The 144179-nt window shown below is 35.1% G+C and overlaps 6 protein-coding genes, 2 long non-coding RNA genes and 1 pseudogene across 13 annotated transcripts; 6 read left to right on the top strand and 3 right to left on the bottom strand.

The window, feature by feature from the left end:
* The first annotated feature begins 840 nt into the window (after positions 1-840).
* LOC138320636 (uncharacterized) lies at positions 841-8998 on the top strand. Its single transcript, XM_069263759.1, has 2 exons — positions 841-966; positions 6262-8998. Exon 2 carries the CDS (start codon positions 6543-6545, stop codon positions 7671-7673), a length of 1131 nt encoding a protein of 376 aa, XP_069119860.1. The 5' UTR covers positions 841-966; positions 6262-6542; the 3' UTR covers positions 7674-8998.
* Positions 8999-11313: 2315 nt separating this feature from the next.
* On the top strand, positions 11314-16522 carry LOC138320637 (uncharacterized). Its single transcript, XR_011208224.1, has 2 exons — positions 11314-12460; positions 12511-16522. It is a non-coding gene; the product is annotated as an uncharacterized lncRNA (long non-coding RNA).
* A 2894-nt stretch (positions 16523-19416) lies between these two features.
* Positions 19417-22480, top strand: LOC138320638 (uncharacterized). The gene has a single exon (XM_069263760.1). It carries the CDS (start codon positions 19748-19750, stop codon positions 20876-20878), a length of 1131 nt encoding a protein of 376 aa, XP_069119861.1. The 5' UTR covers positions 19417-19747; the 3' UTR covers positions 20879-22480.
* Positions 22481-34112: 11632 nt separating this feature from the next.
* LOC138320639 (tax1-binding protein 1 homolog B-like) lies at positions 34113-52203 on the bottom strand. The gene is given in 18 exon segments (XM_069263761.1): positions 34113-36869; positions 37137-37212; positions 37614-37971; positions 38255-38329; positions 38483-38639; positions 38871-38961; positions 39218-39313; positions 40097-40241; positions 40536-40721; positions 41751-41867; positions 42395-42532; positions 43789-43977; positions 44282-44488; positions 44785-44931; positions 46048-46086; positions 46088-46269; positions 49425-49723; positions 52056-52203. Coding segments are annotated over 17 exon segments (2706 nt in total). The 5' UTR covers positions 49711-49723; positions 52056-52203; the 3' UTR covers positions 34113-36652.
* A 420-nt stretch (positions 52204-52623) lies between these two features.
* Positions 52624-61253, top strand: LOC138322103 (glycerol-3-phosphate dehydrogenase [NAD(+)], cytoplasmic-like). Its single transcript, XM_069266160.1, has 7 exons — positions 52624-52781; positions 53934-54114; positions 54615-54755; positions 55123-55261; positions 56004-56116; positions 56592-56722; positions 59195-61253. The coding sequence occupies exons 1-7, from the start codon at positions 52744-52746 to the stop codon at positions 59316-59318; spliced, it is 867 nt and encodes a 288-aa protein (XP_069122261.1). The 5' UTR covers positions 52624-52743; the 3' UTR covers positions 59319-61253.
* Positions 61254-65227: 3974 nt separating this feature from the next.
* LOC138320640 (NK-tumor recognition protein-like) lies at positions 65228-95748 on the bottom strand. 6 transcript variants are annotated; one of them, XM_069263763.1, is made up of 10 exons: positions 95676-95748; positions 92767-92862; positions 89416-89516; positions 88580-88651; positions 87861-87929; positions 87080-87220; positions 72529-72584; positions 72001-72186; positions 71462-71703; positions 65228-71237 (listed from the first exon to the last, which is right to left on the bottom strand). In XM_069263763.1, exons 6-10 carry the CDS (start codon positions 87186-87188, stop codon positions 67046-67048), a joined length of 4785 nt encoding a protein of 1594 aa, XP_069119864.1. In that variant the 5' UTR covers positions 87189-87220; positions 87861-87929; positions 88580-88651; positions 89416-89516; positions 92767-92862; positions 95676-95748; the 3' UTR covers positions 65228-67045. The 6 variants fall into 6 exon arrangements, with proteins under 6 accessions (XP_069119864.1, XP_069119865.1, XP_069119863.1 ...); XM_069263764.1 differs by lacking the exon at positions 87861-87929 and having other exon boundaries at positions 72001-72183; XM_069263762.1 differs by lacking the exon at positions 87861-87929.
* Positions 95749-109215: 13467 nt separating this feature from the next.
* Positions 109216-111912, top strand: LOC138320643 (uncharacterized). The gene is made up of 4 exons (XM_069263768.1): positions 109216-109669; positions 110531-110761; positions 111410-111558; positions 111784-111912. The coding sequence occupies exons 1-4, from the start codon at positions 109449-109451 to the stop codon at positions 111801-111803; spliced, it is 621 nt and encodes a 206-aa protein (XP_069119869.1). The 5' UTR covers positions 109216-109448; the 3' UTR covers positions 111804-111912.
* A 13-nt stretch (positions 111913-111925) lies between these two features.
* LOC138320642 (uncharacterized) lies at positions 111926-116919 on the bottom strand (annotated as a pseudogene).
* Positions 116920-142074: 25155 nt separating this feature from the next.
* On the top strand, positions 142075-143296 carry LOC138320644 (uncharacterized). The gene is made up of 2 exons (XR_011208226.1): positions 142075-142214; positions 143052-143296. It is a non-coding gene; the product is annotated as an uncharacterized lncRNA (long non-coding RNA).
* Positions 143297-144179: the final 883 nt, after the last annotated feature.

The raw sequence follows: 144179 nt of genomic DNA on the forward strand, positions 1-144179 counted from the left end.
TCCATGTGTAGGTTCCCCTTGGGTCCTAGTTGTGCATAGTACCTTTGGGACTGATCAGTCAACAAGATAGCCAACAGACCGCCATCTCGGATTTCACCACTGTTTCTCAGAAAGTAATGAAGTGATATCTGTCTAATTTCATATGTAGTATGTTTGAAAAAGTTTGAAAAGCAGGGAAAAAGATTCCTCTTTCCATTGTCAGACATAGATCATTCTTTGGTGGGCGCCAAGATACCTCTTGGATCTCTTGTTTGAATTTTTACAATCATTGGTGGATGTTATTAGCACCTTAAACAGGTATGTTAATACTACTAAGATTACTACTAAATATAGAAAGAATCGTGATGACTGCAATTTAGAATATTACATTGAGTCTTTGCTAGAAGAACTCTGTTGTAAATTGCTCAAATTATAGTAGAGCATTTATGTTACATGTATTATTTATTTACTAAAAATTGCAAACCATTCCACAATGAATTTCAAATAAAATTGTTCTTATAGTACCAAATATATTGTTTTTATTTATTTATTTTTATCTTTCCTGTCTGAAATGAATAAGGTCAAAAAAGAACATGACTAGATGTTTGTGATAAAAGGCCAAAAAAATGCAATATGAATTTGTACAGGTTTTGCTGTGTAAAATTATGATATAAAATGTTACAAAATAAGATAATTTTGCGTATTTTGTAATTTAATTCACCATTCTAGATCTGACTCCAACCGTCAAACGAACTCATAGTAAAGGGCAATAATTTTCTTCCGGAAATATTGTCCTCCGCCTCTGCTATTAGAAACCACCAAAATGCAGTCGGATCACCTCGTCATTTTCTACGAAACTAGCCTATGTTCGAAGAAGTGGGCGAGGTGTTCCGATTGCACCAAAATGGTGGAATGTTTACAATCAGTTCAGATACTCGTTCATCGCATGTGAGTCCGTCCCTATTGCATTATACACAGCTGAATGTGGTAAGTAATGGATAATTGTGAAATGAATATAAGAGTTTACATGAAAATAGGAATGACGTCATGCTTATTTCAAAATCGAGATAATTGCGAAAGAGGTGGACACGCCTCCCTGATGCTGCAGCTTGCAAGCAGTGGCCGAAACGCCAGTAACCAGTGTTCCTCAACAGCGGAGCTCGAGTACTGGGCATTCTACAGCAGGCCGGACTAGGGCCTCAAGTTGATTCTGCATGTGAAAAAGTTCTTGTTTTTGAGTTGTAAGAAATTATCAAGGAGCTATATATCCACTTACACAGATTTGCTAGCCTTATTCTAATGTAAGCTTCATGGTCAGTCAAGCAGTTCTGGCAATCAAATTCGCAGAATTCCTAAGTGTAATATGAGACAGACACCTGTAGGACTGTACGTCTAAATAGCTAAGGAATATACAATGTATTTATATGTATATAGATTGCTAATTGAATAGACATAACAAAATAGTCTCGTAATAATGGTGTAGTCTTAGGACTAATTGTAATGTTCATTCTTTAGAGGCCCACAACCTTTCCGGAGCAAAATTTAAAGGTTTCTAAAAATCATAAATAACATAAGAAAATCTATACCGATGGCCTAAGATGAGGTTACAACACCAAACATATGCAAGTTATCCTTCGTAATATATGATAACAGTTGGGTTTCATTCCGCTACTTTGCCTTCTGCTGCAGTGATAATCAACTACCGTGCGGTATTTAGCACGACGGCGGGAAACATAAGACGTTATGAAAATTAACATTTTATTTATTTAAATGAATTGTTCAGAAGGTGATAATAAGTGTAGTATTACCGATAAGTTGATAACTTTTGCAACTCTATAAAATAATCGATCTCGTTTTACATTTCCATTTTAAAAATTAAAAGCCGTTTGGGAAAGGCAGTGGGCCTTTAACAGCTCACACACCTTAATACTATTTTTTTCATATATTGCATTTTCACATATACCAACACCCAGACAGGATCATATGTATATATATTTATATAAGGATCAATTCGAACAACACATAGACATGAATAAGCATTAGCGCTTTCATTATAAAATCTTCACGATGCTTATAATGCCTAGATACACTGTAGCTGTATAAATTTACACTTTAAATCATATGTATATCAATGTGAATAATATTAAGTTTTATATAAATCAAATCCAGGTATATAAATTACCCTATTGTGTCAGGTTCTAATTATATGTAAGCTAGCTATATATAAGTATTTGGTATTACTGAATATTAAACCGGGGTATAAAACAGATTCAGACCCTCTGGGCCTCTTGTTTCTCAAAAGAAATCATTTCTATACAGTATGTCATTGTGTCATTGTGTATCTGATTCTTCTGTCATGTTTAAGATGCTCCAATGCTGACAAATGTTGTTGGGTTTTTTTTCCTTACCAAAAATAGGAATTAAATGTTTTTCTCCAGTTACAAAAGTTACTTACTTTACACCATTACCATGCACCATTGAAAAGTTTGACCTTCTAAGGCCAAAAAAAAAATATATACTTGTTTCCAGTAACACCCTTTAAAAATGAAGGGCCGGTAGGGATATTTTTTTTTTAAATACTTTTTTCTTTTAGTGCCAGTTTCTTGCAGTGAAAAGCTGAAATATACTTTTTCAACCTTGTATAAACGATTGATTTGAATCCCAGGAGATTATTGGTGTCTTAAATTGCAGAATTTGCACCAAAACTCCTAATTTTGTGCAAAACCAAAATAATTAATGTTATTTGTTTGCTTGAGTGCAAATTAAAACTGATAAAAAGTTTTTGAGTAGGCACTGATTTTATAGGGTCTGTCGGGTTACTGGAATTACAAATATTTTTTTTTGTGTGGCCTATTTACTTCAAGATACAGAAATGTTAAAAATGATTAATTGCTTCCCAAAAAAAAAAATTATGTGGCACTAGTACTATGTCCTATGAATAAAGTACTGATTTAATCCAAAATCAAAATAAATGATTTTATATTTTTAGCCCATTAGATGGTGGGCTATTCAAATCACCTTTCGTCCGTGGTCCGTCCGTTCGTCCGTTAACAATTCTTGTTACCGCTGTTTCTCAGGAAGTACAGAAGGGATCTTTCTCAAATTTCATATGTAGGTTCCCCTAGGACCCTAGTTGTACTTGTACATATTGCATTTTGGGACCGATCGGTCAACAAGATGGCTGACAGGCAGCCATCTTGGATTTTGATAGTTAAAGTTTTTTACCGCTTTTTCTCAAAAAGTACTGAAGGGATCTTTCTCAAATTTCGTATGTATGATCCCCTAGGACCCTAGTTGTGCATATTGCATTTTGGGACCGATCGGTGAACAAGATGGCCGACAGGCGGCCATCTTGGATTTTGATAGTTAAAGTTTGTTACCGCTATTTCTCAAAGAGCGCTGAAGGGATCTTTCTCAAATTTCATATACAGGTTTCCCTAGGACCCTAGTTGTGCATATTGCATTTTGGGACCCATCGGTGAACAAGATGAATGACAGGTGGCCATCTTGGATTTTGATAGTTAAAGTTTGTAATCGCTATTTCTCAAAAAGTACTAAAGGGATCTTTCTCAAATTTCGTATGTATGATCCCCTAGGACCCTAGTTGTGCATATTGCATTTTGGGACCCATCGGTGAACAAGATGAATGACAGGTGGCCATCTTGGATTTTGATAGTTAAAGTTTGTAATCGCTATTTCTCAAAAAGTACTAAAGGGATCTTTCTCAAATTTCGTATGTATGATCCCCTAGGACCCTAGTTGTGCATATTGCATTTTGGGACCGATCGGTGAACAAGAAGGCCAACAGGCGGCCATCTTGGATTTTGATAGTTAAAGTTTGGTACCGCTATTTCTCAAAGAGTGCTGAAGGGATCTTTCTCAAATTTCATATACAGGTTTCCCTAGGACCCTAGTTGTGCATATTGCATTTTGGGACCGATCGGTGAGCAAGATGAATGACAGGCGGCCATCTTGGATTTTGATAGTTAAAGTTTGTAACCGCTATTTCTCAAAAAGTACTAAAGGGATCTTTCTCAAATTTCGTATGTATGATCCCCTAGGACCCTAGTTGTGCATATTGCATTTTGGGACCGATCGGTGAACAAGATGGCCGACAGGCGGCCATCTTGGATTTTGATAGTTAAAGTTTGTTACCGCTATTTCTCAAAAAGTGCTGAAGGGATCTTTCTCAAATTTCATATACAGGTTCCCCTAGCATCCTAGTTGTGCATATTGTATTTTGGGACCGATCAGTAAACAAGATGGCCGACCGACGGCCATCTTGGATTTTGATAGTCAAAGTTTGTTATCGCTATTTCTCAGAAAGTACTAAAGGGATCTTTCTCAAATTCCATGCATAGGTTCCCCTTGTACCCTAGTTGTGCATAGTACCTTTTAGGACTGATGCATAATGCCTTTCGGGACTGATCGGTAAACAAGATGGCCAACCGGCCATCATCTTAGATTTCATTGTTGAAGTTTGTTACCACTATTTCTTAGAAAGTACTATAGCGATCTGTCTCAAATTTTATATGTAGTGTGTTTGAAAAGGTTTGAAAAGGAGGGAAAAGATCCCTCTTTCCATTGTCAGACATAGATCATTTTTTGGTGGGCGCCAAGATCCCTCTGGGATCTCTTGTATATTGTTTTTTTTTTCTTAATTAGACAAATATATACAATTAAACACCAATTATTGTTAAATGACGAGTATTATTTATGCTTTGTGACTGTCAGCAATGGAGCATCTTTAATCATTACCAGATATATTATACATGTACATATACATGTATATACCCCCAGTAAACTAGGAATCTGAAGCATATAAAACTATGGGAAAGGTGGTGTTCAAGCTAATGTTAAAAATCCCACAACCCATTAAGTTTCTTGAAACTTTGTTGATTGAAAGGACTACTAGTTGTTCCGTTAAAATGACACTACTTTTTCCTTTTGTGATTTTAAAAAGGCCTATTGGGCTGGAATTCTTTGTAGTCATTACATACATATTTATCCAGTTTATGATTCCAGGGCCATATGGGTTATCATATGGGGTATACTGAATTAGATAATAACAGTTTTAGATACATTGTTGTCATTGTTACAAAATAAAAAAAAACTGATTGGTCAAAATTAAGATCGAGCCTTTAAGGTGCTGGTATTATTTTTAGATTTATACATATTTTATTTGAAAATCAAATGTAACTCTGTTTTTCTCTTTAATCATTTTTTGATTTAATTTAAAAATATAGTTTTTATCTACATAGGAGAGATAATCTTAATTTGTATCTTGAGTTTAAGTTGGTGACGAAAATATATTTCTTTCTCATAATTATTTGATTTCTGATATTAAAAAAGAAACTACTTGTTTTACCCTAGAGCATATCTAGTTGTTAGGCTTATTTATACTGTTAGGGAAAATTCAAGAATACAAATGCAATAATTTAAGAGTACATATGTTAGTTTACAAAAAATTCTATCACTAACTGTTGTTTTATTATGGTGTCTATGATCAATTTTGAATTTACAGTTGTTTAGGGCAAATATTGATTTTTTTAGAAAATTCCCATCCCTACATTTAAGCCCATGACATGCTATTTTCCCAGATTTCAATTTGAAAAAGTATGTGTTATAAGATTATACCTATAGCATGTTTTTAAAAAGGTTTAAAAAGTGTGGATAAAATCAGTAACATGCAAAATATATTTCGAGCAAACCCAATATCCTTAATTTTTATCCTGACAAAAAATAAGATTTTGTTTTGCTTTTAAATCAATTTGTAGTAAAAATGATGAGTAAATATCATTATAAATGGAAATAAAATAAAGAAGGAAGTATCTTTATTAACAAAAATAATTTAAAAAAATGAAAAATATGTTCAAAAAGGGACACAAGGGGTCCTCTTGCCAGGTACTCAAAGTATTTTCAGAAAAAAATATATTTTAGGCCCTTAATTATTAAATGTCTTTACAAAGCATACAAAATAGATAAAAAGTTCATAAAAATATTTTATGTAACACTTTAACACTGCAAAATTTGAAAAAAAAAATTGATGCTTTGGTGGATTTTGCTACCCGACATTTAGTCACAAACTTGAAAAAAAGGTTGCCATTTTTGGTTGGGAAGGGGATCCTATATTGGCCTTATGATATAGGCCCTGTATTGGCCTTTGTATAAATGTGCATTTCTTGGTTGTCTGTCTTTGTATATTACAAATGCATTATTTACAAATACAGAATAGCACTTGATTGTCTCCATTGTCACTACCTAACATGTTATATGTTTCAGATTATCGACTCTCCACAGTTGGGGTATAACCATGTTGAATGCCAGTCCTATGCCATCTTTCTACCATCTTTAAAATCAGGGAATCATCTGAGAATTAGGCATGATTAGACCGGGGATTGATTAGAAAGAATCAGTTTGGACAGTTTAGCGACAAGTCTGGTTTAGGTATATCGTAACTTCTGTAAAGGGATCTCATTCAGTGTTTACTTTGAAATCCGTGAAGTTCAACTTATGAAGTTTTTATTTGTGTATTAATTACACCAATATCTGTGATTTTCAACATGGAGATTGAATTAGATTCTGTGGGATCTGGTGATCAGATGGTAGCTGACATTGAAGATGTCGCCCTGGAGGACGAGTTGGAATATAGTCGTGCGATGTACCTGGAGGAGATTGTAGAAACGTCGGAGTACAGTCGCCATATAAATGAAGAGGAAGAGGTTAAGCCATTTGATTATGATACAATGGGTGTCATTGAGGAGATTGAAATCCCTCCACATGAATATAGTAAGACTATGTATGAGGAAACACAAACAGAACCATGGCCGTTTACTGGAGCAATGGAAGAGATCACAACTCACGAACCTTACGAATATGAAAAAGCTATAGAGGACAAGATACAGACTATCAATTTCGATTACTCAAAACCAATGTATTATGAAGAGCAATCAAACGTGACTGAACACAGTCGTGGTATGAATTTAGTCACGGACGTACAGCCATTTGAGTATAGCAATGAACTATATCATGATTCAGAGGTTGAAAATTTTGAATACAGTCAAACTATGTACAAGGAAACAGAAGTGAAGACAATCGAGTATGAAAATGGGATGCTTGAGGAGAGTACAACTGAAAAGAGGGATTATAGTAAAAGTATGGATGATCGCGGCATCAGTGACGTGAGCGAGTACCGCAGAGGATTCCGTGACCTCAAACAGACTACTGTGACTGAGTACACAAGGGGGATGTATGATGAAGGCGAGAGTAATGTACACGAATACGAGTCCGGCATGCGTATCGTGTCTAAGGAAGAACCAAAGGAATATAGCAAAGGCATGGAAAAGATTGAAGCTCCTGAAATCAGGGAATACAGTAATGGAATGGATGAAGAAACTGACATACCATTACATGAACATACGCGAGGGGTCAAAGTCGTGACTAAAAGTGACTCGCCAATTCTACACAGTCGTTTTGTGTATCAGAAGTCAGATGGGCAAGCATTCAAACACAGCTACACCTTATTCGAAAAATCAAAGGGTGAACGGATAAAACACAGTTTAGGTATCAAGATAAAGACTGAGGAACCACCCTTTGAATATTCAAGGGCAGTTTGGGAGTTATTAGATACCGAGCCTCTCACTCACGACATGCCGCTCAGTAATATTGCTGGTTATGAAGAATCTAATAACTAAATTGGTAGCTATGCTAGTTTTATTATAGTTTGTAAGTCAACTAGACTGTGTGATTGATTTACCTTGGTGTAATTGCACTCAATACCATTTTATCAATAAAAAGTAAATATGTTCTAGTTTGTAATTTAGGTAGATTGCATTGAATGACTAGTTGAGTGGCAATGATTGCATATTTGTATAGATGTATGTTCAATATCTACATAATTAAGGGCCTTATGACTATAAACTTACACTTTTCAACTTATTTCTAGTTTTTACCTGATATTTAAAGGTAACTAATTATATAATGATGAGTATTATCTATTTCTTATATTTGTACTTTGATATCATGTACATGTAGTTTCTTTTATATTTCAACACTGTTATGTTAATGTAGTATTGTAAAAGCATTTTTTCTGTCTTTTTAACAAGTTAATTTTACTATATATAACTACCTGGTACTAAAACTTTTTATTGTATCGTATTACCATGCTGTATCTTAAATGATTGAAGTTCAAAATCAGAAGGCAGTGCAATTTATAAAAATGTGTTTCATTGAATTATATATTTACAAAAGTGTATGTAATTAGAATATAATTTATAGCATAATTTTATTATACCAGGGTAATTAAGCTAGGTATTAGCTTAGATATGTTACATGTTTTGCTCAAATTGAAATCAGAATAGTTAGAGGATTAGGTATGTTCTGATAGCTTTAATCCCACCTATAAATAAGATCATTCACAGTGCCAGTATCCTCCTTAATTACTCCTTCATCAGTTTAATTTATCCTTATATATTGCTATCTGCAGACCATCCTATTGTTGTAGAGTTATTTCCCTTTGTATCACTCAGTATACAGCCGTCATCAGACCCACAGTTGATCACAGAGCTATGTGATCAGCCGTGGCCCATGCATATCCAATAATGAGCTACAGCTCATTACCAGATTATCAATACTGATGACTTGTGTTCTATATACATTGTATACATGTATACACATTTCCCAAGTTAAAATAGTATAAAATACAAATCGTATTTGACTAAGTTTCTTTGCATTTGTTAGTTAATGTTGGCATTAGATACACAGATTATACTTGTTTCAAATGTTTTGTTTTGTTGGACAACATTTACTTTTGAAATTCTATTTGATGATACAATCTATTTATTCTTTAATTACTTATGCTACATATCAATTAGTTTAGATGTTTTTTTGTTTAGCTGACTACCTACACTACATCTTACCATATTTATATGGGCACTTGAATAATTAATAAATTATAAGAACACTATGTGTTTCAATGATTTCAGGTAAGGTGCTAATAATTAATTTGTTGCAGACGTTGTTGTCCATTTCTTTGTTGAAATTGATTACAGATATCGTTCTGTATTCTATATGTTGAAATTGTTGTTTTTGGTTACAGACATTTTATTGTTTCATTGGTTACAGACATTGTTCTGTGTTTCATTGGTTACAGACATTGTTCTGTGTTTCATTGGTTACAGACATTGTTCTGTGTTTCATTGGTTACAGACATTGTTCTGTGTTTCATTGGTTACAGACATTGTTCTTGTGTCATTGGTTAGACAGACATTGTTCTGTGTTTTCATTGGTTACAGACATGTTGTTCATTGGTCAGATTGTTCTGTGTTCATTGGTTACAGACATTATTCTGTGTTTCATTGGTTACAGACATTGTTCTGTGTTTCATTGGTTACAGACATTGTTCTGTGTTTCATTGGTTACAGACATTGTTCTGTGTTTCATTGGTTACAGATGTTCTGTGTTCATTGGTGTTCTGTGTGTTTCATTGGTTACAGACATTGTTCTGTGTTTCATTGGTTACAGACATTGTTCTGTGTTTCATTGGTTACAGACATTGTTCTGTGTTTCATTGGTTACAGACATTGTTCTGTGTTTCATTGGTTACAGACATTGTTCTGTGTTTCATTGGTTACAGACATTGTTCTGTGTTCATTGGTTACAGACATTGTTCTGTGTTTCATTGGTTACAGACATTTTTGTGTTTCATTGGTTACAGACTTGTTTCTGTGACATTGGTTACAGACATTGTTCTGTGTTTCATTGGTTACAGACATTGTTCTCTGTTTCATTGGTTACAGACATTATTCTGTGTTTCATTGGTTACAGACATTGTTCTGTGTTTCATTGGTTACAGACATTGTTCTGTGTGTCATTAGTTACAGTCATTGTTCTGTGTTTCATTAGTTACAGTCATTGTTCTGTGTTTCATTAGTTACAGACATTGTTCTGTATTCAATTGGTTATTTGACATGGACATTTTTCTGTGTCATTCTGTGGCTACATATATATTGTCCTAAATTTAATTGGTTGGAAAAGTTATAAGCAGCTAATGCTGAACTGGTTGCAGACAAACTTAATCCTTGTTATTTGGTAATTGATTTTATGATTACAGACACTCTGTATGTGATTAGTTTCAGATATTGTTTTGTATGTAATTAGCTACAGATATTGTTCTGTATGTAATTAGTTTCAGATATTGTTCTGCATGTAATCAGTTACAGATATTGATCTGTATGTATTTGGTTACAGATATTGTTCTGTATGTAATTAGTTACAGATATTGTTCTGTATGTAACTAGTTACAGATATTGTTTTGTATGTAATTAGCTACAGATATTGTTTTGTAAGTAATTAGTTACAGATATTGTTCTTTATATGATTAGTTACAGATATTGCTCTGTATGTAATAAGTTACAGATATTGTTCTGTATGTAATTAGTTACAGATATTCTTCTGTAAGTAATTAGTTACAAATATTGTTCTGTATGTGATTAGTAACAGATAGTGTTCTGTGTGTAATTAGTTACATATACTGTTCTGTATGTAATTAGTTACAGATATTGTTCTGTATGTAATTAGTTACAGATATTGTTCTGTATGTGATTAGTAACAGATAGTGTTCTGTATGTAATTAGTTACATATGCTGTTCTGTATGTAATTAGTTACAGATATTGTTCTGTATGTAATTAGTTACAGATATTGTTTTGTATGTAATTATCTACAGATATCGTTTTGTATGTAATTAGCAACAGATATCGTTCTGTAAGTAATTGATTACAGATATTGTTCTGTATATGATTAGTTACAGATGGTGTTATGTATATAATAAGTTACAGATATTGTTTTGTATGTAATTAGCTACAGATATTGTTCTGTATGTATATATATATATATATATACTTAAACTTTTAAAAGACGTTGTGCATCAGTAGATATTAAGAAAAAAATATATCAACACGGCATTCCTTTGCATCAGTAGATATTAATATATATATATATATAAGTAAAAAAGAGCCATGTCCATGTGATGGTTTCCATATACATAAAAAGAAAACACAACTATAAAACAGTTTTTTCCTCCCTAGCGCTTTCTCGGCTCATGCCGGTCTTCAGGGGTTTGAATTCTTTTATTTGTAAAACATGACGTCATAGTACAATGACGTCATAGTAAGATTACGTCATGACATGGTACATAAAGATATTGTGAATGGTTCTGGAAGAAACTAACAAAAACATGAGGACAAAATAAAAACTAATATGAAGTTCCTTTGTCCCGTTCTGAATTTAACACAGGGTTTCATATATAAGTTGAATGAAATTACATTTCTTTATTTTCTCTTTTTAAAAGATCTGAATTAGACATTTGATATATTGGTGAAATAAAAAAGTTATCATTAGCACACATATGACAATGTTCGTTTACTGTTAAATATCTGAGATGGTCTGTTTTGGTTTGTTGTCTGTGTAATGTTACTCTCTTTCTCAATTCCATTCCTGTCTGACCAATATAAAAATCTGAGCTTTTGCTACAAATAAGTGCGTAGTAAGTAAGTAAATATATATGTATATGTCATTAGTTACAGATACTGTTCTCTGTTTGCTATAGTTACAAATGCTGTATTCATATTGTAATTTGATACTTTAGTTTAAAGATTCTAAAACGTTGTGGGTACTGTTGATTAGTCCTACCTTCCAATGATTGTAATGTCATCTTTTGATATGAATTTAGTGACGTCATATAATAAACAAAAAGTTGGATGGTAATTTTACTTTACCCACATCAAATCAGGATCTTGAAAAACAATCATATATTGGTTGTGTGTGCATCAAGTTTAAATTATTGATGTCTTATTCAAACTGGCTACAAATGTTCTATGTTATAAAAAATGCATGTGTATGGTATGTGCATGCCATTTACATTTAATTGGTTACAGAAGTTGTATAATTGGTAATTGACATCCTATTTAAATTAATAACAGATATATGATGTGTGTTAGATTAGTATAGATGCTGTGATGGTCAAGGCCTAATTACAAGGTGGTCTAATATTTTACCACTTATCCTTGACCTCTGTGTTGCAAGGTAGAAACCTGTGAATGACATGTACATGTACTGACTGTGGTTTGGTGGATTGTTTCTAGCAACCCTGACTTTTCTCCACCTTTTTAACCTGACACATCCTTAAATGATCCCAGCTGTTTAATGGTTGCTGATGTTCTGTATTAATTTGTTGCTGACGTTCTGTATTAATTTGTTACTGATGTTCTGTATTTGATTGGTTAATGACGCTCTGTGTTTGATTGGTAAATGACGTTTAGTATATGATTGGTTACTGACGTTCTGTGTTTTATTGATTACTGACGTTTTGTGTTTGATTGGTTACTGATGTTCTGTGTTTGATTTGTTACTGATGACGTTTTGTGTTTGATTGGTTATTGACATCCTGTGTTTGATTGGTTACTGACATTCTGTGTTTGATTGGTTACTGACATTTTGTGTTTGATTGGTTTCTGACGTTCTGTGTTTGATAGGTTACTGATGTTCTGTGTTTGATAGGTTACTGACGTTGTGTGTTTGATTGGTTACTGACATTTTGTGTTTGATTGGTTACTGATGTTCTGTGTTAATTTGTTAGTTGTTACTGACGTTCTGTGTTTGATAGGTTACTGACGTTTTGTGTTTGATTGGTTCTGACGTTCTGTGTTTGATAGGTTACTGACGTTTTGTGTTTGATTGGTTCTGACGTTCTGTGTTTGATAGGTTACTGACGTTTTGTGTTTGATTGGTTTCTGACGTTCTGTGTTTGATAGCTTACTGATGTTCTGTGTTTGATAGGTTACTGACGTTGTGTGTTTGATTGGTTCTGACGTTCTGTGTTTGATAGGTTACTGACGTTCTGTGTTTGATAGCTTACTGATGTTCTGTGTTTGATAGGTTACTGACGTTGTGTGTTTGATTGGTTCTGACGTTCTGTGTTTGATAGGTTACTGAAATTCTGTGTTTGATTGGTTACTGACGTTCTGTGTTGGATTGGGTACCGACGTTCTGTGTTTGATTGGTTACTGACGTTTTGTGTTTGATTGGTTACTGACGTTTTGTGTTTGATTGGTTACTGATGTTCTGTGTTTGATTGGTTACTGATGTTCTGTGTTTGATTTGTAACTGAGTGACGTTCTGTGTTTGATTTGTTACTGACGTTCTGTGTTAATTTGATACTGATGACGTTTTGTGTTTGATTGATTATTGACATCCTGTGTTTGATTGGTTACTGACATTCTGTGTTTGATTGGTTACTGACATTTTGTGTTTGATTGGTTGCTGACATTCTGTGTTTGATTGGTTACTGACATTCTGTGTTTGATTGGTTACTGATATTTTGTGTTTGATTGGTTACTGATGTTCTGTGTTTGATTTGTTACTGACGTTCTGTGTTTGATTTGATACTGATGACGTTTTGTGTTTGATTGGTTATTGACATCCTGTGTTTGATTGGTTACTGACATTCTGTGTTTGATTGGTTACTGACATTTTGTGTTTGATTGGTTACTAATGTTCTGTGTTAATTTGTTACTGATGTTCTGTATTTGATAGGTTACTGACGTTTTGTGTTTGATTGGTTTCTGATGTTCTGTGTTTGATTGGTTACTGACGTTCTGTGTTTGATTGGTTTTAAATACTGACGTTCTGTGTTTGATTGGTTACTGGCATTCTGTGTTTGATTTGTTACTGATGTTTTGTGTTTAGTTGGTTACTGATGTTCTGTGTATTATTGGCTAGAGATGTTTTGATTGGTTACTGAAGTCTGTGTACAATTGGATTTTAGGTCACCTGAGACAAAGTCTCAAGTGACCTTTTCTAATCGTCTTTTGTCCGTCGCGCCCGTCCTATGTCCGTAAACAATTTCTCAAAAAGTAATGAAGGGATCTTTCTCAAATTTCATATACAGGTTCCCCTAGGACTCTAGTTGTGCATATTGCATTTTGGGACCGATCGGTCAACAAGATGGCCGACAGGCGGCCATCTTGGATTTTGATAGGTAAAGTTTGTTACCGCCATTTCTCAAAAAGTAATGAAGGGATCTTTCTCAAAATTTCATATGTAGGTTCCCCTAGGACCCTAGTTGTGCATATTGCATTTTGGGACCGATCGGTCAACAAGATGGCCGACAGGCGGCCATCTTGGATTTTGATTGTTAAAGTTTGTTACCGCTATTTCTCAAAAAGTGCTAAAGGGATCTTTCTCAAATTTCATACACAGGTTCCCCTAGGACTCTAGTTGTGCATGTTGTATTTTGGGACCGATCGGTAAACAAGATGACCAACCGACGGCCATTTTGGATTTTGATAGCTGAAGTTTGTTATCGCTATTTCTCAGAAAGTACTGAAGGGATCTTTCTCAAATTCCATGCATAGTTTCCCCTTGTACCCTAGTTTTGCATAGTACCTGCATAGGACTGATCCATAATGCCTTTTGGGACTGATCAGTAAACAAGATGGCCAACCGGCCGCCATCTTAGATTTCATTGTTGAAGTTTGTTACCACTTTTTCTTAGAAAGTACTATATATAGCGATCTGTCTCAAATTTTATATGCAGTGAGTTTGAAAAAGTTAGAAAAGCAAGGAAAAGATCCCTCTTTCCATTGTCAGACATAGATCATTCTTTGGTGGGCGCCAAGATCCCTCTGGGATCTCTTGTTTTGTAATAGGAAATGAGTCAAGTATTGTCAGAATTATCAGTATAAGATGGCCATTGAATCTGTTTTTCAAATTTTCCATGACTGACCCCCAGGGGCCTTAGGGCGGGGTCAAATGAGGTCAAATACGCTAAAACTTCAAAAATCTTCCTCTGAAGTTCTGGAAAAGGTAGAATCATATACTCTTCATAGATGGAAAGATCGTAAGGTCTTTTACAAAATATGTGAATTATATGACCCTGGGGTCTCACATTTCCCCCCTGGGGGCAGAGGGGTTGCCATGGGGCCAAAAGGGACAAATAGGCTAAAACTTTAAAAATCTTCTTTTAAATTCTGGAAATGGTAGAATCAAATACTCTTTATAGATGGAAAGGTCTTAAGGTGTTTTATGAAGTGTGAACTATATGACCCTGGGGTCTCACGTTTCCCCTTGGGGAGGGGGTCAAGTTTACTTTAGTTTATGTATAAAAAACACATTTATGAACATTATTTGCTCAATTTTCATAGGAAATGAGTCAAACAATATAAGAATTATTAGCCTGATATATAGTATTTTAACATCCATATTAGTCCTCGTTGACCTCCTTGGGGACTAGAGGGGCGGGCCCAAGCAGAGTCAAAATGACTTAAAATTTCAAAAAATCTTCCGAGTTCACAGGTTTGATGGAAGCAAATACTCTTCATAATTTAAAAAGTTAAATTTATTAAATTACTGACCGACTTCAAGGGCCAGTATATTAGTGTTTTCATGTCTTTGTTTCATTCTATATCCGAACTCAGGTGACCGTTAAGGCCCATGGGCTTCTTGTTTATATTCTGTTCAGCTGGGTTGATACGTTTTATTCTGAAATCTACCACATTACTTCTGTGGATGTAATTTGGCTTTTTTTTAGAATAAGGGAGCAATATGAGTATCCTATACACTATATCATGTACCCCACCATTATTGACTTCAGTCATGATTTCTATGTTTTAGTAGAGTGAATTAATGCACCAATTTCAGAGTTTAATTAAACATTCAGGTTTTGGTTGTGATATCTTTTACAACATTTGTTATAAAATGTACAAATGTTCATACCTTAAACATTTTATAGTCTACAGTTAGCTATCATTTGAAAGTTCCTTTTCAACTCAACTTCGTTATGAAACGGTTAGACTACACATTGATTGGTTACAGACGTTGTGTGTTTGATTGGTAAGGCTACACATTGATTGACTTTGCTACAATCGAATATAAATCCTAGGTTGAACCATTTCTATAAAGGTTTGTATCTTTTTGTTGGACATGATAAATTCACTGCGAGAGGAGTTGCCAACGGAATCTAGTCAACATGTCAGCACTTGTGTTCAACAGATCAGGATACAAGATAAAATACTATCATGAAAATGCCGTAAACTTTTAGAACTTGCTAGTTAAATTCTTGTATTTCGTTTTCTGTGTACATACTGTTTGACCAGGAAAAACATGTGGACACTGCAGGTCTGAGGTGCCTTTTGTATTTTACAGAATTTTCATGTCCTTTTGTTGTACTAGAATTTTCTTCATTAGATAACAATGCATGCTATATGTTATTTATTATGTATACTCAATACCGTCTGAAATTAAATTACTTGACTGTGAGGAGGTTTAAGTTGAATTTTTAGTAAAGATTTGAATCCTTAGTGACTTAACAATCAGCTGATTGATCCAGCCTAATTGTATTGTAATATTTGATATTTAATTAGCAATCAAATGTACTTTTAATGTAAATGTATCGGTGATATACTCAGGTGATATTTTGAGTACTCTAAACATTTATCTTTATCCTATATACACCACTTAAAAATAATAAATTCAATCCATAATAGTTATATGAGTCTTTCTTTTATATGTATATAAAAAATACTGTTTATTTAATTGAATAACATATCACATATAGTTACATGAAGACTTATTGCTCATAGTGGAATGCAACTGTAAATGATAAGGGGAGAGTACAGTCACTAAATGCCAAGTCCTCATCATTCAAGGTTGATAGTCCATTTCTAATATTAGCTATCGACAGAACTTAATATTGAAAGATTTAAGCTCCTGTGACTTTGAACAAAGGTCAAGGTTGTTTATGTGAGCAAACTTTTTTAGCTCTTCATCCCAGCTAGCTACAGCCACATTATCACGTCCCCAGGCTGCTAGGTTGTTTCTGACAAGAAATTCTCAAACAATTTTAGCCTTTTTCACTGCCATGGCTTTGAATGACAAGGTTGTTTATAAGAACAAACTTGGTAGCTCTTCATTGCAGCAAACTAAAGTCACAATATCAGGTCTACAGCTATTTTTCTGTTGTTACACTGAATGAAGGTCAAAGGTATTCTGTTTAAATTTTTAGAACAAATTAATTGGTTTGCCCTTCATCCCAGCATGCCATGGGCCTTATATCAGGTCTTTGAGAAGTTGTTAAAAAGGGAAGATTTGATGTCAAATGGACGGATTTCTTATCACGGCATGAGATCACATAGTCTTTCAGCAGGTGACCAAAAACAGAAGTTATAACAAAAATGAAGATTCTATTTCATTTTATTATATACTTATACACTATACATCAAATATCACAGTTGTCAATGATAGGGTGAATGGCCTACATTTACATTTTCATGATTCTCAAAAGACACATAATTAGCCAGCTTCCTGCTGTTCCTCTGGACCCAGTTAGGGCATATCTTATCCTCATACCATATCTTCTGTTAGTACTTTACATGACTATTTTCTAATAGGGAATTTGAGCAAATGCATGAAAGCAATTTGGTAGTGCAAATTTTCAACTTGTTTGTGTTGTAAATCGAAACCATGGATAATGTGCAAAATTGAAATGGAGAATTATTTGTGAAATTATCAGCAAACAGATGTAGCTTACCTATCGTATTCACAAAAATTTAACCTATATAAAAATAACCATGTAAACAGTATGTATATCAATTCTACCGTGCAGATATATATAGTATATATGTATACAGTGTATCGCTCTTATTATGCTTACAACATATCAGTCACTTAAGCTCCAACACGGCAGGGAACTGCTCTAAATTTCAAATTAACCATAGTTCCTGCTGCTTACTTAGCACATGATCTGCCGTGATGAACCTAATCATTAATACATGTAGTACATGGTATACATATCACACCAATCTACACTTACTAACTATACCATCTTAATTCTTATCCAACAACAAACATCTGTGACTTAGTGATCACAAACAATTTCACCTCGTCTACGAAAATCACAAATAGTTCATCCCTCATAGGTGATAATACAGATAGATTTTGAAATTAACATACTTTACATATTAAATGAAGATATTTTATCACTCTGGAATATTCCTTTCAATGAAAGAGATTGAAGCTAAAACTGAAAGTAAAATGCAGCAAACAAACCCAAAATTTACACAAAAATCACAAATGAAATTAAGATAAATATAGACATATAAATTAATTGTTACTCTGTCTCAGCGATTTGTCATCACCTTGTCCTGATTTCACTGGAAAGTATCACTTGTATTACTATTAGTAATATTCTTAGTAAACAAACAACAGTTATGTAAATACTTCCTGGTAAACAATTACCAGTAACGTAGATACTTCCTGACTACCTTTTACAATGTACAATTTACAAGTTTTCAATTATGAGTCACATGCTAATTTATAGTGTTAAAACTATTTTTGAAATTAAAGCCAAACTGGAAATCAGATTGATAAAAACCATGAAAAATGAATCAATACAGTATTCACAAAAAGTTATCTACAATGTAGGTTGTATAAGGTCACAAAAATAAGAATTCTGTGTCGTGAATAGTGAAATCAGAAAGTCAATCAAACACAATAGGCTCTCATGGCCTGTACCATTGATGAGGTTAGGAGAGCATATCTAGTAGTATCTAGGCTTATTTATACTGTTAGGGAAAATTCAAGAATACAAATGCAATAATTTAAGAGTACATATGTTAGTTTACAAAAAATTCTATCACTAACTGTTGTTTTATTATGGTGTCTATGATCAATTTTGAATTTACAGTTGTTTAGGGCAAATATTGATTTTTTTTAGAAAATTCCCATCCCTACATTTAAGCCCATGACATGCTTTTTTCCCAGATTTCAATTTGAAAAAGTATGTGTTATAAGATTATACCTATAGCATGTTTTTAAAATGGTTTAAAAAGTGTGGATAAAATCAGTAACGTGCAAAATATATTTCGAGCAAACCCAATATCCTTAATTTTTATCCTGACCAAAATAAGATTTTGTTTTGCTTTTAAATCAATTTGTAGTAAAAATGATGAGTAAATATCAAAATAAAATAAAGAAGGAAGTATCTTTATTAACAAAAATAATTTAAAAAAATGAGAAATATGTTCAAAAAGGGACACAAGGGGTCCTCTTGCCAGGTACTCAAAGTATTTTCAGAAAAAAATATATTTTAGGCCCTTAATTATTAAATGTCTTTACAAAGCATACAAAATAGATAAAAAGTTCATAAAAATATTTTATGTAACACTTTAACACTGCAAAATTTGAAAAAAAAATTGATGCTTTGGTGGATTTTGCTACCCGACATTTAGTCACAAACTTGAAAAAAAGGTTGCCATTTTTGGTTGGGAAGGGGATCCTATATTGGCCTTATGATATAGGCCCTGTATTGGCCTTTGTATAAATGTGCATTTCTTGGTTGTCTGTCTTTGTATATTACAAATGCATTATTTACAAATACAGAATAGCACTTGATTGTCTCCATTGTCACTACCTAACATGTTATATGTTTCAGATTATCGACTCTCCACAGTTGGGGTATAACCATGTTGAATGCCAGTCCTATGCCATCTTTCTACCATCTTTAAAATCAGGGAATCATCTGAGAATTAGGCATGATTAGACCGGGGATTGATTAGAAAGAATCAGTTTGGACAGTTTAGCGACAAGTCTGGTTTAGGTATATCGTAACTTCTGTAAAGGGATCTCATTCAGTGTTTACTTTGAAATCCGTGAAGTTCAACTTATGAAGTTTTTATTTGTGTATTAATTACACCAATATCTGTGATTTTCAACATGGAGATTGAATTAGATTCTGTGGGATCTGGTGATCAGATGGTAGCTGACATTGAAGATGTCGCCCTGGAGGACGAGTTGGAATATAGTCGTGCGATGTACCTGGAGGAGATTGTAGAAACGTCGGAGTACAGTCGCCATATAAATGAAGAGGAAGAGGTTAAGCCATTTGATTATGATACAATGGGTGTCATTGAGGAGATTGAAATCCCTCCACATGAATATAGTAAGACTATGTATGAGGAAACACAAACAGAACCATGGCCGTTTACTGGAGCAATGGAAGAGATCACAACTCACGAACCTTACGAATATGAAAAAGCTATAGAGGACAAGATACAGACTATCAATTTCGATTACTCAAAACCAATGTATTATGAAGAGCAATCAAACGTGACTGAACACAGTCGTGGTATGAATTTAGTCACGGACGTACAGCCATTTGAGTATAACAATGAACTATATCATGATTCAGAGGTTGAAAATTTTGAATACAGTCAAACTATGTACAAGGAAACAGAAGTGAAGACAATCGAGTATGAAAATGGGATGCTTGAGGAGAGTACAACTGAAAAGAGGGATTATAGTAAAAGTATGGATGATCGCGGCATCAGTGACGTGAGCGAGTACCGCAGAGGATTCCGTGACCTCAAACAGACTACTGTGACTGAGTACACAAGGGGGATGTATGATGAAGGCGAGAGTAATGTACACGAATACGAGTCCGGCATGCGTATCGTGTCTAAGGAAGAACCAAAGGAATATAGCAAAGGCATGGAAAAGATTGAAGCTCCTGAAATCAGGGAATACAGTAATGGAATGGATGAAGAAACTGACATACCATTACATGAACATACGCGAGGGGTCAAAGTCGTGACTAAAAGTGACTCGCCAATTCTACACAGTCGTTTTGTGTATCAGAAGTCAGATGGGCAAGCATTCAAACACAGCTACACCTTATTCGAAAAATCAAAGGGTGAACGGATAAAACACAGTTTAGGTATCAAGATAAAGACTGAGGAACCACCCTTTGAATATTCAAGGGCAGTTTGGGAGTTATTAGATACCGAGCCTCTCACTCACGACATGCCGCTCAGTAATATTGCTGGTTATGAAGAATCTAATAACTAAATTGGTAGCTATGCTAGTTTTATTATAGTTTGTAAGTCAACTAGACTGTGTGATTGATTTACCTTGGTGTAATTGCACTCAATACCATTTTATCAATAAAAAGTAAATATGTTCTAGTTTGTAATTTAGGTAGATTGCATTGAATGACTAGTTGAGTGGCAATGATTGCATATTTGTATAGATGTATGTTCAATATCTACATAATTAAGGGCCTTATGACTATAAACTTACACTTTTCAACTTATTTCTAGTTTTTACCTGATATTTAAAGGTAACTAATTATATAATGATGAGTATTATCTATTTCTTATATTTGTACTTTGATATCATGTACATGTAGTTTCTTTTATATTTCAACACTGTTATGTTAATGTAGTATTGTAAAAGCATTTTTTCTGTCTTTTTAACAAGTTAATTTTACTATATATAACTACCTGGTACTAAAACTTTTTATTGTATCGTATTACCATGCTGTATCTTAAATGATTGAAGTTCAAAATCAGAAGGCAGTGCAATTTATAAAAATGTGTTTCATTGAATTATATATTTACAAAAGTGTATGTAATTAGAATATAATTTATAGCATAATTTTATTATACCAGGATAATTAAGCTAGGTATTAGCTTAGATATGTTACATGTTTTGCTCAAATTGAAATCAGAATAGTTAGAGGATTAGGTATGTTCTGATAGCTTTAATCCCACCTATAAATAAGATCATTCACAGTGCCAGTATCCTCCTTAATTACTCCTTCATCAGTTTAATTTATCCTTATATATTGCTATCTGCAGACCATCCTATTGTTGTAGAGTTATTTCCCTTTGTATCACTCAGTATACAGCCGTCATCAGACCCACAGTTGATCACAGAGCTATGTGATCAGCCGTGGCCCATGCATATCCAATAATGAGCTACAGCTCATTACCAGATTATCAATACTGATGACTTGTGTTCTATATACATTGTATACATGTATACACATTTCCCAAGTTAAAATAGTATAAAATACAAATCGTATTTGACTAAGTTTCTTTGCATTTGTTAGTTAATGTTGGCATTAGATACACAGATTATACTTGTTTCAAATGTTTTGTTTTGTTGGACAACATTTACTTTTGAAATTCTATTTGATGATACAATCTATTTATTCTTTAATTACTTATGCTACATATCAATTAGTTTAGATGTTTTTTTGTTTAGCTGACTACCTACACTACATCTTACCATATTTATATGGGCACTTGAATAATTAATAAATTATAAGAACACTATGTGTTTCAATGATTTCAGGTAAGGTGCTAATAATTAATTTGTTGCAGACGTTGTTGTCCATTTCTTTGTTGAATTGATTACAGATATCGTTCTGTATTCTATATGTTGAAATTGAAGTGTTTAATTGGTTACAGACATTATTCTATGTTTCAGTGATAATATCTGTGTTTCATTGGTTACAGACATTATTTTATGTTTCAGTGATAATGTCTGTGTTTCATTGGTTACAGACATTGTTCTGTGTTTCATTGGTTACAGACATTGTTCTGTGTTTCATTGGTTACAGACATTGTTCTGTGTTTCATTGGTTACAGACATTGTTCTGTGTTTCATTGGTTACAGACATTGTTCTGTGTTTCATTGGTTACAGACATTGTTCTGTGTTTCATTGGTTACAGACATTGTTTGTGTTTCATTGGTTACAGACATTGTTCTGTGTTTCATTGGTTACAGACATTGTTCTGTGTTTCATTGGTTACAGACATTGTTCTGTGTTTCATTGGTTACAGACATTGTTCTGTGTTTCATTGGTTACAGACATTGTTCTGTGTTTCATTGGTTACAGACATTGTTCTGTGTTTCATTGGTTACAGACATTGTTCTGTGTTTCATTGGTTACAGACATTGTTCTGTGTTTCATTGGTTACAGACATTGTTCTGTGTTTCATTGGTTACAGACATTGTTCTGTGTTTCATTGGTTACAGACATTGTTCTGTGTTTCATTGGTTACAGACATTGTTCTGTGTTTCATTGGTTACAGACATTGTTCTGTGTTTCATTGGTTACAGACATTGTTCTGTGTTTCATTGGTTACAGACATTGTTCTGTGTTTCATTGGTTACAGACATTGTTCTGTGATTCATTGGTTACAGACATTGTTCTGTGTTTCATTGGTTACAGACATTGTTCTGTGTTTCATTGGTTACAGACATTGTTCATTGTTCTGTGTTTCATTGGTTACAGACATTGTTCTGTGTTTCATTGGTTACAGACATTTGTTCTGTTCAGACTTGTTCTTGGTTACAGACATTTTCTGTGTTTCATTGGTTACAGACATTGTTCTGTGTTTCATTGGTTACAGACATTGTTCTGTGTTTCATTGGTTACAGACATTGTTCTGTGTTCATTAGTTACAGTCATTGTTCTGTGTTTCATTAGTTACAGACATTGTTCTGTGTTTCATTGGTTACAGACATTGTTCTTCTGTGTTACAATTGTTCTGTTTGACATTGTTACAGACATTTTTTCTGTGTCATTCTGTGGCTACATAAGATATTGTCCTAAATTTAATTGGTTGGAAAAGTTATAAGCATTACAGCATTAACTGGTTGCAGTTACAGACATTATCCTTGTTATATTGGTACAGATATTGTTCTGTATGTATTACAGACAGTTCTGTATGTGATTAGTTTCAGATATTGTTTTGTATGTATTAGCTACAGATATTGTTCTGTATGTAATTAGTTACAGATATTGTTCTGTATGTAATTAGTTACAGATATTGTTCTGTATGTATTAGTTACAGATATTGTTTGTATGTGATTAGTAACAGATAGTGTTCTGTATGTAATTAGTTACATATACTGTTCTGTATGTAATTAGTTACAGATATTGTTCTGTAAGTAATTAGTTACAGATATTGTTCTTTATATGATTAGTTACAGATATTGCTCTGTATGTAATAAGTTACAGATATTGTTCTGTATGTAATTAGTTACAGATATTCTTCTGTAAGTAATTAGTTACAAATATTGTTCTGTATGTGATTAGTAACAGATAGTGTTCTGTGTGTAATTAGTTACATATACTGTTCTGTATGTAATTAGTTACAGATATTGTTCTGTATGTAATTAGTTACAGATATTGTTCTGTATGTGATTAGTAACAGATAGTGTTCTGTATGTAATTAGTTACATATACTGTTCTGTATGTAATTAGTTACAGATATTGTTCTGTGTTTCATTGGTTACAGACATTGTTCTGTGTTTCATTGGTTACAGACATTGTTCTGTGATTCATTGGTTACAGACTTCGTTCTGATTCATTGGTTACAGACATTGTTCTGTGTTTCATTGGTTACAGACATTGTTCTGTGTTTCATTGGTTACAGACATTGTTCTGTGTTTCATTGGTTACAGACATTGTTCTGTGTTTCATTGGTTACAGACATTGTTCTGTGTTTCATTGGTTACAGACATTGTTCTGTGTAATTGGTTACAGACGTTGTTCTGTGTCATTGGTTACAGACATTGTTCTGTGTTTCATTGGTTACAGACATTGTTCTGTGTTTCATTGGTTACAGACATTGTTCTGTGTTTCATTGGTTACAGACATTGTTCTGTGTTTCATTGGTTACAGACATTGTTCTGTGTTTCATTGGTTACAGACATTGTTCTGTGTTTCATTGGTTACAGACATTATTCTGTGTTTCATTGGTTACAGACATTGTTCTGTGTTTCATTGGTTACAGACATTGTTCTGCGTGTCATTAGTTACAGTCATTGTTCTGTGTTTCATTAGTTACAGTCATTGTTCTGTGTTTCATTAGTTACAGACATTGTTCTGTATTCAATTGGTTATTTGACATGGACATTTTTCTGTGTCATTCTGTGGCTACATATATATTGTCCTAAATTTAATTGGTTGGAAAAGTTATAAGCAGCTAATGCTTAACTGGTTGCAGACAAACTTAATCCTTGTTATTTGGTAATTGATTTTATGATTACAGACACTCTGTATGTGATTAGTTTCAGATATTGTTTTGTATGTAATTAGCTACAGATATTGTTCTGTATGTAATTAGTTTCAGATATTGTTCTGCATGTAATCAGTTACAGATATTGATCTGTATGTATTTGGTTACAGATATTGTTCTGTATGTAATTAGTTACAGATATTGTTCTGTATGTAACTAGTTACAGATATTGTTTTGTATGTAATTAGCTACAGATATTGTTTTGTAAGTAATTAGTTACAGATATTGTTCTTTATATGATTAGTTACAGATATTGCTCTGTATGTAATAAGTTACAGATATTGTTCTGTATGTAATTAGTTACAGATATTCTTCTGTAAGTAATTAGTTACAAATATTGTTCTGTATGTGATTAGTAACAGATAGTGTTCTGTGTGTAATTAGTTACATATACTGTTCTGTATGTAATTAGTTACAGATATTGTTCTGTATGTAATTAGTTACAGATATTGTTCTGTATGTGATTAGTAACAGATAGTGTTCTGTATGTAATTAGTTACATATACTGTTCTGTATGTAATTAGTTACAGATATTGTTCTGTATGTAATTAGTTACAGATATTGTTTTGTATGTAATTATCTACAGATATCGTTTTGTATGTAATTAGCAACAGATATCGTTCTGTAAGTAATTGATTACAGATATTGTTCTGTATATGATTAGTTACAGATGGTGTTATGTATATAATAAGTTACAGATATTGTTTTGTATGTAATTAGCTACAGATATTGTTCTGTATGTATATATATATATATATACTTAAACTTTTAAAAGACGTTGTGCATCAGTAGATATTAAGAAAAAAATATATCAACACGGCATTCCTTTGCATCAGTAGATATTAATATATATATATATATAAGTAAAAAAGAGCCATGTCCATGTGATGGTTTCCATATACATAAAAAGAAAACACAACTATAAAACAGTTTTTTCCTCCCTAGCGCTTTCTCGGCTCATGCCGGTCTTCAGGGGTTTGAATTCTTTTATTTGTAAAACATGACGTCATAGTACAATGACGTCATAGTAAGATTACGTCATGACATGGTACATAAAGATATTGTGAATGGTTCTGGAAGAAACTAACAAAAACATGAGGACAAAATAAAAACTAATATGAAGTTCCTTTGTCCCGTTCTGAATTTAACACAGGTTTCATATATAAGTTGAATGAAATACATTTCTTTATTTTCTCTTTTTAAAAGATCTGAATTAGACATTTGATATATTGGTGAAATAAAAAAGTTATCATTAGCACACATATGACAATGTTCGTTTACTGTTAAATATCTGAGATGGTCTGTTTTGGTTTGTTGTCGGTGTAATGTTACTCTCTTTCTCAATTCCATTCCTGTCTGACCAATATAAAAATCTGAGCTTTTGCTACAAATAAGTGCGTAGTAAGTAAGTAAATATATATGTATATGTCATTAGTTACAGATACTGTTCTCTGTTTGCTATAGTTACAAATGCAGTATTCATATTGTAATTTGATACTTTAGTTTAAAGATTCTAAAACGTTGTGGGTACTGTTGATTAGTCCTACCTTCCAATGATTGTAATGTCATCTTTTGATATGAATTTAGTGACGTCATATAATAAACAAAAAGTTGGATGGTAATTTTACTTTACCCACATCAAATCAGGATCTTGAAAAACAATCATATATTGGTTGTGTGTGCATCAAGTTTAAATGATTGATGTCCTATTCAAACTGGCTACAAATGTTCTGTGTTATTAAAAAAATGCATGTGTATGTTATGTGTATGCCATTTACATTTAATTGGCTACAGAAGTTGTATAATTGGTAATTGACATCCTATTTAAATTGATAACAGATATATGATGTGTGTTAGATTAGTATAGATGCTGTGATGGTCAAGGCCTAATTACAAGGTGGTCTAATATTTTACCACCTATCCTTGACCTCTGTGTTGCAAGGTAGAAACCTGTGAATGACATGTACATGTACTGACTGTGGTTTGGTGGATTGTTTCTAGCAACCCTGACTTTTCTCCACCTTTTTAACCTGACACATCCTTAAATGATCCCAGCTGTTTAATGGTTGCTGATGTTCTGTATTAATTTGTTGCTGACGTTCTGTATTAATTTGTTACTGATGTTCTGTATTTGATTGGTTAATGACGCTCTGTGTTTGATTGGTAAATGACGTTTAGTATATGATTGGTTACTGACGTTCTGTGTTTGATTGATTACTGACGTTTTGTGTTTGATTTGTTACTGACGTTCTGTGTTTGATTTGATACTGATGACGTTTTGTGTTTGATTTGTTACTGACGTTTTGTGTTTGATTTGATACTGATGACGTTTTGTGTTTGATTGGTTATTGATATCCTGTGTTTGATTGGTTACTGACATTCTGTGTTTGATTGGTTACTGACGTTTTGTGTTTGATTGGTTACTGATGTTCTGTGTTTGATTGGTTACTGACGTTCTGTGTTTGATTGGTTACTGACGTTTTGTGTTTGATTGGTTACTGACGTTCTGTGTTTGATAGGTTACTGATGTTCTGTGTTTGATAGGTTACTGACGTTGTGTGTTTGATTGGTTACTGACGTTCTGTGTTTGATAGGTTACTGACGTTCTGTGTTTGATTGGTTACTGACGTTCTGTGTTTGATTGGTTACTGACGTTCTGTGTTTGATTGGTTACTGACGTTTTGTGTTTGATTGGTTACTGATGTTCTGTATTTGATTGGTTAATGACGTTCTGTGTTTGATTGGTAAATGACGTTTAGTATATGATTGGTTACTGACGTTCTGTGTTTGATTGATTACTGACGTTTTGTGTTTGATTGGTTACTGACGTTCTGTGTTTGATTTGTTACTGACGTTTTGTGTTTGATTGGTTACTGACGTTTTGTGTTTGATTGGTTACTGACGTTCTGTGTTTGATTTGATACTGATGACGTTTTGTGTTTGATTGGTTATTGACATCCTGTGTTTGATTGGTTACTGACATTCTGTGTTTGATTGGTTACTGACATTTTGTGTTTGATTGGTTTCTGACGTTCTGTGTTTGATAGGTTACTGATGACGTTTTGTGTTTGATAGGTTACTGACGTTCTGTGTTTGATTGTTACTGACGTTTTGTGTTTGATTGGTTACTGACATTCTGTGTTTGATTTGGTTACTGACGTTCTGTGTTTGATTGGTTACTGATGACGTTTTGTGTTTGATTGGTTACTGACATTCTGTGTTTGATTGGTTACTGACATTCTGTGTTTGATTGGTTACTGACATTTTGTGTTTGATTGGTTACTGACGTTTTGTGTTTGATTGGTTACTGATGTTCTGTGTTTGATAGGTTACTGACGTTCTGTGTTTGATTGGTTACTGACGTTCTGTGTTTGATTGGTTACTGACGTTCTGTGTTTGATAGGTTACTGATGACGTTCTGTGTTTGATTGGTTACTGACGTTCTGTGTTTGATTGGTTACTGACGTTTTGTGTTTGATTGGTTTCTGACGTTCTGTGTTTGATAGGTTACTGATGTTCTGTGTTTGATAGGTTACTGACGTTGTGTGTTTGATTGGTTCTGACGTTCTGTGTTTGATAGGTTACTGACGTTCTGTGTTTGATTGGTTACTGACGTTCTGTGTTTGATAGGTTACTGACGTTCTGTGTTTGATTGGTTACTGACGTTCTGTGTTTGATTGGTTACTGACGTTCTGTGTTTGATTGGTTACTGACGTTCTGTGTTGGATTGGTTACTGACGTTCTGTGTTTGATTGGTTACTGACGTTCTGTGTTTGATTGGTTACTGACGTTCTGTGTTTGATTGGTTACTGACGTTCTGTGTTTGATTGGTTACTGACGTTCTGTGTTTGATTGGTTACTGACGTTCTGTGTTTGATTGGTTACTGACGTTCTGTGTTTGATTGGTTACTGACGTTCTGTGTTTGATTGGTTACTGACGTTCTGTGTTTGATTGGTTACTGACGTTCTGTGTTTGATTGGTTACTGACGTTCTGTGTTTGATTGGTTACTGACGTTCTGTGTTTGATAGGTTACTGACGTTCTGTGTTTGATTGGTTACTGACATTTTGTGTTTGATTGGTTGCTGACATTCTGTGTTTGATTGGTTTCTGATGTTCTGTGTTTGATTGTTACTGACGTTCTGTGTTTGATTGGTTTTAAATACTGACGTTCTGTGTTTGATTGGTTACTGGCATTCTGTGTTTGATTGGTTACTGACGTTCTGTGTTTGATTGGGTACTGACGTTTTGTGTTTGATTGGTTACTGACGTTCTGTGTTTGGTTATAAATACTGACGTTCTGTGTTTGATTTGTTACTGATGTTTTGTGTTTAGTTGGTTACTGACGTTCTGTGTATTATTGGCTAGAGATGTTTTGATTGGTTACTGAAGTCTGTGTACAATTGGATTTTAGGTCACCTGAGACAAAGTCTCAAGTGACCTATTCTAATCGCCTTTTGTCCGTCGCGCCCGTCCTATGTCCGTAAACAATTTACATTTTCGACTTCTTCTCCAAAAATGCTGAAGGAATTTCAATGAAATTTTGCACAAACCTTCTTAGGCATAAGGCCAATTAAAATTGTGAATTATATGGTCCCCATCCCCAAGGGGATGTGGGAGGGGCCAAAAGGGGTAAAATTGACTAAAATTTCAAAAATCTTCTTCTCCATTCACATATGTGGTGGAATCAAATACATTTCATAGATAGAAAGGTCTTAAGGCCCTTTATAAAAAATATGAATTATATGACCCTGGGGTCTCTCGTTTCCCTTGGGGAGGGGGTTAAGTTTACTATAGTTTATATAGGGAAAACTCATTTTTGAGCATTATTTGGTCATTAGCCCACCATCATCAGATGGTGGGCTATTCAAATCGCCTTTCGTCCGTGGTCCGTCGTCCGTCCGTTAACAGTTCTTGTTACCTCTATTTCTCAGAAAGTACTGAAGGGATCTTTCTCAAATTTCATATACAGGTTCCCCTAGGACCCTAGTTGTGCATATTGCATTTTGGGACTGATCGGTCAACAAGATGGCCGAATGGCGGCCATCATGGATTTTGATAGTTAAAGTTTGTTACCGCTATTTCTCAAAAAGTGCTGAAGGGATCTTTCTCAAATTTTATATATATGTTCCCCTAGGAGCCAAGTTGTGCATATTGCATTTTGGGACTGATCAGTCAACAAGATGGCCGACTGGCGGCCATCTTGTAATTTGATAGTTAAAGTTTGTTACCGCTATTTCTCAAAAAGTGCTGAAGGGATCTTTCTCAAATTTCATATATATGTTCCCCTAGGACCTTAGTTGTGCATATTGCATTTTGGGACCGATCGGTCAACAAGATGGCCGACTGGCGGCCATCTTGTAATTTGATAGTTAAAGTTTGTTACCGCTATTTCTCAAAAAGTGCTGAAGGGATCTTTCTCAAATTTCATATATATGTTCCCCTAGGACCCTAGTTGTGCATATTGCATTTTGGGACCGATCGGTCAACAAGATGGCCGACTGGCGGCCATCTTGGATTTTGATAGTTAAAGTTTGTTACTGCTATTTCTCAAAAAGTGCTAAAGGGATCTTTCTCAAATTTCATATACTGGTTCCCCTAGGACCCTAGTTGTGCATATTGCATTTTGGGACCGATCGGACGACAAGATGGCCGACAGGCAGCCATCTTGGATTTTGATAGTAAAAATTTGTTATTGCTATTTCTCAAAAATTAATAAAGGGATCTTTCTCAAATTTCATATACAGGTTCCCCTAGGACCCTAGTTGTGCATATTGCATTTTGGGACTGATCGGTCAACAAGATGGCCGACTGGCGGCCATCATGGATTTTGATAGTTAAAGTTTGTTACCGCTATTTCTCAAAAAGTGCTGAAGGGATCTTTCTCAAGTTTCATATATATGTTCCCCTAGGACCTTAGTTGTGCATATTGCATTTTGGGACCGATCGGTCAACAAGATGGCCGACTGGCGGCCATCTTGGATTTTGATAGTTAAAGTTTGTTACTGCTATTTCTCAAAAAGTGCTGAAGGGATCTTTCTCAAATTTCATATACTGGTTCCCCTAAGACCCTAGTTGTGCATATTGCATTTTGGGACCAATCGGTCGACAAGATGGCCGACAGGCGGCCATCTTAGATTTTGATAGTTAAAATTTGTTATTGCTATTTCTCAAAAATTAATAAAGGGATCTTTCTCAAATTTCATATACAGGTTCGCCTAGGACCCTAGTTGTGCATATTGCATTTTGGGACCGATCGGTCAACAAGATGGCCGACAGGCGTCCATTTTGGATTTTGATAGTTGAAGTTTGTTATCGCTATTTCTAAGAAAGTACTGAAGGGATCTTTCTCAAATTCCATGCATAGTTTCCCCTTGTACCCTAGTTTTGCATAGTACCTGCATAGGACTGATCCATAATGCCTTTTGGGACTGATCAGTAAACAAGATGGCCAACCGGCCGCCATCTTAGATTTCATTGTTGAAGTTTGTTACCACTTTTTCTTAGAAAGTACTATATATAGCGATCTGTCTCAAATTTTATATGCAGTGAGTTTGAAAAAGTTAGAAAAGCAAGGAAAAGATCCCTCTTTCCATTGTCAGACATAGATCATTCTTTGGTGGGCGCCAAGATCCCTCTGGGATCTCTTGTTTTGTAATAGGAAATGAGTCAAGTATTGTCAGAATTATCAGTATAAAATGGCCATTGAATCTGTTTTTCAAATTTTCCATGACTGACCCCCAGGGGCCTTAGGGCGGGGTCAAATACGCTGAAACTTCAAAAATCTTCCTCTGAAGTTCTGGAAAAGGTAGAACCATATACTCTTCATAGATGGAAAGATCGTAAGGTCTTTTACAAAATATGTGAATTATATGACCCTGGGGTCTCACATTTCCCCCCTGGGGGCAGAGGGGTTGCCATGGGGCCAAAAGGGACAAATAGGCTAAAACTTTAAAAATCTTCTTTTAAATTCTGGAAATGGTAGAATCAAATACTCTTTATAGATGGAAAGGTCTTAAGGTGTTTTATGAAGTGTGAACTATATGACCCTGGGGTCTCACGCATCCCCTTGGGGAGGGGGTCAAGTTTACTTTAGTTTATGTATAAAAAACACATTTATGAACATTATTTGCTCAATTTTCATAGGAAATGAGTGACACTTGATTAGAATTATTAGCCTGATATATAGTATTTTAACATCCATATTAGTCCTCGTTGACCTCCTTGGGGACTAGAGGGGCGGGCCCAAGCAGAGTCAAAATGACTTAAAATTTCAAAAAATCTTCCGAGTTCACAGGTTTGATGGAAGCAAATACTCTTCATAATTTAAAAAGTTAAATTTATTAAATTACTGACCGACTTCAAGGGCCAGTATATTAGTGTTTTCATGTCTTTGTTTCATTCTATATCCGAACTCAGGTGACCGTTAAGGCCCATGGGCTTCTTGTTTATATTCTGTTCAGCTGGGTTGATACGTTTTATTCTGAAATCTACCACATTACTTCTGTGGATGTAATTTGGCTTTTTTTTAGAATAAGGGAGCAATATGAGTATCCTATACACTATATCATGTACCCCACCATTATTGACTTCAGTCATGATTTCTATGTTTTAGTAGAGTGAATTAATGCACCAATTTCAGAGTTTAATTAAACATTCAGGTTTTGGTTGTGATATCTTTTACAACATTTGTTATGAAATGTACAAATGTTCATACCTTAAACATTTTATAGTCTACAATTAGCTATCATTTGAAAGTTCCTTTTCAACTCAACTTTGTTATGAAACGGTTAGACTACACATTGATTGGTTACAGACGTTGTGTGTTTGATTGGTAAGGCTACACATTGATTGACTTTGCTACAATCGAATATAAATCCTAGGTTGAACCATTTCTATAAAGGTTTGTATCTTTTTGTTGGACATGATAAATTCACTGCGAGAGGAGTTGCCAACGGAATCTAGTCAACATGTCAGCACTTGTGTTCAACAGATCAGGATACAAGATAAAATACTATCATGAAAATGCCGTAAACTTTTAGAACTTGCTAGTTAAATTCTTGTATTTCGTTTTCTGTGTACATACTGTTTGACCAGGAAAAACATGTGGACACTGCAGGTCTGAGGTGCCTTTTGTATTTTACAGAATTTTCATGTCCTTTTGTTGTACTAGAATTTTCTTCATTAGATAACAATGCATGCTATATGTTATTTATTATGTATACTCAATACCGTCTGAAATTAAATTACTTGACTGTGAGGAGGTTTAAGTTGAATTTTTAGTAAAGATTTGAATCCTTAGTGACTTAACAATCAGCTGATTGATCCAGCCTAATTGTATTGTAATATTTGATATTTAATTAGCAATCAAATGTACTTTTAATGTAAATGTATCGGTGATATACTCAGGTGATATTTTGAGTACTCTAAACATTTATCTTTATCCTATATACACCACTTAAAAATAATAAATTCAATCCATAATAGTTATATGAGTCTTCTTTCTTTTATATGTATATAAAAATTACTGATTATTTAATTGAATAACATATCACATATAGTTACATGAAGACTTATTGCTCATAGTGGAATGCAACTGTAAATGATAAGGGGAGAGTACAGTCACTAAATGCCAAGTCCTCATCATTCAAGGTTGATAGTCCATTTCTAATATTTACATGGAGAGTAACTTGACCTACAAGCTATCGACAGAACTTAATATTGAAAGATTTAAGCTCCTGTGACTTTGAACAAAGGTCAAGGTTGTTTATGTGAGCAAACTTTTTTAGCTCTTCATCCCAGCTAGCTACAGCCACATTATCACGTCCCCAGGCTGCTAGGTTGTTACTGACAAGAAATTCTCAAACAATTTTAGCCTTTTTCACTGCCATGGCTTTGAATGAAGGACAAGGTTGTTTATAAGAACAAACTTGGTAGCTCTTCATTGCAGCAAACTAAAGTCACAATATCAGGTCTACAGCTATTTTTCTGTTGTTACACTGAATGAAGGTCAAAGGTATTCTGTTTAAATTTTTAGAACAAATTAATTGGTTTGCCCTTCATCCCAGCATGCCATGGGCCTTACATCAGGTCTTTGAGAAGTTGTTAAAAAGGGAAGATTTGATGTCAAATGGACGGATTTCTTATCACGGCATGAGATCACATAGTCTTTCAGCAGGTGACCAAAAACAGAAGTTATAACAAAAATGAAGATTCTATTTCATTTTATTATATACTTATACACTATACATCAAATATCACAGTTGTCAATGATAGGGTGAATGGCCTACATTTACATTTTCATGATTCTCAAAAGACACATAATTAGCCAGCTTCCTGCTGTTCCTCTGGACCCAGTTAGGGCATATCTTATCCTCATACCATATCTTCTGTTAGTACTTTACATGACTATTTTCTAATAGGGAATTTGAGCAAATGCATGAAAGCAATTTGGTAGTGCAAATTTTCAACTTGTTTGTGTTGTAAATCGAAACCATGGATAATGTGCAAAATTGAAATGGAGAAGTATTTGTGAAATTATCAGCAAACAGATGTAGCTTACCTATCGTATTCACAAAAATTTAACCTATATAAAAATAACCATGTAAACAGTATGTATATCAATTCTACCGTGCAGATATATATAGTATATATGTATACAGTGTATCGCTCTTATTATGCTTACAACATATCAGTCACTTAAGCTCCAACACGGCAGGGAACTGCTCTAAATTTCAAATTAACCATAGTTCCTGCTGCTTACTGAGCACATGATCTGCCGTGATGAATCTTATCATTAATACATGTAGTACATTGTATACATATCACACCAATCTACACTTACTAACTATACCATCTTAATTCTTATCCAACAACAAACATCTGTGACTTGGTGATCACAAACAATTTCACCTCGTCTTCGAAAATCACAAATAGTTCATCCCTCATAGGTGATAATACAGATAGATTTTGAAATTAACATACTTTACATATTAAATGAAGATATTTTATCACTCTGGAATATTCCTTTCAATGAAAGAGATTGAAGCTAAAACTGAAAGTAAAATGCAGCAAACAAACCCAAAATTTACACAAAAATCACAAATGAAATTAAGATAAATATAGACATATAAATTAATTGTTACTCTGTCTCAGCGATTTGTCATCACCTTGTCCTGATTTCACTGGAAAGTATCACTTGTATTACTATTAGTAATATTCTTAGTAAACAAACAACAGTTATGTAAATACTTCCTGGTAAACAATTACCAGTAACGTAGATACTTCCTGACTGCCTTTTACAATGTACAATTTTACAAGTTTTCAATTATGAGTCACATGCTAATTTATAGTGTTAAAACTATTTTTGAAATTAAAGCCAAACTGGAAATCAGATTGATAAAAACCATGAAAAATGAATCAATACAGTATTCACAAAAAGTTATCTACAATGTAGGTTGTATAAGGTCACAAAAATAAGAATTCTGTGTCGTGAATAGTGAAATCAGAAAGTCAATCAAACACAATAGGCTCTCATGGCCTGTACCATTGATGAGGTTAGGATATACAATGTTTGAAGAGGTTGAAGGTTTAAATTTTAAAGAACTCGCATTAGAAATAACAAACTTTCTTTTCATTATAAGTAAAAGTAAATCCCCCTCTCAATATCATGAGAAAATCTGCTTTCTGAAAACATTTTGGATAGGTGAGTAAGTGACTTAATAAAACTCTATACTGTATTATGTACAATGATGATAACCATTGAATAGTTATTCAAGGTGGAAAAAAAGTGTTTTTTAAATAAAATACAACAATCAAAATGTGAATTGTACCAGAACCCAATGAAGATGATTACAATTTTTGAGAAGCATGTAGATCATCTGATATTTTTGACATATGCATTTACACATTATGATGCATTTCTATTTATGCGTTATATATATTATTGCGATCACTGTTCATAGGCATGTACCACCAATATCTGTATACCCACGAAATGACTTGAAAGCTCAAAAACACAAAAGAAAGTTCCAATAAATAAGTCATGTTATATAGTACATGTTAGGTAAGTGTATATGTTCTGCCAATGATGTTTGAGCATGTACGGGTAGAGCAATTGTATCAATAAGCAACAGAGATGAATCATAGAAATTTTATTGGTTTCTGTGACTTGTTCACTAACCAGAAAATAAAGTACATCAAATCTGGTAATAAGCATATGATTGAATTTAATTGCACTAATTAATTCAATTATGTCATGCCATATTGGTCCAATGATCGTGTCCTTCTTCATTCTGATTAAAATCGAGATATATTGCTACACTGTCCAAAAATGTAACAAATGAATCTTTTCTTACAACATATCATAGTAATAGCAACAAATATGAAAGCATTATTCTCCCTTTTTAGCAGCAAAAAAAAAAACAAACAAAAAAACAATATATGTGCCCAAGTTCATAACAGACTGTCATTAATTGTAACGGCTCCAAGTAGGAAGTAGCAACTATATATTTATTATAAATGTAAAATCAAACAAAATAACTTGTCACATTAAATCAGCACTGAAACACTAGAGCACTATCCCATAACACAACAGATTTGTCCACATAAAATCAAGGTATTTCTTTACTTTATAGTTTAAACACAGAATAGTCCTTCAGTGAAATCAACAGTTTTGTACAGTTGATGGTTTGACAACACAACTTCAATATTTTACAGAAACGTTTGTGTAAATGGTGACCGGTATCTTACATAGTCTCCTCATCCTGCTCCTCTAGGTGCTTGTTGACGTGGTACTGAAATTCATTGTCGTTACAGTTCTCCACAAGCTTTTGACAGATCGGGCAGATTTTACCGACATGTCCCAAAACATGATCATCAAAGTTCTTATCATCAATATCTGCTGAGAAAGATTCACTACACACAGGGCAAATTTTCATGGCCTCTCCAATGGCATCCTCAAATCTGTTCAATAAAAAATACATTACTAGGGTCGTGGAAAAAATTCAGTAGCACTGGAAGGCCTAAAAGTAAAACTTCTTATGACATAACTTGAACGTGGATATTAGTTTGTAAATAAAAACATCAAAGTCAAACACACATTGCCCAAATCTACCAGTAATGTGGAATATGACTTTAACCTTTAACTTTTTAGTCAAAGCTAAAGGTTTTACAAAAGAAAGACCTGTGCCCAATGAAATACATAGTCTCATGTAAACAGAGAACACTTACTTCTCTTCTGGTGGACCAGCCACAGGGGGTGCTGAGGGAACCACCGTGTCCATTTCAAGATCAGCCATCAGTTCACCTATAAATCACAGTGTAACGTAAATTTTGAGGATAAGAAATAACAAGTAATGTTTGCTTAATTAATATATTAAAGTTATTAATCAATTGAAGGCATATGGATATACATAAGTACACATCTAGATAATGGAACAGTTATTCTCCCAATTCCCCTGAAATTTCTATGTTGTAATCTTCAAATTCATCAGTCAATGATTAAGTTCAACAAATCAAGCAACTATTTGTAAATATTTTAAACAACATACCAGCTACCAATTAATTTGGACTGATCACAGAGTGAATCATGCAAAAAATGACTGAATTCTTTATAATTTTATGAACTCTCTCAGTTAATTAATCAGCAGCACAATTTAGTTGGATATGAGAATGAAAATGAGAATGCCTTTCAACAAACACACTTACCACTGCTAGGCATGACAGCAGCCATCTTGGCCGTGTGGAGGCGTTCAGGCACCAGAGGGGCTGGGAGTGGTTTCAGCGGGTTGGACAGATTTACTCCAGTGGCCTGTGATTGTAGAGGACTGATAGCAGACTGGGGGTATCTCAGACGTTCCAGGGGCCTGTGTTCCTTACAAGGAAGCTGTGGAGGTGGTACCTCAGCTGTGTAGGGCTGGCGGGTCGGATGGGGGTATACTAAGGGATAACACATTGGCATGGTCCCTGGGGGGTACATCATGTTTGGGGGCAGGCGGCCTACAGGACCCTGGGGAGGCATAGGATACCCTTTTAGAGCCTCAGCTCCAGGGGGACAAACTGGTCTCTGTCACAGATATTTATGTTTAATGCATAATGCAACAGAAGAAAGCAAAGCAGCCATTTCATTTTCAAGTTTCCGATTTTCAAATCTCTTAAAACCTAAGAAAGGTGACATTAATTACATTATGTTTAAGACAGATTCATTAAAAATACAAATGGTTTTATGTTGAAGGAACCTGCACAAGTTTATAATTATATATTAACTATCAAAGGAACTTATCATAAACAATCTTTCCTAATCAAGACATACTCCATCATACTTTACATACAAAAACTTGTCAACTTACATCACAGTGAATGTTAGCATCTCGCAATTTTACTTCCAATTCAGCAATTTTCTTCTCTTTTTCAGAAACATATTTCTGAAACACCGAAAACGACACGTGTACTTGGTATTATTTCTGTTGACAATTCATTTGTAAAGGAGAGATAAAATACTGGTAATGAATTCACAGTTCAGATTATGTAAATAACATTACAATATAAGTATAGCTCCTGATAGATTGCTATCTTACCTCCAATGACCGAACACGAATCTCATTTGCTGATGAGGCCTCCTCAATACGAATACGGAGACGATTTGTCTCTTCATCTTTCTTGCGCATTTCTTCATGGAAATGCTTCCGAAGAGTGTCTGTTTTGGCTTTCTCCTCTACGTATAGATTTTTGTACCTATACATAAACAACAAATGCATATTAGAACATTTTTAATTAAATTATATCATACTATTAGTACTTATATCTGTAGTTTCTTTTACATTGAAGTTAGCTACTTATCATTAAATTATGCATTTCAAAACATCAATGTTTTCATTTGTAAGAAATTCTCAAAAAACAAGACGGACTCCAAGAAGAAAGTAGATATTTGAAGCTGTCTTCCAGCTTCAGTTACAGTACACTTACTTTAACTTCTTCTCCTGGCGTTTCCTTAATTCCTCTCCCATTGTCTCCAGATCCATCTCCAGCTGACTAGCAGTGCTAGTCTTTCTAGAATCTAAATAAAAGCAAATTCAAATCAACTACTATCATGAAATGCAGTATACATGATAAAATGAGTTCTAAACCTTTAAAAGAACTATGGACATTTAAATTCCTCACATCTCTGGCATGGCTCACTTGGCCACCATGATACTTCTCGTTAAAAAGTGTTTCAAATTTCACAAGTTTACCACAGCAGAAAATATGATGCCAAAGATATGTTTTATCTATCCGTGCCAGGAGTTAACCAGAAAGGTAATTAATCTGTTTACCAGTTGAGGAGGCTGACATCACTGGAACTTCCCTCACACATGTCTCACTGGACACAGATCCCTCAGATATACTTCTCTCCATCTTCTTTGTCTTTCCTATATACAACAGATACCATATAAGTACATGACTTGCAATCTCACAATGAACAAAGAATGGCCCTACATCATACATATTGAACAAAAAATGGCCCTGAATCATACATAATGAAAAAGGAATGACCCTACATCATACACAATGAACAAAGAAATGGCCCAACATCATACATAATGAACAGAGAAATGGCACTACATCATACATAATGAACAAAGAAATGGCCCTACATCATACATAATGAACACAGAAATGGCCCTACATCATACATAATGAACAAAGAAATGGCCCTACATCATACACAATAAACAAAGAATGGCCCTACATCATACACAATAAACAAAGAATGGCCCTACATCATACATGATGGACAAAGAATGGCCCTACATCATACACAATAAACAAAGAATGGCCCTACATCATACATAATGAACAAAGAAATGGCCCTACATCATACACAATGAACAAAGAATGGCCCTACATCATACATAATGAACAAAGAATGACCCTACATCATACCAAATGAACAAAGAATGGCCCTACATCATACATAATGAACAAAGAATGACCCTACATAATTAACAAAGAATGGCCCTACATCATTTAACAGCTATGACCTCAAAATTATCAACATATGTTCTAAACAAATTATACAAAGCTTCATCTGAGGGGTTTGTTGGCCTTCTGGTAATAAAGATTTATAGATTCAAGAAAGCAAGATATCAGAGTTGTAATAATTGATCATTTGAGATGAGGCATACAAACAACAATATTCAAAACACACTTACTCTTTTCGCTCATTTTCCCTAGTTTCTTTTGAAGCTTTTTATTTTCAATGTACAGTGTCTTGTACTCAGTTGAGCTCATATTTAGTCTTTCTTTGAGGTCTTCATTTTCACGTACAAGTTCCTTGATGTTTTGCTTATATTCTTTCTGTATAAAAGAAAAGGATTTTATACTAAATGTTAACTACATGCAGTAAAATATGTTCGTAACTAACACACAACAAATTCATGGTTATAACACAGTCAAATTATACAAGAACTAATTCAATTAAAGTGTATTTCTCTTTTCATACATTAGAACAGTTATATTGTACATATAGAATATGACGTCAAAATATTTAATCAGTGAAATGGGTAAAAGTCATTCATATGAACAAAACTGGTAGTTTTTACAGGTTATTTTTAGACATGTTTGCTTCACTCTACCCTGAAATCCACTTACAGCCTTTTTGGCCATTTCTGTATGAAGTTGGCCATTACTTTGCTCTACCCTGGAGTACCGTTCCTTCAGAGTTTTCTGGGCCATCTGTAGACAGTGAAGTGAGCTGAGGGAGCTCTCTGTCATGTCACTGCTTTTTCCAAGCTTCTCATTCAACGCTGCATTTTCCATTTCAATTTTGGCCTTCTCCTGCAAAATCAAATTTCTCTATTATATTGAATAGTATCATCATATATTTGTCATCAAGGCTCTAACTTGAAGTTCTAACTCCTCTCAAAATTTAAATATCACTGGTTTGGCTTGAATGTTCCCAATATTTTGTTAGGTAGTGAGATATTTGTGTTGTCTCGTTGTAACTGACTGATTACTGGGCAGTGTCTAGCCATGCCTTGTGCTATTAAAGGCATGTGTACCTATTCGATTTTGTAGCAAATGCCATAGCATAAACAATACAAAATGCAAAAGCCATGTGTGGTACCTGGACAGTTTGATTGGTGATCTGTCAATAGTGGGACTCTTGTAAATATTGAGCTACTTGGTCACCAGTTATTGCTCTGGTCAAAAACCGTTAAGACTTGTATGTTGATGTCACACTACCCAAAATGAAACACTTGTAGGTATTTGATATTATAAGGAATTTTAGCAATACAAACTAAACAGGTCCTCAACAATTCTGTACTTAATCTGTTCATGGTCATTCAAATTTCAATATGTAGTTTTTGTTTCTCACTCAGACAATGCCATTTAATGAATTTTATCGAAAACAATGTCAAAACATAAAATTTTTAAAATGTTTGACAAAAAACCTCTTGATATATATATATATATTTTCAACCAACAGACTTTTTATCAAATTTATCAGTCTAGTTGACTAGAATCAAAGAACAAATTAAAGGAAAAACCAGAGTAGTAGAAGAAAATTTACTAAACCAGACAAACAACCTTATACCTTCACAGATCTATTCCCTCTATGTGAGTTACCTGCTTTTTGGAGTACATTTATACATCAATTGTTACATAATAAGTTAATATCTGTTATTTTATCTGAAAAATCTGACATTATGCTTTCAAACTTTCGACATCAATTATAATGTACAATTAATACCAGTCTGCAAGAAAAGATAACTCTGTAATATGCAAAGACAGAATTGAAGAAACAGAGCCTGCCTGCACCTTGTCACCTACCTACAGACCAATCATTGGCCATTTAAATCTCACCTTTTTAACAGACTCTAGCTCGCTGTTGATAGCTTCTACGTCACTCGCCAAGTGATTGGACTCACGGATCAGTCGGTCCTGTTCCTGCTTCAACACATAGCATGTGCTCTCTGACTTCTACAAGATCCACAAGTAATCAGATAATAAACCAACCATTATTTACTAACATGTCACAGTATATATCATGTGCTCTCTGACTTCTACAAGATCCACAAGTAATCAGATAATAAACCAACCATTATTTACTAACATGTCACAGTATATATCGTATATATCATGTGCTCTCTGACTTCTACAAGATCCACAAGTAATCAGATAATAAACCAACCATTATTTACTAACATGTCACAGTATATATCATGTGCTCTCTGACTTCTACAAGATCCACAAGTAATCAGATAATAAACCAACCATTATTTACTAACATGTCACAGTATATATCGTATACAAAATTAAAATATGTTAATGTCATTCTGCCTACGTGCATAGGCTCTTTGATGAGCTCTTTTTTCCTGGAATTTTATGGGGAAAATAACAATTGGAATTTAGTTATCAAACAACCGAGGCTTAAAGTTAGAACAGAAATTATTATTTTGTTGCAAATTAACAACTGGATACAAATTATCTGCAATGTGTGCAGTTACCTCTAAGTCGGAAGACATCTTCTCCTTTGTTTCTTCATAAGACCGCATCTCCTCAGCCATGAGTGTCTTCGTGTTTTCTGCTGCTTCAAGTTTATTCTCTGTGTTCCTTAGACGTTCTATTAGCTCTTCAATGTGATCCTATCAACAAAATTAATAGTGAATAGAACTGATCAATGCTTTATACAAAATCTATTCACATTCCCCAAAAGATGTTTCTGACCAAATTTGGTCAAAATCCAATAAGAACTTTATGACTAGTACTAGTAGTGTTTTGAAGTGTTTTGAAGGAATTTTTCCTCTATTTCCCCCTCTTGACCAATTTCCGCCCTTTATGACTCCTGCCCAACTGGAGGGTCAGAGTAACCATTTATACAAAATCTGTTCCCCTTCCCATACAAATATTTTACACCAAATCTGGTCGAAATTCATTCAAAACTGTATGACTAGTAGCATTTTCAAGAATTACGAAAATTTCCCCTACTAGGCCCCACCCCTCCTGGCCCAGGGCGATCAGAGCCATCATTTATACAAAATCTCTTCACATTCCCCCAAAGATGTTTCTGACCAAATTTGGTCAAAATCCAATGAAAACTTTATGACTAGTAGCGTTTTGAAGGAATTTAACTTTATTTCCCCTACTGGGCCCGCCCCTCAGGCCCAAGTGGGGTCAGAGTCACCATTTATACAAAATCTGTTCCCCTTCCCCTAAGAATGTTTCTGGCCAAATTTGGTTAAAATCAGTTGAAAACTTTTTGACTAATAGGGTTTTAAAGAATTACCAAAATGTTCCCTATTGCGCCCCGACCCTCAGGCTCTAGGGGGGTCAGAGTCACCATTTATACAACATCTGTTTCCCTTTCCCTAAGGATGTTTCTGGCCAAATTTGGTCAAAATCCAATGAAATCTTTATGACTAGTAGCGTTTTGAAGGAATTTTCCTCTATTTTCCATATTGGGCCCTGACCCTCAGGCCCCAGGGGGGTCAGAGTCACCATTTATACAAAATCTGTTCCTCTTCCCCTTAGAATGTGTCTGGCCTTATTTGTTTAAAATCTGTTGAAAACTTTTTGACAGGTAGCGTTTTAAAGAATTACCAAAATGTCACCTATTGGGCTCCACTCCTCAGGCCCCAGGGGGGTCAGAGTCACTATTTATACAAAATCTGTTCCCCTTCCCCTAATGATGTTTCTAGCCAAATTTAGTTAAAATCCATGTAGAACTTTTTGACTAGTAGCGATTTGAAGGAAAAGTTTATGCACGACGCACGGTGCACGACACAGGGTGCACGGAGCATGACACTCGACGACAGACAGTGCACGATGACAATAGGTCATCTTGACCCTTCGGGTCAGATGACCTAAAAACTCGTAAAATTCCGGTTGTTGAATAGCCTACCTGGTCCTGTTTGGAGCTGGTGACATGCTTCTCTACATGCTTGGCTTTGTCCTGTATTTCCTGGTGGAGACCATCCACTTGACTCCGCAGCATGATAATCACACTTTCTTTCTCACCCAAATCTTTGGTCAAATTCTCCAGCTTCTCATTGTGTTCCTTCACTGACATCTCTGATTTGGCAAAATGATTCTAAAACACAATCAAATAAATTAGTCTGAAATCACATTGTTTCTATAAGTGGTCTGTAAGTTCAAAGACATAAGGACTGTTGTTCACATGGCAAAAGTTAATATTCTATATCAGATGTACCATATAAAAGGGGACAGAAGTACGGGTAGCTAGATTATATTTTGTCTTATATGAGGATAGAATTAGATAGATAATAGATCTAACTTATATACAGAAGTAGTAAGATTATATTTTATCTTATATGAGGACAAAATTAGATAGATAATATATCTAACTTAAATACAGGAAATAGAAGTAGGTATACCTTATACAGCTCTATCTGTCCTGTCAGGACCCTCATTTCACCCTCAAACTTGTCCTTTTCATTTTGTAGTTTACGTATCTCAGCCTTGAGTTCATTGATCTCCTCGTTGAGTCTGTTTATGCGCCCTTCCTTTTCTTCCGTCTCATGATTCTGAGTGTCCAGCCGTGTCTGTAGCTCCTCACGAACAATGTTCATATCATGGGCTTCCTGTTCAATATTCAGATTATCGTGCTGACATTGCAAACTTCAAATTTTTTTTTGGTACAATGCATTACTTCTTTTAAACCAAATACATGATATTTCATCATTTTGCATGTGTCCATCTACCTGAAACATATCTTATTAACATCAACCAATAATTTGATGTGACTATATCATTATCAAGTAACCCTGATTATGCTCCTTATTTTATACATCCTAATTAACACTACAAGGTAACCCTGTTGCACATTTCCACCTATAGACTGTTACAGACAAGTATACTCTGTTCTAAATGGTTTTACCTGGTTGAGTTGGCTAATGTAATTTTCTCCCTCCTGAACCCTTTGTACCAGATTACTACTTTCTTCTTGGGCATCCAGTAGTTGCTTGTCCATGATGGATAATTTCTGTACAAGTCCATCCGTCTCCTTGGCCATTTCCTCTTGTTGCTTTTATAATCAACAATAGAAGTCGATATAATCATCGATAATAACAAAACGTTATCAGATACTTCTACCTTGAACTCAATTTCATCAACAAATGTAATATGGCACAGAAGAGTATTACAGAGATCTAGAACAGTACTTCCCTCCAATAAAATGTGTATCGAAGACATTTTTAACAATTTGAGAGGGAAATTACATCATCATTAGTAAGAAACTGTATGGTCAGCAGGGCACATGGAAAGATAGAGGTTACAAACTTTTGTATCTGTTCTGGAAATTTAATGATTATTGTGTATCATAATTAGTCCAAAATAAATGAAATACAAATGAAAGTTAATTGTACTGATCATTGTAGCTAACTTTACTGTATAAATAGATAGTGTATCGTTGTAGGGCATTTAGTATTAGTATTTGTATGCCGAGCACTGATTGAAATTGGTATAATCTTGTGCTATGATAAAAGCTCTCAGCTCTGTTATAACATTATCTGCCCAATCCAATACCTGTTCCAGGCGAGCTTTAAGCTCTGTAATGACATAATCTGCCCATCCATTATATATATAATTACCTGTTCCAGACGATCTTTAAGCTCTCAGCTCTGTAAAGACATTATCTGCCCATTACCTGTACAAGGTGAGCTTTGAGGTCTCAGCTCTGTAAAGACATTATCTGCCCATTACCTGTACAAGGTGAGCTTTGAGGTCTCAGCTCTGTAAAGACATTATCTGCCCATTACCTGTACAAGGCTTTGAGAGCTCTTAAAGACATCATCTGCCCATTACCTACAGCGAGCTTTGTCTCAGCTCTGTAAAGACATCATCTGCCCATTACCTGTACAAGGTGAGCTTTGAGGTCTCAGCTCTGTAAAGACATTATCTGCCCATTACCTGTACAAGGCGAGCTTTGAGGTCTCAGCTCTGTAAAGACATTATCTGCCCATTACCTGTACAAGGCGAGCTTTGAGGTCTCAGCTCTGTAAAGACATCATCTGCCCATTACCTTTGACCTTTTTCCAAACGAACTTTGAGCTCTCAGCTTTGTAATGAAATAATCTGCCCATTACCAGTTCCAGGCGAGCTTTGAGCCCTCAGCTTTGTTATGACATTACATGCCCATTACCTGTTCCAGGCGAGCTTTTTCCTCCTCCATCAGTTTTAAGTCGCTCCTCCAGAACGACAGTTTTCGATCGAATGATCAACATGTCATTATCCTCTACTTCTATGTAGTCATCCGCGCTCGGCTTTTTAAACTGGAATGGTGTACTCGCTCCTCTGATTTGACCAGAGCTGGTCACATAACAAAACTGGTAGAATTCTCCATCATCATTTGGCATCTTGTGTGCTGAAATTTACAAAACAAGAAGCATGTAAAGGGCAATACCTTTCCTAAGTAGATATTTTGTAAAAATCTTTTTCTTTTCCAACTTATTGCAATTCTTGTCGATTATGCTACAAAGTATTTCATAACCTATGTCAGAAGTTCAACAATCATCGAAGACACATTTTTGTAGTAGGTAGACCTTTTTAAAAAGTACACTGAAAAACATTTCACACTTTATTATATAGACAACGCAATTACACCAAATACATTAATCTTTCTACATTCATCATGAAACAAGTCTTAGAAGGAAGAAAATATTTGACAGTTAGTATATAAAATGTGTAAATTTGACCCAATAAGCGCCCAGGCTCCATCTTTTTTAGGCTTCAATTTCACTTACTTCAAATTAAATGCAGACTGAAAATATGAACAAGAGGCCCAGAGGGCCTGTATCGCTCACCTGGTTTGTAATGCCAAATAATTTTCTGAATACAGGTTCATTGTTTCTTTTCTGAAGGAATTTTAATATTAACCTCTAAATCCCCTATTGGGCCCAACCCCTCCTGCCCCCTGGGGGTCAGAGCCAAAATTTATACAAGTTCTGTTCCCCTTCCACAAAGGATGTTTCTGGCCAAATTTGGTTACAATCCATGCAGAACTCTATGAGAAGTAGCGATTTAAAGGATTTACCTCTATTTCCCCTATTGGGCCCCACCTCTCCTACCCCCAGGGGATCAGAGCCAAAATTTATACAAGTTCTGTTCCTCTTCCCCCAAGGATGTTTGTGGCCAAATTTGGTTACAATCCATGCAGAACTCTAGGACAAGTAGCGATTGATAGAATTTACCTCTATTTCCCCTATTAGGCCCCGCCCCTCCTGCCCCCTGAGGGTCAGAGCCAAAATTTATACAAGTTCTGTTCTCCTACCCCCAAGGATGTTTGTGGCCAAATTTAGTTACAATCCATACAAAACTCTAGGACAATTAAGTAGCAATTTATAGAATTTACCTATAATTCCCCTATTGGGCCCCGCCCTCCTGCCCCGGGGACCAGAGCCAAATTTATACAACCAGTTTTATTCCTGCCGGGGCCCTCGCCCCCGGGGGGGTCAGAGCCAAAATTTATACAAGTTCTGTTCCCTTCCCCCAAGGATGTTTGTGGGGTTACAATCCATGTAGAACTCTATGACTAGTAGCGAATTTAAAGGATTTACCTCTATTTCCCCTATTGGGCCCCGCCCCTCCTGCCCCCGGGGGGTCAGAGCCAAAATTTATACAAGTTCTGTTCCCCTTCCCCCAAGGATGTTTGTGGCAAAATTTAGTTACAATCCATGTAGAACTCTATGACTAGTAGCGATTTAAAGGATTTACCTCTATTTCCCCTATTGGGCCCCGCCCCTCCTGCCCCCGGGGGGTCGAGCCAAATTAACAAGTTCGTTCCCCTTCCCCAAGGATTTTGTGGCCAAATTGACTCCTAGAACTCTATGACATAGCGATTAAAGGATTTACTTATTTCCCCTATGGGCCCCGCCCCTCCTGCCCCGGGGGTCAGAGCCAAAATTTATACAAACTCAGTTCTTATTCTCCCAAGGATATTTCTGGCCAAATTTGGTTACATTCCATGCAGAACTCTATGACTAGTAGCGAATTAAAGGATTTACCTCTATTTCCCCTATTGGGCCCCACCTCTCCAGCCCCCGGGGGGCCAGAGCCAAAATTTATACAAGTTCTGTTCCCCTTCCCCCAAGGATGTTTCTGGCCAAATTTGGTTACAATCCATGCAGAACTCTATGACTAGTAGCGATTTATAGGATTTACCTCTATTTCCCCTATTGGGCCCCGCCCCTCCTGCCCCCGGGGGGTCAGATCCAAAATTTATACAAGTACTGTTCCCCTTCCCCCAAGGATGTTTGTGGCCAAATTTGGTTACAATCCATGTAGAAGTCTATGACAAGTAGCGATTTAAAGGATTTACCTCTATTTCCCCTATTGGGCCCCGCCCCTCCTGCCCCCGGGGGGGGGGGGTCAGAGCCAAAATTTATACAAGTTCTGTTCCCCTTCCCCCAAGGATGTTTGTGGCCAAATTTGGTTACAATCCATGTAGAACTCTATGACTAGTAGCGATTTAAAGGATTTACCTCTATTTCCCCTATTGGGCCCCGCCCCTCCTGCCCCGGGGGGGGGGTCAGAGCCAAAATTTATACAAGTTCTGTTCCCCTTCCCCCAAGGATGTTTGTGGCAAAATTTAGTTACAATCCATGTAGAACTCTATGACTAGTAGCGATTTAAAGGATTTACCTCTATTTCCCCTATTGGGCCCCGCCCCTCCTGCCCCCGGGGGGTCAGAGCCAAAATTTATACAAGTTCTGTTCCCCTTCCCCCAAGGATGTTTGTGGCCAAATTTTGTAACATTCCTTTCAGAACTCTATGACAAGTAGCGATTTAAAGGATTTACCTATATTTCCCCTATTGGGCCCCGCCCCTCCTGCCCCCGGGGTAGTCAGAGCAAATATTTATACAAGTTCTGTTCCCCTTCCCCCAAGGATGTTTGTGGCCAAATTTGGTTACAATCCATGTAGAACTCTATGACAAGTAGCGATTTAAAGGATTTACCTATATTTCCCCTATTGGGCCCCGCCCCTCCTGCCCCCGGGGTGTCAGAGCCAAAATTTTTACAAGTTCTGTTCCCCCTCCCCCAAGGATGTTTGTGGTTAAATTTGGTTACAATCCATGCAGAACTCTATGACTAGTAGCGATTTAAAGGAAATGTTGACGGACAGACGGACGGACGGACGGACGGACGACGGACGGACGACGGACGCCGCGCCATGACATAAGCTCACCGGCCCTTCGGGCCAGGTGAGCTAAAAATGTGTTGGTTTCCTTGCTGATTTCTTTTGAAAATTGGTATATGGCTTACTTTGTAGAATAAGCTTATGAAAGGCTAGTTCATATTTGCTTCTATTAAGCGCCCCCTTATTTGGTTCAATTATTAAGCACCCTATGTGTTTATTGAGTCGAATACAGGTACATGTATAAACAAAGAAGTTGAGGACCAAAACGTTGTGATAAGTTAAAAAGAACATGCTTAAATCACAGAATATACATATAGTGAGGCAGAAAAGAAATTTCTGAGGAAATTAAACTGTAGCATAATTTTTTTTTTGAAAACCATACCTGGAAATAGAATAGAACTGTCAGCTTCCTTGCCAATCTCATAGCCCTTTGGTACAACTGCCCACTCGTAATAATGATAATCTTTGGTGGTCATCCAGCCCACCTTGTACAGCCCCACCCAATCATAACTAGTGGGCACTAGGTCGGAGCTGACCGTGTAGGTACACTCAATGTGAGCATCCGCTGGATAGGATTCAGGAATGTTATGGAAAATCACCATGGCAAATTCTGTACGGGACTGCTTCTCTTCATTATCAATTGGATCGATCTTCACTTCTGAATCCATGTTGTTTCAGAACCTTAAATACCGGTAATAAATCATAATAAATTAAATGTTTTAATTATAATGCAATCTTTCAAAAGATGAACTCTTGCAAGAAATATCTAAATCAGAGAAAATGGTCAAAGAAAATACACAGAAATTGTGTGGTGTCCAAAACATTATATAATTAGTATATAATGATTTTAGCCATACATAGATATCCTTCAAGCTCACAGTATGCATACAAGATACACAATATGCTGTACTGTACTCAGCAGATGGAAGCAAGCACACTTCATTCCACGTACCTATATGAGTGATAACCTATTTAGGATCCAGACTTGTGTTAGACTAAACAGGATCGCTTTAGTTTGATTTTACTACCAGAACCACAGTCACATGACAATGAAAGGGATGATAGTAAAAACTTCCTTGTAATTTGTACATGGCAACACTTATAATTATGACGTGTTAGTATATGTATGGAATCTATCATCTGATTTCAGCAAATTTTACTACATATGTAAAACAATTTGGCATCAGTTTAAAGCTATATATTAAACCATAACCAATAACACTATCATGATAATAAGAACATATGCCTAGTACCATCAGCGCCTTACATTTGAATATAAAGCTATTACATATCAATTACAAAACTTTTTCTTATTAACTAACAGAGATTACATAAACATTAATTATATAAATGTGCTCTAAGGCTAAACAATAAATCATGTACTCTAGACAGATATATGTAATCAGGTCATTCTGATATAAAACTACATGGTATGAAAGAAAGTAGGTTGAAGTGGTTTATTTGAGAAAGATGGTTATGTAATCAGGTCATTCTGATATAAAACTACATGGTATGAAAGAAAGTAGGTCGAAGTGGTTTATTTGAGAAAGATGGTCAATGTGATTTTTGGAATAATTAAACTATAGAAAGTTCCAGGGACAAAAAAATAATGCCTTGTGCCGGTAGTCACTTAAATTGGAGGAAGATAGTTGTACCAAGAATTTCTAAATTTAGCTCTAGTTTCTCAAATCCAGTGCATAAGGATTGGCAAGAAGATTGTGGGGTTAATATATATTTTTAATTGATATCAGATTATGATCATGATAAATCTACAATATTGCTTAATTTTGTAGAAGAACAGGGAAAATACACATTCCTGTGGAGTGCCCGAACCACGAATCGAACCCGGGTCTCCGGCATGGAAATCTACGGCTCTACCGACTGAGCCAAAGAAGCATGCTCCATCAGCTGAGTGACAGAGACAGTATTTAACACTATGTACAAGTCACACCGACCCGCTCCTTTTACACTACTCCCCCTGTTTTTCTTGAGATTTCCTAAATCTCAACCCGATACTCTTTAACCACCTTCCATGGGTTATTTAGTTGGGCGCCAATGTAGAAGAACAGGGAAAATACACATTCCTGTCGAGTGCCCCGACCAGGAATTGAACCCGGGTCTCCGGCGTGGAAATCTATGGCTCTACTGACTGAGCCAAAGAAGCATGCTCCGTCAGCTGAGTGACAGAGACTGTATTTAACACTATGTACAAGTCACACCGACCCGCTCCTTTTACAATATTAATGTATTAAAACAATTTTAAGAGAAAAAAATGTACATGTGTAACAGGAGAGGAGAAAATGTAGTGGCCAGACCAGAATTCGAACCCGGGACCCTCCGAACACTAGCCGAGTGCTCTACTGACTGAGCTACCTGGTCACCGATGATCGACCCCGTCCAATCCTGCTATACATGTACATACATACATGGATTTCAGAAACTAAGTAAGCATTTATGAATTAAGTGATCTATGAATGCTTCTATCTGATTGGAAACTTCCACTTCCATTTGCAATTCTATATCCTGTCCTTCATTTTTGTATCAGTAAATTAAATTGTATCACTAGTTCTTATATCAAACCGTGACTTGTCAGCCTATTCAACGTTTTATCCACCTGAATATCTATTAACTGCTTGATAACCTATAAAAATAGATATGACCGACATTTTTGTTTTGTTACGTCGTCCATGTTGATTAGCTGTTGTTGATAAAACAGAAAAAGAAGAAAACACAACACACTAGTCCATTACATTAGAAAAGTCAATGCATTTTTTTTTTAATTTGACTAGGCTAGATGTTCGGTATTATAATAGTCAAATAAGCGAATGATATTTACAGTAAACACGTAATAGAAAGATGACTTTTTATTGACGTCGCCATCGGTAGGCCTTAGTAAAGAATAGATTAACTTCCTGTTATCAAAAACATTGAGACATCAAACACCACTAAATGGTTGATAGTTCTATGTCTGAAATAGATAAAAAGCAACATAAATACGTAAATATAGACTTACATCCAAAGATGGTTCTTCTGTCTTGTTCGATTAAATAACGCAAATAATGCGAAGTCTGGATTTTCACTACAGTCTATGTTTATTTTTGTGTATGACGTATACCCAATTTTAACAAGTGAATATTACTTCGCATGCGTTAGTGAATCAGTATCGCTTGTCCTGCAAGATAGTCGGATTATTGCGTCATTAACATTTGATAAACGTTGATTGGTATTAGTAAGACCATAGAGCAAATATTAGAAATGAATTGTACGTGGTTTAATGAATTCGTAAATAAGGCCATATTACCAGATACTCGACTGTTTAGTATGGTCACGTTCACGAACGTGGATCGATTCGATTCAAGTGCATATTCGTGTTTTCAACAGGCCTAGCACGTGTATCTCATCATTTTTACACGAAAGATATACATTGACTTACCACAGTCTACCGTACTGATCTTTAGTAAATTAAAAACTGAACATCTAAAGTCTAGTTTATTTTTTTCAAAGTTCTATTTTTTAATTTTGTTCATTTGAAACAGATCCAATGCATTACTGTTTGTAACGTAACAGTTACGTTCCAGTCTATGACAAGTTACATTAATTATTACTGGACCATGCCGTCTGGGTTGATCAGACCTTGATTCGGAGTTATGTAGCTCTAGACAAACAGAATACCCTTGGTATTAGTACGATACACAAGGAAGATGGGAAAAGTCGTCTGCATCATCGGATCAGGAAACTGGTTTGTCTTTTGAATTTAGACATTTCGGGCAATTGCTCAATATCAAAACCAGAAGGAAATAATCATATTAATAGTTTATATCAAATATTAGCTCAAGTACTTCGCTATCTATTCTCAATAGCACTGACCTTCTGTTGACTTACACGGGCATTTCGTGAAGGTTATAGCATTGTAATTGTTGGAACCAGGAAGTGAGAATAAGATCCGGATTGATGCATGTTGTGATTTGTGCCAGATTATTTCACAGAAGCTTGTCGTTCGGTCAATAAATATATAAAAATACCTAGTGTTTTTATATTGTATATATAAGGGTATTTTTATATTATATTTATACTACATATTTGACAGAATGTCAAGCTCCTGTGATTATTTAGATGTATATTAGTCTACTTCATTGTAAATGAAATCTACTTCATTGTAAATGAAATTAGAGTGATTAAATTTTGAACATCAAACTCTTTGAATAAAAATAGAAACCTTTCAAATGGGGCCAAATGTGTGTACATGTACATGTACTGTACTGCAGTGCCTATCTCAAGCTATATTGTAGACTATACACCGATCATTTTCATAAACGAATACAGAGATCATACTGATTATCATTAGAAATGTATAGACAATGATCTTTTTCTGTTATATCCTGATTCAACATCAGTACATGTTTGTATACAATGCAGTCTTATTAAAAACACACCAAAGTTACTTAATGTGTAACAATTATCAAAATAGAAAACAATATGTCTGATCGACAGCCATCTTGAATTTATTTTTGAGAAATATTTTTTGCATTTTATTATTAGACTATACCTAAGCTCTTTCATGTATACCCGTCATTTAAATAGAGGTCTTACATCAATTAACAAAGAATTACTAGGCTACAATGAAAAAATTGTAATTCAAACATCAAAATTTATTTTATATGCATGTTGAATTGCAAGGTATGATTATATATGTATATTTATGTACTTGTACCTCCATAGGGTAACAGCTAGAGCTACATGTCTACTTCTTGCAACATATCTAATCAAATAGCTTAAATATGTGGAAAAATGAGATTGCTGAAATATCCAGCAGAACATTTCAGACCCTGTGAGCCTCTTGTTACGGTTGCCATTATAAGTAATTTTAATGTGCATGTTCTTCACATTACAGGGGTTCTGCTATTGCAAAAATTGTCGGTAACAATGTACGAGAAAGGCCCGAGTTTTTCGAATCGCTGGTACGAATGTATGTGTATGAAGAAATAGTTGATGGGGAAAAGTTGACAGAACTCATTAACAAAAAGCATGAAAATGTTAAATACCTACCTGGTGTTCAGCTTCCAGATAATGTGGTAGGTTTATTGTACACTATAATGGATACTGTATTTAACACAGTAAACAAACATTTAGTACTTACCAGTAGATACTTCCCATCAGATTTCATAAAACTAACATTTTTTTGTCTAAATATTAGTAATTGGCCACCCTGTTTATTTAAATGAATTTGAATTCCTTAACACTTTCTGAGTCAATTATGGTACATGGCTGTATGCAGTTTTACATTCTGATCTACCAGAATTACGTACCCTTCATTTCACTCCATCAAAACTGATGGAAAGACTCCGAAGGGAAATAACTCTGATAGGTCATAATGGAAGTTTAATTACCATATGATATAAATGCCACAAGATCTATTCATTATTTGCATTTGGACATAATGCTGAAAACTGTACAAAAGTAGATATAACATATTATATTTTCAATTTTCTTAAACTTTATTATAACATTATAAGGATTGCTTTACTATCTGTTAGAAAACCGACATGTAGTTCCATGGATTCCTGTTCTGTAGGTAGCTATACCTGACCTGTTGGAGGCGAGTAAAGATGGAGATATTTTCATATTTGTACTACCTCATCAGTTTGTCCCTAAAATTTGTGGATCCTTGAAAGGAAATATAAAGCAGGATTCCATAGCTGTTTCTCTCATAAAGGTAAATCATTTACCTGTAATTTAATAGTTTTTACTATAATAAGGAATGAAGTAATATTGGTGGCACAGAAGGTCAGAAACCAAAACCAAATATAAAAATTACAATCCATTGTCAAATTATAAAGACATAGGATTGTTGACAAAATTTTTGGTTATTTGTATTTTGTATGAATTGGTCCAGAACTAGGTCACTGTAACCTACATTTTCCATATATCAACAACCATGCCAAAAAAATTATTTATTAGGATTTTGTATGAACTTCAACAATGAGAAATATGCTATTGTTAAGGTTGCTTTGCTTATATGAATAAAATGGAAACATTTTTAAAACTGGTGATAATATCAATCATACATTTACCTTTTCCAGGGGGTATCTATAACCGAAAATGGCATCAAACTCATATCAGAAATGATCACAGAAGAACTTGGTATTCATTGTTCAGCCATGATGGGTGCTAACTTGGCTGGAGAAGTTGCTCAAGAACAATTCTGTGAATCTACCATAGGTATGTCAATTTTAATGGTCTCATACAAATGCAGTGCCTTATCAATGCTTGTGTAACAGGACAATTTGAGAATGCAAAATCGAATCATGAAACTCTGAATTAAAGATGGATGGGCTTTTCCTTGGGTTCATCTGACAGATGTCCTAGACACTTGATTAATGTTGTCATGCCTTTGAGCCAGTACTGACACACAAAAGGGGGGATGAGTTTGGCTATAAATGCAACAGCAGAGGAGAAATGCAACGACCAGAACAGGAAATTGATTGCATGGGGTATTTAAATTCTATATAGATGTAGTTTGATCATTAGTGTAACCTATTCATTGATACTCAATCAAGTTGAGTGCAGCTTCTTTGTCTAATTATTAAACTATTAGCCAGGGTCATTTAATAATAACAAGACTATGCCAAATTTAGAAAGTGGAGGAAAGCCAGAGTACTTGAAGAAAAACCACTGACCTGTGGTTCGTACCTGGAAACTGCCCCTCTTGATGCAGTAGAGGGCTGGTGGAATGTCAGGATATCTTAACCACGACCCCTGTAAGTGTACATGGAGGCCACAAGTTTGGAGTGTCTTGACTTCAGGGTTAAATGACAGTTTAAACAGTCGTTGCATTACGGTATATCCCTTCTGGTATATAATCAGATCTAGTTCGTTTTTAATTACATATGTATCCTTTGTTCTTTGCATATATAATTCAGTGTCTCTATTTAAATTGTCATTGTAATTTACATCATTGCAGGTAGTACTAATGAAGAGAATGGAAAACTCCTGAAGAAACTATTTGAGACGCCATATTTCCATTGCATGATTGTAAATGATACCGCTACAGTTGAAATCTGTGGAGCATTGAAGGTAGGAAAGGGAGAAGAGGGGACTGTACATATCTAGACCACCTTAAGTAAACTGAAAACTATGCCATGGATTCTGTAAATCATTGTTTAGGCTTAATTAACACATTGTAGCGGGACTGGTTCAACATCAGCGACCAGGTAGCTCAATTGGTAGAGCATCTGGCTATGCAGTGTTTGACGGTTCTGGGTTTGAGCCATGGTCAGGTTGCTACATATTCTCCTCTCCTAGTAAAATACTCAGGGTGGTTAAATGTCTCGTGTGTTAGAGGGCAAAGACTTTGAGGGGGGAGGAGTGTAGCAGAACTCGACAGGGTCAAACATCGCTGACCAGGTAGCTCAATATAGAGCTTCTTGTTAGTGTTCAGGGGTCCCAGGTTCGAACACCAGTGTAGCTACTACATTTTCTCCTCTCCTGTTACAGACGTAGTTCTATGTAAAATGACTCCCATTATAAATCACTCTTGCTGTAATTCCAGAATGTGGTAGCTATAGGAGCGGGTATCGTGGATGGTATGGGCTATGGTGATAACACAAAGGCAGCAGTCATACGCCTTGGACTCATGGAGATGATCAAATTTGCTGAACTGTTCTCATCTGGTATGAATAGGATTGATTATCATCAATGAATTGGTTCTCTTTGTCATGTTTTGTAAGGATCAGGAATTATTTTATTTTTAGCTCACCTAGCCTCAATAGGGAAATTAGAGGTAAATCTTCAGGAAGAAAATAAAACTAATGATCCTTTATTAAGGTGAGCGATATAGGCCCTCTGGGCCTCCTGTTACTGAGTAATATTGTTATTCAATGTCATGGTTTGGGACAATTTTCTAGGATTGAACAAATACCATGCTTTATTCAAAGGAATGACCATGAACTACACCACCCACAACCACCACCACAACCACCACCAACACCACACACCCCCCACCCCACCACACCACACACCACCCCACACCACACACCCCCACAACACCCCCCCACCACCCACCCACCACCCCCCCCCCACCCCCCCCCCACCCCCCCCCCCCCCACACACCCCCCCACCACCACCACCCCACCACACCCCACCCCACCCCCCACCAACCCCACACCACACCCACCCCCCACCCCCACCACACCACACACCCCCACCCACCACCCACACCACCACACCCCCCCACACCACCAACCCCCCCACCCCCACCCCACCCCCCCACACCCCCCCACACCCCCCCCCCCCACCCCCCACACCCCCCCACCCACCCCCACACCCCCCACCCCCCCCCCACACACCCCACCCCCCACCCCCCACCCACCCCCACACCCACCCACCCCCCCACACAACACCACACCCACCCAACCCCCCACCACCACACCCCCCACCACCACCAACCCAACCCCCCACACCCCCCCCCCCCCACCCCCACCACCCCACCCACCACACACCCACCACCCCACACACCCCACCCCCACCCACCACCCCCCCACACACCCCCACCACCCCCCCCCCCCCCCCCCACCCCCCCCCCCCCCCCCCCACACCCCCCCCCCCCCCACAACCCCCCCCACCCCCCCCCCCCACCCCCACCCACCCCCCCCAACACCACCACCACCCCACCCACACCCCCACACCCCCCCCACCCCACACCACCACAAACCCCCACCCCCCCACCCACCACCCCACCCCCCCCACCCCCCACCACACCCACCCCCCCCCCCCCCCCACCCCCCCCACCCCCACCCCCACACCCCACCACCCACACCACCCCCCACCACCCACCACCACCCCCCCACCACCCCACCCCCCCCCCCCCCCCCCCCCACCCCCACCCCCCACCACCCACCCACCCCCCCACCCCCCACACCCACCACCACCAACACCCCCACCCCCCCCCCCCCCACACCCAACACCCCCACCCCCACACCCCCCCCACACCCCCACCCCCACCCCCCCCCCCACCCCCCCCCCACACACCCCACACCACACACCCAACCCCCCCCCCACACCCCCCCCCCCCCCCCCCCAAACCACCCCCCACACCCCCCCACCCCACCCCCCACCCACACAACCCCCACCCCCACCCACCCCCCCCACCCCCCCACCCCACCCACCCCCCCCCACACCCCCCCCCCCCCCCCCCCCCACCCCCCCCCACCACCCCCCCCCCCCCCCCCAACACCACACCACCCCCCCCCACACCCCCCCCCCCCACCACCACCCCCACCCCCCCACCCCCCCACCCCCCCCCACCCCCCCCCACCACCCCCCACCACCACCACCCACCCACACACCACCCCCACCCACCCACCCACCACCCCCACCACCCCCCCACCCCCACCCCACCACCCCACACCCCCCACCAACCACCCCCCCCCCCCCACAACCCCCACACACCACCAACCCCACCACCACCCCCACACACACCCCACCCACCACACCACCACCCCACACCCCCCCCCCACACCACCCCAACACCACCCCCACACACCCACCACCACCCCCCCCCCCACCACCACCACCCCCACCCCACACCACCACCCCACCCCCCCCCACCCCCACCAACCCCCCCACCCACCCCCACACCACACCACCACCCCCCCCCCCCCCCCCCCCCCCACCACCACCCACCCCCACCCCCCCCCCCCCCCCCCCCCCCCCCCCACCCCCCCCACCACCCCCCCCCCCCCCCCCCCCCCACCCCCCCCCCCCCCCACCCCCACCACCACAACCCCCCCCCCACACACCCCCACCACACCACCACCCCAACCCCCCCCACCACCCCCACACCACCCCACCCCACCCCCACCCCCCCCCCCCCCCCCCCCACCCCCCCCCCCCCCCCCCCCCCACCACCCCCCCCCCCCCCCCCCACCACCACCCCCCCAACACCCACCCCCACCCCCACCCCCCCCCCCCCACACCCCCCCCCCACCCCCCCCCCCCCCCCCCCCCCCCCCCCACACACCACCACCACCACCACCACCAAACCCAACTTTTCCTCCAATACCATAAGCACAAGCATAAATTAAAATGAAATGCAGAAGTCTTGGAAGTGTATTATTAGAGAATGTGGATAACCTATTGCATGGAATACTAAAGTAAATATAAATTTGTTTTTCTCCACAGATTCCCAATGTTTATGTCCATACACAAGATCTGTGAGAGACAGATGGATCCCAGTCAGTTTGTGGCATGTTTGCGGAATCACCCTGAGCATATGTAGATGTACATAGTAATTAACAGTATATATATGTTTATTTATTTTATTATACCTCATGTTTAAAACAGTGTCTGTGATTAGTTGAAATACATCACATGACAGGGAAATAAAACGTCGTAATTCCCTCTGGGGAAATAAAACATTGTATTTTTCCCTGTTGTGACCACCTGCTTCCACACAGAGTTATCTTCCCTTCTGATTGTACAACAATGACGGACGAAGCATAAAACATCCTTTTTCACTCATCGCAAATTTAAGTAATATTTAACCCAGAGTAGCAAATCATGAATTTTCGTAATAATAAAACCGGTGGCAATGTTGTAATAGGGGACAGGATGTAATATTTCCCTCAGGTAAGCCCTCTGGAAATATCACATCCTCGGGTAAATAAACCATATCACACTGCCACCAGGGCCATAAATGCATAATATATACCAGTATTAATATTGACCCTCCTTTGTTATAAATGTGCATAATGACAGAATCACAGGCTAATATCAGTACCGGTACATGTACTTAATTACATACATATCCTACTTTATTCTTTTTGTACATAATTATATGTACTATACAAGGTATATGTATATTGATTTGTTATATATTGACCTTCCTTTGTTATAAATTTACTTAATAATGTCACAGTCCTAGGCTGATGTGATTATTTGTAAACCAATATATAGATTGTTCTTTCTTTTAATATGTAAAAATTAAATTACTGAATATGTTTATTAATATCTTGATCTTTCCTTTTGGCAATGAAATGTACAGAAAAATACTATATACATATATACTTTTTTGTATTTTCAAAATGTATTTATATTGTACAGCTAACATGCCAAAATGTAAAAAAAAAATACCTCAAAATAGCTCTGAATAAATTCAACAATTTATAATACTAATGATTACTAATGTCATGTTCCTCCAAGCTCATCTGGGTTGGTGTCATAGTCAGCAGAAAACATCTGATAAATTTTTTTGTTGGACCCTGTATCTGCAGCATTCGCCAAGAAAGCCAGGGGGAATAACTTCTACAGCTTGCTTATAATATGGCAAGATCCCATTTAGTCTGAAGAATTACAGGTGGACATGTGCAGCTGTTGCAATTGATGGCAGCCATCAGTGTTTAGATCTGTATCTGAACCTCATTTCTGCATTTACAATCAACTGTATTTGTGAACAGTAGAGAATATATAGTCGTGTTGGTTCTTACTGCTGTCAAGAGAAAACAAAAACTTGCCCCATAGTGGACCTTATCTCCTTAGTTTCTATATTCATATCATTATCCATGACATCAAATAAAAGTTCTGCTAAGACAAGTAAACATCCATTGTCAGATATCCTTATTTGATTAACCTACACTCATCACATGAAGTTTAACGAGATCAAATGTGGGTCTCCAACGATGGCAAACATAAGAGCTTAATTCACGACATATCCAAATACAAATAAATATCAAAACATGACGGCCTGTTTTTCTCCAATCCTGGAAACTTCAGGTTTTTTTATGTGATATGTTATGACATCCAGTTTCAATATAACATGTGTATATTAGATATTATTATTATTTTTTGAAATTGTGAATACATGTTTATTAAAAATATTTCTGTGATCACTACACCTATCTATGATTATTTGTTTGATTGGAACTTCTTTTTTTTGGTAAAAGAGCTTCATCAACTTTTTAATGCTTGCTTGTTTATATTTACCTTGGTAATCATATTTATTAAAATTATTGTGATTATCCATTGCATACACTGTATTTTCATTTTATAACATATTTAATTTCTATCCTTTATTTTATTTTCAATACAGAAAAATGGACAGTTTTTTTTTATAAGAAAAGCATCAGAAAAAACTTTCTCAATTTATTTGAAAGGAACTTTCTGAATTTAAAGCATGTATCAGTTAACCTGAGTGAATAAATTGCCCTTTCAACCACCAATGTGTGTATTTGTGATTTGGAATGTAGATGTGTGCTCCTCATAAGTAAAATTAGCTTCAGTATGGGGGTCAATATCCAACAACATGGGTAAAGGGTTACCCGAACGACCCTAAATTTTTACCCTTGACCCAAATTTTTTTCCCCACTTTTCTACGAAAAAAAATTAAAAAGTCGGGGTTTCGATCTCAGACTCCAGTTCCGGCCATCATATTTTAGAGTGGAAAACACAAAAAAAAAAAAGAAAGATAAGAAAAAAAGAAAAAAAAAAATTCCTCCCGACCGACCCTATTTTTTTGCCAATGTAACCCTTAAAAGTTTTTTTTTTTTTGCCTTGTGTACAATTGACAGTTGATTAGTTCCATCTTCCAGTGATTATGTTAACAAGGTGTCACAAAATGACGTCACAATCACCAGAAGGTAGCTTAATCACCTGTAAATTGTATTTTACCTATGTTATTTTGGGATCTTGAAACCCCTGCATTATCTAGATTTAAAGAGATGCGTTTATGTATGGTTTATTTTCTCATAGATCAAGCCAATGTCAAAGTCTGCAGTTGTCCATATACAACTGTAAAACTTTTTGGTATTTCTGTAAGCTAGACAAGGAAAAGTTCATTCAGTCCCCATCTACAAGCACAGATGGTAACCTTAGAAAGCCTTTTCCATTTAATGTAGCTCAAAATCAAAATATGAAGTTTCAATGGCAAGAGGTAAAGGTGATCAACAAAGGCTGATTTAGATCAATTTGGTCTCATTTTGTTGGGTAAATCATCGCCATGCCAGCATGGGCATTTAACTCCAGTTTATCCCATAACTATGCATGTTTCACAATGGAAAAACCATATTCTATAGCAGTCGGTTATCATATATGTTTACACACTCCAGTGTATTTACTGTATAACAGGTAGATGCTAATTCAAAGTATTAAACAATAGAATATTAGTTCACTATTAAGGCACTATATTTTCTGGCGGAAAGATATCATTACACATTGTATGGTGGTAAGTTTCCCTGAATGAAGACAAGAAAATGGTCACCATGGTATAAATATAGAGTTAGAGTTCTGTTGTAAATATTGTATATTTTTTTGTCGACCACTTGGAAGATGAGTCTCTGACTCAAAGTGTTATCGACTATAAATAAAGTCTATTATTATTATTATCATCAGTGGCGTAGCTACCATCGACGCAAAAACGCAACTACGTGCACATCAATCCATTCTTAAAAAAAAAAAAATTTGTTCAACTTGGGATCCCCTAAAACACAAAAATTCTCGCACCTTCGGGGACATGTACATCTAGAATTTCTAAATATAGGTAATTTTCAATCTGCAATATAAATCAATCCATTTCAATGTTATTTTTTCCTTTGCAATATTACTACGTTAAGAACGCTTTGAAATCATAACAAGGGCCCAATGGGCCCGAATCGCTCACCTGCAACCTGGTCATACTTAACAAAAAGATTAAATAAGAATTTATATCATCCCTAAGCACATTAGAGGTCTCTTTGCCTCTTGGTTATTAAAAAGAAGTCGTTTAAAGATTTTAGCCTATTTGACCCCTGTGACCTTGAATGAAGGTCAAGGTCATTCTTTTGAACAAACTTGGTAGCCCTTGATCCCAGCATGCCACAGGCCCAATATCGGGTCCCTATGCCTTTTGGTTTTTAAGAAGTTGTTTAAAGATTTTAGCCTTTCTGACCCCTTTGACCTTGAATGATGTCAAGGTCCTTCATTCGAACAAACTTGGTAGCCCTTGATCCCAGCATGCCATAGGCCCAATATCAGGTCCCTAGACTGTTTGGGTATTAAGAAGTCTTTTTTTAAGATTTTAGTCTATTTGACCCCTGTGACCTTGAATGAAAGTCAAGGTCATTCATTTGAACAAACTTTGTAGTGCTTCATCCCAACATGTCCCATGCATAATATCAGGTCTCTAGCCCTCTTGGTTATTAAAAAGAAGTTGTTTAAAGATTTTAGCCTATTTGACCCCTGTAACCTTGAATGAAGGTCAAGGTCATTCATTTGAACAAACTTTGTAGCCCTTGATCCCAGCATGCCACAGGCCAAATATCAGGTCCCTAGGCTTTTTGGTTATTAAGAAGACGTTTAAAGATTTTAGCCTTTTTGACCCCTGTGTCCTTGAATGAAGGTCAAGGTCATTCATTTGAACAAACTTGGTAGCACTCTATCCCAGTATGTCACAGGCCAAATATCAGGTCCCTAGGCATTTTGGGTATTAAGAAGAAGTCTTTTAAAGATTTTAGCCTATTTGACCCCCGTGACCTTGAATGAAGGTCAAGGTCATTCATTTGAACAAACTTGGTAGCCCTTGATCCAAGCATGCCACAGGCCTAATATCAGGTCCCTAGGCTGTTTGGTTATTAAGAAGAAGTCATTTAAAGATTTTAGCCTTTTTAACCCCTGTGACCTTGAATGAAGGTCAATGTCATTCATTTGAACAAACTTGGTGGCCCTTCATTCCAGCATGCCACAGGCCCAATATCAGGTCCCTAGGCTCTTTTGTTATGAAGAAGAAGTCATTTAAAGGTTTTAGCCTATTTGACCCCTGTGACCTTGAATGATGGTCATGGTCATTCATTTGGACAAGCTTGGTAGCACTTCATCCCAGCATGTTACATGCCAAGTATTGGGTCTCTAGGCCTCTTGGTTATGAAACAGAAGTCTTAACGAGATATTTCAGCCTATTTGACCCCTGTTACCTTGAATGAAGGTCAAGGTCATTCAAGGTCAAGGTCATTCATTTGAACAAAACTTGGTAGCTCTTCATCCCAGCATGCTATAAATCAAATTTCAGGACTCTAGGTCTCCAATAGAAGTTGTTTAAATGGAAAAGTTGACGCCGGACGGCCGGACAGACGGCCAGACGATGGCCGGACGATGGACGCTGCACCATAGCATAAGCTCACTTGCCCTTCCCCCAAACAACGATTTTCTCACGCTTTTGGCGTTCGGACCCCACTTTGCGCGCACATTAATTTGCTGCTAGTGACGCCACTGATTATTATAAAGTTATGGAACAAATAAGTTCCCCAATGTGTGACTGTTGTTTATCATGTTTATCTAAACTTAGTTAATTTTCAAACGACACTCGCTAAAACTCGAGTTTGATAAGCATGATAAACAACAGTCACTTGTTGGGGAACCACTATTTTAAGCTCCAGTGAAAAGGCATTTTTGTAGGTTAAAGGGACGAATCAAGGTCAATCTAAATGCAAAATCCTACCTTGGTGAGTTATCACTCAAGTTATGATAGTTTTAAGTAATGGAGTGTAGGTGATAAATTTGGAGAAAATTTTATGCAGATTCTGTCCATAGACAATCTGCTGAATGATGAATGCACACACTGGTGGCCAGTGCCTATATGTGCTGGTGGTGAGGTTTGTATTCAGTCTTTACATATTACAGAGTTAGCTCCCTTGCGGATAGGTATCAATTGTTACGTCATTATTTTTTGAGCGCAATTCACGTCGTTTTCTCCGAAATGCATGACGTCACGCTCGCAAACATGTGACATCACAATCGATACCTATCCCCAAGGGTAGATAACTCTGTAATATACAAAATACTGAATAGGCAGTTTGATGGATTTTGCCTCCAAGTTTGATACTGTTATTTCTGTCTGATGGATTTTGCCTCAAAGTTTGATATTGTTATTTCTAAGTATAAATTGGATCTTCCTGAAATTCCCGTATAATTTTTCAGCAATAGGCCGATCTCTGAAGTCTGAATTTAAAAAGGGTTTTTTTTTTTAACATTTGATTTGTTTCAGTCAAATACATCTTAAAAATATGCTGACTTTATTTGTCATGTGATAGCCATAATATGTAGAAATTCTGATGTCTATTAAAAAAAGGTAGCATCAAACTGTTGACAGAATTTCACAGGGTCTACCAATATTCCTGGTTCATTGATCTATTGTTAAGAAAAAGGACAACAATTCTAAAATTGAGCTCTTTGAATCAATATTTTTATCTAGTTAATAGCATTACGTAACAATTGACTGACACATTCTGTCATATGACCTAATACACGACATGCTTGAAGCACTCACAGGTATAATTACATGTAACAGTCAACAATCACACAAGTTAGCTCCCCTTATCCATTGAAGGATTCGTTACCGTATTCACAGACACACAAGTGAAGTTACCTCTCTTTTAACACATTACCAGTAGACATTTGAGAGATATCACGTGAATAATCTTGTAGACAGATAAATATACGTGTTTAAAACCTTCCATCATAAATAAAATAACAATGACTTCTAGTAACAATAAACTGTTAAAACAGAAACACTTCAATGGTTATCAGGGACTGATGCTATGTAACTTTGCATGACCATGTGTAGACAAATATTGTTTCCAATAACTAGGTATTTCATTTGACTTTCTTTGACAAAAAAAATCTCCAAATACCATGAAATTATTATTTGAATACAGCACGAATATTTTCCTTATTTGTCATTTAATTAAAACAAACTGAATAAATATAAATTGATAATAAAATTAACTTTTATGTTACATTAGCAGTATTATAAAAGTCACTAAAAATATCAAACAAATATATGGAGCATTATTATGGAAAAGAATAAATAATAGGTAATTTAAAATTCATTTCCTTTTTGATGGTCACCATTTTTTTTTTGTAGTTCCTTTTAGTGACTTTTGAAGCTTATTTGAAAAGTTACACCATAATCAACACAAAAAGTGCCCAAAGCTACAATAAAATGTATAATAACTGGTATCAGAAATGCTGCATGTCAATATTTTCTTTATTACAAAGTCAAGTTCCTGTAGGGAATTTCACACACATGGAAATGGAGGAAAAGGGAGAATGACATTACATGAGTACAATGGGCACTTATTGAGTCTAATATATGTAATGCAATAATGCCAATCAACTGAAGATTAATAGTGATGTTCAATGGGTATAGAGTTGGCAAGGCAGAGAAAATTTGAATATGAATTCAGATAATTTAAGCAGATCAAATATACTAAGTATTGAGCAAAATTTTTTGTTGCAGACAAAAGCACAAAAACCTATCATTTGATCAACAATTACTAGTTGAAATATTTTTACAATAATTTTGGTTTATGTCAAGTTCTATACAGTCAATATACCAAAGAAAGAGTTCAAAAGATTTGAATTCCGAGTCAACAGAATTGACAGGTACAGAATTACATACAATATACAATGAGCCTTGTGTCAAACACGTTATCAATCTTTATATCTTAATTATCTTATAATTATATTTCTAATCATGTGTTTAACACCAAATAATGTGGAAACAAAAATAAATAGCATAATTAAAATCAGATGAACACCCTCTAATAACACTAGTCATTAATTTGAGGACCCATGTACCAGCACATAACTACCAATATCTAAGTTGTGCATAGTAGGACTACCTCTATCGGATCACAAAGTCTGAGGCAGTGGGAAGATGATTGTATTGAACATGATCACTGTTAAATAGTTTCCTCCTCTCCTCTGTCTGAGCTGAGAGAGTTCTATATACATTATTGCTAATCACAAGAATCACTCAATCACATCAGTTTGTGAACTTTTACATGTCACAGACCAGGAGTATTTAAAATCACAGTAACTAGCCTGCCCTACACTTCAGCACAATCATCCATGGAATCCTCCTTATTTGGCACATCCATATAGCACTGATTTTAGATATGAAGAAAGAAATTCATCTGGATATGCCACAATTTCCATATAAAATGCTGGGAGAAGTAGTCTATTGTCTGTTGCAATTTACATGTGAGGACGCATGATTCGTGGAATGACCAAATGGTTGCCAACGATGACAGGCTGGCTGCCATGAGCTGCCAGATAGTGTTGTGGCAGATGGACAGCTGGTCCAGCACTGGCTGCTGCTGCTGCTGCTGCCATCTGCTGCTGGGCAGCAAGAATCTGTTGATGTTGATGTGAAATGAGCGTGGGCTGGGCCCCTATTGGAATCCCATGTCCTGTATGTGTTAGATGTATCTGTGGTGTTGCCTGTACAAGTCCGGGGATGTGAGCAGGCTGTGCCCCAGCAGCTGCAGCTGCCAATGCGCTCACAGGTTGTAGTCCTGCATGTTGAGGCACGGCTATCATGGGTGCCCCTGCCTGTATGGGGACCAGTCCTCCAGCTGAATGAGGGATCAGAATGTGTTGGCCACTAGCTGTGGTCATAATCTGCGGAGAATGTCCCATTCCTGCCATACCAGCCATCTGTAACTGGGAGAGAACAGATTGCTGAGCTGTTGGCTGCGCTAACATGATTGTCTGTTGTGGCACCGGGGACTGAATGGCAATGAGTGTCGGTTGTTGCTGTTGTTGCTGTAGTTCCTCTATCGAGATTTGATCCTCCTCTACTGACACGACTGATTGCTCCTCTGCATTTTCCTCCTCTTCAGGTTCTTCCTCTGAAGATGAAGACTCACTGATTGCTTCACCCTTCTCTTGTTTGGCTTGTCGTCTTAACTGTTTCACTGCATGTTTCTGGGCCTGTTCCTGTAGACGCTTATACTGCTCTATTTGCTCCGGAGGGATGACAATGGACGGGTTTGTGGTAATCTCTTCAACCTTCTTCTCTTCCTCCTTAGTTGGTGGAGGAGGTTGTGGTGAGGGAGAACGTGATGGAGGAAGAGGAGGAGGTGTTTTGTCCTTATCTTTCGATGGGTCCCTCATGTCTTGATTATGATAGGGATAACGATGCCCCATGTTGTAAGGATCGTTTGGTCCTCCCATGTGAGGTGGAGGACCCATGTGTGGAGGAGGCATATTTTGCATATGGTGTGGAGGGCCCATATTGTGTCCTGGTGGTGGTCCCATTCTGTTAGGAGGTGGGTACATTCTCTGGCCTGGAGGAGGCATGCGGTGAGGTGGCATGCCTCTCATGCCCATATTACCTGGTGGTGGGCCCATGTTTCGAGGTGGTGGACCCATATGTGGTCCACGGTGCATATTGTGAGGAGGGCCCATGTGTGGGGGACCACCCATGTGATGAGGAGGTGGGCCTCGCATATTTTGTGGCATTGGCCCACCGGGTCCACGAGGTCCATGCATATGGTGAGGAGGGCCATCATATCCTCCTGGTCCATCATACATTGGGTGGTAGTCATGCAGTCCATCATGAGGTCCATATGGGCCATGAGGTCCATTTGGCCCATGGGGACCACCAGGATGTCCATGGGGACCTGGTGGTCCACCATGCGGTCCATGATGATAGTGAGGTGGCATGTTTGTAAGATCCATACCTGAAGGTGGAGGAGGTGGGGGAGGCAGAAGAGATCCTTGAACATTTGAACCGTCAGTCTTGTCTTGTCCGACAGGCTTATCCTCAACTGTAGGTAAAGGAATGTCGAAAAAGTCCTTTGAGTTTGATTCATCCTTCTCTTTATCTGCTTCAGCACTAGCAGCAATGCCCTTTTTGACTAAATCGGAGTGTTGCTGTTTCTTTTCCTTGATTTTCTGGACAATATTTTCGGCTGATTTTGCATCATCCTCTTTACTGAAGTCAGGCAGAGGTATGTCTAGAGGATTAGAATTTTCCTCCTTGTCAGGTTTCTGTCCTTTTTCTGATTTTTCTACTTTAACTTTTTTACGATGCCTATCACCTGACACACTAGACCGTCGTGGTGACCGGCTGTAGTCTGATGACCTATTTCTTCTGTGAGACCTTGAATGGCGATATGACTGAGACCTGCTTCTTGATCGAGAGTAACTAGTTGACCTACTGCTTCCCCGTGAATATGACCTATAACGATGACTTCTTGACCTAGACCTTGAGCGTGAATATGAACTAGACCTAGAATATCTACTTCTAGATGACCTTGACCTAGAACTGTAGCTGTCATCTGTATAACTACTATAGGACCTAGAACGAGACCTTCGTGATCGCCTGTGTGAATGAGATCTAGACCGTGAGCTACGAGAATAAGACCTGCTATATGAACGCGATCGTGAATGACTAGAGTCTGACGAGTATGAAGAACTTCCTGACCTGCTGTAACTCCTAGTATAGGATCTTCGATGGCGATTACGACCTCTTGAGTGAGAACGACTTGAGTTTTTGTGTGTATCTGACATTTTGTGCTGTGATGATCTAGAGTCTGACTTCCCATGCATGACTGGGTTTTGTAAGGCTGGCATAGCTAAGTTTACCGGTTTACTATTACTATGTGCCTGTGCAGATGGATTATGAACAGTCTTTTTCACTTCGGGAGAAAGCAGTTTTGTGCTGAGAACTGGTGTTGATTTACCTACACTTTTTGTCTCTTTCACTGGCGATGCGCCAGTCGGTAGCTCCGATTCACTGTCACTTGTATCCCATTTTGATTTTGTATTATCATCTGTGGCTTTCATTTCGATCATACTCTCCATTTTATTCCACGAGTTTTCCACTGGTGTCTCAACCTTCACTTGCACTGGTGTAACTTTTTGTTTCTTGTGTAACACTGGAGTTGTATCATTAACACTAGACTCGCTGGTCTGTCGTTTGCGAGCTGATGACACAGTTTGTCTCTCAGAACCACTACCAGGTTCCTTCTTTATTTTCTTGTTGAGTACAGGGGTCATTAACACAGGTGAACTCTTACTTTTATTGCTTCTGTCCGAGGCGGGAGCCTTTGCTGGCTTTCTATTCACCTCAATCTCACACTCTGACTCCTCACTGGTATAACTACGTTTCACAGCAACTCTCTCCACAACCTTTTTACCATCAGTCGACTTCACATTGTTCACTTTTTCAACTTTCTTTCCATCCAATTTTTTCTTCCTCTTCTTTCTTTTTCTTTCCTTAACAATCTCCTCATCGTCTGAAGAATCTGAAGCCTCCTTTTTCTCTCTTAGTTCTCTAACTACCTTGCTAGGAGTGGTGTCTGACTTTTTATGACTGAGTTTGGTGTCTGCCTTGCGTTCAGAAGCAGATTTTGTTTTCTGGTGGTCCTTAGCATGCTCTTTTGTAGAATCTTTTTCATTTTCCTTCGTTGTGTCCTTACTCTCATGGTTTCCAGAATCTTTTGTCTCCTCCTTTTTATCACCACTATGATGTTTCTTCTTTTTCTTTTTGGACTTTTTACTATGTCTATGTTTCTTGTGTTTGGATGTCTTTTTATTGCCATCATCACCTGATTCATCACTTCCTCCTTGAGAATTATCCTCAGATTCCAAATCTTTCTTTTCCTTTTTGTGTTTGCTGCGAGACTTTTTCTGTTCATCAACCTCATCCTTTTTCTCCTCTGTGCGTTTATCCACTTTTCCTTCCTCTGTTGTCTCATGATGTTTGCTCTTTCGTTTCTTTTTCTTTTTCCGTTTCTCTACTGACTTTTTCCCATCAGCCTCTGCTGCTTCATGTTGTTCTGTACTGTTATTCTTGGCTGATTTTTTATGTTTTCTGTTCTTCTTCTTTTTCTTTTTGACACTTTTTTCATCTTTTTTTGAGGCATCTTCCAAAACAGCATCATCTGTCTCCATCTGTTGGATGGGCTCTTCCTCCTTAGACTTGGCCAAATCGTCATCCTTCATCACTGTTAATGTCTCTTCTGTTTTAGAAGAACTTGTCACATCTTGTTTTGGTCTTGACAACAACTCGTTGAAGTCAAATGTCAAAGGATCACAACTGTAGCCAATGACAGGCTCTGTTTTTGTATACTTCACCATAGCAACAGGCCAGTCGAGTTCCATTGTCTCCTCTTTGTTCATAACCTTGATGAATGAGCCTAGTGACTTTGCCTGTGTATGCTCCTCTTTGTTGCAAGGAGCAGGTTCTTCCTGTGTTGCTGATTCGTCGCTATTGAGAGGTGGATTGGATTGGCCATCAGCTTCCAAGGCTTTAGACTTATCTTCCTCTTCTTCATGTTTAAACACAGCAGCTGATGATATTTTGGCACCAGTCTTCTTAAAGGAGAAACTCACCACTCCTCCGGCCTTGTTCTGGTCATTACCAGCCAACTCTTCTCTGAAAAACAAATTAACTTATTGTAAAATTCATTCTCTGTTTTAATTGAGTGGTTATCTATTCAGATAAATTACATTTTTTTCTTGTCCAAATGTTTACTTAATGATTCAAAGCATTTCATAACAGAAATCAATTACTTCACAGAAAATATCTCTGTTGTGTTGTGTTTTCAAAGTAGATATTTTAAATATATTATCAAGTAGACTAGGAAGAATTTGTATTACCTCTGATCGGGGTTGTTATTTGACATCTTGATGGAATTTGGGGAACCATCTGGCATCTTGATAGAAGCTAGATATTCATCTGGCATCTTAATGCTTGCGAGGCATTCCTCTGGAGTTTGGATAATAGAAACTGGATCATCCGGAATCTTAATTGCAGCAAGACATTCGTCTGGGGTCTGTATTGATGACACTGGTTCCTCAGGCATCTTCTTTGAAGAAACAATTTCTATTTTTGTCTTCATCTAGAAAAGAACATGGACATTTTAGAAAAGGTTTTGGAGATGAAATTTCCAATGAATCATAGACCAGCTCTTTGAATCCTGAAGTGATTTTTTTTTTTTATTTCTTTTTTTCCCACCATGATAATTTTTTTCTATTATTTATACACTTTAATCATTTTTGTTGAAGATAACATGAGAACAAGTATCAAAGAAATGCTTATACAGAAAAGCCGCAAGTGTTCATTGCAACGTTCCCAACTCGGCCCGTACAAAGGGGTTTTTGTAGCCCTGTGGAGTACTAAGTATACATTTATTTACCTGGTGAACTGATGACTTCTCAGAGATCCTGTTGATCTTCACGGTGGATGGCTTTGGATCTGAATGGCTGGATCTGTGGTCCCCAGTATGGTCCGACTTGCCATGATTCTTCCCATCACTAGAGCTATCCGACTTGTTCACATCGAAGCGTCCAAGGCTCACCTTAATCTTCCTTTTTGTCTCCTGCTTCAATGTAATTAGTTTTGATTAAAAATGCTTTGTTTCACAATGAGGAAGTAGTTTTTTCAGTACATCTGCATAAACAGGAAATTATATGAGCTTTGCCTAAAACTATCAGAGAAATCATTATCAAACTAAAAGAAAACCTATTGCATAAATTTGAAGAAATTATATGCAAAAATTATCTTGGACAATAACATACCAAACTTTAGAAAACTTGAATCATTCAGCAGTAAGGTGAAGTTGATATTATACTATCTTATGGTTATCGTACATGCCGGCATATACTTATACCAAATTAAGCTCAACTCTAGTGTACAACACCGTAACATTGACAAAGTGTCTTACCTCGTTATTGGATCGGTAACTGTTTGTTCCATCTGAATTAGTTTTGCCATCTTTCGCTGTAAATATAAGACTACAATTACACAGTTGCTAAGTCAAAGTCATAGCCTCACCAATTCTGTCATCAGTTTTTTGGCATGTGAGGCATTTACATAAACAAAAGACACTTATTTCAATGAATTTGATCAGGCTGTCTCCGACAAAACAGGAGCAAAATATACAATGAAATACAAATAAATTAATAAAAAAAATAAACATTGAAGTATAAAATGGCATTTTTTTTTAAATGAAATTTGTTGTGATCTAAAATACCATGTAAAATGTGAAAAATCAAAACCCTTCCCAAGCATGGTACATTCCAATACTAATGTTATCGTTGATGGTACAACAACAAACACCAAGTGGCCAAACTGTGCTAGCCAAGGGGAGATCACTCACAGCTTCCCATAGCAAAGAATCACATTTCAATATCACATCTATCCTTATTTTACATTCTTTTCCATAGCCTTAACAAATATTGAATGTCACTTCAACGTAGAAGACATAGATTGTAGAGGATTAAACATTTACCATTTTTTCTCCAAATAATCTTTATTCAGAAACCATAAAATTAAAACTTTTTTTTTGTAATCATTATAAAACAACTGCTTAAACTTATTTTCATCTGAAATTGCTATATGCTGATGTTTGTCAGAGAAGGAGATGTAACTTTTGAAGAGTTGTTATTTACTAGGTGAAGCTGTGTTTGTTCACGATGTGTTAGGGGGGAGACAAGCCAGTTAGCACAGGTTAATATCTATCATACAGCAGATAAAACTAACATACAGATGCAGATCTCTAAGTAATGTAGGCAGTGTATCTACACTAGGTGGTCTGTATATGTATGGTGACAAGTTGTGCAGGCCAGGACGCCACGGACCATTATCATGATATATATGCAAAAATTGAAGAATTTCATGGATCATTATTGTATGCAAAATAGTAAGACTTTGAATGGACAATATAATAATGATATGCAAAAGGAAAGGTGTAGAATTTTGTTGAACTATTATCATGGTACAAAAAAAAAAATATCAAGACCTGCATGAAACATTTTCATGATAATCATGCAAAAAGACATGGATTTGTTATACCATTGTATTTAATTGATCAAGATGCATAACACATTTAAACTTTAAATAAGAAAACCCTTGATAATGATCACATCAAATGTTTGTGATTTATGGAATTTATTCTATTATAGATATGAGTCTCAGATTAAAATCAGCATGCTTGATGATGATTACAGTGGGTTAACCATGGTAATGTTCCGAATCACCTACACAAAGCTGTTGTGGGACCTCCCAGTATTGTAAACTTGGCCCTGTAATGCTGTAATCACTATTTAGGCGAAATGTAATATGCCTTCAAATCATTAGTTAGAACAATAAGATTAGGAGCACAAAGAGAATGATAGAGAGAACGTTTGAAAATTAGGAGTCCTATTCCGTCTTTGCATGCTACAGAGTTATCTCCCTTGCAGGACAGTATTAATTGTGACATCATTTTTTTTTGGCGGAATTCACATTTATTGCTTTATGACAACATGTGATGTTGTGCTCGCAAACACATTATGTCAAAATCAATACATACCCGAAAGGGCAGATTATTCTGTAATATGCTAAGATGGAATATAAATGTTTAAAGAAATATTTGAGAAATGAGTTAAACAGTACCATATTTACAATAGAGGGACTTCCCTACAGCATTGTCACAAGTTTCCCTGTTAGGTGTGTATATATGTATGTCATATTAATTGGCTGTATAAAAAAAAAGAAATGAAAAAAATAGGGAAGATTAAAAACAGCAGAACTATAAAGTTACACAGAAGCAGTAAAAATGAGCTAGCATTACAGTTACAAGGGTAACCACCTGTGAAAGAACAAAATGAATCTATGGAAACATATATATTTATATAAACAAACAAAATCATAAGAGAATGGAATATAGAGCATCCATAAGGACAGTCTGAGTAAGAATATTCACACCAAGAAAATGATGTTTACTACCTGATGTATATCACACTCGTGGCCACACTTTATTGTAGAGACTGTAGTTTTATTTGCTCCATCAAATGAAAGGCATTACAATCTGGCACCACCCCCTACCCACCAGTTTGACCTAAACATTAACATTAGACTTTTACAGAAAGAAACATGAAAATTGACTATTGGTTAACACATGAAATGGCATAGTGCTTTCGATTATTTACATTTATGCACTGTGATGATGATATCATTTCTGTGTCTCCCCAATATTATTGTATTTTTTACTGTTGAAATGAAAATGAAAATTGCTGTATCATTGCCTCGGTGAGGGAGATTAATTTGTTGATGGGAGGGGCTAGGCGTGCAACAAACATTATCATCTTAATACCAAACACACAGTGAAGAGAGAGAAACAGAACCCTCCCGCCCAACACTCACATGTGTAAATATATGTCCATCAAAATGTCAAATCAAGTTTTAATAACTATCAACATTATTATGATTTGATCACTTTGAATAAATTGAAGCATTTTATGTAAAATGATTTAATTTAAGTAAGTATCACAATTCTGATTCTAAAGTATTGTCATGTTGATAAACATTCACAGTGAGCTTAAGGAGGAACTCTGTATCAGCAAAAAAGAAAGAAAAAAAATTAAACAAGATAAAACACATTTACCAATAACATGATATTAATCCATCTGTACTTATGTAATAATTATAAAGGCATTCAATATCACATGACAGGATCATGACTTACACATAAACAGCATTTTAATATTTCATATAGAATATCCATAATACTTTACATACTTATATAACATTGTTTAAATGTAAACTCATAACAGTTAAAAAGAGTACATTCTATCTGTGCTTTAGTCATACATTTTATTACTGGTGGAGAAGACCAGCCTTTTATAAAATTATGCAAATCTGTTTTAGTGGAACATCATGCAGTATATATAGGTATTAGGAATGCTAATCGTGTATAAATGCTGTACAAGTCAGAAAGATATGTACATTGTACACTAACTATAGCAGTTATTCCAGAAAATCAGTTGGACTTAAATGATTTATGGAAACAAGAATTTAACTGGAGATGATATTATATCGTGAATAGAGATCACAATCAAAAACTGTCAACAATAACCAGGGTGCAAGGAACAGGGGGTGGTGTTTGTGAGGATCTGAAAACAGCTGACTTACAGATACAAGGAAAATGTGTAAGTCATGCACAATGAAGCTCACTTATAATTATGGGTCTATATACTTTCTGTACACTCACTGTTGTTTTCATTTGCACACATTTCATTTTAGCTAGAATTATCCAAATCTTTCCTGATATTAAGCATAGTTTATTGAATATTTATATAATTACTGCATCACCAATCACCCTTATGTATTGACTATGCCTACCCTAGTCATGTTGAAGGATATTTGCTGTCACACTACATGTATATCTATATTCCAATTGACTGAAAGATTAAATTTCAACCAAACACATTATGACAATAATGTCTTCCAAAAGATTATGTTTTTCTTGAACATAAAAGAAACACAACTCTATCAGCAGTAATTTGGGATGTTTCATGGGAAAAAAACTTTTGTTCCATAAAAAATACTCCCTTAATTCCATTTTCCAGATTTGGGCTTCCAACAAAGAAAGGCACAACATATTATATTGACTTGTATACAGTCTCACATCAATTCATTACACTTAAAACGTCCACAATGATAACAAGAAAACCACTCACAGTATTTAGTTTTGAATTTTTGTGACATTGAACTTTAACATTTGATTGAAATTCACCTTCAACTTTGACCTTGAACTTTGATCCTATCATCCAAGACTGAAATTCAACCCGTAGTTTTTGTAAGAGTTCCCTAAGATAGCTATTTCATGTTCCTTTTCAAATATTTTTTGTTATTAATTCAAAATGTAGCTAGGGCAGAGACAAAAACGTCAAAGAAAATAACTGTCATATTAAGATCCATTCAAAAGACAAAATAGAAATGGTGAGACGTCCAACCAACTGAAGTAAGCAAAAAATACTTTACTAGAAAGCATCTAATTAATCTAGCTACCCATATCATACACACACATATATCTGTATATTGAATTTAGCACCATGAAAAATTCACCTTTGATTAACATTCTCATTTATTTATTTTTCTTTTCTGGCAATCATCATCATGCAATTTATAAATCTCCATGCGGATTACAACAACAACCATTTACATTGCTTTTAACAATATCAGAATATACCCATCAGTTAGTAAGTTGTAAGCAAGTAAACTATATATAGTATATTTATATAAAAAGAGGTGCGTTTGGTCCCAGTAGAAATGGATATTATTCAGATCCAAAATGGCTGGAAGCAACATACATTCTATACCGCCTTATTGTGAGCATCTCCTAGACCCTTGTAATAATATATGAGATCAGATGTGAAAATAATGGTCAATATCACAGTGTAAAGGAACTCTGGTTTTAGTGACCAAGGCCAATTCAAGTCAGTGGAAATGATCACACACACAATTTAGCATTCTACAGTAACAGTAAAAATCATCTAACTACGCATATACAAAGATCTTAAAAGAGTAGTTTTATAAAGGAAATGAATTATCATATTTTCTAATAATTTTCATTATCTAAATATACATCATTTCATGATATCACTGGAACATTAGATTTTTATTTGTATTCTAGCACAGTAAACAGTGAAAAGAGTGCCAAAAGGTAAATTTTCATATGCAAACAACATCCAATCCCAGCATACATAGTCTTTATCCACATCAAACCAATGACAAATCAAAAGTCATTAATTAAACAACAGTAAAATGATAGCTTAAAAGGGAGACAATTAATCCTCATCTACAAACATCTTTGTCATCATATAGCAATGTCAGTATTGAACAAAATCTTTCTAGAAAAATACATTACTATTATAAATACAATTCTCACAAGTCATTTCAATTGATCACTTGCCTTTTTTTTTCTTTTATACATTCACATCATTCAGAAATTTATCATTCCAATTACAGATTTTCTCTGAAATTGTGTCGGTTGAAGAAACTTTTAACAGGACAAAGATAATTGTTGATTTGGATGGAGTTAATCACTGAATTCTAAGCTTGTAGAAGAGAAGCTAGGAAGAACCGTTGTAAATAGTGTATATAATGTGTGTCTGGTATGCTCAAGTGTTGATACCTGTCTAAGTCAATTCCTCACGCTGAAATAGGAAACCATCTATAATATATATATACTAGTGTTTCTCACAATAATCTGCTTACACAATACTGCATATGAAAGTCATTCGACCCAATAAAACTTTAAACAAAAGACAAAAATGAAACACTTCATAGGGATAGAGTTTTGTTTTCATTGCAATTACTTTCAAATAAGATTCATTTTTAAATGATATCTTTATAATATAAAATCAAATTCTAGTTTTTCATATTCAGTTGTTGATTTGATTTCGTAGAAATAAAAAAAAATTTCACTCTAAACTACAGAATTAAAATGAATGAAGGCTACAGTTAACTTTCTGATAAAGTATATTGCTAAATTTCTATGGGTTGAACACATTAAAATTCATAAAGAGTAAAAACGTCACTTTAATCCTAACTATACAATGTAATCAAGTTCCAAGGAAGTACCAAGTTATTATTTCACAACATGATGATGAATTTATAATCAAACATCTCCTATCTGGACTTATAGAAATCAAAGCCTGCTAACATGTGTTGACATGGATTGATTAACATTAACTTCAACAAACTACAGTCAAAATGGAACAAAACAATCAATCAAGCTTGAACAGAGAAAAGAGAGAACATTTATTCAACTCCAACTATCAGACCTAAATAAGATGCATAATTATTCTTTTAAAGACCCCAATCTTTAGACCCTATTCATTTGAAACCAACCTCATTAAAATTGTGTATCATTTAATTCTGTATACATGTAATATATTTATATACATATGTGGTAATTAGTAACAATTAAGCGACCAATGCATGGCAATTAAAGCATTTTAGGTGATCAACAAAAAGCACATAAAAACGAACAGATACAGGTCAACTGGTAAAGCAACAGATTCCATCTTAAAAGAACAAAACTGCTAAATCATTCTGCTTTATTTCAGGTCTTCAGAGATAATACTGCTGTCAGTATAATCATAATAGAAACAAATATTTTTCCTTTTAACAGTCATTTTGATAGTCATACCATTTTTTTCTGATTTCTGGCCAAACAGCTCATTACAATATATCATAATATCAAGTTGAAATTTGAACACGTTTTGAGAGTTGGCCAATTGTATATTTCTAACTTCATATATAAATAGTTGTTTCGTATGCAGGTTATTTTTGCCTAAAAAACCTGTAATATATTGTGCAGTGTAAAACATATCTCCATCCGTCTTAAATTAATTTGATTAATAAAATCCCTTTGTAGCATCAAATATGTATGGAGGCAGGTTGTAACCAGACACAAATAAATAGCTTTGTATAATTATGGCATGTGGAATCATCAAAAAAGAATTGATCAGAAACATGTACAGTTTACAAGATGTATGAATAATTTATTACACCAATGTTGTTCTAGGCACAAAATCAACTGAAAAACAGTATTTCATGAAAATAAACTGCTATAATGAAATAGAGAATCTACAATGTCTGTACCTAAACTAGAAAATATTTCCACAGTTATTTGGGGTTTCACTAGCCATAGATCTGAAAGTCAAATGAAAGGAGAAGATAGCACACTCAATAGCTCTTACTGAAAGACTATAGCCGAATAAATTGTCTCCAATTCAACTTCGAAATGATTCAATTAAAAATAAGCTGCATTCGCTAGTCCTCTACTGCAAACAAAGAATAACACAGCATGCATACAAAGGTCAGCCATAATGAGGGCCTGCACCTCTCGCCTAGTTATAACACAAACCTTGGGGAACAAAGCTAAGTAATAAATAGGGTTACACTTATCTTTCCTGATATAGAAGCAATTTATACAAAGTTGGCAGACAATGGATACAACACACCGTGATCAATTTACTAGCACACAGTTGTAGGCTAATTAACCTCGAGAATTAATGAGACTGATTATTGTCTTTACATATCCTACACTGATCCTATAGCTAATGAAAAACAGTCCTTCTAACATTTCCATTTTTCAAACAAATCCAAAGACCATTGCTTACTGATAATTTCCACCATGACTAGCATAACTGAATATTAAAGCAGTTGTTTCAATCACCTACAATTTGCAGCATAAATCTACAGTAGATTTAGAACAAAATTTGTTAATGAGAAGGCAGTCAAAGCTACATATATCGAGACCATGACAAAAAGCTTACGAGAAAGGTGGGCTAATATACAACAAATGTTTCATATCATTAAGGATGTCAATAGTGTACTACATTCCCAATAAGTATGTATTCCTAAAAGCATAATCTAATGTACCATGAGATAAAAGCTAGGGTTTACTTGATAGATAAGTATATATCTGGAGGATAACTCAAAATGTCCATAAGGGACTTGCTTACCTAGTGTTTGGTAGCTTGTACACATAAACGTACAACTGATTAACACTGAGTTTAGAATAATAATAAAATTGCTTTACTTTTTAGTTCAGCATTTCAAAAAGAAAATAAATAAGCACAACAGATATCATCTGATTGGGTAAAACCAATGGACATCCAAATAACCATGGGCAGACTAAGGATACTACTAAGTATGACCTGCCATGAGCTTACAGAAGCTGGTAAGGGATAGAAATATCTTAATGAACTCTATTTGCCAGATCTCAAGACAAACTGTCGCCACCACACAATACAATTTGTATAGCCTACTGATTTTGTTAATGTCCTACTACTCAGCTTTCTAGCTCTAGCTACACTTTTCCTTAGATATGAATATCCGTCAAAAGAACTTCAGGTAAAATCCAATCACTTGTGAAGAATTATTCCGAACGATTTACACAATTAAAAGTGCCATAAATACACCCCCTCCCATTACTAGATACCTGGATCTTTGTAAAGTTAAAACTTTTAAAATAGTAAAAATCATGGTTTGTGCCCCCCTCTCTTTACATCCATTCAACTAAGAAAAGTAAACAACATGTACTAGGTATTCATTGAAATGATTGATTGGTGTATTACAAGCTGAAATATAACTAGGGTTATAATTAGTAGATGATGAGTATATCTGTGTAATGACAGGTTAGATCAGTCACGTGTCAGAAACCTTCACAGCCAGTATTAAGTGTAAGTAGCAATCCATTTATCACACCATCATATCTATCATAATTACTAAAATTCTTCTCAATCAATAAATGTCATCTATACAAATTTTATTTCTTCAATCATTTATATCATCATCAATTTAATAACCAAGCAAGGATTAATAGTGTAGACCGGTTAAAGAATTGTTGACATACATAACAATATCATCAACTTGATTACATTGTCTATATGGAAATGAAACTAAGAAAGTCAGAATTAACACTTTTTGTAAATAATATTATAAAGAAATGTTACAAAAAAGAAATACCCCAAAATACCAGATACATTTTGTATGTTGTTTAACATTAGCACTATATATATCATCAATATGTTTGTTTTGTTAGTAGGATTTGTTCCAAAACTTTTAAAAGTATAAAGGTATATATATCTGTCTAAAAGTCAACTGAAAATATCATAATGGTGAACAGAACAAAACTAAAAAAGAAACAACACTACAAATTGTTCTGCACACAGAATTACTAAAATTTAAACAGAAACTAAGCTATATACAACACTGGATTAGTATGTGTTCCAAACTCGTCCTGCCATGCAACCCCATAGAATACCAGTCTCCCATTCCTTACTGATCAACCAAAGATGGTTGCAAAGAAGAAACAGTGTTTAACACATTTCAAAATTGATATTAAATAAAACATTTAATTCCATTTATATGTGTTTTTATTATTGAAATTTAATACGGAAGAAATTATAAACTAGAAAAATACTACAATTTATACTTACAATTATCAACTTTGATTTATACTTCATAGTTATCATTAAAAGCTTTATGCATATTTGTCAACCATTTTTTAATGAATTATAAACTCAGCAGAACTTAAGTGTAACATTATGCTGACAATGTTTGAACATAAAATATATAAATTAATGACAGCAGGATATATACAAGTGCAAAGTGAAGCTCTATGTTGGTATAGTCTAGTACAATTCGCCGAACAAATAGCGAGCGAATCGTTGGTTATGATGATCAGATACAAAAACACCTTAATAATAAAAGACAATGGGACATACACAAAGACATAGAACATGCTGTAGCATTCACCACCACCATCACAGAAAATGATTATGTGATCATGATGTGGCCAAGACAGGGGCACAATTCAAGCAAAGATTTACATTGGGAACGTGATGATGAAGTGGAAGAAAGCTTGATTGTTTATATGGCCAAATTTTATATAGCAAACACAGGCCCTTAGTTTTCAGCATGCACCACGTAATTAGACCTATCTGAAGAGTAAAATGAGGTTGAACTTGTGATGTTAGATTTGGACAGTAAGCATTAAGTAAACATACTAAAGATAAATTGTTCCTTGAATGTTAACTTTTTATTGTAACACAAAGAAACAAAGATTTGAGGAAAAGGGTATTCACATTGTATCTAGTAGGAAAGACTACCTACGTGGTTAGGACAATATAAATATGAACACAACTTTGAATGCTTCTGGTTTTTGTCAGCCATTACCTCTGGCCCTACGACATAACCAAACCGTGACAACATAGCTTTCTCTTCACATTGTTAGGGATTATTTCAATAAACAAGACGAAAGTTCAAATTTTACTTATAAAAGATTTTATGAATCAGTTTTAAAGTTTCAGCCAATTAAGCGTCCCAAACATCAGTGATAAAGAAAGAAATGTTTCCATGACCAGGTTGAAATAACAAATAATACATTCACTGGAAAAGTTGTTTACTGTATACTATTTTTCGTAAAACAAAGTAACTTTAATGCCCTATATTCCATTTATAATTTTGCATATTGCATTTAAATATTGTAACCAATTGACATTGAGCCCTAGAACAGTGCCCTACATAAAAGGATGCGTACAGTAAAACATAAATATCAGTCTTTGTACACGTTCTTACAAACTCTCATTCAGGCTGTACGGTTTAAGTTTTAAAACTTACATAGAAAATCTCGTTATGGTTGAAGCGTCCTGGAAAGAATTGCGTAAACCATAGAATATGACTGTTACTAAGAATCTATGTTTGATTTTTACAACTTTTCGGTACGTATCAGCATGTAATAATTCATAATATCTTTATGCGTGATATATCAAATAAATTGAGTTTCCCATAAGTTTGGTCCAAACGAAATCTATACAGACAGTGATACTCACTAGGGTTTTAAACCTGTACCACTGAATAGAAGAGAACAAAAATTACAAAATGTTGGAATGCGATATTGTGTTTTAACACAAGTATACAATGAATTACAAACTAAATATTGTAATATGCATTGTCTTTGGACGTGAAGCGGGTAACATCCCATCGTAACAATGGATATAAACCAAAAAAGCTCACAGTTTTGACATTGATGTACAGTTTTATTAAGAGGGCGCCTTCAAAACATGTGTAGCATACAAACTACTACACTCTGGGCTTCTGCAAACACATCTTCCATGACAAAGACTAAAGTCATTATGACACTGTGGCATAGACTACATACAAAACTGATATATTTTTATTACTAAAAATACTAAATACAGTAGGTCTGAAAGTTCACAACTGTTGATGTTCTGAATATTTCAATAATAAATACATGTATTATGATGATATATAAATTTCTTTTCCTGAAATAAAAAGATTTTGTATACTGGTGAAGATATGTGACCTTTGAGACCTTGTGTTGACCTCATTGTTAACTGCTCAGTAGTCAGTGCATATTGTTGTATAACCAATGAAACAATGCAGCATGCTAGCCATACTGGGCCCCAACAGGGGCTAGCCCAATCCATTACATGCACTGTCTATCTAAAGTTAAACATGTTCCTACTTTCTTCATTTCTAGTGAATGTCAGCCATAGAAATGGATTAAGAAATTACAATAACACAGGCTCTGCTCACAATATCATTGACAGTTTGGTTCAGTTACACAACTTCCTTTCTCTCCCAGATAAAACACCATGGCAAGGGGTATAATATCCTAATAACATAATTTACAACCAATTCATTTCCCTGTCCAAAATTTTGTAAGCAGAGAGATCATATCATGTAAAACACTATCTCAAATCCTCAATCTTAATCAAATTATTTCATCTAGTTTAAAGAAAAAAGAAAAAGCTTAGAATACCTTCTAAAATATGTAACTATATGTTAAAAGAAGAAAAGTCAATTGTATGAAAATTTGGAAATCACTTATACTTAAATCAATAAACAATGTACATCTATCAAATGGAATATGACAAATAAAAAGCCTCATTGCTCTAAATATGTATAAATAATAGTTCTTTTAGTAAAGGTGTTCACTTATTTTGAAAATAAAGTGAGATATGATGTGCAACCAATATTATGAGGAATATGCAAAACCCATAGAAAAGCCAGATGGCTTAACGGGGTTGGTGTCTGAGGTTGATACCTTTATATAACTAATCATGAATGATGTCTTAAAGCAACTTATGAATTCAATTTAAATTCAGAAGAATGAAATTTTCTCAATATTTAAGGTTTTTATAAAGAACTAAAATATTACCTATTATTACATTACCATATGATCATATTAACAATTGACATGAAAACCACTTTTGATCCTTGAACCTATCATTATTTTGAACATTTGTGAAAGTATTATTTTAGTATTGCAGTAACCAATCAAACCGCTAAGGGAGACAACCTCTTTATGGTAACTCCCCTTACCAAGGGAGACAATTGTTAGACCTCCCCTTACCAAGGGAGACAACTGTCAGACCTCCCCTTACCAAGGGAGACAACTGTCAGGCCTCCCCTTACCAAGGGAGACAACTCCCCGAAGGCATGAGCTCTCTACAAACCAAAGGCACGCACGCAGGTAATGATAAATATATAATATAATCAATAAACAGACATAGTACATACATACCGATGGGCCGTCTCATGGAGGGTATAAAGGCTTAGTTAAAATTGATAATAAGAAGGAGAAGTATACATTACCTGTGTGAGACAGACCAAATCCGGCCCACCTTCAATACAAGGGACACAAACCTCAGTTAGTACAAACGTACTCAACAGTCACTAAGCCTTGGATGATGTTAAATACACCATCTTAAAGATAATCCTAACATTTGGAAAGAGTTTCAGGAAAATGGTTAAGTTTTTTTTTTTGAAAAGCAATATTGAAATACCCTTACCAGATTTTGATAACATCATATCAAACATATAACATAACTATGGATCTTATAGTGGTCCCGCTCCTTTTAAGAAACCCTATTTATATATAGATGCCTCATGTAGTCCCTCCTCAAATCAAGTTTAGTCATTTCATCATGGGCTTCTATGGACACTTTGTTATGTAATTTCTAAAACAACTTTTAATCACTGGGAAATCCCAGACCAATGTTCCTTTACCTCAATTACCAATTTCCATGTCATCTGATATGCTTAAAAATTATAGCAAGTAATTTTATTACCTTCCTAATATTTCAAGGATTTATTCAATGTTTATAACTAGCCTAAATCTAACTTATAAGCAGCTTCAAATAAAAAAATATGTCTCATCCACCCTATTTACCTTAAACTACATAATTTTATACAAATGTAAACAAATTCAATTAAAATATTTTATCTTACCAAATGATTGAAGTAACATACATACAAAAACACAAAATATTCAAAGAAAAGTAAAAACGAAACAGAATTTCAGGAAGAGGAATTACCTTTGGTGTAAGGATATCCATTAAAAGCTACTGAAATCAAACCAAAAATTCAACAAATTAATTTGAATGAGAAAATTTAGTCTGATAAATGATCTTAAACTATATGTCATTCCAAACAGTTCAGCTGGTATACCGTATGATTGCTGAATAAACAAGTGAAATAACTTTCAATCCATAAGTGAGCAGTTCTTTGAAAAGATGAACTGCAACAAGGTTATAGAAACATGCATATACCCCAAAAATCATGTATCCTATATTTCCAATAACAAATTTGAGAAAATGAAAAGTTTTCATGTCTAAAATCTACTTTCCTTAATTGTAAGATTGCAGATAATTTACTACAGTTCAATTTTTGAAAATGATAAAAGAACATTTATGGAAATGTAATTAGATCCACTCTCTCCCAAGTCTATTACATACAGTAATTACATGGTTTGGTCCAAGACATTTTACACAAATACTAAAGCTATTACACATTTCTATAAAAAGAAACCGTAGAGTTATATCTAACTAAATAAGATTTACTGATATTTACAAAATTATGTTGATAAATCATTATATAATTATTAATTATAAGCATTACAGAAAGTTAAAATAACATATTATTGTAGATAGCTTTTAATGTATGAATAATATAATTACTTTGTTTTTAAAAAATACCGAATGATGAATTATAATATCAAGCATTAACTTAACAGCAGTCTCTCATTCAGCCTCATCCACGCTCTCTAAGAATACTAAAACACATCTAGAATTTCTTTCTTATTGATCAACGTCATTATTCTTATTATCATTGAATATCATCATAATTATTCACAAAAGTGAACACCACAATCATAAGTAGGACACAACAACAAAATGCCCACAACATTGTGTTGCTTCATCCATAGTCATTGTTACTAGATAGCATAAAGCATGCAACAAAGAAGTAAAACACTGGATCTCGGGTGAACAGGACGACTAACCGTTCTAATATTACCATGGTAATGCTGTATGTTGCTGTGGTTAAAATGTGCATGAAAGTGAATTTAGATGAAAAAGCACAGTGAATGAAGAATAGTTCATATCAGTCTACTGAGCAATCAACTATGTTCAAGGTCACCACAAGGTTACTTCAAGGTCACCACTTTGATTACATTTTCTTCACACAAGATTTATACAATGTGTATGTACGCAAACCACAGTTGTCACATGACCACAGATATGTGATGAGCAAATGTATATATATATATATAAAAAAAATTCAGGAAAATATGCACTCTGCTACAATATCAGCACCTGTAACGTGACTTAATAATCACATTCAAGGGGAAAAACAAACAAGTCAGACAGATAGGCTTCTTCTTCTCCTTTGGATTACAGTACACTTTTATCATCAAATACATCTATTTCATAATTTTTTCCTTTTTTTTTTTATTCATTTTTTTTTTATTCGTTTTTTTTTTTTTTTTTTTTTAATCTGCTTCACAACAGGAACTTGTTCTTCTAGTGAAGGAGGGTCCATCTCGGTACAAACCTTCGATAAATCAGGCCAGGAGTACTAGGCAGCCTTCGTAGACATAACAAATCAACTAAAATCAGATACATTACCTTGGTCACTGGTGGTGCCCCCTGTAACACTGCTCCCACTGTTACTGCTGTTTGGACCATTGCTTGCACCGACTGTACTAGTGGAACATCGTGTAATCGTCGACTTCATTTTGAACTACCTTTTTTTTTACAGCTGGAAATCTAAAACAAAATATAGAATTAAATTTTATTTCAGTACCCAATTTCGATGTTATATGCATATATCATATAAGTGTCTCATAGAAAAATACAGGTCATGAAAATTAATGTATCAAACAATGCTCTGTACCAAGGGAAATGACAGTTTGTATATATAGAGTTTTCATTACTGGTATTACGTGACATTGGACACAACAGCTTAATAGCTACAGTAACAAATACATGAAGCCATTCATTATGGATGCTACCCTTAAAATCAATATCAACATTCTAACAAATAGCCAAACGGCCTGTATCACTTACACTTAATGCATGTGGGACTTATTGAGTGGGTCAACACAGAACGGTACAAACATCACCAGTGTGTAATAAACTATTGACAACATAGAAATCCTCCTGGCAAATAGTCTGTCAGAATTGGAAAACATTTTATAGAATTGTAAATCAACCAACCCTTTTAAATGATATTTATTGTTCTACCATAGTATCACTTTCTAATATCATATAACAACAAACTCGAATCTATCAACTCAAATGCCTTAGTGTTAGTCCAATTCCTTCTCACGACTCTATCAGGATTATTTCAGACAAAACTACAACACCTTATAATCATTATTGTTTTCTTTCATTTTATATTACGTACCAATAGCTATGTATCTTAATTCCTGCATGTAATAATACCATCCAGTCCACATTTTTGGTGCCATTTTTTCTACAAACATTATTTTTTCATTCAGCAAACATGGTAATACCACTCAATAAAAGTATCCTGATGATACATTAGTACTGTATAACATCTTTAATGACCGATCAGACAAATGTACCTAAACAATAGTCTAACTATAGGAAGCAGGAAGGAAACCAAGGTACCACATATCAATCAACAGCAGTACTATACAGCAACAGGTCCATAGGGCCTGTATTAACCACCACTACTCACATATTAATATATCTATAGAGATATGTTCTCATTAACATGATAGCTTATAAATACAGCATACATATAGCAACAAAACAAAAGAGAAATGGCTTATAAACCTATATGTATAACATTTCAGATCCATAAATTCATTTTGATGCATTAGACGTGTATACAATATCAAGATTTAATTCCATGTGATTGCATGACTAGCTAGATATGCTTATGATCCAATATTGATTATGTCTGTAATACTCTGGCTTTCCTAGATAAATCATGTTTGGTGATGCAGCCTAGACTGTACAATTTGTCAGGGGAAAAACAATTTCTAGAATACTGTGATACATGGTATGACAAAATTGTGGTCAACTTAAAAAAGGTATCAAAGTGTACAAACAAAAGGTTTCACTAAAGTTAAGGCCAAAAGTGTATGACATACTTACCTGTCTTATTCAACAATAAAATTGATCCCAACACCTTAGATTTTTCGTCCCATTTCTAATCAAAGTCATCAGCTGAAAGTAAAATACAAAATGCTTACAATTGTATTAATTCTGACGATCAAATTTACACATCAAGAAAATACACACTGGAAATTAACAATATTTTTTTAATGTTTCAGGATAATACAAACAAACAAACAAAAGATAGCACTATAAAAAGATATGGATTACACAGGGTTCTTTTGACATCTATTATATCTGTGCTGTTTTAAACAGACAAAATACCTGGATTACCTGAAAACAAATACGTATCCATGTCCAATTGACTCATCCTTCATGCTAGGTAAATTAGCTGTGGACATACATATAGTATGCCATACAAACAACCTCAGTAATTCCTCCCATAAATATAAGAATTTCACAAAATGATTGCTTTCAGGTGAAGTTATGTACTCAGTAGTCTCATAAATTATTCAAGCAAGAAAGAATTCTGAAAGATATGCAAAGAATTTGCAGAAAGAAGTTTATTATCAAATAGTGAAGATAAATTTTGGATTGATACCATATCATGAATACAATATGTTTGAACACTGATCGCATAACAAAATTACTTCTTGAAATGGAATACTATAGCTACATACACATACATAATAGATACAACTGTCACAAACAAGAATTTGTGACAGATGGACTAAGCCAACAAAGAAGAGACCTGACTATATAACTAAGATCAGATGTAGTCCCTGAATACTTCCCTATATATCTGTAGTAAAACATTGTTACCAGTGAAGTTGATGGTTCATCATGTATACTGCTGTAGTAAGCTATGTACATACCAACATGTGTTATGAAATGTCTTGATCTCCACTACTGCCTCTCTGACTGATGCTGTCTGGCGTGCTAGTGATATAAATGGGTCAGCGATGCTGCGATTCACCTGTAAATTATAAACAGGCACCTGATAACCTGATCCTGCAAACCAGACCAGAGAAACTTTTTTCAGACGTAAACTTAATCATATGGCCCTAAAGGTCTATTCTCTTCTTCATATCCAGATAAAAAAAACATCCAAGTTTTCAGCTTCACTTCATTCAATTCATGTCTCGGGTTCCCTTTAATAGTACACAGTATGATATAAATGTGAAACAGAACAGCTTCTATAAATTTAAAACTTTCTTTGAATCATTACACCCCCTCCATCCTCTACCCCTAACCTATTCCCATTTGAGAACTGAAAATTGTTGACCTTTGACCTCAAAACCTGGAAAGCAACACAGAGCATGATCTTGAGTAATGTCACAGAAATCTGTTTTACGACAAGTCCCAACGCTGCCATCTCCAACACTGACATAGTGCTATCGTTATGTCATCTTTGTGTACAGGCAAAATCACAAATTGTCTGCCAACATTATAACATGTATATGTCTATTAAATATTGGTATCAGAAAATAATTTTTGAATGTGATTTGTCACACTTTACATTCATTTCAACTACAAAGCTGTCTGTGCCACAAGCATCATTCAGATCACCAATGTTATGTTGGGTTTAATCTTAGTGAGTAGGTTAATGTTAAAGTGACATGAACCATAAGTTGTTCTGTATGCTTAGATATGGTTTTCAGATGTTTATTGAATATTGTATTACAATAATTGGTTATCTAAAACGACAGAAAAACGTGGGGAATACCTACCTCAAAAAATGATAAAAATAGACTGTCATATTCTATTTTTGGAACACATAATGAAAGCTGGTCGAAAGCGAGGTTATAATGAACAACAAACTTGCTGACATGACAAGGAATATTTGTTTTCCACATTTTAAAATTATTTTCTAATTGACGATGGTTGACAAATGAAGTTTAAGCCATATTTGTTATAAAACAATTTGTATTTAGCGTAAGAATTATAAGTCAAAAGTCAAACGAGACTTTTCATTCGACAGGGCACTGCGAGGTGAGGTTCCTGACTTATTGCACATATGTACATCACGCAAGTATAAAGTGGGGAATTGCTCCCGTCTCTTGCATTTCAGCGATCCATTTATATTTATCTACTTTCCAAATTGCGCATGTAACTGACTTGATGTACACTATTTTCTATCAGAATTCATTTGTGTTCGCTTCACCCACGTTTTTGACCCACCATTTTGTTTACATCTTTGCAGTGCATTGTGGGAGGACAATAAAGTTCAACACTACTATATACTATCGTTACAAAATTTGACCGGGTCGGTTCAAAATACAGAAAGATGGAATTTCCATTATAATTACTTTAACTCAAATTCACATGGTTTATTTAGGTTCATGTCCCTTTAAAAGACACAGTGAACAAACATTTTATAGTGATATAGTTTCCATGTTGTGAAATTAGCTTATGTTTCAAAATATAAAATGAGTATCATGTACAACCATCAACATATCTCTAACATGCCAGTAACAGCACCGCTGTGGCACTGACATCTATATATGGCAGTGATAGCTGTTGCATAATTGGTATAATCACATAATTGCTAGCCATACACATTATATTACATATATCAAAATTGTCATGAAACAAACATTAGGTGTATATATATTATTAGGGCTGAAACGATTAGTAATTTTTGTATTCGATTATTCGGTCACATGTAATCGATTACTAATCGATTAATCGTTTGAATTGAAGGCAACTATATTGTTTCACTACTGACTACTGAAAACGTCCGCCATGTTTTGCCATCAACTAATAATAACACCTGCCGTATAATATGACAGAGGACATGCCTTATATATAATATAAGCTACCAACAAATAAGAATAGATTTATTGACAAAACAAACGTATTTTATCCCAAATAAGCTCTGAATTCCGTTCCTGTATTGTCTTCCGTAACATCGTTTAAATCAAGTCTGCTAACCCGCTGTTTTTGACGTGACCTTCACACGTACGACTAATCAACCAAATCTGGTCGCCACGGAGCGACATGACCAAATTTTCGTCAATGAACTTTTTTATTTCCGTGATCAAAAAAAATGAAATAAATCAACAACTCTTATATTCAATTAGAATATGAACAAAAACATTCTTTTTTTATGATAAACACATGCAATAGTAAATTTTAAATGTTCACGATTACTGCTCCTTCCGCTCCCGAGCGTCCCGGCGGCGATTAGGCCTCCGTGACGTAACAACATGGAGTCGATCGCTAGTGAAAATTGGCGAACAGCGTGTTGCAAGCTTTCTCATGACATCTACTTTTTCATTGATTAATGACTTTAACTTCCACAGAGACGTAATTTAACAAGTATTTCTCACATCATATATGCTTTGTTGTATATATTATACAGGAAAAACATGCATAAAGATAGTTATGATATTAGTTATGGTATATATGTGATTTGGTCTACACATAGATACACAATTCCTGATAATCATATATTTGATTACCCTATTTGCCATTATTAGCACCCAAGGTATTAAAATAATTGTAAGGAAAGGGTCTCTTATTAGTGAACTAAAATGTAAGTTGTGGACGAAAAGTCAGTCATATTTTAATTTTTTTCTATACTCATAATCATGGTACCTTAACTTGTTACATTAAACATGCATATGCCTTTTATCCTTTGAGACACATAATTATATTGTGATATATTAATACATGTAATATCGGTAACAACGCTGATGTTAGAATCACATCATGATGAAAAACATTGTTAAATCCATGGAATAGAAATCACTATATATGATGCATGTCAATGTGTTATCATAGATTACCCATCAAGAAGTATAATTCAAAAGATAATTCAGGCAAAGTTGACCTTTGACCTCCTATTGACAAGTAAATTGAATAAAATTTGAGGAATTTCAAGGTGAAAATTATTCAAAATGCCTAAACAGGACACCTCAGCTTTTCTCTATAATCCAAATTAATTAACTTACTTTGTTGGCAAATTCCATTTTTATTTAAAATCCTAAAAAAAATATTCTGATGTGTCTCCAATTACTGGTTTTATTGCAAAATACATTTACATAATTTTTTTTTTACTTCATCTGCAAAGTTGATATTGAAAAGGGAAGCAAAAATAAATATTCTCTTATTATTACAGCAGTACATTGCTAAATTTATATTACGTAACACAAGGCTAGATAAGAAAGGATTGATAAACATTAGGAACATAGTAATTTAATACTTGAAATCAAATAACTTACCTGTGCTTTTATTCAGCAAAAAATTCCTAGTACTTCCCAGTCTTCTTGAATTTACACAAATCAGCCAAGTGAACACAAGGACTGATTTATGTTTTGCTGAAAGTAAAGTAAAAAAAAAATAAATAAATACAACTACAATGAATTGGTTGATTTATCACACATTGATATGAGCAGAAATTTAAGAGTCATTTAGAGGTAGTTGGCATGGGTCTTTGTATATGTAGTAGATGGTGATATATATAACTAACATTTCATCAGCTATCTTTTTTAGTCCCCAATTGCAAATTTATATGGACTACTTTTGAAATGCCCTTAAATGCCTTGATGAAATTATTGAAGTCAGTAAATCTAAATTGCTAGACAGAATCATTTGATAATGTATAGCAGTGTTGGCCTGGGTAGATCATCACTGCCCAGGTAGCTCAATTGTCATCATTCGGAAGTCTCCAATTCATGGAGCCCCAGTATGTCTGACTGCTACATTTTCTTCCTCCTGTTACAGAATTGGTGTCCAACTAATTATAAAATACCCATGGTGCATGTGGTGGTATATTAGGGTAGAACGAATAATCATACCCTGCCGGGAACAGAGAGGAGGAATTCCATCCCACTGCTGATAGTGTTGCAAGCCCCAGTGTGATTCACACCGGGCACTTTGAGGCTGATTAAAAGATATTTTTCGGGTAGTATTCTTTAGTAACTGTATTGTTCTGACAACAATGATCAATATTCAATTCACAAACCTTTGGATTATAATGTTTCATTCATCAACTATTAGTGGTAAAATCCAAGGCAAACACAACACATGTATAATTCTATTCAAATACGCCAAATTTTTAAAGTTCATGTTAAAACTTTGTGACATTATATTTCTTCTGTAGTGAAAATGTATAGGTCATTCCATATATGGTCCTAGTTGCCATAATTGGAGCGTGAGACTTTCTAACGAGAAGCAGCATGGCGGTGAGCTGTGTCAGAGATGTGAGCCATTCAAAAGTGCTTCAAAACTTAATTTAGACATGGAGGTGGGTAAATAAATAATCATTTTATGTTAAAAGTGTTTGATATTGTTGAATTTAATAACAAAACTACATGACACACATGAAATGTAACATTTTCACCGCTGGAAGTTTTGCAACACTACGGTCAATGGGAAGGAATTGTAGCTCTGACGACGGCCATCTGTCAGAAATCTTTTGTCTGTCGCTCAGAGCTACATCATCACAGCTAATATGAGGGGACTTGAGTGTAAATGAGTATCATGACTTTGATAGTATTAGTTAGTAAGAAGGAAGGAGTGTTGCTAGGATTGACTGGGGCATTATTCTGTGATTAATAAGCTCAATCAGTACTGGGTCGTGACCAGTTACCATGATGTACCAGTTACCATGATTTCTGCGCACGCTCTATCTCCCGTACATTTTTTTGGATTTTTTGGAACAGCTAAATCACAGTCGCATTGCAAGTGTTCATTCAACAACAAAAATTTCATTTGCAACCGATATTGCTAACAAATCTACGTTTTCCTTTGGAAATCAAAGTTTGCAACACTCAATCACAGCAAGAGATAGCTTGAAATCATGACTTAATTGCATATTTATCCTAAAATATCATGAAATCGTTTATTTTGTTAGTCAGTTGTTTTCAAATTTTGCAAAATCATGGATATACAGCAAGTTACTGATCAGGCAAGGATGGACAGGATCGTAAAACAGAAGGAAGTTTTTACCTGGTGCATACGTCTTGTGTTTATCTTTTTCCAAACAACATTAACTTTGTATGTATTTATTGAATTTATGTAAGTTTTAGGTCGACTACACCTTTATTTGTCTATTTTACTCCTGCCCAGATTTGAATACTGTTTTTAGTGATTCCCTGGTCATCTATCGAACGCACCTTCAGACAGTCCTTTTTTTGCATAATGCTTTCGATCAGTCACTGGATCCAAAAATAACCATGCATTTAGAATATATTATTCCACTGAAAGATATTAAATAGATGTTGGTCACTTTAACTAAGTTGTGGAGCAATATTTAAAGCAAGTTTTTAAAAGTGCATTTCCTTTATATTTTGAAATCACAGTAACTGGTCCTTTAGGTATCGTCAACTGTACCAATTAGCAGTGAAAATAAATGACGTCTGATCAAAAAACATATTATCACAATTAAACAGCGACTATTGTTACTTAAGTATCTTAGACTAAAGATAATTCATGTAGATTTTTAAGCCTTCTGTGCGTTAGTTTTGACAAAATCCTTGATAAACCTAGAAAAAAACCCACGAAAACTGGTCGCGACCCAGTAGAGCAAACAGCTAATGTAAGTTTGAAGGTCCGGGGCTCAAGTCTCAGTCTGGTAGCTACACATTTTTCTCTCATTACAATCAAGGCAGGAATTCCCTACATCGGACATATCTCGCTCACTGCGCACTTAAATTAAGATATTGATTGATTAGAAGGAACCTATTACCAACACGATAATTCCGTAACTTATAAGGAAGTATCAAACAGTAGCATCTGGTAATTCGGATTTTGACTAGATCTAGGCCTACAGTACAGCTGTGCCGATGTCAGATGCAGGCCACGTCCCAAGACCGACAGATCATGTATACAAATCTGGGCATTTACACAAACAATGACATTAATACAGCTAACACTCTATAAACTGGACAGAACGTAAATAGACATTCATATTTAGATACATCTCAAGCCTACTCTGCCTGTACAATGGCACACAATAAATCATGTTCCTGCATGAGCAGGCTGACGGTGGATTGTTTATCTAATATGCAATGATTTCAGTATTCTATTTGTCTAAACATACAACCATTCTACTGATGTATTTAATTGAATACATGAGATACTGTTTATTTAATTTGTATTAGCATGATTAACGATGTTTACTACTTACATTGTCAATTCTTCGCCAGGACATCATAGTAACTCTAGCAAACGTTTGTCGCCATGTTGGCTGGTGTCTGTCTGAAAGATTGGAGCGATTGGTCAGTCATGCACTGACGTCATTTTCAAGAACGATAACTCACTTAGCAGTTAAAAAAACTTGGTAGCGCAACACCAAAAGTCTTTCACATTGTACAGTCGATATACACCCTTATTTATTCCACTCTCTGTCAATTTATTACTTTTTGGAAATATGAACTTAAGGATGTATTCTTCTGAGGTTTCAGTCCCGTTGAAGTCTCGTTTCAACATAGACCAAAGAAGTTATGAGATTTTCAAATATAATTTATCAGTATCTGTAGCAAGTTGCCACATGCAAATTTTGTCAAAAAATTACATTTCTATTTTAAGTAGATTTTTCAATACGGGGATTTTAAGAAATGGCCCATTTGGCGGCCATTTTGAAATTGTGCCTTTTTTTTGCTTCAAGTAGAGCCACAGTTTTACCATTTTTTACTGAAATTGTTTTTACTAAAATCATTACTGCGCTAGCATTTTTAGCTGTATTTAACTAATTTTTGCTGCAAATCGTTACTAGGTTCGTAGTAATTAAAATATTGAGTAGCAATCTGTGCAACGATACACTTTTGTGACTTTATTTTTACATTTAATGGTAATTTGGGCACTTTTGTGTTTTACTCTAAAATACTGAAAAATAATAAAAATTTAAATGGGGCAAAAAAGTAAGCACACGGACCCCCAATTTTTCTTCCTGATTTAGAAAGAACAACCGTTTCCCTATTGATATGCAAAATAATAACAAAAGTTTAATATCAGAACTTTTTTCTATAAAGGGTTTAATTTGGCAAAAATGGCTGAAAATGGTGCATTTTGTAGCTCAAAATTAAGGGGTAGGGGTAGCATATTGAAACGAACTGCTTCCTCGTCTCTACTTGAGGGTTTTTCACTCAAGTCTAAAATACTGGGTTGTGATCACAGATCATCTGATTAGCCAATTATTGGAAAGAATAACTCAACGCCTCAATACAAGTTCATACATATAATTCTGGTTCTGCAGATACAGAGTCACAATGTGTAATCACACTCTCTATCACTCTAATTACTGTACAATTAGAGATTATGCCAGAATATAGAAGTTATAAATGGTAGCGAGTACAAATGTACAATTATCTAAGTTGATAGTTAAACTCCCTGTTATAATACATGACTTGTCTTTTTATAAAGAAACAACAAAGTGATAACTAAGATGCAATAGCAACAATCGCGACAACAGAATAAAGATAATAGTAACTCTGTATATTTAGTTAGTAGTTTATAGACATTGATCAATATGCATCAATTTCACTATTACAAGATTTCAACCCAAATATCTTGTAATAGATAGTATACAAGAGAACTCTAGTCTCTTGTATTAACACATGTAATTATCTACAAATATTTATGGAAATTGAGCAATGCATCAATTTCCCTATTACAAGATTCACAATTCCAAATATCTTGCAATAGAAATACTCAAGGCTTTTAAACCACTGTGTTTGTAATGAACAAAAGTATTTATAGAAATTGATCAAGTAATCAATTTCACTATTACAAGATTAACTATAACTTGTAATAGAAATACAAGAGTACACTAGACTCTTGTATTATCCTATACAAATATTATAGAATTTAAGAATAATTTATAGAAATTGATCAAGTAATAATCAATCTCACTATTACAAGATTAACTATATCTTGTAATAGAAATACAAGAGTACACTAGACTCTTGTATTATCCTATACAAATATTATTATAGAATTTAAGAATAATTTATAGAAATTGATCAAGTAATAATCAATCTCACTATTACAAGATTAACTATATTATCTTGTAATAGGAGATAGTACACTAGAGCTCTGTATTATCCTACAAAATATTATAGAATTTAGATACGCTGCAAGTACACTCGTCCAGAGAGACATCGCTTTCACTTGACAGGAGTTACTACTAATTCTTGTAATAGAGATCTGACGAAGAGATACACAGAAGACTCCTTGTAATACAAGCAGTATTTATTGGAAATTCTGATTTTGAAAGTTATCCAATATCCTCTTATTATCAGAGAACTTCATCTCTAAAGATGTATCTTGTAATATATCACCTGTAATTGCATTAAATATGGACGATTATGATATTGTATAATGTTGGGGCCAACTTTCCTATAATCTGATAATGTATGTGGGATGACAACTCCTGATAGCGCCTGAGCTGACTAATGAACCAAAAAATGGTCCGACAAGAATACGTATCCGATGCACGGAGGACAGTGACGAGACGTTAAAAATCACAGTAATCGCTCCGCCTTATATACCCCTCGGGGCGTCCACATTTCCTTATATGGAAAAAGTGGAGGCAATGTGGAGGCAAAGTGGAGGCCCTCCAGACTGTTTACAACAATAGCAGTCGTACATTGCCGACGTCACAATATAGTGCCAAAAATGAAAGCACAAAGAAAATGTTATACATAGCGTAAACCAACTGTTTATTGACTGAAAAATGTTCTGTGAATACACAAAATATAGTTACAAATATCTTATTCCGTTCCGAGCCGTATTTAAATATGTACACAAAAACCAGCCGGAACGTCAGCGTCAACAGTTTCACCGTGAAAGCAGTACAACTGCTTGGACCGAATATGTCTTGAAATCGACCGTTGTACGCCACAAGTACGTATTAAACACATACATTTTGATGAATAGTATTGTTATTGTCTTAACGATCACTGAATTAAATCATAAGATTGATCATGGAGCTTACATGAACAAAATACCTAATTCAAATTCTGACCGCCTGCTTAGTCACGATCCAATATGGCGGCTATCGTTGCCAATGACACACTACTTGCCAACAAACTATTTCACATACAATCTATTATCACATACATTTACCATCTGATAGCATGGTCAGTTAGATAAAAACATTGCCATTTGCCATGTACTGCTAATAATATACAATTCAACCGTTATTACACGTTTATTCCATGTAAAACACACCAGGGGTACAGTTCAGTAACATAAACACACAACAGCTGATCGTCAGTCAGCTGATCTCAAATGAACATTCGTTACAATATGTTGTTATTCTGAGAAAAAAATATTAGTCTAATTGATCAAAACTGGTATATTTTTAAAGAAGACTACCAGAAAATAAATTCTACAAACATTCATACATATCAAACACCTCATAATGAAATTATGGCTTTAATTTCTATCTTATATGGTCAAAACGGCAAAATTCCCATAAAATCCAATATTTTGTCAACTAGGTGTCTTTGAGTGACAAAAGCTGAAAAACGAGCACACGGACATATGTTTTTTCTTCCATTTTCTTTTATGGTATGAACTCCTTTTTCCAAAAATCTATATGAGAAAAAAAGTTTAATACAAGAAAATTTGGACTTCTCAGAGGTGTACATCCTTAAGTACACTTAAGCATTGAACGTCTTTAAGTTGGCATTCATAACCAATATGAATGCAAACTGGACAGAGGCAAATTCCATGAAGCGCGCTAGCGCTTCATGTTGAATTTGCCTCTGTCCAGTTTGCATTCATATTGGTTATGAATGCCAACTTAAAGACGTTCAATGCTTATATTTACATTTGGTTACAATTTTATGATGAAATCCCAAGGAATTTTGCATATATCATGAATTAATCATTCGTTATCGTCATGGATGGAACAGCCATTTGAACAGCCGTCTGCCGTGATCGCTGGCACGACAATTGTGACGTCACAATGATAATGACGTCATAATAAGCGCTTGAAGTTCATTGTCTATATGACTGCCAACTGCGCTTGGTAAGGTTACATAGTGGGACTGCAGTGAAAATGTAAATATAAGAAAATGAATTAACCTTCATGCACACTCAGCAATATATCAAAGATACTCATAGATTTTAACTTCGTCCTTCTATTATTATCAAATATTTTCATATCTGCTTTACTCCCAACATCTTACTGGTTTTGTATTTACACTTAAATTATATTTGTATAACTCTCCGATACTGACGACAAAAGAGAAACGAATATTCAAAGAAAGCCTAGAGTGATCAGGAGAAAGACAAACCGAAGACAGGATGATATGAACGAAAATTGAGAAGTCGAAAGTTAAGAAAAGTGGTTTAGAACGTCTGTCGTCTTTATCGGAGGGGTAGATTTTAGATTTTAAAATAATAGTATATTATGAGTTGAAACTAACACCCTTGAGGAGCATACTGGTTATAAAATAGCTCTCTCTCCCCACCTCTCTCTTTCTCGTTCTTCCCTCACTCTCTCCCTCTCTCTCTGTCTCAAATACAACTTTATATTTTATGTATATCTTCTCTTGTAAATGCCATCTTGTCTATGTAATTTGAATGTTTTATTATTTTTGGGAACGAGCTTTATATAAGTTGTATAACTTGTGCCAAATCCCATTGCACATTTTGCAATAAAATATGTTTAAATCATAATACACCCTTATAAAAAAGTATGTGTGCGTTGATAATATCATATAGGCGTTCATGTCCATGTTCCTGTAATGAATAGTCCAATTCAGTTCACAAAATTCTAAATAGCGAGAAATCAAGGAATGCGAGAAAAAAACATCAAATATTATCTATGTCTCTGCTATTAAATAGTTATTTTTCGCGGCAATTTTGTCGATGTTTTAAGTGTGTGGATGAAAAAGAGGCGTTGTATATTTGGTTTCTTTATTATTTCTACTTTATAATATTGGCAACTACAGGTAGGCTAATTAGACCTATATGCAGTAATATTTAAAGGCTATTTTAAATACTCGAACATATTAAAATCTATTAAATAATGAAATCGTGGTCATTCAGATAAAAATATGTAGTTAACATTCTAATACATATATGTATAATAACTATAGTACAATTCAACCTTATGAACTATATCTTACAGCTGTTCATGTACACAAAAAGACGAAATCAAAACTTGCGATTGATGTAAATACATATATTTGATACCAATCAAGTATTAGGGTAATATGGGGCCTATGTCATAACATGATACTTTTGTAAATTTTAGTTGATAATATTATGTTTTTCTAGAGATTCTCTTTTTTTTCAGAGAACTATAATTTTAATGGACTTCATTGTTACATGTTTTTTACCACACAAATTAACATGAAAGTTGTGATTTTGAACTATCAATAACTGTTTCGAGTAATTAATTTGTACAATGGTTAGAACTGTAATTGTTTCCCACTAAAGGACTCTTTGTTCCTTAATGCAAATATATTCGGAACGGCATATATAGCATTATAACCTTTTTCAAGCACTACTTCGAGGATCTATTTCTGTTATGGTTGTCCTATATTTATCTTAAAGTGAATAGTCGGGCAAAGGAAACCAGTCTAAATGCGTTCTTTGGCCTTCCAAAAGTCATTGTATACCATAATGATGGTCAAGTTCTGCTTACGGTGTCCAGTTTTGACCATTGAAATTTTGGGGAAGCCCGTGTAAATTTAGCACAGTTCTAAATATAAATTCTCCAAACTCTTTGAAAACGAGGCTGCGTGGAAATGTCAACATGGACATGTGTTTCTAAGTCGTGTCGGTTTCGTTTCGTGTGATAAACCACTAATGCGGTATGCAAATTGTTGTTTTGAGATGATACATTTGATGCAAATGAAGTATTCTTACATTAATGACAATGCTTTGTAATCATTTTTCGATAAAAGCATCTTGTACATGGAAATCGACACAAATATTCGGCCGATGCAGAGATGGGGCCCCAGCAAGGGGCAATTATTGCAGCATAGCATTCGTCGTATTTTACATCAACCGAATCATGAAGGTTAAATACAAATAATCGTAACATAATTTCCCATTTAAAACCACACGAAAACGTTCCATAGAACGTCCATGCATGTAGCTGTCAAAGATGTGAAAATAAATTAGCTCATACATAGATCTATAGATTTAATTAAATTATCTATGTCTCTGGTTGGTTTTTTTTTGTAAACAATATTTGAGTTCTGGAGAGAGATGACATGAATGTCCAGCTGGAAGGAAAGAAACTTTTATGATGTATATGTATCGTACAATGTATATATGTAAATTAACGTACATTCCATGTAGCTGCTAAAGAATTACAACTAGGAAATTCTCTCAAACATTGAATTAATATTTAATTCTTTCACATTCATGTAGGCTATGCTGTGAGAATTAACACATCATATATATTTCCAGAAAACATATAGGCCTACATGTATGTTACTTTCCTTTTCTGTTGTTTCCTGTTCTTTTTTTGTGCTCTGGAGAAAAAAGATGATTGAGTTGAAGAAAAGTAATTAATTAGAGAAATGTGTACCACAGTACTTTGTCTGTAGCCGAGGGGTTCTATACTGTTTTAATAGTCCAGTAATTAATAATTAAATTGAAAATTTCAAAAATTAAGATGAAATTGTAAATTCCATTTTTGAATGAAGTGGTTTCCTTTGACCCTCCTTTGAGAGTACACAGTGTGTATACCCTTTTAGGTTTTTAGGAATAATACCTGAATAGGAACCTGAAATAAAAAAAAAAAAAAAAAAAAAAAAAATGACACTGACAATCAATCAGGTATGTGTGTGTTGGGGGGTGGGGGTTGGGGGTCTAAAAGACAGAAGAATCATGAGGTTGGGAAGTTGTAACTTGAGTGGGGGGTTGAAATATAGAAGAAATAGCTACAGATAACTGGAAGTGGAAGGGTGCTTTATCATTGATCTGGTCATTGCATATTTGGGGTTTACATGGCTTTTTTTTTGGTTATTTAGTCTCATTGATTTTGGAGCAACTTTGAATCCATATGGTACTGTATATCTTTCTTTTTTCCATGTGTAGCTATTTCTTCTGTATTTCACCCTCCGCCCAAGTCACAACTTCCCAATAGGTACCACTTTTTTGTTTAGAACTCAAATCAAAGACAGATGTACATAGTACTACATACTACATTTTAGTCTATGTGTTTGTAATCACTGTTACTACAGTATTAATACATAAATGGTCTATGTAACAAGTTACACATAGACAATAAATGTGAAATTTGGTTCAGACAAAAAGATTTTTAACATTTCAGATAACTTGCTAGTTTTATGGTTTATTTATATGTTGAGTCAACTCTCTTGTAAAGTAGAATTTAGAAATCCTAAGACAATGTTATCTATATTGCTATATGTAAAAAAAAATCCTTATATTTTAAAAGTAATTGAAAAGCTATCTCACAAGCCCTGACAAACAAATGGGCAGGCATATGGATGCAAGAATTATAATCACTGGATCTAGAGGACTAATATAAACAAATATTTCTACAAAGTTAAACAATGAAAAAGTATTGCATCATAATTTTATTTAATGATTACAGTTGAAAGGAACATCTAATAAATTAATACTGTTTAAATGTTCTGTTCATGATCTTCTAGGTCCATATTGGAAAAGTTTACTTTCAAGAGCACTCAAATCAACATTCTTCAGTCTTCATATGATGCTAATTGTATGTATATGTATACATACACTTGTATACAGGTCCAAGGGATGAACTTTCTGTATTCATGTCACTATGCATGCATGGTGCCTGAAAAAAAGAACCAGCAATTTTTTATATCTGTTGAATATGACAAAAATTGAAATGATCAATTTCAAATATATATAAATGAAATAAATGTAGGTTCATTCTACAGGTTTTTTTTTTTATTTTAGAGAAAACATTTTATAAGTTGTGAATGTGTCACTGATGCATTTGATAGAATCAAATATTGTTTCAAAAAAGATACAAAATTCATTATCTAAAGTTCCAACAAAAATTCAGAATAATTATAAATGATACATGGCTGCAGTACATTTCAACTCTGTAAAGTTTGTCATATACACATGAACCAGGTACAGTTGTAATAAATATACAAACACTATTTATTATTATGACCAGAAACAAATAATACTGTATGTGTCCTCCATAATATATCTAAAGAACAAGCTAAAACCTACATGTACATATGTATATGTGTATATCAGAAAACATATACAATACAATTTTACCAATTAAACCTACAATGTAAATCCTATATACAATGTATGTGTATAACACTACCAGAACATGTACAGAACAAAAATTTACAAATATAAAAATCTATAAATATATACATCAGAACTGTATGAATTGACCGGTAGCATACAGGGCATTCATTACCCCTAAAGAGGCCCCACTAAAGAACCGCTATTTACCCCAGGGTTACGTTTTACGCGATTGGGGAACAGGTATGAAACATGTGACCATATGTGACCACATCATTTATGAAAAAATACTGCTAGGGGACTATTTACATAATGATCAAAATACGAAGACTCACTCACTATCAGTGAGCAGGGAGTACCGGGTAGTAGGCCTAGGTTACGTTCTGTACATTAGCGGTCCGGAGCCGCGTGCTCGTTTTAACTGTTCTCTTCACTATAACAAGTTGTATTAACACCTCTCCATGCGTCGTAATGTTTACCGAGTCAGTTGTTGGGATTGTCGCTGCTCCATTGCCTTTCCTTTCGCATTTTTAGGTGAGTCAGTTGGTTGTTTTGGCGGAAACATGTTGGTTCAAAACTACGGTAGCCATGTTTTGTTTACTACGGAGAGTGGTGGGTGTTGCGCATGCGTTAAGATTGAACTGCACTCTTAGCCGTCCGGGAGAGGACTTTTAGGATTCCCATAGATATTATTATTTTCTTCGCATGTACAGCGATTTTGACGGAAATGTTTATTTTTCTAATTCATAAGAAATTATACCGGATATATTAATACCATTTTTACCGATTTTACAGTCACTTGCCCGACTATTCGCTTTAAAGTCCTCCCAACTGACACACCTAAAATGCGAAAGGAAAGGCAATGGAGCAGCGACAATCCCAACAACTGACTCGGTAAACATTACGACGCATGGAGAGTGTTAATACAACTTGTTATAGTGAAGAGAACAGTTCAAACGAGCACGCGGCTCCGGACCGCTACTGTACGTACCTAGGCCTACTACGTACCCGGTACTCCCTGCTCAGCTGATTGTGAGTGAGTCTTCGTATTTTGATCATTATGTAAATAGTCCCTAGCAGTATTTTTTCATAAATGAGTGGTCACATATGGTCACATGTTTCATACCTGTTCCCCAATCGCGTAAAACGTAACCCTGGGGTAAATAGCGGTTCTTTAGTGGGGCCTCTTTAGGGGTAATGAATGCCCTGTATGCTACCGGTCAATTCATACAGTTCTGATGTATATATTTATAGATTTTTAATTTGTAAATTTTTGTTCTGTACATGTTCTGGTAGTGTTATACACATACATTGTATATAGGATTTACATTGTAGGTTAATTGGTAAAATTGTATTGTATATGTTCTGATATACACATATACATATATGTACATGTAGGTTTTAGCTTGTTCTTTAGATATATTTGGAGGACACATACAATATTATTTCTGGTCATAATAATAAATAGTGTTTGTATATTTATTACAACTGTACCTGGTTCATGTGTATATGACAAACTTTACAGAGTTGAAATGTACTGCAGCAATGCATGTATCATTTTATAATTATTCTGAATTTTTGTTGGAACTATAGGATAATGAATTTTGTATCTTTTTTGAAACAATATTTGATTCTATCAAATGCATCAGTGACACATTCACAACTTATAAAATGTTTTCTCTAAAAAAAAAAAAAAAACCTGTAGAATGAACCTACATTTATTCATTTATATATATTTGAAATTGATCATTTCAATTTTTGTCATATTCAACAGTATAAAAAATTGCTGGTTCTTTTTTTCAGGCACCATACATGCATAGTGACATGAATACAGAAAGTTCATCCCTTGGACCTGTATACAAGTGTATGTATACATATACATACAACTAGCATCATATGAAGACTGAAGAATGTTGATTTGAGTGCTCTTGAAAGTAAACTTTTCCAATATGGACCTAGAAGATCATGAACAGAACATTTAAACAGTATTAATTTATTAAAAGTTCCTTTCAACTGTAATCATTAAATAAAATTATGATGCAATACTTTTTCATTGTTTAACTTTGTAGAAATATTTGTTTATATTAGTCCTCTAGATCCAGTGATTATAATTCTTGCATCCATAACCCTGCCCATTTGTTTGTCAGGGCTTGTGAGATAGCTTTTCAATTACTTTTAAAATATAAGGATTTTTTTTTACATATAGCAATATAGATAAAATTGTCTTAGGATTTCTAAATTCTACTTTACAAGAGAGTAGACTCAACATATAAATAAAACCATAAAACTAGCAAGTTATCTGAAATGTTAAAAATCTTTTTGTCTGAACCAAATTTCACATTTATTGTCTATGTGTAACTTGTACATAGACCATTTATGTATTAATACTGTAGTAACAGTGATTACAAACACATAGACTAAAATGTAGTATGTAGTACTATGTACATCTGTCTTTGATTTGAGTTCTAAACAAAAAAGTGGTACCTATTGGGAAGTTGTGACTTGGGCGGAGGGTGAAATACAGAAGAAATAGCTACACATGTAAATAAGAAAGATATACAGTACCATATGGATTCAAAGTTGCTCCAAAATCAATGAGACTAAATATAACCAAAAAAAAGCCATGTAAACCCCAAATATGCAATGACCAGATCAATGATAAAGCACCCTTCCACTTCCAGTGTAGCTATTTTTTCTATATTTTCAACCCCCCACTCAAGTTACAACTTCCCAACCTCATGATTCTTCTGTCTTTTAGCCCCCCCCACCCCCACCCCCCAACACACACATACCTGATTGATTGTCATGTTATTTCAGGTTCTTATTCAGGTATTATTCCTAAAAACCAAAAAGGGTATACACACTGTGTACTCTCAAAGGAGGGGAACCACTTCATTCAAAAATGGAATTTACAATTTCATCTTAATTTTGAAATTTTCAATTTAATTATTAATTACTGGACTATTAAAACAGTATAGAACCCCTCGGCTACAGACAAAGTACTGTGGTACACATTTCTCTTAATTAATTACTTTTCTTCAACTCAATCATCTTTTTCTCCAGAGCACAAAAAAGAACAGGAAACAACAGAAAAGGAAAGTAACATACATGTAGGCCTATATGTTTTCTGGAAATATATATGATGTGTTAATTCTCACAGCATAGGCCTACATGAATGTGAAGAATTAAATATTATCAATGTTTGAGAGAATTTCCTAGTTGTAATTCTATAGCAGCTACATGGAATGTACGTTTTACATATATACATTGTACGATACATATACATCATAAAAGTTTCTTTCCTTCCAGCTGGACATTCATGTCATCTCTCTCCAGAACTCAAATATTGTTTACAAAAAAAAAAACCAAACAGAGACATAGATAATTTAATTAAATCTCTGCAAAAAAACTACACATTGAACACATATATTGTACTTGTAAAATATCTATGTATGAGCTAATTTATTTTCACATCTTTGACAGCTACATGCATGGACGTTCTATAGAACGTTTTCGTGTGGTTTTAATGGGGAAATTATGTTACGATTATTTGTATTTAACCTTCATGATTCGGTTGATGTAAAATACGACGAATGCTATGCTGCAATAATTGCCCCTTGCCGGGGCCCCATCTCTGCATCGGCCGAATATTTGTGTCGATTTCCATGTACAAGATGCTTTTATCGAAAAATGATTACAAAGCATTGTCATTAATGTAAGAATACTTCATTTGCATCAAATGTATCATCTCAAAACAACAATTTGCATACCGCATTAGTGGTTTATCACACGAAACGAAACCGACACGACTGAGAAACACATGTCCATGTTGTAATTTCCACGCAGCCTCGTTTTCAAAGAGTTTGGAGAATTTATATTTAGAACTGTGCTAAATTTACACGGGCTTCCCAAAATTTCAATGGTCAAAACTGGACACCGTAAGCAGAACTTTACCATCATTATGGTATACAATGACTTTTGGAAGGCCAAAGAACGCATTTAGACTGGTTTCCTTTGCCCGACTATTCACTTTAAAGATATCCTGGTGATAATAGTAAAGGATTATGCTAGGTTTGTATACTACAAGTCTGAATCTGTCCTTCCTTCTTGAAAATCATTTCTTTCTGGTTCATAATTAATGGGTACATTACAAACAGAGTTTATTTTTTTACTGTCAGTTTTGATCTCAGAGATACATGTAGTTGTTTTCCCCTTTTATTTTTTGGGCGAGCTGCCATCACATATTGCACTTCTGTCATCTGGTGGAAGGTCCCATACATTCTATAAAGAAAATATGGAGTAAATGTCAGTTGATGTACAGAGATAAATACTGTATATACAAATGTACATGTACATGTATGTACATAATCTTCCAGTGTAAGCCTACATGTGAAACAAACAAGTTCCTTTTTTTCTGTCAAACACAAATTTATAACAATTACACATCTTTTGAACACAAGTTTATCAAAATCAAACCTCACTAGATACTACATGTGTAGGTCTAAACGAAAGAACTTGTCCATTTTGTGAAGATACCATTGAGTTCATTTTATTTTTAATGTACATGTTAATTATCACTTTTAGTTAATAAGCTTCTAATAAATGTACACAACTTGTGCTTTATTTCAATATAAATTTCATGTTTATATAGAGATATCGCTCAAACTGACAATACAATGAATAAATCAAAATTAAATGTATATCAATCAAACTATATTTCAATTATTATGATAAAATGTTACATGTGTAGAAACATATGTTTAAAGAGAAATTAAGTTTTAGATTTAGATATCACTGGAATGACAGTGCAAGTAAATTAGACTCATCAACACGGTCCGTTCATGATGGAATGATTTCGCAAATTTGATTGACCGATCGTCCCGATCGCACAGCTGTGCGGTGTGCGATCCGAACCGCACAGCTGTGCGCACGATATGTGCTCACACACCTGTTTCTCACCTAAAATCCCAAAAGTTGGCTAGACTGGCTTACCTTACGCCACGGACTACTGTGACATCACAAGATCACGTGACCACCTAGCTCATTATCTCTCAACCGTACACTGGTAACCCAAAATGTGTTTATCTTGCCGAAACTTGTTAGAATAACGGCAGAATACTTAATTTTTAACAAGTTTCGGCAGGATTAGCATATGTGCTTTTTTATTCAGTATTAACCCTTTATATTAAGACTTTTCCTCAGAATTCCAATTCGATTAATAAAATTAAGTATTTCTGCCGTAAAATTAAGTATTTTTTCTGTCCGCCGTGGGTCGTGACGGCTGACGGCCGAATAACAGAGGGTATCAGTCACAATTACCCAACTTCGTTACGTGCACGGCTATTTATTGCTACATTGTCGGAGGTTGGGAATCGCCAAACTTTTCCGATGCGACGGTGAAATTAACAGATTCGGCGATAGAATTAAGAGTTTCTGCGTTTATATTCAGTGTTTCTGCGTTTATATTCAATGTTTCTGCGCTAATATTAAAGAGGTAGTGTAATGGAAATGTTCCTTCATTTATTCTGAAAGAAAATTTTAATCCAACAAAAACAAAAAAAATATTATGAAAATCGATCCAGAAATCTTCGAGATATTCAAGATCGAAATTTGCCCATTTGCACCTGTTTGAAAAACAATCAACGCAACTTCCGGTTTGGCTTCGAAGTAAAACAGGAAGTATCGTGACGTCATATGAGCAACATTCCGCCGGGTTTATTTCAAGATGTCCGATCACAGCAGTGAGAGCGACGCAATGGAAAGTTTTTCTGGTGATTCAGGCGAGATAGAATTAACAGACGTGGAATCAACTAGTCAAGCAGATATCCTACCATATCAGTTCGAGCCAGAACGAGACATAGAAGGAGATTATGATCATGAACAGAACAACGACGTTGTGCCAAACATGGTTCAAGCTGACCAGGCCCGACTCCTGAACACGGAATGGTAGGCCAATTTCTGTTTTACTTTCATAGGCCTATCGAGTTTGAAGTAGAAACGTAAGTTACGTAAAGCTGTGATATTGGGACGTATGTAAATTGATTTTAAAGTATGTAATTACCGTATATTAGACACAAAATAACTATAGGCCACCTACTTTTATAACTAACAAGAAACATTACGAAAATGCTTCACTTATAAGTACATCTTTGTAATGTTAGTTCTGTGATTTATTATATATATATATATATATATATATATATGTTGAGTAATTGTTGGCCACTACATATCTTAATTGTTTTTATCCTAGTCTTCTACTAGACCATATAATGTACATTGTACACGTACAAGCGCGGTGCTGTAGGTCTAATAGTAGTTTAATGTACCTCTGAACTGGGCATTTCTATAGCATTTTTGTACTTCATAGATTACACCACATCTTCATTTATACAATATATACATGTACATATCATATGTAGATGTAGACTACGTGCATGTATTGTACTATATATCTGTGCAGTCATCTTATGGAAAATCCATATATATGCCTAAAGGCTTGTGGTATATTTATTGTATATCTTTCAATTTCACCATGTGTGAATCTGCATCAGCAAGATACTTTGGCCCCAAGACCAGACTTAGGCAATATGACAGATAGATGTCTGGTGTACATGCTAACATTTGTTTATTCATTTATTATGACGTAACTATACCTGTGACATCCTAATCGTGTTATTATATGTGTGTCTTACGATATTTATGACATGGGCTGGCTGGGTGGCCATTTATGTGATAAATGGCATGTACACCATTGTAGCCATTGTAAGATCATGAAATCATATAATCTATAATTGTTGTAACTTGTAGGTGCAGATGTGGAAACTGTGTGGCCATGCCAACTGCAGCAGAGAGCCGGTGTTGCAGGGAGATAGAGAGGATATCACAGAAAATGGAAGATGTCGAACTTGAAGAAAACGACCTGAAGTGCATTCTAGACCATCCAGGCTTTAACCCAGTTTGCCTCAACGTTTATGTATTGGAAACGGCATACTACCAATACCAGCAGCAATATGGAGGACAACATAAGACAGATGAACAGTAAATAATCATCATTTTAATATAATGCAAATAAATAATATGACCTTTATATTTCGATGTCATAATTTTTTTTTTAACTTTTATATTCAACATTTTTTTTTTAAACTTATACAGAGATTGAGTGATTACCGTATTCGACCCAATAAAAGCACAAAAAAATTGAAGAAACTCAGGGGACGCTAGTAATAGAAACAAATTTGGACTTAGCTTGCCTTTCATAACATTATTCTACAAATTAAGCCATAAATCAATTTTCAGAAGAAATCAGTAAGAAAACCAACAAAGTATTTATATTTTCAGTCTGCATTTAATTCCAAGTAAGTGAAATTGAAGCCATATAAAAGAGGGAGGGGTGTTTATAGGAATGGGGGAGCTTACTGGGTCAACTAAGGTATCATACCCTGTATTATAGCAAATGAAATAAACAAATCCCAAATATAACAATCACAGCAATATTAACTGCAATATTTATAACCTTTACCTTTAAAAACAGAACATACTGTTTCAAAACACTCTTTTAGTTGTGCAATATTTTCAGGTTACTAGGACAATTAACAAATCATAGGCATTATCATATGACAGAATAAAAAAAAATTCAAAAATAACTTTAACACAGTATTTTAAATTTCACATTTTTTCTCTTTGCAGACGCAACAGATACACATCCTACAGACAATTTGTCAGATGGTGCTGGGGATATTTGGGCAGGAGAGTGAGGGTACCATTGCCATCTTGTGTAGTTAATGTTATACATCAGAAATTCCCTTCTCCTACATATACAGGATTTAAAGAGTCTGGTAAGTGAATTGAATTAAAACTAATCATTATTGAACTGATTGAATAAAATTTTCCTATACAGTTCTTAATTTTTTAGTTCTGTTATTTAAACTAGACCAGTTTATAGTACCAGTTTATAGTATTGGCTTTATATTACACTTTAAAATCAATGTTTATCTTAATAATTAAACTTTTGACATTATCTGGTGTAGGTATGTATCTTAACTTAAATATTTATTTTGCAGGTGAGCCTACAGAAATATGAGTTATATACGAAATCCAGCCAACAGAAACAAGAACTGTCTTTACCAAAAAGACCCGGGTATCTTCTACATGTATGTAGAAAGAAAACAAATTTAAAAAGAATTCAATGTAAAAACATGGTTGTCCTTTTTCAAACTACCCAGTATATTGTCATACTGTCCAGAAACAATGCCGCCTTATGCACTTGTCTCCTTCCTGGCAAACCGTGATGAAAATGAAGAGATAGCCTCCTCTTTGTCTGGATGTAAATAGTCAGAACACAATGGAGCTGGCACAGATGTTGGCAGTCTGATGCTGTTGTTGTTGTGCATCCGCACTTTCTTCGTTATCTGCGTTGTGACGCTCATCAAGTTCTCTACATAGTCTGAGAAATATATAGGTAAAAATGGACATCTTTTCAAATTCAAAATATAAAACAAACTGTATTAGTCATGTCAAGATATGTTAATATTTTCATTTATTTCAAATCGGTGAAGATCAAACAGTAGTCTACATTGATCTTTATTACTTTATCCAATATTGATGCTAACAATACTAAATATTAACACATTTGTGATTCTTTTGGGGACAAAAAAAATTAAGATATTTGTTGTTGTTTATGAACATGATCATATAACTTACGAAATGATTGGTCAATTTTCATTTGTCGGATCGTGTGTTCTCCTTTCTTATATTTGGGGTAGACAATATTGTATTTTGGAATGCCTTCTTTGGTCAGACTCTGTTCTCTTCCGGAATTCTCATTAAAATGCATAGCAGCTAGCAGCAACCTGTAATTCATAGGTAATAGCTATAAAAATTTAGATGAAGTGATTAACAAACCAAAACATAAATACAAAATTACACAGATGTATTCAATAAGTGAAAAAACTACCTTATCTGGTATAGTAGTATATACAGTTATTTATTCTGCCATTGCATATTACAGAGTTGTCAACACAATCAATACCTACCTGCAAGGGCAGATAACTCTGTAATATGCAAATACAGAATAGTCGAGACCATGGAAGTTATGTAAACAGATGATATAAGAAAGAAAATATACTGGTTAAAAGGCAAGATCCTTTGATTATCTTGTTGATATTGTAATGAAATTGCTTTGAAATATTTTACCTGCAATACATGCCATGATATGAAAAACCAATCATTTTGGGGGCAAAATGGTTAATGGTGCTGTGATATGCCTCAATTTCAGATGTCTGGAATTCTGGTGACAGTTTGGGGATATCTCTCTTCATCTGTCTGGAAGTGATGAGGTCACCAACTTTTTCACATGCTTTGGTTCCTATGAATACAAATATATTTTTTAATAACACAAAAATGAATTAATAAACTAGAAATGTTTTGTGAGCAAGAAATGAACTTAGAATATAAGATGTGACAAGACAAGAATTATGGATTTCACTATGTCCTACAAACGGTTTCATGGAAAGAAATAAAAAAAAAATTAAACATGTTGAAATTGTTCACAATCATAGGGACTACAATAGTAGGAAACAATGGTACTACTGAATCAATACCACGTACATTATTATTCAACCATTTAAAAAAATACCTGGTTTCAGCCATTTTTTTCCTTCTTCTGACTTCTGGGTCCATGTCTGGATGAGCACAGTCAGGAAATAAATTTCCATGACCATGATGGATGTTTTGGATGTGGTTTTCCAGAGAAACCCACTTGGCCCACATTATATTACCCTCACAAGTGGTGGTGTTGACGCAGCGCACCAATACAGGTGGTTTGTTAAGGACTTTATCCAGTCTGTCACCTCTCCACAGTCTTTCTCCTTTGCCAGAGAACAAAGTTTTTTCTTGAGACCTAAAATGAAAGTGGTCATGGATGCTAAATCATTTTAATTTAAGCAGGTATGGTAGGGAGTGATAAATTAATCCATATAGATATATGTAGAAACATATGAATATATATTAATCAATACAATGGCAACCTTCCAAATTCAAACTTAAAAGTTTATCAAGAATAAATCAATTGACATTTCTTTATTTGGTTAGAATCCTCTCATTACATGACAACTTTACGTGTTACTTTAAACATAAGGCAAACAATCATTAAAATTCATCATGTCATTATACTCACCCTTTGCTACATGCCAGACATCATAGTAATGGTCAGTTGTTGGCATATTCTCTCTAACCCACTTTTGAATCTGTAGGTGCCTGTCTGTTACCAGGGCACCAACACTCAATCCTCTCTCCTTCAACACACTCATTGCCCGGACTAAACCCTCTTTCTCCATATTGTTGCTACTTTTTACCTCGTTACTCTGAAACATATCAATAATACAACTGTATGTTATATTTTTAAGAAATTAAAATAAGTTTATATTGAATAAGAGGACCAAGGGTCTAAATGGTCATCTGATAACCTTGGCACATTTGAATGGGAAATTGAATTTAGTTGAATTGTAAGGTTTTTTTATAGTTAATATTACTGACTTTGGCATGCATCCTGAACTTTGGACAGGATTGTTTTTTGGAGCGTCTAAATAACTACAGTTTTTTTCACCTGTACACGAAGAAGACAAATAAAAAAGTAAATTATACAGAAGTCATGTTTATAACTTTTCATGGCACTTATAGATAAAAACATACCTGTACTAACTGGATGTCTATTACAACACCATCTTGAAGGTCCATCAAGCCATATGACCCATACTTGGCTCTATGTCCTGGTGTGTCAGCACGGCCATCACCTCCTAACACCAATGGTGTACCTCGTGCCAAGGCATTCTGCACATAACGGGACTGGTGACTGTTCCAGCAGAAGCTGATTGCAGGAAAAAGGTAGTTTTTCTGGTGTAACATGAAGGTTTCTTTACTTACATGAGAAATGTTCATAAACTGAAACATTCGGAGTGCTTTTGTTGGAATTGCTCCAGAGAATAGGATGCTTGCTGACATAGCTAAATTCACAGATGGAATAGCCCCAACAAATGGCTGACTGTACCAGTATGTAGGGAATGTACATGAAGCGCAAACAGTCTCAATTTTCACTAAAGTACCCATAACATGTTTTATCTCCCCATGAGCTTCATTCCCACAGAATCGACACACCTGGAAAAGTTCCATCAGGTTGGACTCACAGACTATGAATTTTCGTTCACCTGATGGTCCACTGGGAAAGTCCTCACTAAAACACAAAAGTTATAAACTGTGAACAGACATTTTATCATACCTTGTTAAGCTACAGTATATTTTTTCAGTATAAAATTCCTCCATCCCTAAACCTGACACATCCTTACTAAATGACTCTGGCTGTTACATTACTGTAATTTGTGTAAAATTGCACATTACAGAGTTATCTGTTCTTATGGGTAGGTAATGATTGTGACATCATACCAATATCATTGTACAATGGGAGCTATTAATAACATTGTACCAACATTATCGTACAATGGGAGCTAACTCTTCCGAAATTATTAACCAGCATAATGGTATTCGTAAACAAGAGGCCCAGAGGGTCTGTATTGCTCACCTGGATTCAGAGTCAAAATTTACACAAACTCTGTTCTCCTTTCCCCAAGGATGGTTCTGGCCAAATTTGGTTACAATCTATGTAGAACTCTATGACTGGTAGCTATTTAAAGGCCCACTACCTTTCCGAAACGGCTTATAATTATTAAAATGGGAATGTAAAACGAGACCGATAATTTTGAAGATTCACAAAAGTTATTAACTTACCGTTAATACTGCACATATCATCACCTTCTTAACAATTTTATTAAAATAAATAAAATGTTAATATTCATAACGCGAGTCGTTTTATGTTTCCCGTCGTCGTCCTAAATACCGCACGGTAGATGACTATTACTGCGCCAGACGGCAAAACAGCGAAATGACTCGCCTCTGTTTTCATTTATTACGGATGAAATCATGCATATGTTTGGTGTTGTTACCTCATCTTATGCCATCGATATATATTTTCTGATGTTATAAATGTTTTAACGAAACCTTTATGTTTTACTGCGGAAAGGTAGTGGGCCTTTAAAGGAAATGTTGACAGACGACCGGATGATGGACGACGTCATGACATAAGCTCATACTGTATCTTCATAGAGTATCTTTTGTAAAATATTTGTTTTTGTATTCATATAAAGAAACAACAATGTAAATTCATAATATTGGTTTCAATGACACAATGTTATTTTGTACAAATTATATTTTCTTTCTAATTACATACTCACTGGCTATCAATGTCACTGTCTGATGAGTTATCTGACAAAGATGGTTGATATAGAGACGCATCTTCATCAGATAAATAGCTAAGGGTGTCTTCACTATCCACAACTGATATTACAGGACTTTCTGGTGCAGGAATAGGAGGCTCCGGATCAGTAACTTTTCCCCTTGGCTCACTGGGCAACAGATCACACTGTATACCTATACTTCTTATACATGGTGAGATGTCAACACCTATACCTAAAGGAAAACAGATGTAAACATTCTTAATTGTCTTTTTTCTTATATCTTTGTAAAATCAATTGCAAGAGCTGGTGTACAAAATAATACTAAGTCCATGTGTTGTGTGTCAAAACAAAATAGATATATGATTAATATTATTATATGTGGTACATATCAGACATAAGCTTACATTTGTAAGTGGTAATGCGAAATAGTTTAACGAGCACTGAAATCACTTATCATGTATAATACAGTATTCTAAGAGAAGCTTTCAAATTTCTTTACTGGTAATATATAATTCGATAAGAATTTATGAGATCCATATCAAATGCCTTATAAGCATTAGATTACAGTCATCAGAAAGTTTAAAAACTAAATTATTTACATTAGTATATGTGTTGTGTAACTACAAACATACCTTTTTCTTTGGTCCTGATTTTTATTTTAACCTGTGTTTTTTTTGTCCACAAGCTGAACTTTTGGCTTGTCATCGCTGATATCGCTGATGGAGTCGTTCGGAAAAAAGGCAGGTTCTACATTCTAATGAAAAAAATAATGAGTTATAATAAAGAAAATCATAATATAAACATACATGTATGTACTGATATCAACAACTGAACAAGTTATATTTTTATCTACATACATATATGATATATTTAACATACCTCTTTGTCATTATCAGTTAGAGGTACATGTGGGTGTTGAGTGTACATGTTGGTGTGTTCTGTTGACCAGCAGCAAGAAAATCTGACATGACCTACAATTCAGAGAAAAGAAAACCCAGTGTAAACAGAAGTTATTATGTACTGACAATACAAAGTAAACATGACTAACCGAGTTATTTTATTGTGTTTATTCAAACTTCCATTGTTCAATATACAGAATGTACACTTACTTTTCATATACAATATACAGTGTAACATGTAGGCATACATGTATTCCATATTTTTTTCAATTTTGGATTTTTTTTTCAAATATTGGCTCAAACAGAGGCTTGCTTATATATTTAGATACGTACCCTGGCGATTTTTCTTTTCTCATATGCTCCCCTTGGTTTTTTTTCTGGAACTGGTGCGTCGTCTTGCCCTCTCACGGCCTCTCTTTGGGTATATTGATGGCACTGACCCAGTGTTTAGCCTTCTCTTGGAAGCGAAACCTAAACTTTCTTTAATGTTGAACTGGACAGCAAAACATGATGTGGTAAAATGTTCACTACAAATTGCGCTATGCTTCGTGGGTTCTTCCCAGTCGGCCCTTGTCAGCTTAACAAACCTTTTCCATGCGTTTCGTGTCTTTGTTTCCTTCGGGAAAGTGTGGACGGACACTCCGTTACCTGCGGTGTTGCTGCAGCCTGCTACAATACACCGTCGTCCTTTGTGGCGAAAACTTGCCATTTCAATCACATTTACAGGGAAAAAATATGGGATATAAAAACTGTATACGTACGTAAAAAAGATAAAGTCAAATATAAAGAGGCGAGGAGTTATAGTACAATGTTGTCAAATGGATACGCATCGAGCATAGTGTTGTCACAGACGCAATCTGTTGCTCACAGTACCTACGTCACTTCCGGTTGACCGGTAAACATGAACTTTTAGAAGCTCTCGCCAACTTCAAAGGAAAAAAGGACGTAACAAGTATAAATCCAGATTGTTGTTGCTAAATAGTAACAAATACGTATGTAAGTACACTTTTCACACTTATACGTGAGTTTCCATCGATTGTAAAGGAGATTTTACCAGATTTCCACCTTCGAGATGACTGGGCCCAACCGGCGAAAGCAGGACGACGGGACCCAAAATGTAAACAAACGGCCCGGGCGCCCCCCGAGCTCCAAATCAGCTTCAAGAAGCAACTCTAGGACTCAATCACCATCAGAAATCAACTTTGCGTCGCCGTACAACAGTGATGAGGAAAATGATGCATGGACATGCACAACATGTAAAGTGAATTTCACTGACCCAAACGACAAAGTCCTGGAGTGCCAACGATGCAAAGAACACCATTGTATAAAATGTTTAAATAAGAGTGTGGAGGAGTACAGCATGCTAGAAAAGTCTGACTCTATGTGGTTTTGCACACCATGCAGGAAAATCGTGGAAAGGAACATAATAACGGACATGAAAATCGAAAAAAAGATGTCAGGAAATCATGCAAGAGTATGAAAACAGAATCACACAGTTAGAAAATGAGATCCCTAAAAAGTGCAGCGAAACAAGAGTAAGAGAACTAATCAAAGAGGAACTTGGAGCACAGAACAGTTCGGCTACAGCAACATTTGACGGGCAAGGAAAAACACCCCAGGATAACCCAAAAGCAGTCGCCACTGGTAACATTATCACAGAAATTAATGAAAGAAAAAAACGCGAAAATAACCTGATTATATTTCAAATAGAGGAATGTAATTCAGAGAATAGAGATGATCGCCAGGACCATGACCTGAAGTTTATCAAACAACTTCTCCTTGCATGCAAGATCAACCAAGAAGATGGAAAAATTGTGAAAGTAACTAGACTAGGAAGGTATGATAATTATAAGCAACAGCAGAATACTGATGAAGGGAAAAAGAAACCTAGACCCATGTTAGTAACCCTAGAGAACGGTGAGATCAAGAAAGAACTTTTCAAAAACATAGGAGAAGCAAAGAAAACTGGGAAGTATGAAAATGTGAGAATCAGTAATGATCTGACAAAAGCAGAAAGGGATCAAGAGAAAAAGTTGTGGGATGAAGCCAAAGCAAAAAATCAACAGAACCAATCGGGGGAATATGTGTACAGAGTAAGAGGACCACCCTGGGCAAGGAGAATAACCAAAGTCCCAAAAAGTGTCTAAACAAGATTTTCGGGCAGAACCAAAACAATGTAAATAGTGTAGATAGAGTTACTATGTTTGTTGAAAAACTTAAATGCTGCTATACAAATGCAGACCAGTTTAAAAATAAAATGGAGGAGTTTGAAGTCCGAACTAGGGATATAGAACCACACATTATTGGAATTACAGAAGTCAAGTCAAAAAACAACAGAAACAAAATGAATCAGTCCGAGTTTAATATTGGCAGCGGTTCAAATTACAATATGTTTACTAAAAATCTTGACAATGACACGGGAAGAGGTATGATACTATATGTCCACAATTCACTTTCGGTAACAGAAGTGTATACAAACACCAAATTTCAGGAACACATATTTGTGAAAGTACAAGTAAATGGTAAGGATGAGCTGCTCATTGGACTCATATACAGGTCACCTACTGACAGTGGTATAGACATAAATAACGAAAATCTGTGCAAACTCATTACAGAGGTAAGTAGTATGAAGTTTTCACATTACCTACTGATGGGAGATTTCAATTACCCGGCTATAGACTGGATCAACTGGAATACAAAAGGGGATAACACAAATTCTAGAGAATACAAGTTTATAGAATGCCTTCAAGAAAACAACCTTTGGCAGCACATCAACAAGCCTACTAGATGGAGAGGAGCAGACAATCCGAACGTACTAGATTTGGTAATCACAAATGAAGAGCACATGATTAGAGACCTCGAAATCCAAAGTCCCCTGGGGAAAAGTGACCACAGCTTTATTGTCTTTGACTTTCAATGCTACACTAAGACATATGGGTATATAAAACATCGGAAAGCTTATGAAAAAGCAGATTTTCTGAAAATCAACCAAGAAATTGAGGAAATTAATTGGGAAGATGAACTACCAGAATCTGAAGATATTGAACATAACTGGAATAGGTTTGTGTCAAAAATAAAGGAGCTCGAAGACAGATATAAACCTGTAAAGAAAGTACATCTAGGTAACCCCAGGAAACCCAAATTTCCACTAAATAAAACAATCATACAGAAAATAAAAATAAAAACTTCCCTAAACAGAAAATTTATCCGAACGAAAGATGAGAATGTAAGGAAAGAGTACAATAGAGTGAGAAACCAAGTTGTTAAGGCAACACGTAAAGCTAGGAAAAACTTTGAAATGAACATTTCAAAAAACACTAAATCTAATTCTAAAGCAATCTGGCAGTATGTCAACTCAAAAAGTAAGACCAAGGCTGGGATTGGAGATCTATGCAAAGATCCTGCGGATCCAAAATCAGAAAAAACAAACAACAATACGGAAAAGGCTAATATTTTACAGGAGTACTTCAGTAGTGTGTTTACATTAGAACCAGAAGAGGAAATACCATGTATTGAACCAAGAAACATTCAAACACCACTCAACAGTATAGAAATTAATGAAGTTGAAGTTGAAAAGTTGCTGAAAGGTTTAAATCCCGAAAAATCTCCGGGTCCTGATGGTATACACCCTCGGCTAATCAAGGAAACAGCTGACACTGTAAAGATCCCAATTACAAGATTGTTCAGGCAATCATTAAAAAAAGGAAAGCTCCCAAAAGCATGGCGTACGGCAAACATCAGTGCTATACACAAGAAAGGAAGTGTCTCAATTGCAGGAAATTACAGACCTATAAGCCTCACTTCAATACTATGTAAAACCATGGAAAAGATCATTCGAACACATATTACCAAACACATGTCAGCCAATTCACTTTTCACAAACAAACAGTATGGATTTATGTCAGGACGATCAACAGCATTACAACTCCTTAATGTCCTAGAAGAATGGACAGAAGCCCTAGACAGAGCCCTGGATATAGAATGTATATACCTAGATTTCCGAAAGGCATTTGACACCGTCCCCCATCACCGTCTGATGAAAAAACTGGAAGCGTATGGAATCAATAAAGAAACCCTCACATGGTTGGAAGACTTCCTAGTAAACAGACAACAACGTGTTATTATCAACGGCGAAACATCCAAGTGGGGCAGAGTGACATCGGGAATACCTCAGGGTTCGGTGTTGGGGCCGCTGCTGTTTGTCATCTATATAAATGATCTGCCTGAGATGATTAAGTCAACTGTTTACTTATTTGCGGACGACACAAAACTATTCCAGATAATTAACTCACAAGAAAGCAAAAAGTCAATACAAGAAGATTTGCTGCAACTCACACATTGGAGTGAGACTTGGCTACTCAAATTCAACGAGGACAAGTGCAAGTCACTACATGTCGGGAAACACACTGGAGGGAACACTGGATATGTGCTTAATAATACAACATTAGAAGAAGTGGAAGAAGAAAAGGACCTTGGGGTCATATTTGATAAAGAGCTTACATTTGACAAACACATTAGCGAAAAAGTACAAAAAGCAACTTCAATTTTCGGTATGATCAGAAGAACATTTAAGTTCCTAGATTCTAAACTATTTATTCCACTTTACAAATCTTTGGTAAGAACCCATCTGGAATATGCAAGTGTTGTCTGGAGACCATATAAAATGAAACACATTGAACAGTTGGAAGGAGTACAAAGAAAGGCGACTAAACAACTACCGGGAATGGATAACCTATCTTATCCTGAGAGGCTTAAGAAGTTAAAACTCCCAACCCTGAGTTACAGACGTGTACGAGGTGACATGATAGAAACCTACAAGGCAGTTACAGGGAAATACGACAAAGGAGCAACCCAGTTCATAAGGATGTGGTCCGACACATCAGAGAGGTCTAGCACTAGGACAAACTCGCTGAAAATATTCCCCCAGCATACTAAAACATTGATCAGGAAGAACTCATTCTCCGTTAGGATTGCTTCAATATGGAACAACCTACCAGACCATGTCGTTACATCTAAGACATTGGACACCTTCAAAAACAGATTGGACAATCACTGGAACGAACAGGAAATCAAATACAATAACTATAAAGAGAATATCAGCTAGGAAGTGACTATAATCATAATATGTAACTAAAAATATTACGAGTCCAGCAAAGAGGATCTATAAGGAGCCTGTGCTGGAAAACATCATTAAGAATCATCATTTAGAATTCATATCAGAGGCCATACAAAAATATTTGTGTTTCCTGTAACCTGATCATGACTCAAAAACTTTTTATCAGTTTTATTTTTTTTTGGGGGGGGGGGGGGGGGGGGTGGGTTTGCACAAATTCTGTGAATTTAACTTTTTCAGCTGCCAGAAAGTGGGATGAAAAGAACAAATATTTCAAAAGAAAAAAATCCCTACCTATACCTACTAAACCGAACCTTCATTTTTAGAGGGTGTTACTAGAAACAAGAATATTTTTCATTTGGCCTGATTGAGAAAACAACACCTGATTTCAAACCAAGTGTTCTCCCCAGTCTACTTAATGAAGCATGGGATCAAGTTCCTTTCAATTTAACATGCAGCTATATCCTCAATCATAATTTATGTTCCTTGACACAATAATAAAATATTTTGAATTGCTGCTTAAGTGTGTTTTAACATAATTTTTGAAATAGCATGCTTCTGTATTTGAATATTTAAGGAGTACACTGAATTTTGAATATATCACGAATTAAAGAATAAAACAATGAACAAGTAAGGTTACCATTTGATCAAGATTTATTCATGTACATACAGAAATATTGGTGTATATTTAAATAAAACATACATACTAATACATGGCATTTGAGTCATTATTTCTTTGCCCAGATCAGTTATATAATTTATATTATATAATTATATAAGTGTTAGCCGAAACCCGACCGAACTATAGCTCAACACATTCCAGTTTGTATAGTTGTAAAATTGGCGAGTAAAATTTCGCAATTTGAAGTTAGAACTTATTTGTGGGTGTTCAGACTAAACACAACATTGAAATTGAAATCTGAGAAATTGGGAAAAAAAAATTATAAAATAATTTGAAGGATCTTTTTATTAGATTGGTCGGATTTAGGCAAACAAATTTATGCTATTTTGAATTTAAAGCATCAGCCTTCCTTGTGCATTTTAAATTTTGCATCAATATCAATAACATCAAATGGCATATACACATGTACATGTATTAAGGTTATTCTTATGTGACAACGACATTATACTGGAACGACATTATACTGGAGCTGTTTTAAAGTTTGATTTTCTAGTATGGAGATTTTTCATCTGCGATAATGTGCGCATGCGAAATGAAAACAAAGGTGCGCTCGAATAGCACTTATACATCCAAGAGTTACTTCCCTTATGCCATTTATATGTTTATTTAACAGTAAAACACACACAAAGCTTAAAAGGGCAAAATATGCTTAAATATTGTCGTAAAAATTATGTAAGAAAGGTAAGTGATAACCATAAAGATGAAATTTTACCTGCGTAATGACTACATTGATTTTCACGTAAATCATCCAAATATAATATATATAGGAGAAAAAGTGTTCAATGGCATTAATTGTTGATTTTTGTATTGTAGTTTCAATATAAGTCAAATCATATTTGAAATCACTATAACTGGCCCCTGGTCAGCGTTAGCGACATTATTCTTTGATGTCAAGTTTGTGTAATAACAACTCACACATAAATTCATGTACCAATTTGAGTTTATAAGAGGTAAATACACATTCCTGTTACCCACTTTGCCTTCCTCTTCCACAGCAATGTTTGAAACGCAATACTGTTTTACCCTCACATTTGAACCCTTTATTGTGATATTAGAATAATATATAATGTTAAAACTGACAAGGTAAAAGTAATATTATAGACACACCAGCGAATTGAATGTATAACTCTTTTTATAATTGTGATTCATCAAATAGAATTGTTTTTTTCCAGTATGTATGATTCCCCCATTGTTTTTGCTGTTTTAAAAACAAATCGGTGACACGCCGTTAAAATATGACCTGATTCCATACATAAATCACTTGGATAGTTTCATGTATATGGTACATTTTTAGTGAATAATTACTACTGCAAACATATTCATTTTTGAGATAATGGTAATAATTGATTGGTCAAGATATAATCTCATATAGCCTTAGCTAACGTGAACCTTTTAAACAAACCAATCATCAATTATCCCTTGAATCCACATCTATAGCAACTCCATCAGGTATCCGGACTCTCGCACATTGTAAACATTGTATTTCGTATAACAGGCATCACTAGTACTTAGGTATCCAATATCTTACCTATATCCTATGTACATAATTCACCTTGAGGGCAACATCGCTTAATTCCCACAGTGTTACATAGAGACGACTATAAAGTTTTGTACGTTCAGTACGACTCAAGCCAGAATTAATTCGTACTCATACAAATGTTATACATAAATAGCAATTCGACCTAATGTTGGCACCTGAAATGTATGGCAAAAGATTAGCAAAATGTTACCACAACTTTCCTAAGTCTAATTTATACCTGGAATTTCAGTATAAGTGTTCTTTTTCGATGGGATTTGATTAGTTATGTTTTTTTCAATAATTTGAAATTTTGGGGTCTTTTTTTCATCCTCGAATTTTATATTAATTGAATTATTACTGATTTTTCTATTCACTCGTTTCGTTTCTACATATTCATTGGCTAAAAATTACTCAATACCAATTTTGACTTTAATATTACACGACGTAGCAGGAGAAACCAGCTGCTTAGTGTATAAAAGGATGTAATATTTTGAATACGATTATACATATAACTATAGGAACAGCTATAGGTCAAATATGAAGTCATAAGATTGTATATAAGTTATCATTATACAGACCATACAGATTTTGTACCGCAATATGATTGACATGCATGTGCATTTTATTTCCAAATAAACACACAAAATTTTTTTTTATCAAAATATTACGACAGAAACCCTTTGTCACATAGCTATGGAAATTAACTCATTTTAACATTCATATCATTATGCGCTGTAGCTAATGTCTATGTCATTGACCCCACGCTCTACTTTCGTTTTCCAGTGACTTAACATACAAACAGCTCGAGGGTTCACATAACACATGAACTAATCACAAAACAAAATTACATCAATACATTAAGGACCATCCCTTTATTTCCAACATCAATTCTTTATTTAGACTCTGTTTTGAAATGTTTTCATTTTCACTGAAGTGTGTGGTAGGATCGAAATGTTTACTGACCTAGAAGGGTCATCACATACTATAACATAAAACCGTCAACATCTGTAGTCTCTTACAAAGAGCAGCCATATAGAGTCTCCGAAAACTGGCTAATATACAAACAAAAGGGCCATCATATTTTCTTATAAACAATCGAAATGACAGATTTAAATACATGTAAAATATATCCTATGGAATCCCTCAAGTGTATTGTACACGTTAGAATTGACTGCCGTTGGTATGAAAAAATTGACTTTGCAATGAGTTCAGAGAAGAAGAAAAAAGAAAATTGTTAAAAATTATGAATGAAAAAAAAGGATAAAATAAAATACATATGTCTTAAGAAAAAACTGAAAATAATAATTATTGTGTCCAAATAAGGTAACTATATGGATACATAGTCATTTCTATTTACGTACCTCGGCGAATCCATTGGGTACTGTGTAGTAGTGCAAGTAGCTAAGTCATGTTTAAATCTTCATGTGACGGTGAAAACAGCTAGCGAAGCGCACACTTTCAACGCCCATTGTCTGTGAGATGAGAAATAAACAAGTTTAGATGGACTCTGGACCTTTTTATATACTGGTCGCCCTGAAGGGCACACCTTGTTCAATTACATTGGTCATCCATATGTCAGCATGTCCAAATTGTCCGGAGATTAGAGATTAAATGACCACTGGGGGGCATGGAGATGCCAATCTACTTACAGTAACGGTTTAACATTATGCGATAGCTGGGGGGGGGGCCATGTTTCACAGGTAAATACTACATTGAATGAATTTAGCCATGTTGACGCGATCCAGGAATGTCATTTTGTGCATCAAAATCAAATTGTAATACCAATAAATGCACACATAAATGTCATTGTTGTCTATCCCCGTGTCGTCTGGAAGTGTTGAGCACCATCTCTTAACGACTATACAGACATACGAATGCTAACATAACGGTTCATTGTTTAATAAACAATAATACATAAACAGCAAATATATAGATATACAAAGAGGTTTATTTCCTCTTGACGCCTGACACTTTGGTCAGTTTTATGTGAAGTAACAAATGTCAGTGACAGGATAACTTGGCAAAAATCAATCGACGGAAATTTACTCACAAACAACCATAGCAACATCTTTATAAACATAACAACTGGTTATTTCAGATCGAACTTGTTGGTTGTTTAAAGTTATATGTGTCATATAAATTGTAACTGCGCGAAAATTTTGACATGCTAGTTTGTCTTTGGCAATCTGTTGAAAGCCATAATGTTTGAGCTATACACAAAAAAGTTGCAAACAAATATTTTTTTTTTTCATTTAAGCATTGATGTCACTATTCAATTTTTTAATTTCATCGAGTTATGATATCAATTGTTTGCAAACTTTTGTAAGATTCTGCTATTGCAAAAAATTCTCCCAAAGTTTGCAAACAATTTATTTTCATAACCTGATGAAAATAATAAATAGTGATATCAATGCCTATAATTATTTAGACCATTCGATAAAATATATTTTAGCATTGATTTCTGTCATATTTTCTTTTACAAAATTAATTTTAAGCATTGATGTCACTGGTTTTTTTTAATTTCATCGGAGTATGAAAGAATTTATGCATCGATGTCTATTTTTTTCATTAGGTTATGAATTTTTTTGTTTACAGACTTTTGTGAGATACAAAACAAAGGGACCTACATAAAACTATATTCCAAATCAACGATTTACCTACATATAAACATCAGACATAGAAAGTATATATCTAAATCTCTGATATAAAGAAAGTGTGTTTTCCTTTTGTTCACGTAGTTTAATTAACAAAGAGCAACAGCCAATACACCAGTGTAATTATCAATATATTCCGATAGCTATTGAGATGTGAAGGTGATTTACTCAACACAGAGCTATTGCGCAAATCAGCCCGTTTCGACCTAAAGGCGACCATTTTTAAAATCCAAAATTAGATATCAAAATATGATGTTTATGAGTGCATGTGTTTTACATCTTCCACATTAAAGATTTTGATAGCGAAAAAGAGTTTGTTAATTGTATTAGATAATTCATCAAGTACAGTTTATCGTCGTGTTTTTTCCGAATTTAAAATTCATTGTTTTCATTGCATATCAAGTATTAAAGAATCAATTTCCTATTAAGCTCGTTTTACTAACTAATACAGTACTACAGAATACTAAAACTTTTAATCCTATTCCTAAACACGTCTGGTGCGCTCATAATCGTAGATAACAAAATATATTTTAATATGATATCAGCTAAACTGTGTATGGATAGGGATCGAAACAACAGCCAGAATCTGTTCTGCAGAGTCCATGTGGTTTAGTAGCAGTGCAATTATCGAAAGGTTCAGTGTTCGATTCACCGCCACGCTTCCTTTTATCTTTCTTTAGACAAGCAATACAAATCTCCTGTTTTGTTCAAATTTTGAGTTATATGTATATGTGATCTGAAATAAATCAAGTAAAAAAGGGTAAACATGAAACAATTGCATCAGACAAACTGTCCCAATATAAACACAACTCTGGTAAGGAAAGCCTCATAAAATATATTTAAAGTATATAATGATGTTGCCATTGTCACCTGTTCATGTATGCGACCAATGGAACAGGCCATAACAAAATTCTATTTTGAACCAGAGAGATCCATAATACGTCACGTAGCATTAATATTTACCTGTAGTGCATGTTTTAGCTCGAACAAGTGCTGGTGCAACGACCTAGGACAGGCAGAAATATGACCATATATATATTATATCTGTTCTCTCGTGGAAATATCGTAATAGGAATTGTCAATACGCTAGCTAACCAATCGTCGGCGAGAGAAAGCCGTTGTACTTCCCAATACAAGGTCACAACAAACTAACAAACTAAACCTCATGAAAGCAAGTTTGACTGTTGGCTGATAAGGCATGAAACAACTGTTAAATATTCCATTGACATCTTCAAATTCAGCATATATTGCGGATCCCAAATGTCGATTGTCATTATGCTAGGTCATGTCTTTAAAAGTAGGTTGCGTTGACCTAATTTAAATTGACATTAAATTTAACAATTTCATTTTCATTTAATTCTTTATCCGTGGTAAAGAGAGAAAAAACATATCATCTGAATAATCTTGTTTTGATGGTTAAGCTGATAATTCTTATTACATTTTAGTCAGCTTTAATACATGTCATCAGTGTTTACTTCTGAAAAATACCGATTAAGACCTTTTAGCTAGCCATTTAATGCTATTTTCGTCCCTCTCTGTTGAGAACAATGGACGACCGATACTTCCTTTCTTAGGTTGCAGCATGAAGGCTCAATTGAGCAAAAAAAATCACGAAAATGGGTACCACAGTATAGTTTAGAGACGAACACATTACACAAACGTTAAGATAATTTGGAAATAGAAAAAGGCAGGCATACTTTCCGTAAATGAATTTATTCCGATCGAGAAAAGATCTCGTCATATTATTTAGACATTTCCACGTTGCAAATTAATTATAAACATTGTATCTCGATCCTCCGTAATTATTCGCATTCTTCTCATAAAAGATAGATATTAAATCCAAGAAAGACTCTCTCGTTTACGGGAATACCAACAACAAAATATGATGTTTATCAGTGACAAAAACAGCCATCAACATATTAATTCATTGAAAGATATATTAGAATGCCAAGGAATTCAGAGAGGTAAATAATTAGTGTCCTTCTGGACGTGACACGACCGAACAGTGCCAGGGCATTGTCACGTGATGGCGTGAATGATGACCCTAGTCTCTCAAGATATAACGGGAATAAATTGTGTGCTATTATAAACGATAAATCGTGTAACCAGGTGAGACAGATATCAACATAATAAGCCATGTACATACATTGTTCTCGGTAATTGTGGCCTCAATATCACATGTGTAGTATGTATAGCTATGTCGAATGCATATGCAAAATGTTTGTTTGTTTGACTAATTAACACTAACAGCTATGGTCATGTAAGGACGGCCTCCTATGTATGCGATGTGTTGAGTGTATGTTGTGCGAGGTGCGTGTTTTGGGAGACTGCGGTATATTTATGTTGTGTCTTCTTGTATAGTGGAACTGTTGCCCTTTTTATAATGCTATATCACTGAAACATGCCGCCAAAGACACCAAGCAATGCAAAAGCAAATAATGTAATAAATATATCAACATATTCTAGTGGTCCACTCATAAAACGCACTTTTTGAACTCACTTTTCATCCCGTCATTATATCAGCCCATCAGATGTTATTATACAAGCGTTATTACGGCGCAGTAGATACCATTGTGAGATAATATCATAATAACATTAAGTTTCAATAGATACCATTGTGAGATGATAACATCAAGTTTCAATAGATACCATTGTGAGATGATAACATCAAGTTTCAATAGATACCATTGTGAGATGATAACATCAAGTTTCAATAGATACCATTGTGAGATGATAACATCAAGTTTCAATAGATACCATTGTGAAATGATAACATCAAGTTTCAATAGATACCATTGTGAGATGATAACATAAGTTTCAATAGATACCATTGTGAGATGATAACATCAAGTTTCAATAGATACCATTGTGAGATGATAACATCAAGTTTCAATAGATACCATTGTGAGGTGATAACATCAAGTTTCAAGCTAATGCTCGTTACAAGCGCAATCAAATTCATTTGTAATCTTTCTGAAAACAAAAGCAATAATCAGATTTAATTATGATGTCCAAACTTTGCTCCCGTGTCTCGGTTTTCGATTGTCTACCTTTAACATTATCTCCCCTTACATGACTTCGCCTGTAATGATTTAACATTGTCTTTTGTTTAATTATCTCTTCTTACAAGATTCGGTTTTTTTTTGTATTTTTATTTTGTTTTTTTTTAACAATAATATACAAACATTGACTTGTTTCAGGCGGATAACTGTGATTTATCAATATGAGGAAGTGATTATCACCCGAGGGCCGACGGTCTGAGGGTTATATCACTCTCGAAGGTTGATAAATCAGCAGTATCCACCTGAAAATAGGTTGATATCTGTTTTATCATATGGTATTTACATCATGAAAACGTTTGGACTTACATTTACATACATGTATCTCCATGATATTGAGTATTTCTCTTTCCCTGAAATTGAGTAGTTTCCGATTTCTATATATGGGTACGACTTCGATCTTTGGAATCTTATATCAACCAGGGATAACGTCACAATGCATAGTTTGGAATTTTCCGGTGGATATCGTGTTGTATCGTGACGGGAAAGTGTAGTTTAGCAAATCAAGAACGAGCAAAACACATAGTCATATCATATTTTTGTTTAACATTATCTCTTCCTACATGATTCGTCTTATATGTTTTGTGTCATGGTACGCGTTGGAAGATATCATGATACTGTGTGAGGAAACTATCATATATCTTCACAATCGAGCACTAGATTACCAATAATGTCACATGTGCAAATACTGTGCGAATTTAACAATATTTTTTTGTTTAACATTATCTCCCCCTACATGATTTCGCCTGGCATGCTTTATTTTTAATCAAATTACCAAGTTGTTATTAACTGGAAAAAAGTTTTTCCACTTGAAATGTACAATAATATAAATGTCCAATGGAAACTTCATGTGTTCTAATTTCAATGGTATTAATATTTCATCTGTAATTAATGTCACATGTTAGATTTTAACAACACTATAAATTACAAAAATGTCTTTGTTATTTCCTTGATTATTAAACATGAAAGTATCTAGAAAGAACAAATAGGACAAGAATCATCCTAAACAAAAGATTCCGTAGTTAAGGTGAGGACGACTGGGATTTGATCATCGCATAGTTTCGCTGATAGTGGATTTGAAAGGCGCTCGTAGATGTCAGAAGAATCAACTAGGTTTCGGTCGAAGGGTTTCGGAATACAAGTTAGGAGAGTAACTCGACTATTGTGTCGCCTGTATAAGCGGTTATATGTTTAAGTACAATGGGTATATCAGGCATGTTCCGGTATAAGAATTTGAAGAATGCGAAAAGGGAATAGGTTAACAACTCCGATAGGGCACCACTGTAGAACGGAAAGAGTGGAACAGATCTAATAAACACAAGTAATTAAACACTCGGGCGAAACACAGAGGCATCTTCTAGTCATCCTATTATCAGGTACAATAGACACAACCGTGAGGTTCGATTAGAGGGATGAGATGTATATAAACTGGCTGTTATGACATGACGATTAACACAGCCGAGTATAGATAAGCCTAAGTACAGGAACACACAATCCGTTTTACAAATCTAAAATCATGGGGTTTGGTAATTGACCTTTATATCCTACGAGAATACCTCAAATATTTATCATTCTATGTTTAGGTATATAAGGTGTTCCATTCAAAGCTTTATCTCCACCTACTGTTCGACAAACCAAATAAATCAAAGTCCTTATACAATACCCGCAGGCTTTGACTTTAGAAAGGATAATTATAATTCATGTTCGAGACATTAATCAAGAGTTAAGAAAAACAAATTCAAATGTTTTAGTAATGATAACATACACAAACCAAAAAAACGACTTACAAACTAAATGCACAGCTGTATTAAACTATGTAACTCATTATTGAGTGACCTTAAAAGGTGCGCCACCGCTCGACAAAGCATAAACTAAAATTCATCTTTTTTGAACAATAATTGTGTGTTGTTATAATTGTGTGTGTGTATATAAAAATACAATGTAAAAATATATATGTGTGTTGTGTGTCCTAATTTTAACACAAAAAAATAATATTAAATTAATTACAGTTATGCCATTGGTGCATGTGCGAATCAGTACTTTCCATTACCATAAAGTAAAAGTTTGCCAATGGAAATTATTCGGAAAGCATTTAATTTTTATAATAATATATATATATATTTAACATGAAGTAAAATTAGAAGCTCAACAACATTTTCAATGGTGAGGTAATGGTGTAAAGTACCTTTTGTTAGAAACTGAAAGAGAAATACAAAATATTGTCGTAGGCGGATTTGAGATTAGTGAAAAAAAATTCCATTTGTCATGCGGTTGAGCAACTTAAATTATTACTTATAGACCCACTAAAAAAGCTAGAAAGGTATTCTTGCGAGATTAAAAAAATAATCTCCTCTCCTCCATTTATATCCAAATCAACCAAATACCATGGCCATCATTAAGGCTGCTATATCAAGAAATCACTGAACATGACCAAACTTGGACTAAACTATAGATATCCATAACCAAATTTTGCCATAGAATGCTCCATATGTAATTTTACCAAGGACGTAGATAAATATTAACGAATACCTAGGTATAACATGCCACGATAATGTGGTACGAAATGTTTCATTGAGAATTAATGTTTGATAACTTATTAATCCAAAATACATGACCTCCGGTTTTGTATTTTTGTCACTGTTTATAAATCACCAACACACATCAACTACATTTACTATAATTGCATGAATGAAATATGTACTTTATCAATTATCTAATTACAACGAATAAATAAAGCATTGTTAAAACAACTTGCTAAAGCTGGATAACGAAAAATAATTAGGGTCAGCATTTAATGATGATGGTCTCAAAAATTTTGTTTCATGAAAAGTATGTTAAAAAATTATACAATGTGATAGCAGATGAGGTTAAAATATGTTTTAATTCTTATTTAATTTTATTGGTAATATTCAATATATTCAGCCATGAGCCATTGAAAGATAATGTAATAAATCGAAAAAATGTAAAACCATCAATTGAACACGTTATTTATTTTCTATTCATTATTACAGGTATAACCTGGTAATCTTAATCATCTTTTTCTTTTTTTTCTCGCCAATGTGTAAAGACTTACAAGTTTCGACAATTGCACCGACGGAATGAAACGAAGGGAAATAACTCTGATATATATCTCAGTATCTGGAGGATGTAATTATTTAGTACAAGTATTTTAAATTTTCACATTAGCATAATTATATGTAGAAGACTGTTTTGTATTGTAGCATGTTTTCTTTACTTATATGATACTGACTATTCCGGGTGGTTATATGTTATTTGGGATTTTTTTCAGGGAGGCGTTGCGGATATCTTGTTACAATATTGCAATTCGACCAAAGAGACATTTCCATCATAATAATAATAACTAAAAAGATAATAGTCCGTGCAAAGGTAAAACCAGTCTAAATGCGTTCTTTGGCCTTCCAAAACGTCATTGTATACCATAATGTATGGTCAAGTAGTTCTGCTTTACGGTGTCCAGTTGTTGAACCATTGAATTTTTGGGTGAAGCCCCGTGTAAATTTTAGCAGCTCAGTCTCTTAAATATACATTCTCCCAAACTCTTTGAATAACGAGAGCGGCTGCGTGGAAAATGTCAACATGGACACTTGGGTTTCTCTCAGTGTCGTGTCGTTTCGTTTCGTGTGATAAACCACGAAAATGCGGCGGTATGCAAATTGTTGTTTTGAGATGTAGATATGATTGATGCAAATGAAGTATTCTTACATTAATGACAATGCTTTGTAATCATTTTTTTCGATAAAAAGCATCTTGTACATGGAAATCGACACATAATATTCGGCCGATGCAGAGATGGGGCTCACCTCCGGCAAGGGGCTCAATTATTGCAGCATATGCATTCGTCGTATTTTACTTCACTTCAACCGAATCATGAAGGTTAAATACAAATAATCGTAAACATTATTATTTCCCATTTAAAACCACACGAAAACGTTCCATAGAACGTCCATGCATGTAGCTGTCAAAGATGTGAAAAATAAATTAGCTCATACATAGATAATTATTTTACAAGTACAATAGTATGCGTGTTCAATTATTACGTGTAAGCTTTTTTTGCAGAGATTTAATTTAATTATCTATGTCTCTGGTTGGTTGTTTTTTTGTAAACAAATATTTGAGTTCTGGAGAGAGATGACATGAATGAATGTCCAGCTGGAAGGAAAAGAAAACTTTTATGATGTATATGTATCGTACAATGTATATATTGTAAACGTACATTCCATGTTAGCTGCTATAGAATAACAAAACTAGGAAATTCTCTCAGTACATGTTGATAATATTTAATTCTTCCACATTCATGTAGGCCTATATTATGCTGTGTGAGAATTAACACATCATTTATATTTTCAGAAAACTTATAGGGCCTAATGTATGTTACTTTCCTTTTCTGTTGTTTCCTGTTCTTTTTTGTGCTCTGGAGAAAAAGATGATTTGAGTTGCGAAGAAAAGTGTGAGTTATTAATTAAGAGGAAATGTGTAACCACAGTACTTTGTCTGTAGCCGAGTGAGGGTTCTATACTGTTTTAATAGTCCCAGTAATTAAATAATTAAAAATGAAAATTTCAAAATTAAGATGAAATGGTTTGTAAATTCCATTTTTGAATGAAGTGGTTCCCCTCCTTTGAGAGTACACAGTGTGTATACCCTTTTTGGTTTTTTAGGAATAATACCTGAATAGGAACCTGAAATAACATGACAATCAATCAGGTATGTGTGTGTGAGTGGGGGGGGGGGGTGGGGGGCTAAAAGACAGAAGAATCATGAGGGTTGGGAAGTTGTAACTTGAGTGCAGGGGGTTGATTGAAATATAGATAGAAAATAGCTACAGATAACTGGAAGTGGAAGGGTGCTTTTATCATTGATCTGGTCATTGCATATTTGGGGTTTTACATGGGCTTTTTTTTGGTTATTTAAGTCTCATTGATTTTGTGAGCAATCTTTGAATCCATATGGTACTGTATATCTTTCTTTTTTTCCATGTGTAGCTATTTCTTCTGTATTTCACCCTCCCGCCCAAGTCACAACTTTCCCAATAGGTACCACTTTTTTGTTTAGAACTCAAATCAAAAGAACAGATGTACTATAGTACTACATACTACATTTTTAGTCTATGTGTTTGTAATCACTGTTACTACAGTATCATACATAAATGGTCATGTAAAGTTACACGGTCTAAATGATATTTGGTTTACAAAGTTTTACATTTCACACTTGCTAGTTTTTTTGGTTTTATTTATGTGACTCTCTTGTAAATATTTTAGAAAATCCTAAGACAAAATCAAATCAGATCGAAAAAACTCAACGCAGAGCAGCACGTTTTACAACATTACCACAGACAAGTTCAGTCCAAATACTTGGCTAAATGGAACCTTTTACAAGCAGAACATGACACGTTTAATTTTATTTTATAAAATCATACACCATATGTTGCAGTAACTATAGTCAAATTCTCAATCTGTTAAGACATCAGGACGAGTCACATCCATTTCACATATGACTTTAGAGCCCACCAAACTTATTCAAACCACTCTTTTTTTCCACAACTAAAACAATGGAACATCCTACCGGTTGGTACTAGATGCAATCATAGAGGTCTTGACACATATGTTGATGAACGATCTTGAAAAAATACCCCTCTCCCTAAACGATCTTTCATATTTTTATCTTATAACTGTCACTAAAAGAAAAATAAGTAAAAAAAACTAACATGACCTTCACGATCACTGTAAAAACTTCACTCTTTTTTTTTCCAAAATCACGCCTCATGCAATCCACACAATCTAATCCCATCGATGGTTTGTGTTTTCTTATAAGACTAAGTAGAAGACAACAATGTTATCGAGGCCGCTATATGTATGGCAAATGCTTATATTTTAAAAGTAATTGAAAAAAGCTATTTGACAAATCAAATGGGGCACTGGATGCAAGAATATAATCTGGATTAGAGGACTAATATCAAAACGCAAATATTGTATACAAAGTTAAAACAATGAAAAAGTATTTGGGCAATTTTCATAAATTTTTATTTTATATATTTACAGTGTGAAAGGAAACATTTAATATAAATTAATACTGTTTAAATGTTCTGTTCAGGTGATATTCTAGGTCCATTATTTGGGGAAAAGTGTACTTTCAAGAGCACTTCAAATCAAACATTCTTCAGTCTTCATATGATGCTAATTGTTGTATATGTATATATACATACACTTGTATACAGGTTCCAAGGGATGAACTTTCTGTATTCATGTCACTATGCATGACATGGTGCCTGACAAAAAATGAACCAGCAATTTTTTATTTCTGTTGTATATGGATGACAAAAAATTGAAATTGATCAATTTCAAATATATATAATTGAATAAATGTAGGTTCATTCTACAGGGCGTTTTTTTTTTATTTTAGAGGGAAAACATTTTATAAGTTGTGAACAATGTGTCACCTGATGCAGTTTGTTGATAGAATGCATAAATATTGTTTCAAAAAAAGAGTACCAATATATTCATTATCCGTATAGCTTTTCCAAAAAAGCTTTCCCAGAATTAATTATAAAATGATACAATGGACCTGCAGACATTTCAACTCTGTAAAGCAGTACATCTACACATGAACCAGGTACAGTTGTAATAAATATACAAACCACTATTTATTATTATGACCAGAATAATACTGTATGTGTCCTCCAAATATATCTACAAGAACAAGCTTTTAAAACCTACATGTACATATGCTTTATGTGTTATATCTGAACATTCTATACAAATACATTTTTTACCAATTATCATACATTAGTAAATCCTATTATACAATGCTATGTGTTATAACCACTACAGAGATCTTGTACAGAAACAAAAATTTACAAATTGCAAAAATCTATAATTTTTACATCAGAACTGTCCGATTGAATTGACCAGGCGTAGCATAATATTATTAGATTAATTGTGAAAAACAAAATCTTAGCTTGATAACTGCACTAGCGGTTACATTCTACAACTGTACATGGCATTACAACTAGAGGTCATCGCTTATAAAAAATTACAGGGCATTCATTACCCCTCTAGTGGGCCCTCACTAAAGAACCGCTATTTACCCCAGGTTTACGTTTTTTACGCAGATTGGGGCATCAGGTATTGAAAACATGCCTGTGGACCATTCATGTGACCAACTCATTAGATGAAAAAACTACTGCTAGGGACTATTTACATATTGACTATCAAAGAGCACCGCAAGACTCACCTCTCTATAAGCTGAGCAGGGAGACCTCCTGACGCTAACGGGCTAGTGGCCTAGGTACGTTACAACAGGGAGACAGGTCACGGAATGCCGGAGTGCTCGTTTTGGATTACATGTTCTACTTCACTATAAACAAGTTGTATTACTAACCCACTCTCCATGAGTTCCCAGTAATGTTTACCGAGTCAGGAGTTGTGGGATTGATCGATGCTCTCCATTGCATTTTCCTTTCCGCCATTTTAGGTGGAGTGACAGTTGGGTTTGATTTTGGACGGAACACGCTATGTTTGTCAGATAAACTTACACGGTTAGCCCTGTTTTGTTTACTACGGAGAGTGGTGGGTTGTTGCGCATGCGCTTATGATTGAAACATGGCACCTCTCCGATAGCCGTCCGGGAGGGACTTTCTGGATATCCCATAGATATTATTATTTTCTTCGGCATGTACAGCGCATTTTGACGGAAAGTTGTCATTTTTCTAATTCATAAGATATTATACCGGATATCATTTGAATACCATTTTTTACCTCGATTTTACAGCTCACCTAGCCCGGATATTCGATCTCTTAAAGTGAATAGTCGGGCAAAGGAAACAGTCCTAAAGGAGTTCTTTGTGGCCTTCAAAAAAGTCATTGCGCGATTCCATAATGTCTGGTCAGCGTTCTGCTTACGGTGTTCCAGTTTCTGACCTTCTGAAATTTTGGGCGAAGCCCCGTGTAAACTTTAGCACTGTTCTTAATATTTAATTCTCCAAAACTCTTTGAAAACGAGGCGCTGCGTGGAATGGAAATGTCAACCTGGACATAGTGTTTCTAAGGCCGTTGATCGGTTTCGTTTCGTGTGATAAACCACTAATGCGGTATGACAATTTTTTGTTTTTGTGATGGATAACATTTGTTGCAAATGAAGATCTATTTTACTTTAAGAGACTATGCCTTTGTATTCTATTTCTTCGATAAATTAAAAGTCAATCTTGTACATGGAAAATCGACACAATATTCGGCCGATTGCTGAGGGATTGGCGGCCCCGGCAAGGGGCAATTATTTGCAGCATTAAGCATTCACGTCGTATTTTACCATCAACTGAATTCTTGATGGTTAAAAATACAAATAATCGTAAACCATAATTTCCCATATTAAAAACCACACCGAAAAACGTTCCATCGAACGTCCATGCATGTAGCTGTCAAAGGATGGCGTTTGAAAATAAATTAGCTCCATACATTGATATTTTACAAGTACAATATTGGTGTTCAATTATTCGTTTTGTAAGTTTTATGCAGACGATGTATTAAATTATCTATGTCTCTGGTTGGGTTTTTTTTGTAAACAATATTTGCTGTTCTGGTGGAGAGAGAACATGAATGTTGCCCAGCTGGGAAGGAAAGGAAACTTTTTTATGTATGTCATTATTGTATCGTACAATGTATATATGATTAATTAACTTACCATTCCATTGTTGATGCCTATAGAAATTACAACTAGGAAATTCTCTCTAACATTGCATAATACTTAATTCTTCATACATTCCTGTAGGGGGGGCATATATATGATTGTGTGAATTAAAACACATCAATATTATTATTTCCAGAAATCAAATACTAGGCCTACATGTATGTTACTTTCCTTTTCGTTTGTTTCCCTGTTCTTTTTTTGATGGCTCTGGAGAAAAAGATGATTGATGTTGAAGAAATAAGTAATTAAGTTAAAGATGATTCTCTTGCTGTACCACAGTACATTTGTCTGTAGACGTGGGGGGTTTCTATACTGTGTTAAATAGTCTCCAGTAATATTGAATAATTAAATTGAAAATTTCAAAAATTATGATGAAATTGTAAATTCCAATTTTTGATTGAAGTGGTTCCCTCTCCTTTGAGATTAACACAGTGTGGTATACCCTTTTTGGTTTTTAAGAATAATACCTGAATAGGAACCTGAAATAAACATGACAATTCAATCAGGTAGTGTGTGTTGGGGGGTGGGGGTGGGGCGGCTACACAAGACCAGGATGAATACATGAGGTTGGGAAGTTGTAACTTGAGTGGGGGGGTTGAAATATAGAAGAGATATAGCTCATAACAGAATAACTGGAAGGTGGAAGGGTGCTTTTTCATTGAATCGGGTCATTGCATATTTGGTGGGAGTTTACATGGACTTTTTTTTATTTTGGGGTTAGTTTTGTCTCTACATCGTGATTTTGGCAGCAAACTTTGAATCCATTTGGAACTGTCTATCTTTCTTTTTTTCCTCTGTGTAGCTATTTCTTACTGGTATTTCACCCTCCGCCCAAGGCAACAACTTACCAATAGGTACCACTTTTTTGTTTAGAACTTCAAAATCAAAGACAGTTTGTACATAGTACTACATACTAAATTGTAGTCTTGTGTTTGTAATCACTGTTACTACAGTATTAATACATAAATGGTCTATGTAGAGTTACACATAGACAAATAAATGTGAAATTTGTTTCAGACAAAAAGATTTTTAAATTTCAGATAACCTTGTAGTTTTATGGTTTGGTTTTTATATGCTTGAGTCTACTCTTTGTAAAGTAGATTTTAGAAAATCCTTAAGACAAATCAAATCATGCAAATCGAAAAAAAACACAACGCAGTAGCAGCACGCGTATACAACAAGGCAGATACCAAAACACAAGTTCAGTACAAGACTCATGATGGAAAAACCTCAACTGGACCTCACTACAAAAACACGCAGACACAAGAACACGTTTAATTTTATTTTATTAAAATCTACACCTTCATGTGGCCAATAAACTATAGTCTCAAATTCTCAATCTGACTGACTTCAGGACGAGACAATCACATCCATTCACATATAGGCATATAGCTGCCACCCAAGGGGACATATTAAAACACTCTTTTTTTTCCACACACAATTAAAAATATGGAAACATCCTACCGGTGGGCTACAGTTACAAAGCACTACATCAGAGTGTCTTAATGTCACAATCCCTAAAAAAAACAGAAACTGAAAACCTAAACCCCACTCCTAATATTTCTTTCATATTTTTTACTTTTAACTTGTCACTTAAGAAAATAATAATAAAATTACAATGCACCTTCACGACACTGTAATAAACTTCACTCTTTTTTTTTCCACAATCCTTCCGCCTCTGCCAATCCGCACAACGTATAATCATACGGCATTCGATGGATTTGTGTTTCTTATAAGAAGAAGGAAGTAAGAAGACAATGTTATCTATATTTGTTATATGTAAAAACAAATCCTTATATTTTAACAAGTAATTGAAAAGCGTATCTCACAAGCCCTGACAAACAAATGGGGCCAGGCATATGGATGCTGAGAATTATAATCACTGAAATCTAGAGGACTAATTATAAACCAAAATATTTCTACAAAGTTTTTTAAACAATGAAAAAGTATTGCATCATAATTTTATTTAATGATTACAGTTGAAAGGCAAACATTTAATTAAATTAATACTGTTTAAATGTTCTGTCATGATCTTCTAGGTCCATATTGGAAACAGTTTACTTTCAAGAGCACTCATATCAACATTCTTCAGTCTTCATATGATGCTAATTGTATGTATATGTATACATACACTTGTATACAGGTCCAAGGGATGAACTTTCTGTATTCATGTCACTATGCATGCATGGTGCCTGAAAAAAAGAACCAACAATTTTTTATATCTGTTGAAAATGACAAAAATTGAAATGATCAATTTCAAATATATATAAATGAATAAATGTAGGTTCATTCTACAGGTTTTTTTTTTATTTTAGAGAAAACATTTTATAAGTTGTGAATGTGTCACTGATGCATTTGATAGAATCAAATATTGTTTCAAAAAAGATACAAAATTCATTATCTATAGTTCCAACAAAAAATTTCAGAATAATTATAAATGATACATGGCTGCAGTACATACACATGAACCAGGTACAGTTGTAATAAATATACAAACACTATTTATTATTATGACCAGAAATAATACTGTATGTGTCCTCCAAATATATCTAAAGAACAAGCTAAAACCTACATGTACATATGTATATGTGTATATCAGAACATATACAATACAATTTTACCGATTAACCTACAATGTAAATCCTATATACAATGTATGTGTATAAACACTACCAGAACATGTACAGAACAAAAATTTACAAATTAAAAATCTATAAATATATACATCAGAACTGTATGAATTGACCGGTAGCATAATATTATAGATTAATTGAAACAAATCTTAGCTTGATAATGCACTAGCGGTTACATTCTAACTGTACATGCATTACAACGGTACATTTTATAAAAATACAGGGCATTCATTACCCCTAAAGAGGCCCCACGAAAGAACCGCTATTTACCCCAGGGTTACGTTTTACGCGATTGGGGAACAGGTATGAAACATGTGACCATATGTGACCACTCATTTATGAAAAAATACTGCTAGGGACTATTTACATAATGATCAAAATACGAAGACTCACTCACTATCAGCTGAGCAGGGAGTACCGGGTAGTAGGCCTAGGTACGTACAGTAGCGGTCCGGAGCCGCGTGCTCGTTTAAAGCGAATAGTCGGGCAAGTGACTGTAAAATCGGTAAAAATGGTATTAATATATCCGGTATAATTTCTTATGAATTAGAAAAATAAAACTTTCCGTCAAAATCGCTGTACATGCGAAGAAAATAATAATATCTATGGGAATCCTAAAAGTCCTCCCGGACGGCTAAGAGTGCAGTTCAATCTTAACGCATGCGCAACACCCACCACTCTCCGTAGTAAACAAAACATGGCTACCGTAGTTTTGAACCAACATGTTTCCGCCAAAACAACCAACTGACTCACCTAAAATGCGAAAGGAAAGGCAATGGAGCAGCGACAATCCCAACAACTGACTCGGTAAACATTACGACGCATGGAGAGTGTTAATACAACTTGTTATAGTGAAGAGAACAGTTCAAACGAGCACGCGGCTCCGGACCGCTACTGAACGTACCTAGGCCTACTACCCGGTACTCCCTGCTCAGCTGATAGTGAGTGAGTCTTCGTATTTTGATCATTATGTAAATAGTCCCTAGCAGTATTTTTTCATAAATGAGTGGTCACATATGGTCACACATGTTTCATACCTGTTCCCCAATCGCGTAAAACGTAACCCTGGGGTAAATAGCGGTTCTTTCGTGGGGCCTCTTTAGGGGTAATGAATGCCCTGTATTTTTATAAAATGTACCGTTGTAATGCATGTACAGTTAGAATGTAACCGCTAGTGCATTATCAAGCTAAGATTTGTTTCAATTAATCTATAATATTATGCTACCGGTCAATTCATACAGTTCTGATGTATATATTTATAGATTTTTAATTTGTAAATTTTTGTTCTGTACATGTTCTGGTAGTGTTATACACATACATTGTATATAGGATTTACATTGTAGGTTAATCGGTAAAATTGTATTGTATATGTTCTGATATACACATATACATATGTACATGTAGGTTTTAGCTTGTTCTTTAGATATATTTGGAGGACACATACAGTATTATTTCTGGTCATAATAATAAATAGTGTTTGTATATTTATTACAACTGTACCTGGTTCATGTGTATGTACTGCAGCCATGTATCATTTATAATTATTCTGAATTTTTGTTGGAACTATAGATAATGAATTTTGTATCTTTTTTGAAACAATATTTGATTCTATCAAATGCATCAGTGACACATTCACAACTTATTAAAATGTTTTCTCTAAAATAAAAAAAAAAAACCTGTAGAATGAACCTACATTTATTCATTTATATATATTTGAAATTGATCATTTCAATTTTTTGTCATTTTCAACAGATATAAAAAATTGTTGGTTCTTTTTTTCAGGCACCATGCATGCATAGTGACATGAATACAGAAAGTTCATCCCTTGGACCTGTATACAAGTGTATGTATACATATACATACAATTAGCATCATATGAAGACTGAAGAATGTTGATATGAGTGCTCTTGAAAGTAAACTTTTCCAATATGGACCTAGAAGATCATGAACAGAACATTTAAACAGTATTAATTTATTAAATGTTCCTTTCAACTGTAATCATTAAATAAAATTATGATGCAATACTTTTTCATTGTTTAACTTTGTAGAAATATTTGTTTATATTAGTCCTCTAGATCCAGTGATTATAATTCTTGCATCCATATGCCGGCCCATTTGTTTGTCAGGGCTTGTGAGATAGCTTTTCAATTACTTTTAAAATATAAGGATTTTTTTTACATATAGCAATATAGATACCATTGTCTTAGGATTTCTAAATTCTACTTTACAAGAGAGTAGACTCAACATATAAATAAAACCATAAAACTAGCAAGTTATCTGAAATGTTAAAAATCTTTTTGTCTGAACCAAATTTCACATTTATTGTCTATGTGTAACTTGTACATAGACCATTTATGTATTAATACTGTAGTAACAGTGATTACAAACACATAGACTAAAATGTAGTATGTAGTACTATGTACATCTGTCTTTGATTTGAGTTCTAAACAAAAAAGTGGTACCTATTGGTAAGTTGTGACTTGGGCGAAGGGTAAAATACAGAAGAAATAGCTACACATGGAAAAAAAGAAAGATATACAGTACCATATGGATTCAAAGTTGCTCCAAAATCAATGAGACTAAATAACCAAAAAAAAGCCATGTAAACCCCAAATATGCAATGACCAGATCAATGATAAAGCACCCTTCCACTTCCAGTTATCTGTAGCTATTTCTTCTATATTTCAACCCCCCACTCAAGTTACAACTTCCCAACCTCATGATTCTTCTGTCTTTTAGCCCCCCCCCCCCCACCCCCCAACACACACATACCTGATTGATTGTCATGTTATTTCAGGTTCCTATTCAGGTATTATTCCTAAAAAACCAAAAAGGGTATACACACTGTGTACTCTCAAAGGAGGGGAACCACTTCATTCAAAAATGGAATTTACAATTTCATCTTAATTT

Source organism: Argopecten irradians, chromosome 4, assembly GCF_041381155.1.
Source record: "Argopecten irradians isolate NY chromosome 4, Ai_NY, whole genome shotgun sequence".
NCBI classification, from domain to species: domain Eukaryota; kingdom Metazoa; phylum Mollusca; class Bivalvia; order Pectinida; family Pectinidae; genus Argopecten; species Argopecten irradians.

Bases quoted from the DNA above. Each gene is read 5' to 3' on its own strand.
- LOC138320636 (XM_069263759.1), top strand. From the start codon at position 6,543: ATGGAGATTGAATTAGATTCTGTGGGATCTGGTGATCAGATGGTAGCT.
- LOC138320638 (XM_069263760.1), top strand. From the start codon at position 19,748: ATGGAGATTGAATTAGATTCTGTGGGATCTGGTGATCAGATGGTAGCT.
- LOC138322103 (XM_069266160.1), top strand. From the start codon at position 52,744: ATGGGAAAAGTCGTCTGCATCATCGGATCAGGAAACTG. The intron at 54,756-55,122 runs GTAAATCATTTA...TACCTTTTCCAG, and splicing joins TAGCTGTTTCTCTCATAAAG to GGGGTATCTATAACCGAAAA. The intron at 56,117-56,591 runs GTAGGAAAGGGA...CTGTAATTCCAG, and splicing joins AAATCTGTGGAGCATTGAAG to AATGTGGTAGCTATAGGAGC.
- LOC138320640 (XM_069263762.1), bottom strand. From the start codon at position 87,188: ATGAAGTCGACGATTACACGATGTTCCACTAGTACAGTCGGTGCAAGC. The intron at 72,585-87,079 runs GTAATGTATCTG...TTATATTTACAG, and splicing joins GGGCACCACCAGTGACCAAG to CGAAAGATGGCAAAACTAAT. The intron at 71,704-72,000 runs GTAAATAAATGT...GTTCTTTTCTAG, and splicing joins AGAAGTCATCAGTTCACCAG to ATGAAGACAAAAATAGAAAT.
- LOC138320643 (XM_069263768.1), top strand. From the start codon at position 109,449: ATGTCCGATCACAGCAGTGAGAGCGACGCAATGGAAAGTTTTTCTGGT. The intron at 110,762-111,409 runs GTAAATAATCAT...TTCTCTTTGCAG, and splicing joins CAACATAAGACAGATGAACA to ACGCAACAGATACACATCCT. The intron at 111,559-111,783 runs GTAAGTGAATTG...TTTATTTTGCAG, and splicing joins TACAGGATTTAAAGAGTCTG to GTGAGCCTACAGAAATATGA.